This window comes from Polyodon spathula, chromosome 6, assembly GCF_017654505.1.
Source record: "Polyodon spathula isolate WHYD16114869_AA chromosome 6, ASM1765450v1, whole genome shotgun sequence".
Classification (NCBI taxonomy): domain Eukaryota; kingdom Metazoa; phylum Chordata; class Actinopteri; order Acipenseriformes; family Polyodontidae; genus Polyodon; species Polyodon spathula.
Window position 1 is genome coordinate 46,145,857 of NC_054539.1, and position 144,179 is coordinate 46,290,035.

A 144,179-nucleotide genomic window follows, 5' to 3' on the forward strand; every position below is an offset into this window, starting at 1 on the left:
CTCAGCTAAGCCCAGCTTACTTACCTTCCTTTACATCAATGTTGATTTCTTTCTACAATGTTTGAAGTCCCCAACCAGAATCTTTTCATCTCAACCAGAGCCAGTTGCTGCTCCTCTCTGGTGCTTCAGATAAGTTCTTCACTAAGTGTTACAAATCTTGACCACTGAATTCGATGTCTCTGAGAAACCGGGTTTGGAGTGTGCTACAAATCCTCGACAACCAACCTCCACTGGGTAAACCTGGACTCTCCATCGTCGCTGTTCCGCTTCAGCAGCCAGTTGAGTGTACCAAAGTTTCTTCCTTTCATATGCCTTATCCACAGCATCTTCCCATGGCACTGTTAACTCTGCCAGGTGAACAAGGCATGCTGATCCAGACCACAATATCAGGTCGAAGGTTAGTGGTGGCAATCTCAGGTGGGAAAATAAGCCATTGTCCAACATTTGCCAGCATTTTCCAGTCTCAGCAGCTTCCAGTTGTCCTGCATGAGTTTTGGTTTTAATACCTTTTCTTGGTGGTTGTTCCCCTGGATGGAGGAATATTGTTCTTCGTGTGCCATATATTTTTGAGAGCCACTGTATCTATCTACATATATATGTAGATAGATACAGTGGCTCTCCAAAGTATTCACCCCCCTTGGACTTTTCCACATTGTATTGTGTTACAACATGGAATCAAAATGGATTTAGTTAGGAATTTTGCTAACAAAATTTCCTAACAAAAACTACATCATGAAGATGAAGGAACATTCAAAGCAAATCCAGAATAAGGTTCTTCAAAAGCACCAATCAGGGGTAGGATATAAGAACATTTCCAAGGCATTGAATATCCCCCAGAGCACAGTAAAGTCCATTAAAGAAATGGAGAAAATATGGCACAACTGTGAATCTGTCTAGAACAGGCCATCCTCAAAAACTGAGTAATGGAGGCGAGAAGGGCACTAGTCAGGGAGGCCACCAAGAGGATTATGGCAACTGTAAAGGAGTTACAGTCTTCCATGGCTGAGCTGGGAGACACTGCATACGGCAACAATAGCCTGGGTGCTTCACAAAACTGGCCTTTGTGGGAGAGTGGTAAAAAGAAAGCCATTGTTGAAAAAAACTCACATCAAATCTCGGCTAGAGTTTGCCAGAAGGCATGTGGGAGACTCTGAGACCAGGTGGAAGAAGATTCTATGGTCTGATGAGACCAAACTAGAGCTTTTTGGCCTCAATGCTAAGTGCTATGTTTGGCGCAAGCCTAACACCACACATCATCCCAAGAACATCATCCCTACCGTGAAGTGTGGTGGCAGCATCATGCTATGGGGATGCTTCTCTGATTCAGGGTCTGGAAAGCTCGTGAAGATAGAGGGTAAAATGGCAAATGCAAAGTACAGAGAAATCCTGGAGGAAAACCTGCTGAAGTCTGCAAGAGACCTGCTGGAGAAGATCCATCTTCCAGCAGGACAATGACCACAAGCATACAGCTAAAGCCACACTGGAGTGGCTTAAAAACAAAAAGGCAAAAAATAATAAAGATTAAATTTTTCACTTTGACATTATGGACTTTTTTTGTGAAGATTCATCTTCCAGCAGGACAATGACCATAAGCATACAGCCAAAGCCACACTGGAGTGGCTTAAAAACAAAAAGGTAAAAAAAATAATAAAGATTTAATTTTTCACTTTGACATTATGGACTTTTTTTGTGTTGATCAGTGGCAAAAACTCCTAATTAAATCCATTTTGATCCCATGCTGTAACACAATAAAATGTGGAAAAGTCCAAGGAAGGTGAATACTTTTGAGAGCCACTGTATCTATATATATATATATATATATATATATATATATATATATATATATATATATATATATTATATATATATATATTAATTAGGAGTTTTTGCATTATGTATGTAATACTTGCTACAGCTGTGCTGCCCATATGCATGATTGTAAACACTATAGGGGGCACCCCCCTGACACATTGTAGTATTTGCATGCTTTTTCACCATTATGCAAGTCATACCTAATTAGCCTAGTACAGTGTGGTCTATTTAATGATCTAAGCAGTGGCTATGATAATGTTATTTTTTTTAAGTTAAAACTACTTCCCCAATGAAAACACAGCATAAAATGATAAACCTGTTATAGACTAATGCATGCCTTTGTTTTATCTAGAATTGATCTTTGTAATGCACTTTTTTCTAGTGTCCCAAAATGTGTGGTATCCCTCTTGCAGCTTCTTCAGAATACCGCCTCTAGAAGTTTGACTAAAAACAGAAAAAGTGAACATATTACCCCTGTTCTGGGCTCTTCACACTGGTTCTCTGTGCAGTATAGCATTGATTTTAAGATTTTTCTGTTAACTTACAAGGCCCTGAATGGATTAGCACCTAGTAATTTGCAGGTGTTACTGACCCTGTGTCTTCCAAACCGCACTCTGAGATCACAACATGCAGGGTTGCTGGTTATTCCAAGGGTCAACAAAAGCAACACAAGAGGTAGGGTTTTTCTGGTAGAGCTCCTAAATTATGGAATGCTCTGCCTTCGTTTGTCAGGAAAGCTGGGACCGTTCCAGTTTTAAAGTCAAGACTTTAAACACATTTGTATAAAATGACTTTCTTATTAGTGGGTTTTAATGTAACTTTAAAATTGCTGCTTTGTATTGTGTATACTGTATTTAAATGTGTTATTTAAATGGTCTGATTATGGCAGTTGTATGTGTGACATGCTATACAAATGTATTGTGGTTTGTTCTTTTTTTCTGCTATGTACTGTACAGTGCTTTGCAGTACTTTTGTATAAAAAACGCTATATAAATGCAATAAATAAAACCACAATAAACAAAAAACCCTGGGTTAAAAATGTAAATATTTTCAATTATAAACTAAAACAGATGTCTGCATACAGCACAAAATAAAATAATGCATGTACAGTCACAGACAAAAGTATTGGCACCCGACCCTTAATATAAGATCATTCAAGAAAACATGTTAAATACAATCATTTAGTGAACATCAGGCACTAATTAATATGACAAAGACCAAAATACACAATTTCTGGTGTTTTAACAAACAGTCTTTATATATATTTAAAAAAGCACTTCAGCAATTTCAAACATTTGTTCATGACAAAAGTATTGGCACTTTTACTAAAAGTCTGTAAAAATGTAATAGAACTAATTTTAAAAGATTAATTGATTGAAAACCATTATATAGTAACTAAGCTGTGCTTATAATGTCAAAAGACAAAAAAAATTCCAACATAAACAGCTTCAACTAAATGCTTGAAAGAAGTGGACTCCCAAAGAAACGTACAGGTACAGCAAGTAGGAGAATCATCCGAGCAGCTGAAAAAAAGCCAAGGTTAAAAGCCAGATAAAGAAAGATTTAGAAGCATCATGCATAATAGGGTATGAAAGAATTGTACCAAGGACACAGAACACAGAAGAGTTGTATGACATTGACCTCACTGCAAACAACTTTTAAAGGTGAAAAAACTCTTTATTAAATAAGCAATGCCATGTGAACAGGAATCTGAAGCATTCTTCAACAAAATGATCTAAAATAGAACTTTTCCTATAAAAATGGGCCATAGTATGTTGAAGATAACTTTGAACCTTGGGGGTTTTAGTTCAGGGACAGGAAACATTCATGTGAGAATAGGCCTAGATTTCACCAACAAAATGTAACACACCTGCCCATCATTGTACCATTCATCACTATATATGTTACCCAGGTACAAGACTATCCAGATATTTTTCTTGCTTTGGAGAACCAATAGAGTTTGAAGTGTACATGCCATGTTCCCCAGGTATGAATTGCTTGGGAGAATAAATGGTAAAATGCAGTTTCACAACAATGGGATCATCTTGAATAAACCCGAGTGGATACAGTATATATTTCTATAAAGGATTGTTAGTTAAGGATAAATAAAGTGCGCCATTAATGGCTAGATAACAGAATGCTGTGATATAGAAACCAAAAGCGAGAGGAATGAAAGTTGTTTTTTTCTTTTCGTTTCTGAAGACTTTTTAATGCTGTGTAAACACATTTGCATCTTAGATTGGTAGATTGAATCAAATCCTCAAAATAAAATTTCACAGCTTGGTACTTTTGATATAGCCTACACTATTTTCCAGTCTTAGCCACTGTTTGAATGGCCTGGATCCACTCTTTCCGCTCAGTAGATGTAGCTGTTTGTAGAAAGTAGTGAGTTTCATCTGATGTGATGATTTCAAAGAGATTGCCTTCCACATCGTACTTCTTAGCTAAAAAAGAACATAACATTGTTAATCTTAGATAACCGGATAGATAGGTAGGCAAAGCAGGTCTGATTTATTTAAATATGGCCCTCTGAGTATACTCTTATGACCATATGCTAGATGAGAAAGATTATTATGTTTTGGCTGCACTTTAGTTAAAGCCAAAGACCCAGTGTAAAACCAATACAGTAAACAGGACCCTGGTTTTACATGTTATCCAAAGGGTGGGATGTATAATTAGACACAACTCCTATATGATCTATATACTTCTTACACACCCTGCATGCTTACCATCTCGTACGTATTCTATAGCAGTCACCACAGAGCCATGCAAGTGGATCGCACCAAGAGCATAATCCTCGCCCTGTAGACAAATTAAAAGCAATATGCAGAGAAAAGAATATCTTCAATCTTTTGAAAGATTGTACAGAAAGCATTACTGTGTATACATGGTTTACCAATTTAAATAACCTCTCAGATAATCTGGCAATTCACATTTTTTCAATGGTGTCGAATGCTATTATACAAGCTTAGTGTAATTGCATATTAATAAAACCCTGTTTTATTCCAGCAGAGTTTTTTTTTTTTTTTTTTAAATACAATTTTTAATTGTTTTAGGGTGAAACTATTGAAGGGGAATCAGAAACCCAACAAACAAAAGGCGACGTCAGCACTACGGGTGTTGTATCAATTTATTTATTTGTTTATTTAATTGGCAGGCATTTTTATCCAAGATGACGTGTTACAGGGCAGTACAGGGTTCTAATGCGAGCTTAATATTTGAATACAGTGTAGTTTACAGTAAGTGCAATAATACTACCAAAATACAATATGAAATAGGATAAAACTAGCTACTATTGTAGTGGTATTGTGGAAAAAGATTTACATTGTATTTATAATAATTAGAACATTGGTCAGTTCACCAGTCCTGAGATTATAAATGCATGTACTGCAAAGTAGTACTATTTTTGTGGTAATGCCTTTGTTATTGTTTACATTGCTCAAAATGTTTTCTGTTTTGACATTTGATGTATTTGCAGACCAAAATAATGCTAGATCCACCTGCTAATTTGATTGTTGTTTATTTATTTTAACACTTTTAGTCAAATTTTGTTTCTAAATAGGAAGAATATCCTCATTCCCATAAGATACCTCTGTGTTACCTTGACAAAAAACAAGAATGATTGCATCAGCATAGTAAAATATGAACATTGTTTAAACCCATCAAATGGTCCTATTTAAGATTTGTAGCTATTTTGGTGAATGTTGTGGATGCAGGACTTATGCTACTGAAGTTACAGTGCTGGTATTGAAACAAGTAAGATTGTAATATGACAGCATCCGATTACCTTGGAAGGATCGTAGTAATGCATGTAGGCAGGATCATCTCTTAGAATAAATTTTCTCACTTTCCAGTTTTTCCTTCGTTGTCCCTGTAAGACAGATATTGTATTTATGAATTGCTATCTTAAAAATCAAATAGCTTTACAGACGTTACAGTTGGTCAGCAAATATGACACACTGGCAACAGGGTTCTGGACCTTGGCTATATCTGACTTTCAAGCATGTTTTGAGATGTTTTGTAAAAATATACTCAAGTTATTACGGTGTCGTTATCTGAGGTAACAATTTGACCCACTTAATAAATTATGACCCAACAAGTTTTGAGGAGGGTTCTGGACCTTGGCCTCATCTGCCTTTCTACCATGTTGCAGGCTGTTTTTTTGTGAAAACGTACTCAAGTTATTGTAGTCACATTGTCACAGATAACAAACTGCACAGTGATGACTACTGTATATGGACGGACCCAACTGTTTCTGTCCTACATTTACTAGACAACAGAGTCCCAGTATATCAATGTCCAATGGCTGGAATACTGGCATTGGAGATTATCCTAACCACATTCTACAAACTGCAAGACATACATAGCTATGTCAGGTCTATGTTACATTTACATTTTTGGGTGTCTGTAGTTGCAGCTAGTGACGAATGATGTATTTAGAATGTAGATTCACTAAAGGTTTGTGACTATGACCCTATATTTTAAAGAATGTGGTAGTATTCTTGGTATTTTTTATTGAGTAGTATACAAAAGATGTCCATTGTACATGAAACCAATGTTATACAAAACATGTAACCAAAAGCAACTCAGTCATGCGTGTTATACTCTGGGTTGTATGCATTGAGGGTTTTCTTTTTTTACTTGCACCCCAGTTTGAGGTCTTAATCTTTTTATGTCCATTCTTCATGTATGGTGAATTTAAAAAAAAAAAAAAAAAAAAAAAAAAAAATAAATATATATATATATATATATATATATATATATATATATATATATATATATATATATATATATAAACTATATAATCATATATATATATGATTGATAAGCCAGCAGGAAGGTAGTAAGCCACAAGAAGAAATTACCTGAACATAATCAACTGATAATAATCAAGGCAAAATGAGTCATATATCATTCTTCCAAGATACCATCTTTGTTTGTCCAACACTTCCTCAAGATAAAACTGGTTTTACATGTAGCTCTCATGTCGCACGCTTTAAAAATGTATGTACTAGAAGGAAGGATTTTGTCCTACTGGTTCAGTATTTGATTTGTAAAATTCGCGAAGCCATTTTCTTGATGTCATTAGCATCATTTTGTCTGAGAAGGGAACTGTATAATGGAAAAAGTTACAAATAGAAATGAACAACTAATTCAAAAGCTAGAATGTACAAAAAAAAAGCTATCTTACTTGGGAGTTACACAATATTTGTTTTCTTATAAATGTCAATATGAGAAAAATAAGTTGCCTAGCTCCCAAGTTAATTTACTTGTAAAGTTTTACTTGTAGAATTTTACTTGCAAAATGTACTTGTAAAAATTAACTTGCATTTTATTCATGGTATTTGGTTTCCAACTGTTATTTTGTTGCCGTGTTTAATCACATTTTAAATTTATGTTTACAAACGTTGAGCTCAGCAAGGTTCATAGGGAGATGTTCTGTACTAAATATGATTACAAGATGTTTCTAGTTAGTCCCCCACAAGTTTTTTTTTTTTTTTTTTTTGCATCAGTACTGTAAGACTTAAAGTAAGAATTATTTAATATTGTACATTTGTTTTACCTTTAACTGGTGTATTTATTGATAGAAAAAGTGGTGCTAATGAAACTTTGACTAAAACATCATTTTGTTTTTCAGGTGGGGAAGAAAATATTTGAAAAAGAAAAACAAGAGCGATTAAAAAATAGTTTCTAACCTGTTTCAGTAGGTACCCCTGTTTCACAACTGCCCCTCTGAACTCTTCTTTCCAAACCACATCTTCGTCGCTTGAATATCCCTCACAGTAAAAGCCACTGTCTGCCTGCAAAAATCAAGTACAAGCTTTGCAAAAGGGAAAGCATTTAAACATTTATTTGTAGTCATAGCTGTAAAAGGCACACTCTGAAAAGCAGCTTTAGTGATGAAATGACTTTTAGAATTCCTCCGTTTAAGACTCTCTATTGTGTGTTTGTTTGGTTGACAGCATGAGATTTGTGACTGGATGCCAGTGTTTGCTTCCAAAGTGATGGTTGAAGAACAGTAAACCTAGGCACTCTCGCTGAGGTGATGAAAATCATTCCACAATAGCAATACTTACAAAGTAATAAAGAGCGTCATGTTGATCAAGGAATGTGACATCTGATACACTTTCCACTGCCTTTTTAGAAATGTTTCCAGCATGCTGCAGATAACCTTCATTCAGAAGAGCAGTCGCAAGCATGACACCTTCCTGCCGATTTCTTGTCTTCTTGTTTGCCATCAGCCAGTCAATGACAGTGTTTCCTGATAGCCAGAAAGCAAAGTGAAAATGGGTTATGGGGTTTCAAAGCAACTAAAATAAAGAATGCACTGTGTGTATTCAAGTACATTTATACAGTTGGGTTTACTGGTGCAGTCTGTAGTTGTGCTCCAGTAGTTAAACAGATGACCGAAAAGTGTTTCATGCATATTATATATTAGAGGTCAATAAAATTACCGTTCATATACAACTTTGGATTGCATGGGGTTTATGTGACACATACAGTACATGTTACAAACATGTTACATGTCTTAGCACATTACTATCCAATAACGTACATTGTCAGCATTTGCTATTACATGTACATGTATTGTAGTAAGAAATAGGAATATTTTGGGATAGTTAAAGTTGCTGGCCAGTAAAAGCCATTATCATCATATTTAGTAATGTTCAGTGCTATTTTCACCTATTTTTTTTTTTTTTCCCCACTTAGATTTGTACTTATAACTCTTTAACTATAAAGGTTACAGGTACATGTCATCCACGAAATAAATGTGCACACACTAGGCTTTCATAAAAAAAAGTTTAATACCGTAGTCTCATTCACCCTGTTTAGTACAAAAAAAAAACACAAAAAAAGATAAATGCTTTTTAGAAAAAAACATTATTTATTGTTTATTTCAGCATGGTCAGCTGAAATCAAATGTGTACAATGAAACTTCAACATGTAGGGAACATGTAAACAATTGAAAACTTGTTGTAAATTTATAAAATTTATTTCCTTAATGTGAAGTTACACTTCACACACACACACACACACACACCAAAACATACAATATTAATATAATGGATACCAATATAATATATACTATGATACATATTATATATATTATATTCCTGGACCAAAAGAACCAAAAAAAATGAACAATTTTTTATTTTATATACAAGTCTATATTTAAATGGTTTTATCAATTATTTAATAATGTATCCTGGTTTTGAGCTTTGAAAATCTAGTCACAGTAATTGCAAGTACATTGTAGCCCCATCAGAAGGTGTCCGTAATGCCACATGTGTGCAATCAATTGCCCCCAACACTTGACGCTGTTGTTGCTTGTCAGTGGGAAAATTGATATATAATCGCCTGCCTTACGAGCTAACACATCTGTGACCTGCATCAGGTAACATATGGATTGAATGGGTGACCCCAAATATGTATTTTTCGACTCTGAAAATACCCTGTTGCATAAAATCCCAATGCCATTAATATTTTTGATATGCACAGGTAGTGCGTGGCTTCTGGCTGTCAGGCTTTCCAATTCATTCTTTAGTACCTTGCACAAATCTAATATTGCTGCCCGATCTAATCTGAGCTGTTGTATAAGAACATAAGAACATAAGAAAGTTTACAAACGAGAGGAGGCCATTCGGCCCATCTTGCTCGTTTGGTTGTTAGTAGCTTATTGATCCCAAAATCTCATCAAGCAGCTTCTTGAAGGATCCCAGGGTGTCAGCTTAAACAACATTACTGGGGAGTTGATTCCAGACCCTCACAATTCTCTATGTAAAAAAGTGCCTCCTATTTTCTGTTCTGAATGCCCCTTTGTCTAATCTCCATTTGTGACCCCTGGTCCTTGTTTCTTTTTTCAGGCTGAAAAAGTCCCTTGGGTCGACACTGTCAATACCTTTTAGAATTTTGAATGCTTGAATTAGGTCGCCACGTAGTCTTCTTTGTTCAAGACTGAACAGATTCAATTCTTTTAGCCTGTCTGCATATGACATGCCTTTTAAGCCCGGAATAATTCTGGTCGCTCTTCTTTGCACTCTTTCTAGAGCAGCAATCTCTTTTTTATAGCGAGGTGACCAGAACTGCACACAATATTCAAGATGAGGTCTTACTAGTGCATTGTACAGTTTTAACATTACTTCCCTTGATTTAAATTCAACACTTTTCACAATGTATCCGAGCATCTTGTTAGCCTTTTGTATAGCTTCCCCACATTGTCTAGATGAAGACATTTCTGAGTCAACAAAAACAACTAGGTCTTTTTCATAGATTCCTTCTCCAATTTCAGTATCTCCCTGTGGCAAAGCGTAAGCCTTGCACAGTGAAATATGTAGTTTATTGTATGTTTTTGTGTTAATTGTTAATATTGATTTAATTGTTTAGCTGCTGTGGCGCTCCACTGGGGACGATTACCGGTCTGCGTGGAGCAGCAGCTGAAAGCAATCAGCTGTTCCAGCAGGCGGGTGGGCGTGTCTCAGCGGAGCGTCAGTATAAAAGCATGTTGATCGCTGTGATCGGGGCTGCTGCAAGGCCTGCCGTTTTCACGGCACCTTTTGAGTTATAGTTTGGGGTATTGTGTTTTATTTTGCACTTTTTGTACGGTTTTCTGTATCTGTCCTCTGTGCGTTACCATCGCTGGTAACGTCACATGACCGCCTTTATTTTACTTTCACTTTCTTTTTGTTGTTAATAAATCCTGCGCGCCTGTGCCGGCGTTTCAACACCACCTCTGTCTCTCTGTATGCTTGAACAGCGGCTACCCACACGCGTGACTCGAGGAAGACCCTGTCACATATGGTGTCGGAAGTGGATTCCGCTGCATCCTGCCGAAGCAAGGCTAGATGGCTACAGAGAGACAGGAGGAGCAAACCCCTGAAATTTTTTGGGGGGGACAAGGGCAGACCGCAGGTAACCCTGAGGGGCTGCTGAAGGAGAGGGATGGAGCCGCTGTCCTTAAAGGCACTGTGAAGGAGCCGAGACATCCTGCCCGAACGCCAGAGAGGCCGAGGAGGGTCCGTTCCCGAGAGCTGCAGAAGGAGGAGTTCCGGTCCTGGAAGCTGGCGAGGGAGGAGGAGAGACTGCCTGCCCGGACGCCAGCGGGAGGAACTGCCTGCCGAGCGTCAGCGAAGGAGGACCTGTCGTTTGTGGGGGATCGTCACAGAAGGAGGCGGGTCAATCCTCTGGAGAGGAGCCCCGTGAAGGGACACTGGGTTTAGGGGGTAATAATTGTGGGTGTATTGTTGTTAATTATTGGTATGTGGATAGTGGTTGTATGTGTGTGCATGTTTATTGTTTAGCGATGCTAACGTTGGAGCCTGGTGTCTGGTATGGAGGTTGCGCCTGGCTCTAATGTTCCCTCCCATCCACCCTTGTGTTTTTTTTTGTTTTGTCGAATGGACCCCTATGGGTTCCATTCTGAGCGGGAGGATATGTGGCAAAGCGTAAGCCTTGCACAGTGAAATATGTAGTTTATTGTATGTTTTTGTGTTAATTGTTAATATTGATTTAATTGTTTAGCTGCTGTGGCGCTCCACTGGGGACGATTACCGGTCTGCGTGGAGCAGCAGCTGAAAGCAATCAGCTGTTCCAGCAGGCGGGTGGGCGTGTCTCAGCGGAGCGTCAGTATAAAAGCATGGCGATCGCTGTGATCGGGGCTGCTGCAAGGCCTGCCGTTTTCACGGCACCTTTTGAGTTATAGTTTGGGGTATTGTGTTTTATTTTGCACTTTTTGTACAGTTTTCTGTATCTGTCCTCTGTGCGTTACCATCGCTGGTAACGTCACATGACCGCCTTTATTTTACTTTCACTTTCTGTTTGTTGTTAATAAATCCTGCGCGCCTGTGCCGGCGTTTCAACACCACCTCTGTCTCTCTGTATGCTTGAACAGCGGCTACCCACGCGTGTGACCCGAGGAAGACCCTGTCACACTCCCATATGATATTTATAATGTACATTTTTATTTCCTGCGTGCAGTACCTTACACTTTTCTCTATTAAATGTCATTTGCCATGTGTCTGCCCAGTTTTGAATCTTGTCTAGATCATTTTGAATGACCTTTGCTGTTACAACAGTGTTTGCCACTCCTCCTACTTTTGTGTCGTCTGCAAATTTAACAAGTTTGCTTACTATACCAGAATCTAAATCATTAATGTAGATTAGGAATAGCAGAGGACCTAATACTGATCCCCGTGGTACACACTGGTTACCACACTCCATTCTGAGGTTTTTCCTCTAATCAGTACTTTCTGTTTTCTACATGTTAACCACTCCTTAATCCATGTACATGCGTTTCCTTGAATCCCAACTGCGTTCAGTTTGAGAATTAATCTTTTGTGCGGGACTTTGTCAAAAGCTTTCTGGAAATCTAAATAAACCATGTCATATGCTTTGCAATTATCCATTATCGATGTTGCATCCTCAAAAAAATCAAGCAAGTTAGTTAGGCATGATCTCCCTTTCCTAAAACCATGTTGACTGTCTCCCAGGATACTGTTACCATATAGGTAATTTTCCATTTTGGATCTTATTATAGTTTCCATAAGTTTGCATATAATAGAAGTCAGGCTTACTGGTCTGTAATTAACTGGTTCAGTTTTGTTTCCCTTTTTGTGGATCGGTATTACGTTTGCAATTTTCCAGTCTGTCAGTACCACCCCTGTGTCAAGAGACTGCTGCATGATCTTGGTTAGCGGTTTGTAAATTACTTCTTTCATTTCTTTGAGTACTACTGGGAGGATCTCATCCGGCCCAGGGGATTTGTTTATTTTAAGAGCTCCTAGTCCCTTTAACACTTCTGCCTCAGTTATGCTAAAGTTATTTAAAACTGGATAGGAACTGGATGACATGTGGGGCATGTTGTCAGTATCTTCCTTTGTAAAAACTTGTGAAAAGTAATCATTTAACATATTTGCTATTTTTTTTTCTTCCTCTACGATTTTGCCATTTGTATCTCTTAAACATTTAATCTCCTCTTTGAATGTTCTCTTGCTGTTGTAATATTGGAAAAAACATCTTGGAATTGGTTTTAGCCCCCTTAGCAATGTTCATTTCTCTCTCTCTCTCTCTTGGCCTTTCTGACTTCCTTTTTGACTTGTTTGCAGTTCTGTGTACTCTTTCTGTGTACTTTCTTTTTGGTCCTTTTTTAATGCTCTGTAAAGTGCCTTTTTTCGCTGAATATTTTTTTTAATTGATCTATTAAACCATTTTGGCAATTTAGTTTTACATTTAGATTTGTCTACTTTAGGGATATAATTGTTTTGCGCCTCTAGTACTACATTTTTGAAGAACAACCATCCTTCTTCTGTGGGTGTTTTCTCTATTTTACTCCAATCTACTTCTGTTAGTCTCTGTTTCATGCCTTCATAGTTTGCTTTTCTAAAATTGTAAACCTTAGCTTTAGTCTTTACTTTTGGGGATTTAAAAAACACTTCAAATGAGACCATGTTGTGGTCTGAGTTTGCCAGTGGTTCTCTGACCTCTGTTTTAGTTATTCTATCTTCGTTATTTGAAAAGACTAAATCAAGGCATGCCTCCCCTCTAGTGGGTGCCTTCACAAATTGTGTTAGGAAGCAGTCATTTGTCATTTCCACCATTTCTATTTCATCCTTCGCGCTACCCACCGGGTTTTCCCATTTTATTTGGGGGAAGTTGAAATCCCCCGTTAGTATGGCTTCTCCTTTACTACACACATTTCTAAAGTCATTGTATAACAGATTATTTTGCTCACTGTCTGAATCTGGCGGTCTATAGCATGCTCCTATTATTATGCCTTTTGAATTTTTGTCTGTTATTCTGACCCATATTGATTCGGTTTTGTATACAGTATGATGTCCTCGTCAGGCAGGTTGAATACATTTATGTATGGCCTATAAATTCTAGCTTGCAAATGTCGTCTTACATTTCGTTGTTGTTAAGAACATAAGAACATAAGAACGTTTACAAACGAGAGGAGGCCATTCGGCCCATCTTGCTTGTTTGGTTGTTAGTAGCTTATTGATCCCAAAATCTCATCAAGCAGCTTCTTGAAGGATCCCAGGGTGTCAGCTTAAACAACATTACTGGGGAGTTGATTCCAGACCCTCACAATTCTCTATGTAAAAAAGTGCCTCCTATTTTCTGTTCTGAATGCCCCTTTGTCTAATCTCCATTTGTGACCCCTGGTCCTTGTTTCTTTTTTCAGGCTGAAAAAGTCCCTTGGATCGACACTGTCAATACCTTTTAGAATTTTGAATGCTTGAATTAGGTTGCCACGTAGTCTTCTTTGTTCAAGACTGAACAGATTCAATTCTTTTAGCCTGTCTGCATATGACATGCCTTTTAAGCCCGGAATAATTCTGGTCGCTCTTCTTTGCACTCTTTCTAGAGCAGCAATCTCTTTTTTATAGCGAGGTGACCAGAACTGAACGCAATATTCAAGATGAGATCTTACTAGTGCATTGTACAGTTTTAATATTACTTTCCTTGATTTAAATTCAACACTTTTCACAATGTATCTGAGCATCTTGTTGAAGATGAAGACATTTCTGTGTCAACAAAAACTCCTAGGTCTTTTTCATAGATTCCTTCTCCAATTTCAGTATCTCCCATATGATATTTATAATGTACATTTTTATTTCCTGCGTGCAGTACCTTACACTTTTCTCTATTAAATGTCATTTACCATGTGTCTGCCCAGTTCTGAATCTTGTCTAGATCATTTTGAATGACCTTTTCTGCTGCAACAGTGTTTGCCACTCCTCCTATTTTTGTGTCATCTGCAAATTTAACAAGTTTGCTTACTATACCAGAATCTAAATCATTCTCTAAATCCTTTCCTAAAACCATGTTGACTGTCTCCCAGTACCCTGTTACCATATAGGTAATTTTCCATTTTGGATCTTATTATAGTTTCCATAAGTTTGCATATAATAGAAGTCAGGCTTACTGGTCTGTAGTTACCTGGTTCAGTTTTGTTTCCCTTTTTGTGGATCGGTATTACGTTTGCAATTTTCCAATCTGTCGGTACCACCCCTGTGTCAAGAGACTGCTGCATGATCTTGGTTAGCGGTTTGTAAATTACTTCTTTCATTTCTTTGAGTACTACTGGGAGGATCTCATCCGGCCCAGGGGATTTGTTTATTTTAAATAATAAATCCTAGTCCCTTTAACACTTCTGCCTCAGTTATGCTAAAGTTATTTAAAACTGGATAGGAACTGGATGACATGTGGGGCATGTTGTCAGTATCTTCCTTTGTAAAAACTTGTGAAAAGTAATCATTTAATATATTTGCTATTTTTTTTTCTTCATCTACGATTTTGCCATTTGTATCTCTTAAACATTTAATCTCCTCTTTGAATGTTCTCTTGCTGTTGTAATATTGGAAAAACATTTTGGAATTGGTTTTAGCTCCCTTAGCAATGTTCATTTCTATTTCTCTCTTGGCCTTTCTAACTTCCTTTTTGACTTGCGTTTGCAGTTCTGTGTACTCTTTCTGCGTACTTTGTTTTTGGTCCCTTTTTAATGCTCTGTAAAGTGCCTTTTTTCGCTGAATATTTTTTTTAATTGATCTATTAAACCATTTTGGCAATTTAGTTTTACATTTAGATTTGTCTACTTTAGGGATGTAATTGTTTTGCGCCTCTAGTACTACATTTTTGAAGAACAACCATTCTTCTTCTGTGGGTGTTTTCTCTATTTTACTCCAATCTACTTCTGTTAGTCTCTGTTTCATACCTTTGTAGTTTGCTTTTCTAAAATTGTAAAACTTAGCTTTAGTCATTACTTTTGGGGTTTTAAAAAACACTTCAAATGAGACCATGTTGTGGTCTGAGTTTGCCAGTGGTTCTCTGACCTCTGTTTTAGTTATTCTGTCTTTGTTATTTGAAAAGACTAAATCAAGGCATGCCTCCCCTCTAGTCGGTGCCTTGACAAATTGTGTTAGGAAGCAGTCATTTGTCATTTCCACCATTTCAATTTCATCCTTCTTGCTACCCATCAGGTTTTCCCATTTTATATAGGGGAAGTTGAAATCCCCCATTAGTATGGCTTCTCCTTTGCTACACGCATTTCTAATGTCATTTTATAACAGATTATTTTGCTCACTGTTTGAATCTGGCGGTCTATAGCATGCTCCTATTATTATGCCCTTTGAATTTTTGTCTGTTATTCTGACCCATATTGATTCGGTTTTATTTTCTTTGTCCAGGTTTAACACCTGGGCTTCAAGACTGTTTCTTATGTATAGCGCTACCCCTCCTCCTCTTCTGTCCTGCCTGTGGGCTCCTGGTGCAAAGGCTAAACTAGACCTGTCGTTAAACTTTGACTAAAAAAAAGTTTCCTTAAACATTACTAAACCTTTTGTGTATCACTTTGGGCTCCCAAATGAGCAGTTAATGAGGAGAGAACAAGCCACGCAATCGGAATTCTGTCAGTCATTGGTGAATATCTGCAGTGTTTCAAACTAAACAGTTTTATTAAATAGTCGAAGTGTGGGAAGAAGTGTTTTATGTAACGTGCCTTAAACGTCCCTGTGGCAAGCTGGCGAGTGGACAGAGGCCCAGAGACAGACTGCAGTTCAAAAAAATAACTATTTTATTATAAATAAACACAAAAATGAAAGGGCACAAGGGCCAAAACAAAGCAATTTAAACACAAAAAGAAAGACAAAAAGCAAAACTTACAAAAATAACAATTTCCAGGCTGGGCAATGCCTTCACTGGATTCAATCTTTCCAAACAACCAAAAAACCACCAACCTGCTTCCTCAGCTCCCTTCTCTCTACTGGGAGGCTGAGGCCTCCTTTTATTCCAGGTGGCTAAATGATAATTAAATAATTATATTAGTTGATTGCTCCCACCTGGGGCAATCAACCTGGGCAGGGAGGAGAATTTAACTCCATCCCTGCCAGTATTTCCAAGGGCAGAGCCACAGTCAGGGGATTAAGATATTTTGTAAAACAGTGACTTTCAAACTCATATCCCAATGTTACAGGTTGATTGTATATATATATATATATATATATATATATATATATATATATATATATATATATATATATATATATATATGTGTGTGTGTGTGTGTGTGTGTGTGTGTGTGTATATATATATATATATATATATATATATATATATATATATATATATAAAGGGAATGTATATACACAAAAATGTGAATAATTGATAAAGAAAATCTATTATATCAAGGACTACATGTCCTTCTTCCTGATATAGTTGATTTTTTTTTTTTTATCAATTACTCACATTTTTGCTTACCCACATTACCTTTTCCTTTTTCATTTTGCACCTTTTGGTACTGTAGCAGGGGGAGATCTGTGCTGACTCTGCTGGCATGTTCATAGTGCTGCAGGAAGAGGACAGCAGTCGTTCAATACCCACCTGTGGGCCATGGCAGTGACAAGGGGAGGTGGGAAAGGGATTGTGTGGACTTGGAGGCTGAGAGGTGGGTGTTGGGGAGATTGTTAGCCCTATAAAATAACGCTCTACTGTTTCCTCAGGTCTCCCCTTCTAGACGCGCCGAGCGTGAGGAAGCGCTAGTCCACGACCGAGAACAAGCCGGCAGAAAGAAACCGGAAGAAGAAATATGACAGAAAAGAAAAACAAAAGAAAGATAGTAGTAGCGGGGAAACCTTGGGCAGACCCCCGAAGTATTGTTTATAGCAGGCTGAGGGAAGCCACTAGTGTAGGTCGTTGACCCGGGTCGTGCGAGTAGCGACAACCGAGGTAATGTTGCCAAGTGCAGCACCTTTTGTTTGTAGTTTTATTACTATGTCATAATGATTCTATAACAACAGCTGCATGTCACCGATATCATTAATTCTTAATAATATTCTGGAAAGTAAAGATAAAAACATTTTTCATACATGAGGCCACATCTAGTGTACTAGACAACAGTAGAATAAAGGCCAGCAGTACATTCAATTTCCACTGCAGTTAGTTACTTAAATAAACCCCCACAAAATGATTAACATGCATGCTTGTTTAAATCTGATATAGTACATGTATATATTTTTAGACAAAAGTTAAGAAGCCAAAACAAGGATCTACTATTTGTGAATGACAATTTAAAGCACCAATGATAATTCAAACCATAAACTAATACTGCATTAAGAGTATTAAAAACATCAGCAGTTACATAATTAATTTGCTTAAATGATATTTGTATAACCATGGTGGTATCACAAGCCTTTTGCTAAGATTAGAAAGTTTGGCAAACATATTTCCTGTGTGGGTTCATGTGTTTCATTATGGGAATTTCTTGTATTATGTATGTTGTTATTGCTTATTTAATTATCTAATTTCTTATAGTTTGTTCAATGTAAACTTAGACACAGAGGTTTGTAAAACATGTACAGCATCTACCTGTGAAACAGTAATTGAAGACTCGTTTGTCTTTCTCCAGTTTCAGTTCTTTCACTCCAGAGTCTTGATCCCTCATGGAAATATGAAGAGCGCTAAAAGAAAGAAAAATGCTGACAAACTTGCTAAATATTACAGTAAAATAATAATCCAAATAACAAAAATAATAATCATGAAAAACACAGTGGCTGTCATTCATAAAGCTCAAAGATGTTTAAGATGGTTGTACATGAAAATTAGAAATCTGTTCCAAAAATATAGTCTCATTGATTTTCTTTAAATCTAATGTGATTGAATACATAAAAAGACAAATGCATTGTTTTTGTACAGTCAAAGTAACAACTGTGATAATTGGGGAAAATGTGTTACAGTTAATTTAATGTTCATAGATGAATAATAGAAAAGCAGAACCAAAATTATAACTACAGTGCCGTGAAAAAGTATTTGCCCCATGTTTGATTTTCTGCATGTTTGCACATTTTTCACATTGAATTTGGTCAGATCTTTTTGTGGGTTGTAGTAGTATATGGAGAGAGTCTGAGAGAAAAAATGACACCAAAGTTTGGTGCTTCTTTTATTTATTTGGTGTGCAAGGTTATCAAACATGCAATCTTCAGGTGTGAAAAAGTTATGGCCCCCCATAGTTAACGCAACCCAATTAAAGGGATAATTAGGGTCGGCTGTTTGAATACTTTGGTAAAAATCAGGCCTGATTTGAGCCAGCCCTGCCCAATATAAATCTCACTAATTTTGGCCCTTACCATCAGAGTGAAGTTGTCAGCACACAGGTTCTATAGACACATCATGCCACAGTTAAAAGAAATTCCTGAAGACCTCTATATAAAAAAAAGTTGTTGATGCCTGTCAGTCTGGAAAGGGTTACAAAGCCATTTCTAAGGCTCTGGGTCTCCACCAAACCACAGTCAGAGCCATATTGTCCAAATGGAGAACGTTTGGAACAGTAGTGAATCTTCCCAGGAGTGGCCGTCCTGCCAAAATCTCTCCAGGAGCAAGGTGTAAAATCGTCCAGGAAGTCACAAAGAACATAAGAACATAAGAACATAAGAAAGTTTACAAACGAGAGGAGGCCATTCGGCCCATCTTGCTCGTTTGGTTGTTAGTAGCTTATTGATCCCAAAATCTCATCAAGCAGCTTCTTGAAGGATCCCAGGGTGTCAGCTTCAACAACATTACTGGGGAGTTGATTCCAGACCCTCACAATTCTCTGTGTAAAAATGTGTCTCCTATTTTCTGTTCTGAATGCCCCTTTTTCTAAACTCCATTTGTGACCCCTGGTCCTTGTTTCTTTTTTCAGGCTGAAAAAGTTCCTTGGGTCGACACTGTCAATACCTTTTAGAATTTTGAATGCTTGAATTAGGTCGCCACGTAGTCTTCTTTGTTCAAGACTGAACAGATTCAATTCTTTTAGCCTGTCTGCATATGACATGCCTTTTAAGCCCGGAATAATTCTGGTCGCTCTTCTTTGCACTCTTTCTAGAGCAGCAATATCTTTTTTATAGCGAGGTGACCAGAACTGCACACAATATTCAAGATGAGGTCTTACAAGTGCATTGTACAGTTTTAACATTACTTCCCTTGATTTAAATTCAACACTTTTCACAATGTATCCGAGCATCTTGTTAGCCTTTTTTATAGCTTCCCCACATTGCCTAGATGAAGACATTTCTGAGTCAACAAAAACTCCTAGGTCTTTTTCATAGATTCCTTCTCCAATTTCAATATCTCCCATATGATATTTATAATGTACATTTTTATTTCCTGCGTGCAGTACCTTACACTTTTCTCTATTAAATGTCATTTGCCATGTGTCTGCCCAGTTCTGAATCTTGTCTAGATCATTTTGAATGACCTTTGCTGCTGCAACAGTGTTTGCCACTCCTCCTACTTTTGTGTCGTCTGCAAATTTAACAAGTTTGCTTACTATACCAGAATCTAAATCATTAATGTAGATTAGGAATAGCAGAGGACCTAATACTGATCCCTGTGGTACACCGCTGGTTACCACACTCCATTCTGAGGTTTTTCCTCTAATCAGTACTTTCTGTTTTCTACATGTTAACCACTCCCTAATCCATGTACATGTGTTTCCTTGAATCCCAACTGCGTTCAGTTTGAGAATTAATCTTTTGTGCGGGACTTTGTCAAAAGCTTTCTGGAAATCTAAATAAACCATGTCATATGCTTTGCAATTATCCATTATGGATGTTGCATCCTCAAAAAAATCAAGCAAGTTAGTTAGGCACGATCTCCCTTTCCTAAAACCATGTTGACTGTCTCCCAGTACCCTGTTACCATATAGGTAATTTTCCATTTTGGATCTTATTATAGTTTCCATAAGTTTGCATATAATAGAAGTCAGGCTTACTGGTCTGTAGTTACCTGGTTCAGTTTTGTTTCCCTTTTTGTGGATCGGTATTACGTTTGCAATTTTCCAGTCTGTCGGTACCACCCCTGTGTCAAGAGACTGCTGCATGATCTTGGTTAGCGGTTTGTAAATTACTTCTTTCCCTAGAACAACATCCAGAGCTCTGCAGGCTTCTCTCACCTCAGCTAAGATCAGTGTTCATAACTCCACCATCAGAAAGACACTGGGCAAAAATGGGATTCATGGCAGAGTAGCAAGGCGGAAACCACTGCTCACTAAGAAGAACATGAATGCTTATCTCAAATTTGCCAAAAAGCACCTGGATGATCCTGAAGAGTTCTGGAACAATGTTCTATGGACAGATAAGTCAAAAGTGGAACTTTTTGGCCAACATGGGCCCTGTTATGTCTGGCGAAAACCAAACACTGCGTTTTACTGTAAGAACCTCATACCAACGGTCAAGCATGGTGGTGATAGTGTCATGATTTGGGGATGCTTTGCTGTATCAGGACCTGGATGACTTGCCATCATTGAAGGAACCATGAATTCTGCTCTGTATCAGAAAATTCTACAGGAGAATGTCAGGCCATCCATCCTTGAGCTGAAGCTGAAGCGCATCTGGGTCATGCAGCAAGACAATGATCCGGAACACACAAGCAATTCTACATCAGAATGGTTGAAGAACAAGAAATTTTGGAATGGCCTATTCAAAGTCCAGACCTAAACTCCATTGAGATGTTGTGGCAGGACGTGAAGCGAGCAGTTTATGCTCGAAAACCCACAAATATCACTGAGTTGAAGCAGAGCTGCATGAAGGAGTGGGCCAAAATTCCTCCATGGAGCTGTAAGAGACTGATCAATAACTACAGAAAGCATTTGGTTGCAGTTATTGCTGCTAAAGGTGGCTTAACCAGTTATTGAGTCTAAGAGGGCGATTACTTTTTTACACGGGGGCATTGGGTGTTGCATAACTTTAACAAATGAATGAAATAAGTATCAAAATTTTGTGTTATTTGTTCACTCAGGGTCCCTTTTATCTAATATTAGATTTTGTTTGAAGATCTGATCTGAACATTCTGTGTCAGAAATATGCAAAAATTCAGTAAAATCTGACTTTTTCACGGCACTGTATATTTTGCCTTTTGAATGCAATTCCCTTGGACAAATTAAGAATTACCTTAAATCGACATTTTCTGACAATCTTATTGATCTCCGTGTAGATCTTCTTGCAAATTTGCATCCTGCTTCAAGGCATGTGATTGCTGTCTTGATGTCTTTTATCCAGGCATCCCTCTCTTCTAGAAAAGCAGCCTGAAAAAAGTGATCTTGTTGCTTTCCTGTGCTGAGTTTCATAACAAACTGAAAGAAAAGGTACATGTAGGCTTAATGTTTATCAATGACAGCATGAAAATGTGCATGTAACGGGCGACACTTTACTGTGTCACAGTACTCTACCTTTTTATTCTTATACTTCTCATTTCAAGAGGATTTAGCATTTGTAAAGAATTGCAAAACATTAACCTTTTATGTGTACAGAAAATTCACTCCATATAAAGACTACCTCAATGTCTCGATTCCACTGTACAATGATAAATGAATACATTTCTGTACAGTTATATCCTCACACTGTGTGTTTTAATTTTGTAGATTTTAATAAATCGTATGTTGCATTTGTTGGTTGGTGATTTCTTCAATCGAGGCTGCCTTGTAACATGTACTGAATTAGATACAGTTTAGAACACCAGGACAAGCTTCAAAAAGTGGCTTGGTATATAAACAGAATACAAAAAAAGGTCTCAGTGATTTATTGCTTTCCCTCACTCCTGTAAATGGCCTGTTACATTACTGTACAGTAGTGCAACTCACTAGGATTTCAAATTTCACGTTTTCAAAACCAATTACTCTTAATAAACAGGAAATTGGCATATTTTAATGGTCTGAGTCATTATTCTTCTGCAATATGCAATATCTTCAGGTAACTGATATCCTATTGTAAATAACAGTTTGACAAAACCATATCAAATTCTATCATGGAGATTAATTTGAGCTTCTACGGTTGTCTATACCGAACAAAAACAGACAGGAACTACTACTGATGAGTAATATAATATTTAAAAAGCTGCATGTATACTGAAACGTTACGTGGCAAGCAAATAAATATAGCGACAGTTATAGAAATTCTGTTTGCATAGTATTCATCCTGTCTTTGCACCGACAGAAACGCAATGGACTATATTCTCAAAGCTATTTACTTCAAGTCATCAACAGCGCAACTTTCTAAAACAATTCTAAAAGCAAGCCTTTAAGTCAAATGCTAAAGACTGAAACTAGATGGCCGGAGCCTTGATTTGTTTGTTTGGATTACGTGTGTTTTGTGTTGCAGAGGAGGAGTGAGCCGCGGACCGGCTGAGCACAGAGCACATCCCTGCACAGCACAGCACAGCACCGCACCGCACCACTCACGGCACCACGCTTCTCAGCACCAAGAATACTGCGTGCACGGAGAACGTGGGGACGGACAAAGTCCCGTTTTTGTTTACTTTTTATTTTTATTAAGAAGAGCTGCCGTGGACCCCCCAATACCATTGCTGGTAAAGGGGTGGATTATTTTGTGTTGGTATTACTTATTTGTTTTGTTATTGTTTTTGTTATTATTAAAACACAGACTGTTTTGGGAGAACGATTGTGTGGACCTCCTTCCTTCACTGCACGTGACCACACCTCTCCAGAACCAAACATCAAAAATAACATGTTGTCAAAAAATAGCAAAAGTAAAAAACAGAACAAGACATACTACACACCGTTCTTTTTCCATAGTCTTGGCATAGAGTAGAGATGGAACTCCCTTTCAGCGGGATCATTCCTTTGGGACTGTTGTCTGTTTTCTTCTTGTAGAATTCAATCCCATCATCAAACAACACAACCCACAATGCCTTCCAGGAGTTAAACAGGGTTCCCTATATTGGAAGAGGAAACAATACATGAAATTGGAAGGACCAAGATTTTAAAGCAATCACAAACCCACACAATGTTACAGTGGCAGATTTGTATGGCATGACTGCAGTCAGAATTTATGGAGTAAAAATGTCAGACAAGTGAACAACAATGCATATCTTTACCCAATGCAATATCTTTACCCAATGCAAACCACTTAGGAAGCTTTCTCCCCAACCATTTCTTTTCACTTACCTAGTATAGGAATAATCGATGGCACTATGTAGCCTTCAGCTACTGTATCTTTCTGTGTGTTGACCAGTGTTGCTTTATAAGAAACATAAAAAATACCTATTTAGTTGCCCTTATGAGACTTACAACTCAATGTATTTGAAAGAGTGCTATGTACCAGAGCTGTCCAATGTTTGTGGATAAAGAAGTCTTTAAAGCTCCTTGGAAAAGTATTACTAATGAAAAGAAAAAAAAAAACTTTAATATAAAATGAGATTAGTTTACTAGCAATTAAAAAAAGACTATATGTAGTAGAAAATTAATTTATACTAAAGGATAATTCACAATTTAATCATTAGGCCAAGACATTACATCAATATTGTAGTATTTTTACCGTACAGCACCTGCTTCCTCTGATTATAACTATTGTCCTTGCAGTGCTTTTAAATTAACAACACTGAATAAGGGTAGATGTACTAAAATGTTGAGCCTGTCGCAATAGTCACAAACCCAAACAAGTTGGAAGTCTAGGGTGAAATGTACTAAACAAGCACAATGCTATTTGCAACTTTTTAGGGAATGCTTTGTGGCAGCAGTTTATTTTTTTATTTTTTTTGTGGTTCAAGCTTAGATGAATATGCATTTATGGGCATTCCTGCATAAATGTGTGGTGGGCTGTGTGCAGGTACAGGTGATTAAAGAACAGACAACCAATTGTAATCCAGGTGTAATCCTGACGGCAAAACAAAGAGTAAATAATAATGGAGGTGTGTAATACAGTGCCGTTTATTACTTAATTTACTTAATTTATAATCCCTGTGTTCCCCCGCAAATAATAATCATATTTTATTACACATCCACACAAAACACAAAAGTCTGTACACAAGTCTGTTAGTGCGTGAATTAGTGATAGTGGTGCAAATACGGTTCTATTTGTGACAAAGGTGCAGTGTTGTCTGGTTTCGTGCTGCTCCTGGCGACAGCTCCACAACTGTGTTAACTGTCCGGTAACGTGCAAGACAAGACAAGACAAGACAAAATAATCAAAAATACAACATTCACGGTTTTCAATGACAACACATTTTTATTGTCCTTTTGGCTTTAACTACAAACCAATGCGAAGGAACTGATTACGAGTCTCCGCCCCCCCCTTATATGCTGTCACGCATGACCTCTTGGTAAAAAAATGCAGCTGCCTTTACAATCTGCGATACATTCTTGCAACAGAGTTTTGCCTTTTTCCAGACTGACCGACTTCCCGACCCAGGGAAAGAACTGTCAGGCCAGCCTGTCAAAAAAACTCTGTCCTCGCTTAGTACCATCACAGTTCAGGAGGGAGATTTACAATCAAGGTTAATTGTATTTCTGTGACATGGACATAGTGCAAATGAGGGTTCTCAAATATTATGAGAAGTAAGAAATCTCAAGGCAATTGCGACACTTAAAATTGCATCAATTTCTTAAAAACTTTTGAAAGCATGTTTTAAACAGTCACACTTGTTGCTGACATTTCCTAATCCCCTTTTTCTCATGCGTTGCCAGTTGTGTTCAATGCATTTTGAGGCTAACACCCAAGTACAAAATGCAGGGTGTACTTACAAGCCTTGAAAACAAATTTCTATGACATTTCTGGTTTCCCCAACGTTTTGGGAGCAATAGACTGCACACATGTGCCACTAACCCCTCCAGCTCATTCTGAGCATCTGTATAGGACCATGATTTACTTTGTGTTGTGTTTTTACTAGGCCAAGTTAAAAAATAAATAAATAAAAAAATAAATAATAAAACAAAAAAGCTGAAATCATTTAGTTTCAATTAAAAATAATGTGTACAATGCAGCAGCATGATTTATTTTGTGTTACCGGTAGTCTATAGGTTAAAGTAAAAAGAAAGTGCACTAGGTAGTCATTTGATTTTTTACTACTGTACTGTATAGACCTACTGTACAGATAAATATTTTTACATAGTGTAATGTGCAGCCTACCCAAAACAAATGTCTTATGTCGACCCTTATGTCTGACAAACATCTGCTTTAGCAAGGGGCTACTGTATGATTATGAAAAGCTTTTTGGGGTGAAGGTTGGAGCCCCACTATAGGATCTGATGGGATTAAACTATATATTATATATATATATATATATATATATATATATATATATATATATATATATATAACAGTATTAAAATAGGTAAAATGAAGACAGAACAGAATGCACTGTACAGACAATGTTTACATTTAACAAAAACTTTTGAATTCTTGCACCCTTGCATGTATAGATATTATCCTTCAGGCACCCTGTGCTGCAGCAAACCACAACTCAACTCCAACTATTTATTTGAATAATTTCGCATGACTCTGACAATGTATAATGCTAGAGATCTCGCTAAGAAGATGCAACAAATATTTAAATTAGTATATTGCGTCTCTCTTCATTGACATATTTTCTCTTAGTACATACGACAAAATGTATACTTTGTTAAATATCGCAACGAAAATGCAAATTGTGGTATGTTTGCGGTATGACTGGCCCTTCTTAGTACACCTAAACCTCTACCCCAGAGGTGCTCAATTAGCCATAGATTGCTCAAGAGTCATCTGTTGGACAGCCCTCCCCTTTTATGTACTATTTCTTATTCCAAAAATATCACCAAATTGACAATGTCCTATTTATATTTAGCATGAACTAATTGACCTGCATGGTAGGCCACAAGTCACAGATAGCTGAACATGTCAAACAAGAGTCATTAGAAGTCATTACATCATTAAGAATGCCCCATGATTGTGTCTGGGCATTTCAGTGTCAGTATATACATGTTTAATAGCAAAAGATCACACAAACACAATTTAACATAAACATTAGAAGCTTAAACATTATTCTGTCATGACATTTGTATGCAATATCTAACTGCTCAATTACAGACACCAAATACAAAAGTTTTCTATGCAAATGATAATACAGTAAAAACATTTTTTTTAAATGGTTATTGTGGCAGAGCAAAGCTCTGCCCTTTTTAAATTGGCAGGGAAGGGGTTAATTTCCCCTCCCTGTCTGGGTTTATTATGTTCAGGTGGCTGTGGTTGATTAGTTGATTAGGTTAATTAACGATCAATCAGCGCCCAGCCACCTGACATAAAAGGAGACCTCTTCTTCCTCATTGAGGAGGAGGGAGCTGAGGAAGGAGGTGGTTGTTTGGTGGTTGTTTGGTGGTTGTTTGGTGGTTGTTTGGTGGTTGTTTGGTGGTTGTTTTTAAATCCAGTGAAGGAATTGCCCAGCCTGGAAACATTATTTTTGTAAATTTTGTTATCTTTCTATTTGTGTTTAAAGATCTTTATTTTGCCCTTGTGCACTTTTATTTTTGTGTTTATTTATAATAAAATTGTTACTTTTCTGAACTGCAGGCTGTCTCTGGGCCTCTCCACTCACCAGCCTGCCACAGTTATACTTTCAGTATTCTGCTATCTGCTGTTCCCATGTTGCGTCACCTGAATTGATTATGAATTGTGGCCATCTTAAGAAGTAGAAAAATTAAGAAAAAAACACAAACCAAACATTTCTTATTCAGATGTTACTACTATGCAATCCTACATTCTGATACCTATTCATATGGGACCTTAACACCTAGTCATATTGAACCCAAGTATTATCAAATGATATACACAGGAGGTGGGCATTTTATTAGGAACAGTTTGGTCTATACGAAGACAGAGGCAAATGGTAAAAAGTGGGCTTAGAATCGATTAAGGGTGTGGCCCCTACTATCATTACTGTATATATTAGTGTGGCAGGACAGATGCCCTACATGTAAGTACACTAGTGTTTGTATGTGTGTATCTATAGGGTTGGGAGGGGGTTATATTCATCCCTGCCAGAATATATGTGAGAATGTGGCTGGAGCCTTAATTGAATGATTCATGGTTAATTAGGCTCCAGCCACATGAGATATAATGGAGGATTTCCCTTTAATAGGGGTTGGTGTTGAGGGAGTTAGGTGAGTGTAAATGGTATGTTAAACTATTTAGTTTGTAACTGTTCAGTGAAGGAGAATGCCCAGCCTGACAGAAGTGTGTGGATACAGTATTGTTTGGTTTGAATCTTTATTTTGGCCCTCGTGCTGGTTTTGTTTGTTCCTGTGTTTGTTTTTGTCTATTAAATGTCTGCACCAGCGCTTTAAACTGCAGCTGTTCCTGATTGAGTCTCATTCTTGATGCTGTCCTGTTCAAATTAGAAAAAAAGGCCTGATTTGTCACATGGTATTGTTACATAAGGCTATAACATAGACTGCAATCTCACAGAACTAATATATGTAGACTGGTCGGTTTAAAGAGCTGATATCGCCTTTATCAGTGAGCTACATTTGAGCAGCTGGTCTACATAAACTGTATGCAAAAATTTAAAAAGCACAACTTTTAATGGCTGTAGTGTAGGAGAAAATGCAATTTTCTTCTTTTTTGAGAAATATCTCATCAGAAAATGGCATTTTATTTCTCTGATACATTTTTTTTTTTATTTATGGATTTTTGTTTTCCTAATGGTCATTAAAAGTCATTTGTAGATGATTGGAAACCTCAAGTTTTACAGAACTGCTTACCCCCTGTTGACATTTTATTACTCACTATCCCAGTTACTAAACTTCACATGTCCATGTAGCAAGCCAGCCCACCTTTCTTGCACAGGGGAACATCACAAACATTTGAAGTGGTACTGCCCCAATGCTTCTGTTATTGGAAACTAAAAACACACTTGTTCACCTGCTGTCCTTGATGTCTGTGGATGTAGTCATGAATGGGCAGGATGAGTTTAATTTCTTTTTTTTTTGCTTTTATTTGATTACAGTATAAATCATTTTAATGGGTTCCAGCAGTTCCTGACTGAGTCTCATTCCTGATGCTACCCTGTTACAATTAGAACAGATTCTCACTGATGGGACAGAATCTGTAATGACAGGGCTTCACACAACACTTCCCATTACACAACACCATGGCTCACATTTTGTAAGAGTATTTCACAAGCTTCCTCTGGGTGTGATGTGGATGTTTCTCTAAGTGCCTGTTAGAATATACATATCAGAAAAGGTCTTTGGTGAATAAAATGGTTCATATCAGATGTGAACCACAAGTACTGCTTTAGGCAGTTTCTGGTAACGCAAACCAACAAAGCTCTAAAAGGAACTTGTGGAGGGCATTTTTTATGTCTATGTATGTAACTGAAAAAAGCTTCAGTCTATGAATGTTCTTTTTCACACAGTGGTTTCTAAAAACGAAGAACGTTAACAGTGACATGAAAAAACTTGCATTGCATATTAAGCAGTTCTTCAGATAAATGGTTTTGGTTTTCTTTTCTCAAATGTAAAACCCTTATTGTGTCCATCTTTGAAAAATGAGAACTATTTTCACTTGAAGGAAATTTTGTTTTGAAAATGTTGGGTTTTGTTGGTTTACAGAACTGAGGGGTTATTAATGAACAGTTGTTAGGGATCAGTTCCCTTTTCCAGCTGAACAGAGTTCACCCAACCATACACTGGAGCAATAATAATAATAATAATAATAATAATAATAATAATAATAATAATAATAATAGATGGCTTTGTAATGAATTGTATACCACAATGGACAGATTTCACTTTTAAAAAATACATTTTGGTTTCTATAAAAAACATGTTGCATAATTAAGAATTAATCTGTTTAATAAACATTCCTATTTCCAACGAACTGCTAGGATATGAGACATCGTCTGATTTTGAAACTGCCTGAATTATAAAAATTATTAACATTAGCAGCATTTTCAGTAGCAGTATAACACACAGAACGCTTCATTAACAATGACTAGAAAGCATAATACTCTTTCTTTACAGTTTTAAAGGTGTGACACAGCGGGGACCCCTATTACACTGGTTCTCAAACTGGTGTGTGGGCACCCTTTGGGCTCAACCTGGGTTGTGTAGAAGGTCAAAGGTAATTCCGGAATCTTCTCTTGTAAAACAACCAGTAAACACGTGAAAGTTGTCTTTCACTGTTGCAGTGAGTCACAAGATTTTTCTCAGAGAATAATAAAAAGAAAATGGTTTTAGAGACCTCATAACCACCAAGGCAGAAGTTTGAGTGGTTTATAGTTACTGGTTTCAGAAATTACACGCTTTTATCAGCTGGACATTTTAAGAAATCATGTGTTATTTATACTATATAATGTTTTTTTTTTTTTTTTTAAAGCCAGTACTTGAGAAAAATTGTTACAGTATGTCTTGTTCAATATCCTTTTTTTTTTTTTTTTTTTTTTTTTTTTTTAATGAGCTGTGATGCTGCTTTTTCAGTCTGATAACATCAATATATCTGTGGTCTCTATGGAGCAGATTGTGTTGAGGTATTTCAGAATAAAACACTCAAGTTAAAATGATATACCAAATATTCTGCTCACCAATATAAAATGCCCATTAGAATTGTTATTTTTAAAGCTTTTAAAGTTACTTTCAACACTATAAAAACTAGTTGTCTCTTTACAATATTTATGCTTTGCATGTATCATGCATTTGCTGTGCATTTTTTGCAATTCTTTACCATAGCTGTCTGTGATTTATCATGATTGGCTGTGCTTTGCCACAGTAAACTGTTATAAGGGTACACAAGCTTACCACTGTTCTAGCCATGCTTCTTTTTCCGACAGGCATTAGAAGGTATTGAGATGATATAATCTCCAAGCTCTAATGTAGCTCAGGAAGCAAAAAGTAAAGTCAAATAGTAACTTTTTTTTTTTTTTTCAAAGGGACATTTTTTATACTAGTAATATTGTACAGGAAACACTTGCATAAATGATATGTTTAATATTGATTCATGACTTTAAATCCTTCTTAAAACTGTACACAACTTTTAAACATTTAAGAAATGTACTGCAATTAAAGAACATCTTACCTTTTTAACCAAATATCCTTCCCTGATCTTTTTAGGTTCCAGCTCCATGATTGCACACTTCCAGTCTTAGTTGGTAATTCTGTTCTGTAATTCAGCTTTGTAACACACAATGACTGACTCGCTGCTTCTATTTAAGTGTGTGGACACCAGTTCCCTTTTCTGTCAACCATGTGGGAGTGTATAATTTCCTCTGTTTCCTAGCAGCTCAAACAGGAAATGGTAATGCAGTCAATCGCCACTCATACAACCACACACACAAACTTTCCTTTTACCTAGACAAGATTACATCTGTTGTGTTCTACCCTACCTGTCATTCAGACATCTTAAAAAAAAAAGTTTAGTCATAATAACATGCAGGAATACATATAACATGGTATTTTTTATATTTATAGGCATAATATACTTTTAAAAAACTGTGGGGGACAAATATTTGCTGTGCAACCTCTCCCTAAAGGCATTGACTAAATTCTGCATTAGCCTACGGATGGATCATCTAATCGGACATCAGTGACCCCTACTGGTCAGACATCAGATGATGCCAGCCTTGGCATACTTGGCCTCGAGGATTCATGTCTCCTGCTGATCTTCAGCTCCAGATCAGTAAGTGTGTTACATCAGTGAGGCAACGTTTGAATTGAGCATTTAAAATTAGAGTTAAATAATTAGACATACTAATTTTAGTGGAATATTATATGCAGAGGAACTAATGACAATTCTAACCTCACAATAAAGATGTTTATTTACACCAGTTTGTAACAGGTATAACAAGTTATTTCGCTGAGCTTTCGCTGATCCTGTGTATGGTATATTTCTAGTTTTGTTTTTAAGCTGCTCTCGCTCTGTTCTTTCCTCTGAACACCCACCCGGAGTGCAGAGACCTGCAAGCTTTTATTTACTATGGCCAAGTGGTTAACTATCAATTATCTCATTATACCTCGGCCACAATCTTTTTTTTTTAATTAGTAACTGGCAGAGGACGGGCTGTCACCCTTGCCTCTGCCAGAACACATTTTACCAAAACAAAAATGCATGGCTTTTGCTCTCATATATTAATACAATAAATAACTCATAATACTACAAAACAAATATACTTTATAGGAGCAGGGCTTTGCCCTTCCCCCTTCTCCTGTACTGGGCTCCTAGCCCTGTTACATGTGGTAATACTAAAACCATTTTAGCAAAAGTTCTTTGAAGACGGTGAGAAAGACTTCTGGGCCAAACAAAACAAAAATGTGAGGTGAGTACTTTTTCAAATACCAGTGTATCACATTGTGGTAGTGAGGCAGTGTGAAAGCCCTGCCGAGACATATGTTGGTGTGGGGAATAATGGATTGACAGGGAGGGGGTTAAATTGCTCCCTGTCAAAACACATGGGAATATGGCTGGAGCAAGTGATAAAATATTAATTAGGCTCCAGCCATGGGTGTATAAATAGGGTGATCATGAGTGTTAGTTAGATGTGAAGCTGAAGGTCTAGGTCTAGGTCTAGGTCTGTGTGCTGTATTTCTGTCTGTTTCCGTGTTTATTAACATTTCGTGAGTTTTTGTATATCCTTCTGTTTTGGCCCTTGTGCCGTTTGTTTTGTTAATGTGTTTTGTTTTGTTTGTGTCTGTTCTGTGTATTTGTTGTAAATAAACATGCACGTTACCGCTGAAGATGCAGCTTCTGTGTTCTGAGTCTTCCTTCCTGGTGGAAAGAGTTTGCCAGTGATCATGTCCTGTCACACACATGCATTCACACATGGAAAGGAGAAGGAAAGGTTCTTAGGATAAGAAAGGGTTTAAACAAACAATATATTACAAACTTCCAACCTCAATATGCACTTCGACACTGTGACAAAGTGATTAATAGTGTGCAGGTGCAGATGATCAAAGAACAGACAGACAATTATAATCCAGGTGAAAAAGGTTTGTTTATTTTTATTCCTTAAGTCCTAGTGCCTGACGGCGAAAACAAACAGTAAATAATAATGATGGTAAGTAATACAGCAGCGTGTATTACTTACATTTATAATCCCTGGTTGGTCCCGAAATAATAGTCCCGTTATTGTATCCCCACATTAAACACAAAACACATACACAAGTCCGTTTAGTGCATGAATTAGTGATTGTAGTGCAATACAGTTTACAGTGAAACAAGTGAAGTGCTGTCCCGGGTTTATGCTGGCCTCTGGCGACAACTCCAGAACGTGTTAGCCATCTAGTGATTACAAACAACAATAGACAGAACAAAACAAACACCCACAATTATTCCCCACACAAATACAGGTCCTTCCAGGTCACTTATTAATAACCACAAACGAAGGAACAGATAACATTGCTTCGACCCCTATTTATACTGTCACTTATGACTCCTTGGTAAACGATTGCAGTTGCTCCTCCAATCCACGGCTGCCATATCATTTCCCTCCCGGGTCAATAAGTTAGTGTACCGAAGCTCAATTTCTTTTTTACATGACCCTCGGAACAAAGTGTCGAGAGGGAGATTTACCACCAAGAATCACTGTCTTTCTGTCACAAAAGTTTTTTTTTTTCAGTTATCTAGAATATTTTGTTTTTGCAGTGCAATTCATATTTAAACTATATTTACAGTTTTTCTGTTTCCTTCTTTTTTTTTTTTAAAACAGCAAACCTGTCCAAAACGCATGTGCATGCACCAATGAGAAAGATCTATTACTTTGTGTAGTCAGTGAACTAAACTAAAAAAGAAACAAGCATACGCAATACAATACACATAAATATGCTATATAATGGACTTTAAAATTAATTGTGTATTCTTTATATTTAATATAGTCACCTCTATTACCAGAAAGCAAACAGAGAAAATGTAAAGACATCATATCCATCTTTTGGACTGTTACACCCATTAACTAAAATTACATTTTAAAAAGGATATTTGGTGATTGAATTGATCACATATTCCACTGCTAACAGCCCTCCCCCACTACGAACAATTCTTTATAGAATGACTTTCGCTTCCTTTGTGCACAGCTGGGAAATCTAATACGCAAACATAAAAGAACAGCACTGATCAATCCGCCAACCTCCTGAACAAGGCAGAGATCATTTAAAATGTTTGCACAGGTTTCAGCAGAGCCTGGACGTGGCATTTTCTCTGGCAGACATTTATTAGACTGCATTTAACCACCTTTCTAATGTGTGTTATGTCTAGCAGATTATCTACAACTGTATCTATCGAGTTTGTACCAAATTCTTTATGCAAAAGAATAATTTTATTACAAAAGTGCTGATGAAGCTCCCTCTCTCCTCTGCAGTCCAATATTTCCCACTCCTGTATATTTGTCTATTATAGAAAGTATAATAATATACAATGTTTTCCTCTATGGGTAAATCACAGGCAAATACCCCCTCTCCATGGTGAATGGTTAAATGATTGTCCATTGTTTCATGCTGTCATATTTTCTTCTTCTTATACTTATTATATAAACAGAATACTCTATGAACGTTCATGTAGTGCTGCTTTTTTTCACTCATGTTGATGTTTATAAACAACAGCCCTGTTCGTTGTTTATCCTTTCCCAAATAACACAAGGATGACTGGGTGGCTCCTTCCCTTCTTCCATTATAGTACCCTTTCATGCTAAGGTGATGCTGTTTTGCTTTGATCTATATGCAGCTGTCAACTGCCTTTCAACTGATGATTTTGTTTACTGCTTTTGTTGTTTGTCATCTTCAATACTGATTTATTCCTTCTATTGCTGACACAATATTCAGCATGGAATAGTGAAAGTATGACATGATAAATGCTGAGCAATACATGAGAGACTTGATTATGAAATGCACAAATAAAAATGTTTAAATGTAAAAACAGGAGGAAGAGTCCATGTATAGAGGAATAATACAGATGGCCTTAATAGATACCATATATAAGCAAGTCTTAGATTTCCCTGAGAAATCTTGTGATATACAAGCTGGGCTCCATCCCAAAACCTTTATGGGTTAATAGCATGTACTGTATGCTCAATATGACAGACGTTAATGAAGGCTGTCACAATTGTTATGCATATTTTTTCATACATTGCAGTAAACTGTGATATAATGTAATTTATAAGAAAAAATGTATAATAACTAGTTACTGTAAATCATACAAATACAGGCTAATTACAGAAGCGTTGATTTCAATTTCAGAAGATCATTATGAGCCAGGTAAAGCGCAAGGTATAGTAAGAAACTGACTGGGGCAATTTCCTTCAGAACACATTGCTCTCTGCTCCAAAGCTTAATGTGTTTTATGACAGCGAACATTGACTGGTTTTGTTGTCGTCAGCTGTTTACTATGGATTATGTCTGCAATTGATGAAGGATTATGTGCCGATCTGGTTGAAATGTCTACGTTTTTGTACCATTGGGGCACGTCACAATAATGTCTATTATTAGAATCTCTCTCTCTCTCTCTCTCTCTCTCTCTCTCTCTCTCTCTCTCTCTCTCTCTCTCTCTCTCTGCCCTTAAGCTCACAGTCTCTCAAGCAAGGAAGCTAGATCAAACACCTACACTAGGCCTACCTTAAATTACAATGGGTGACATTCCGCAATTAATAAAAATCGGAGTTTCTCTGAAAATACAACCTAACAACGGCCCAGTATTTTTTAAAGTAGACGGGCAGAGATTCGGTCAGAATAGGACAATAAAATTACTAACGGGATCTAAGTACAACATCGAAGTGGTTGTGAAGCCCGGAGCAATTACAGCACTGTAAGTACAAATAAATATATATATATATATATATATATATATATATATATATATATATATATATATATATATATATATATATATGCTCGATATTGCGAAAAGTCAAATATATTTCTACATAATATCTATAATATCTAGTTTAAATCGTATTCCATTTTTTTTTTTTTTTTGTGATACTTGGTGACCTATATTTGTTTGCTTTATGTATACATTTATTATAAAAAAAGTGTTTCTGAATAAAATGATTTTTTTGTAGAACAGCCTCTATAAACCATGCCTTTTTACCGAATATTTACTTCAAATAAAAGACACTGCTGATGGTTTCTCTGGGAAAGGCAGAAAATGACAGCAGGTGCAGCCAGATTGCGGGTGATCATTGCTTGCAATGCCAGATTCGTCTACAGATGATGTCAATCCTCCACCATTCATTCCAGAGAGGCAGTGTTTTATGTACAATATTATCATCTGAAATTAACTACTACTAATAATTTAACTGTTATGAAAAATGTAACCACTTTAAACCATTGTATAGGAATATCATTATTATTCGTTTTAGTTTAACGTGTTTACAGCCAGTGCGATTTTGTACTGCATAATAATATTAACACAATTGTATGTGCTCTCTCCCAGAACAATGGGTATAGGTGGAGTGAACTTCCCCTTGGAGCAGACATCTAAAGACCCTCAAGTTGTCACTTACACTGGAATCTATGACACCGAAGGAGTGCCCCATACCAAAAGTGGGGAGAGACAGCCTGTGCAAATGAATATACAGGTAATGGAATGTCATGGAACTGCAGGGTGTGGATTTAGTTACCATAACATTAAATATCTGTAATTTTAGACAGTATAAAGCTTATTAGCTCTAAACAAAGAAAAAGAAAAATGCTTGCTTCATTGTAAATCGGACATGGGTTATACAGTGTATATAAGATAGTTGTAGCCCCCTTTAACAGTCTGTAACATTGAATAATATCAGTCTGTACCTGAAGGGATGGAACTGTTTCAGGTTATGTTTCTTTTTTTTATTATTTGGTTCCTTTCAATGTAATGCTTGAGCAGGGTAAATCTTGAAAACCTGATAGTAAATCAAAATCATTTTAAATGAATGGGTGTTAATAAGAAGAATACATGATTTTTTTTTTTTTTTTTTTTTTTTTTTTTGCATTTATGGTTCATAGGATTTGTTTAATTTATTATGGAAATGGAATCACTGGCATTTAATACAAGCTGCATGTCCCTGTCTCAAGTCAGACTCAGACAGGATGGGTAAAGACCTGACTATGAGTTGATAGTAGGCTAACGGTTGGCAATAGCTCTGTAACAACATGATACAAAGATGATGAGAGCAGGACTCTTTGTGTCAAATCAGTGCCACTCTGGCCTCCCATGCTGACCATACACTTCATTGGTTATAGTTTTCTGCTCAAACCCTGACAAGATTTATACTAGCTTATTGACTCTAAGACATCTATAAATCTTATAAATGTAATTTAAAATTATATTCATGTAATCTTTGGATATCGTTGCGAAAAAACAGAATAGCTCTTAATTTTTCTCAGAGCAAAGAAAGAGTTTGTTCTCCATGAAGATGCTAAATTAATTCTACTGTCAGCAAAGGAATTTGGTAGCAATTGTGAAATAAATCAATAAAACCCTGGGCCCAATGCAGAGCTGCAGTGAAAGCAAAGAAGTTACTGGGTTGCAGTGAAAGAGTATGCAGGCTAGGGCTGTATTCACAAAGATTTAACTCATATTTATTTATAGGATTACATAAAGATGAATATACAAGGTTGGTATAAAGTCCGTTCTGGTGTAATTCTGGTACTGATACATAACAAGCTATGTAAAATACAGTGACGTACTATAAACAATATCACATGGTTAACTAACTAGAACTAGACTGTCAGAACTATTTACACCAAACTATCATTGGCACTTTTTTTTTTTCAGGGAGAATAAGGGCACCAAACAAAGTTATCAGACTAGCAATAAAGCACTCATAGGGACTTGAAAGTAGTTTTTCCTTATTCATTTTAGAATCATACTTGTTTTTTGTTTTTTGGGGGTTTTTTCAGAACAAAGTTGTGATAATGACAGTAAGGAGTAAATAGCTTTGTGAGTCCCTCCCTATGTGTGTAAACATCAGTGAGTGGCACAATGCTGAATGAATAGTTTAGATCTCAAACACGGACTGTAACACATAGGGCTTCAGCACTGACGCTTTTTATTAGATAATTCTGTTCCCCATGGCTTTTTCTGTGCCAGTATCAAACACTACGTCAGGCCTCATGCCACAGTGTAACCATTAACCTGCCCCTAGTGAATGTAAGGCTGCATTCACACTGGGTCCGTTTCAAATGGACGCAGTCTGGTTCATTTCGTTTGAAACAATATATCAGTGTGCTTGATGTTCATGCTTATCTGCAAAGGGATTGAGTTTGTCTGGATGTGAACTCAAATTCTTTTTTTTGGTTCTTTTCCATTTTTTTTCAGGACCTAGTCTGTTTGTGGTCACAATGCAATTTTCAAGTGCCGTCGGTTTGTTTATATGGTGTGTGAACTGGATGTTTACAATATCTACAAGGCGTAGTGAAAGATGGTAGCTATTGATGTATTGCTCTGGTTTTTAATGTAGCTAAGAGTCTTACATATTGCTGTGGAAGAAAGCACTGGGGGAGCACTTTGCTATTTTAATACATGTATTGAATGCCTACAGTAGGAGAATAATGCAGTTTACACATTTCTCCTACTTTCTGCATTAAACAAAGTAATTTAAGAAAAGACTGAATATATTTTACTATTTTTGTGAGTTTTGTCCAGTTCGGCTTGGATTTTGGTTTCTGACCAAACTTCTGTCAGAGCTTCAGTTTCTCCCACTGTCCAGATTTCCACAGTGAAAAACTGGGACTGACGCCATAGCAACTCTGAAGCCTTTAAAATAACAGTATATAATAACACAATAATAGTTACAACATTAAACATCCAGTGAATTTATTGCAGATCATAACAACTCCTTATTTTCTTTATATTGTCATCTAGTCAACACCTGTTAAATGTACAAAAAGCCAAATTAAAAAAATAGATCAGCTATTAACATTTACACACATGGTATATACATAATCAGAATGATTAAACAAATAATCCATATCATTATTTTATTTTATTTTTGAATGTCGTTGACACAGCCTAATACATTACTCTGCTATTAACTTGTAGAGCATGCTGATTCAGTCAGGGAACTCATGTGATAAATACAGTATGTATTATAGATTATACACGATAACACATTTATGCATATTATATATTCTTGGATAACACATTTAACATATAATACATCTTTGTGCCGCCTTGGGGAAGCCCAGCTCATAAATTTTTCTGCTGATAAGTGGAGAGGCTGACTGTAGGAAGCCGTGGGCAGGGGGCAGGGTCACTGCTCTCCCCCTTAGACAAGCCAAAAAAACAGGTGGACGCTGGAGAGGAGGAGGCAAGCTAACTCGCAGCGGGGAGGTAATGGGATCAGGTAAGATTTTAATCCCTTCCCTGACAATCACTGGACAAGTAATTACATTGTTAGCGATAAGGTACTGCTATTTTGATTGACAATTGTCTGGTTGTTGACACTTAAAAGCTTGATTTGATTGACTGATTGAAAGCGAGTTCCCTGCCATGAACCACTGCTTTGCTTCATTGCAGTTTTGTATTTAATACAAAATACACAATAAATTCAGTAGCAAAACCGGGACGATTAACAATTTTACTGTTCACAACTGGGACAACAAATTAACGCTGAAACTGACAATCCCAATTTTCAAGGGATGTCTGGCATGTAACCCTAATGTAGTTCCCAAAGACATTAATTGTCTTTTTCTGTACTTGTTTCCTCAGAATGTGAACTAAACTATGCACAAAATGTTTACTTCTGCATCAGATTGCCTCATAGTTTGTTTACTATGTGCAAAAAGTCCAGAGTCCAGCAGTTGTTCACATGGACGTTTAGCAAGTGAATCAGACACGGTTCACACTTCGCACCAAACGTACCGAAGAGCACCAAGTGTGGACCAAACCCTCTAAACTGAGCCAGTGTGAACACACCCTAAGACTTAACATATTTTTGATGATTGTATTACCAGCCTCTTAGATCAAATGTGATTCAATATTTCTTACGTTTAATAGGGAGGCAGGTTAATGGTTAAACTCTGTGCTACCTGTTGTAGTGATTCATTTATAAATCGTTCTGAAAACTCTGCTGAGGCCGTAGGGATGCTTTAGGCTTCTGCATTTTAAAAAGATACCAGGATGTGAAGACTGAAAAAAAAACAAGAATATATCAGTTAAAATATCCCTAACAAGCAGGTTTTTAAGACTGTTGATGGAGTTACTTGAAACACCCTACCCTGCACCTGGTCCCTTCAAGAAGACATGAGTTGTTCCTCTTGTGTGGTAGAAAAGAAAACCCTTGTCATTTTGTTACAAAATAATTGTTTATTTCTTTTCACAGTTCAATGAGGTTGGCACTTTTGAGACCGTTTGGCAAGTCAAGTACTACAACTACCACAAGAGGGATCACTGTCAGTGGGGGAACAGCTTCAGCAGCATTGAGTACGAATGTAAACCCAACGAGACACGCAGTCTCATGTGGATCAACAAGGAGATGTTTCATTGAGGTTCAACAGCAACAGTAAAAGTTGGACAATATCTGAGGACTCTTGAATATCAACCAGTAGGCATGCATATCAAACAACATCTTAGTAGAATAGTCACTCGTTGTAGTATTTCAAAGTGTCCCCAATGTGGTCATGTGGATCTGAGGTATGTTTGTCGAAAATAAAGTGTGGATACCGTGTTTGACATAATAGTGATTCCAATTCCACTAACTTGTGTTGGTAAACTTTGTGCACAATTACTGTAATTTGATCCATCTACCTCTGGTTGGGACAAGCAGAATCAAATCTAATAAAAAAAAAAAATGTTTACAACATTTGCATAGATAATATCAGCCAACTTTGTACCTATTTATTTTATTATTTGTAATTATTGCCATATCTTATTTGTCTGTGTTTTCTTTTCAGTTACTTATGGAAATTAAGCATCATATGGTAAATATGCTTGATATTGTTTTGTAAAAAGAATATAGTATTATGTGTTATTTTGTAACGTTTAACTGTTTTGAATAATAGATGAATGACATGAAATACGAAATGTGCTGAAATCCTTCAGATAATGATATGCAATAAACTCAATAAAACAGCCTTCATAGTAAATGTTGTGTTGCGCTGAAATAAGTAACCCATATACACTGTATGGTACATTATTATAGTTTCCTGTGTGATCGCTATATTATATACCCAATTAAAGCTTTGCTACGTGGGGAGTCCAGGGTGAGTCATACAAACATGGTTGGAATCATGTTTGCGCCAAGTTGCTGAAGGTAGTTGGGGGCCCCACAGAGAGTACAGTATTTGCTTTCCTATGGATTAAAGAGGGAAATCAGCTCGGGGTGGTTAACTTTTTCATGCTTCAACACCCACTACCGGCATTATTGTTTAATTTTGTTTAGTTTATTCTTTGACTCCAGGGTTCAGTAGCTTGCCAATGTTTGTTGCTTTGATTCAGCAGGTAAAATAAGGGGATTGACTTGACAGCATGCACAGAGGTCTGTTGGTCCTTCTGATTGGTAAGTGAGTTGTAGCGAGGCAAGAGGCAACCCTCAAGTTGGCCACTTCAAACTGGTAAGAGAAAAAGGGGTACATTTGATAAAGAACTGGTTAAAGAATTGGGCTCCCGAGTGGCGCATCCAGTAAAACCGCTCCACGTGGAGTGCAGGATGTGCCCTATACTCTGGGGATCGCAGGTTTGAGTCCAGGCTATGTCTCAGCCGACCGTGACCAGGAGCTTCTAGGGGGTGGTGCACAATTGGCCGAGCGCTGCCCAGGTAGGGAGAGCTTAGTTTGGCAGGGGAATCTACAGCTCATCGTGCATCAATGACCCCTATGGCCGATAGGGCGCCTGTGGTTCTTCAATGGAGCCACCTGATCTGTGTTGTCCTCCGGCACTATAGGTCTAGTGGCCTTGCTGTGGATCCAGAGTGCAAGAAATGACAGATTGGCAAAAAAAGATCCCTTTCTATCACTATCCTACACTTTCACTTTCTCTCTCTCACTCAGGCTTCCACTCTAAGCCACTCCCAGGCTTCGGTCGCACACACTCCCTCACAGGCCCTCTTCCTGTGTGTAATTAACCCAACTCTGTGCATTCATCCATTCAACACTCAACCACAACTGTATTTATATAAAGATAATGGTTCGAAAGGAATTGAAGTGGAGAAAATATTTAATTTATCTGATAAAATATTAACAGCCTCACAGAAAGCATTACTAGGGAAGATACTGAAGTTTGTTCCAGCAAAAAGATACAAAAATAAGGATAAGTTAATAATTGAGTTAAAGGATTGGGAAAGATGAATGAGGCTAGCAGAATACTTTTATGAGGAAACATGTAAACATAAATGTTAGATAGATAACCTTAATTTAACTAAAAATGAAGAAGAAGCTCTAAAAGAACTAATAGAGGATGATGACATCATTATACGACCAGCAGATAAAGGTTCTGGGGTGGTAGTAATGAACAAAGTTGATTTTATGAAAGCAGTAGGGACTGAATTGCAAAATTTAACTACATATGAAGAAGTACAAACTAATAACATTAATATCATAATAAAAGAAGTGAGAATTTAAGCAGATAGATTGTGTAAAAATTGATTTATATCAAAATAATAAAATAAAAAAAATGACATGTTCCCTGATAATTCAAGACCAACCAGGTTTGGTTAGAGGTAACCCAAAAATGCACAAAGATAAACACCCGATGCGAATGATTGAATGAGTTTTCAGCCACATGTTGAAAGTGTACCTACTATGCTAAAGATATAACATTTTCTGAATAGGATTTACAGATTAAAAAAATAAAGTTCCAGAGAATACTATTTCGTTTTGCATGGCTCTAAAACCCCTGTACCCCAGTGTTCCTAGGAATGAAACTTTAGACTTGTATTTCTAGTGCCTTTACTGTATGCTGTTTATAAATTTAAATAAATGTTTCAAACAGAATGATGGCACAGCAATAGGCTCAAAGTTAGGCATGCATTTTGCAAGCACATATATGGCTAAATGGAAGAATATGTTGTTGGATAAAGTATACAAGAAACCTTTAGAATACATAAGATATGTGGATGACATTTTCGGAATATGGGCACATGGAGAGGAATCTCGTTTCTAGTTTCATGAATTAGCAAAAAATATCCATCCTAATATTTCTGGACAATATAAGAAACGCTACAGTCACAGACGCAAGGGTGCGCTTCACGTAAACAGTTCTGTGAGTGTCCTTTCGCGGGATAGGATGAAGAGTACTAGCATCGCCCTGCAGGTCCAGTGTGCCTAACAAGGTAACATTAACAGAACATAAACAACCAATCACACACACACACACACACACACACACACACACACACACACACACACACACACACCACGCTGTCCAGTGACCACGCCTCCCTACTCACGCCTCAGTTTCAGCTCTCAGCAGCCAGTCTCGCATCCAGCAACGCAACACAGACGCTCTCCTTTAAAATATCTTGTTATTAACCCAGGCCTTGCATATCACAGGAGAGTAGAAGTGAGTAAAGTTTGTATCCCTTATATGAGAAGTGGGTAACTCTATATTGCCCAAATAATATATTACAGAATTAATGATTACAATATAATTGTAAATAGGCTGTAAACTATAATTGTACCTCCTTGTGTGTAAACATTAGAGAATGGATAGATATTTGGATAGTACACGTCCTGAAAAGCACATTATTTTGAACTGTAATTCTATTTGCCTACAACCGGGAGGCGCATTCTCGTCCCCCTGCCATACACTTTAAATTATTGCAGCTTGCTCCAAAGCAATGCATTTCGGTTACAGGTACTAACATAAAATTATGAATTAATCGTGCAAAACTAAACATCTAGTTTATATCAGTGTTGAAATTTAATTGAATTCAGACTGCACAATGATTTCATCCTGCATGTCCGTCTGTGTTGATTCGTCGCAGCACATTCCTTTGTAGGGTTGGCGAAGCCTGGGAACTGCCAGCTGTCATCTTGCCTACTCCATCCTCCTCTTTCAGTGAATATTTACCTACTTTATAGAAAAAAAGGTACACTGTTCTACCAGCAGGTGGTACTAAAACGAAGATTGAATGACTGGAGCCAGTATGTCTTTTTTGACTTGTACTGAATAAAATAATATGGGGAAAATGTAAATTAATTTTAAAGTTGCAGGGTGCCATATTGTTTCAAAAAGCTAATTCAAATGCCATGAGACCCAAACATACCCTGCCCTTTAGCGAAGATTGAATGACTGGAGCCAGTATGTCTTTTTTGACTTGTACTGAATAAAATAATATGGGGAAAATGTAAATTAATTTTAAAGTTGCAGGGTGCCATATTGTTTCAAAAAGCTAATTCAAATGCCATGAGACCCAAACATACCCTGCCCTTTAGCCTCTTTCAAACATAGCTCAGCCCCCAGCTCAACCACTGACTCATTGTGTGACCTTAAGCAAGTCACTTAATCTCCTTGTGCTCCGTCTTTCGGGTGAGATGTTGTAAGTGACTTTGCAGTTGATGCATAGTTCACACACCCTAGTCTCGTATCTTGTAAAGCGCTTTGGCCCACTATGAAAGGCGCTATATAAAAAATGTATGTTATTGAATATTGTGTTGTCTGCAATTATGCGGTTCTGGATTTCTCGTAGTCTAATGGTATTGTTTGCCACCACCATGTTCACAATAGCGGTCTCCTGTTCTGGTGTGAACAGCCGGTGTCTTCCACCATGGCCTGGCCGTCTCTCAGTTCTGCAGAAGATCCACAAATATGATATGGTTGGTTACAGTAAGCTAAAATAATCTATTTTCTTTCAATATGAAATGACATTACTGTAACATTGACCAACAATCACTGAGTAACATAGACCTACTGATATGTCGGACTGCAGTATACTACAGAATACATACATAAAGAGCATAGTGTAGATGGTAGGTAACTTACCGGTTCTCATTTCTGAATGTACGGATGATAGATGCAACCGTGTAGCGGCTCAGGTTGGGCTGAACTCTCTGCCCAGCCTCCCTCATGTGGCCCTGATCTCATCTGAGACAACTGTCCTTCCTCATTCTCGTTCTCCTCTTCCTCCTCTTACTCTCACTCCTTGACCTCTAGCTCTTGCTTCACCACTGACTTCCATTTTCCTCCAAAACAGGAGAGTTCATCTGTGGCATTTTCTAGTGCTAAAGCTCTGATTTCTAAGTGAACAATTCAGCAACTAGTGTTTAAAATTAAGAAACTTTAATTTTGAATGTTGTGCCTAATGTAGAGAACTGTGTGTAGTGTTTTGCAAAAAGTGTGATATAGAATTGGAAACTGAGTGTAAAGCAGGAATTGTGCTTGCAATTTTGCAGACTTGGTTTAGGGATTTGGTACATTCAGGTTTCGGTGATTGCGTTTCAAGTTCCAATTTTAGTGTGTAAACAATTGGGAAAAACTGTAAGAGAAAGTTCTTATTTTTTCTGATTTCAGATTTATTATATTATGGTTTCATTAGCTCATATAAAGTAGCAACAATCTAGCTAGAAGGAAGTACTAGTGAAGGATATTGATTAATCTTGCTGTAATCCAAATGTGTAAGAAGATGTTTATCAAAATATGTAAAACATTCTGCTTGTTTATGAAAAAGAATTCAGAGAATTTCCTGCTGCCAATTGTGCCTGTTGAGCTAATTGCTGCTACTAATGAGATGCAATGAGCCTTTTTTTTCATTACAGAAAAGCTTGCAAAGGTGTTAGAGATTAATAATTAAATGTGTCTTTCTCTTACCTTTAGTCTCACATTGATGATGCAAAAAGCCCTAATGGGGGAACTAACTAGAAGCTTGTTTTAATGGTCTTTAGAAGAGAAAATATCGCTATGATCCATGCTGAGGGCAAACATTTTAAATAAGTATCTAGGATGTAATACAAAATGGAAACAAAACAAGAATTGCAAACCAAATAACACAAATGATACGTAGTTGAGAGAATTATAGTATTTATTCAACATTTAACAGAGGGTTTAGCAAGACCATACTTCAAGTACTTTTGCAAGGCACTGTATATATATATATATATATATGTGTGTGTGTGTATGTATATATATGTAGAAATAAAGAGGGAGCACAGCACTTACATTTTACCATAAGTGCCTACAGAACTGATATTTTGCAGCTACTTTAAAAAAAGAACTTTTGTATCACATATGCATGTAGAAATAAAGAGGGAGCACAGCACTTACATTTTACCATAAGTGCCTACAGAACTGATATTTTGCAGCTACTTTAAAAAAAGAACCTGTAAATAACCTGTTGGGACAAATTGAAATACAAGCAAATTGAGTCAGAGAATGTCAGAAACATTCAAGAATAAAAACAAATAACACCAAACAGATGATAAGAAAAAGTACCTGGCCCTAAAACAAGATTATGCAGGCTAACATAACACTAGTGGATTTGCTTTGAACAATGTCTGATTTTATGCAGTTACTCTAGTGCAAAATTCCAGCAATAACCAACACTGCCATGCTATTTTCCAATCTGATTGTAGTTGCTAATGCTGAAGAGCTAACTTTACCTGGCTATGAAAATAAAAGTCCATTTAATGTATTTTTACTACACGCAACAACATGAACTGCTTAAAATGAAACTAACATACAACAAATAAAAATGCCACATTTAATAAGCCTCGTCTCTGTTTTCGTATACTATCTTTAAAATAAATCAGTAAGAAGATACCACCGCCAAAACAAAAAAAAAACATCGGGTTACTTAGTCTTGTTTAAAACAACAACAATAATAATAATAATATATTAATAATTTAATATACTAATAATAAAATAATTACCAGCTACACAGCAGCGAGTCGCTCCCGTCGTATGCAAATAAATTTTCCGTAGGCACTGCTGTGGGTTCCCGGATGTACATGACATAACGGGAGGTGAGGGGGAGGAGGGGAGGGGAGGGTTGGGATGGAGGGGAGGGTAAGGGGAGGGGAGGGGGAGGAGGAGGAGGGACGCCGGGTCGGACTGAGCCCACCGTCACTTACGTCCACTAGTAGCCGGAGAATCTTAGTGATCTTGAACACACAGCCGCCTGCGAGAGACAACGCCACTGAGCTGCATTATTACTGTATTTGCCGACTGAGACGAATGAGACATTTAACAACACCAGCCGGCAAAATGGTAGAAGTTGTGTACTTGTTCAAATTATGTTAGTTTAATGTTTACACGAATAATGCCACAACACACGAACAAGAATCCTACATAACATAAAACATGATTTCCTTTTTTACAAAAAGAAAATGTGTGAAACACCCTGCTTTTCTTTTGAAAACAGCAAACGTTTGCTCGAACGTATATAATATATATATATATATATATATATATATATATATATATATATATATTATATTATATATATATTAATATTTTAAAGTGAGACCACCTCATATGTTATACAAGTCAGACCGGCCCAATTATATGACGGACCGTGGGTTACGTTGCATTGTACGTCTAGAATAACATGGCGACACCCTTCGTTAAAAAACAAGTACATTTATATATATATATATATATATTATATATATATATATATATATATATATATATATATATATATATATATATATATGTGTGTGTGTGTGTGTGTGTGTGTGTGCGCGCGCGCATATTATTATTATTATTACATTGTTAATCGCAGTTGGTTTTCTACCTGTAACCTCTATGTGCAGCGTCTTTTTCACACTGAATAAAACTTATTTTGTCACAGCTGTACAATATTTAAAAATATATATGCAATTATTTAAAAGTTGTGTGTACAATTTCTGTAAGCTGTGTTGTTGTTTACGTGGCTTTGTGAGTTAACAGTGTAGAGCAGTGGCGTGTGCAATGCCCTTCCTGATGTGTTGCTTCAGTTCAGTAAAAAGGGAGGTGAGATTTCGTGTTTTTAATGTTTTCTTTGTGTGCTACAATTTTATGAATACAGACTGCACACTAAAATAACTATAACATCTGTTTGACGTGAGACCAGGTACACTATATACACTGTACAGTTTCCTGTAAGAATGCACGTTTAATCAGTTATTTTTACCATGTACCGTAGTATTTCTGTCACCAGCACCGTGCTACGTCCATAATTATTTTAACTGCCATAATCGAGTTGCAATATTATTAATGACCAGTAGTGCATTTTTGGTTTTAGTTATCAGTTTATAATGTAACGCTTCTTTCTAACCTTTCTTGGAGAATCGGATCTACCAGTGATTAAACTGTAAACGGTAATGTAACAATGTGTGTTTTTAAAATTCACCCAGGCCTAAATTTGCCATGCAGTACAGTACTACTAGGTTGTATACATTACAAGCTCGTGTTTGTACAGTACTAATAGGCGCGCAGCCATACTTTAAAATATTCTCTACCATCAGTGAACTGGACGTATAGTGTGCTATTTATTGAGTTTATTACACACGGTAATATTTTAAAATGTTTTATTTATTCTGCTTGTCCTAAATGAGTATCGGTATAGGTACCTTCATTACAACCACATGCGTTTCCTTTTGCTATCACTTGTATAATTTCCATTTTGCTACCCATATTTGTTTGGTTATAGGAATAAATCTAGGTACCGTTTTCATTCATTTATTTGTTTGGTTTTATTGCATGGTTGTACTCTGACCTTCACCAGCTTTTTTTATGTTGAGGTTCCTTAAATCCCAGTCCAGCATTTGTCTTTCTGTCCTTCCCTGGCACTCTCAACATAGTCACAGGCATGACATGTCAAGCATATTTTTTTCCCCCGTTTATTTATTTATTTATTTTTTTGGTAACTGGCACATTTCTGTTTCACTATTGCTGTTGTGAAGGTACCTAGTATGTGCTATGTTTCTTCTTTTTTTTTTTTTTTTTTGTAAACTTTGTTATTATAATTTGCCAAAATAGAAAAAAAAAAAAGCTAGTTTTAGTAGATGTGAGGCGAGCACGTACAGTTATTAGCACAACTTTAAAATGATTAAATAATTTGCACGGATACATGTTAATCCTTGGTTATGTTTCTGGTAGTCTTGAGTTTTTGATACTGTTTGCCAACAGTACAGGGTTGGATCACTTCAGTCAAGGGGTTAACCCTTTCAACCCCACATTTTTACACTTTGCTCTATAAAGTGGGCCCATGTTATTTCTTATCTTGTTTAAATTACTTCTTAACGACCCCAAACATGCAAATTTCAATTGAACCAAATATTTTCCTCACAGTGCAAACGTATGTTCGGCTCTTCAGCGTCACAATACTGCCTTTGTAGAGGTACTGTAGTGACTTGTTTCTCTAAATTAAGAAACGTCACACAATCTGAATTAATCAAACGTGTTATTCATGAAACGTTCTAAATAAGAGGTGAAGTTACATGCAGTAAAATATAACTGAAGATATGTGTCAACGCTTTAAAAGATGTTTAATATTTAATACAAAATTGTCTAGGGGAGTGAACAATTATTCATGTGAGTTGGTCTGTTTTTCCAGTAACCCTAGAGAGTTGGCACACACACATATACATATATATATATATATATATATATATATATATATATATATATATATATATATATATATATATATATATATATATATATATGAGAGAGAGAGAGAGAGTAAATATAAGCAATGCTTTGATATTGAATCCATTAATCATAGCATATTTCACAAGCTGTCAGTCCTGTTACCAATTGTGTGATATCTCATGAAGCACTAGTTTGATATTACATTGCTTTTATATGCAAATACAAAAGCCATCTTGCTTGGGGCAAAGCAATACTATTACAGTGTGTATGAGAGCCATTTTCTCTTAACTAGCACTTTATGTTTAACCTGTAATACAGTTGTCTTACCTTGGAAAAATGTAATTAGGAATTCTGACAACCACATTTTACCAATGTATAATTCAAATTGTTCAAATCTGATATTCCAAAACCCAACTGGTGGCTTCAGTAAGTTTTACCCAAAAATGCGATTGAAGCATTTTGTGCCAAACTCAGACTGGTAAGATGGCTGACTGAATCCCAAATCAGTTGTTTATCACACCCCATCCTTTTATCTAATTAGTATTTCTTTAAACTATAACTCATACACAGGTATTTGGGTGCTGCGACCTGACTTGTAGTGATATTGTCTAGCACCCAAAAAACAAAACAAAAAAAAACAGTTAAACCTTTTGGTGCCCTTAATTCTTATGTATTTTGGAAGCACAACCAGATAATGTTTGAATATTTATTTAACTATACATATGTTTATGTATATTAAAATATTTATCTACAGTACCTCGATGTTTGAATCCTTTTATTTGATATTTGTACATATACATTATAATCGGTTACTGAACATTTGTGCATTAACTGATTATTTTACTGCACAATGTGGCCCTGTTAGTATGCAAGTCAAGAAAAGTCTGGGAAGATAATGCAAAATTGAAATAATAAAATATGACATGATCATTTACAAGATAGGGCATTAACAATTACCAGTTATCTTGATTTTTGCCCACACATGTAAAGTGGGGCTGAGCCTTGTACTGGGTGCAGACTGAGAGAGTATAAGATTTTAGAAAGATAGTGATATCGATAAAACAAAACTACAGGTTTAAAATCAGTCTTCTAAGTAGAACAGGAGTGATGCCTGGAGTAACCACGTAGCATAGTGTGTGTATATACTGAGCATCAAAAGAAACTTTAACATATATTTTTGAAAAAAAATAAGGTCTATAAATGATGGTCATTGACAAAATGTTTCATTTGATCATTCATCCTTGACCATGACACATTTGAGTGACTATGACTGAAGCATATGTACTTAATCACCTAATTAGTGAGACAGTTCATTGGACACTGGATATGGAGTGATTTCAGCTATTGAATTGCAAACTTTAATAAAAGCAATAAAGAAAATCACAGAAAAAAAAAAAAAAATAAACAGTATGCCACGTATGTCAAGAGAACAGAGCCTTTGTGCAATCGGTATGTTGGAGGCTAAACTAGGGCAGCATACTGTGGCTCACTGTCTTGGGTGCTCGCAGCCAGCAATTTCAAACCTGGCGAGATGGGAGACTAAGAGTCACACACCTGCCCAAGATCGACATTTGGCAGCATCTTCGTGATGTCTGTTGTTAATCAGCACAATAAGTCACTGCACCTGCTCTAAAACAGAGATGGTAATTTTTGGATCACATCTAGTGAATTTTATCCAAGTATAAGTGATACGTTTCTTTTGATGCTCAAATATAAGTGATACGTTTTTATTGCTGCTCAAATATAAGTGATACGTTTCTTTTGATGCTCAGTGTGTGTGTGACATTTTGTTGTGTCAGTGCCTCGGTTTCATGTATTTAAATGAGGATTGTTTTCCACTTATCTACACACCATACTCCACAATGTTAAGGGGGAAAACAGTTTTTATTGAGAATTATATATTAAGTACAAACTGAAAGATAATTGGATAAGTCTCCACCCCCCTGAGTTAACCTGTTAAACCCCCAGCCTCCCACAGGCAATTTCTGCCTGGAAGGCTGTAGCCTTAAATAAATCACATTATCTTCCAAAGTATAGACAGCACTGGCATGGCTCAGGGCTTGAATTCAAGGTAACCCCCTGGCCATTAGGACTAAAACCTCAGATTTGATATAAATCTTACTTGGTACCACACTGGAAGGAGATATCCAAAAAAAAAAAAACCCATAAAAAAACAAGAAACGCATTTCATTTGTTTTTATTCTATTGTCATTTTTTCACCTTGTAGCACTTGAAAAGTGCCAGATTTTTTTGATTTGAAACTGATTGAATAAAGGGATCAAATTCTACATTAGTTTTTACAAGGCTAGGCCCAAGGGTCCCCACACCTCTCCAAAAATTGATATTGTGTAAATCTTTATGGCAAGTCATACACTAGTTTCTTGAGCAAGTTCTAAAAGGGAGGTTACCTTCTGGCACCTCACATGCTATAGATTGCCACATGAATTAGATTTTGTAATCCTCTTTTTTACTTATTTGTCCAATATTTCATTCAAAAGGTGGCCTTTTTGGAGAGCTTTGGGGTGCCCAAAATGTATCCATGATGAGTATGCATGACAAATACACTCAGTTCATATGCCATAACTGTCAGGCACATTGCTCTGGCATAACTGTGTGTTTGTGCAGGAGAATGTTGCTACTCAGATTTTTTTGTAGCTCTGAATTTTCAGTACCTGACTGTATTTATGTTACTCACTTGCTTGACAGATCATTTTGCAGCATCTTTGTGATGTCAGTTGTTAATCGGCACAATAAAAAGTCGCTGCCCCTGCTCTAAAACAGAGTTTGTCATTTTCCGATCACATCTAGTGAATTTTATCCAAATATAAGTGTGATGAGTCAAAGGGGTTTCGGTCTGTGATTCAGCCTCCCGACAGTAGGTGGCATCAAACCAACTCGGGACTTCCCTTACCAAGATCTCGTGACCATGGCAAAAGTCATCTTTTGAGGGGCGGCACCTTGGTGAGGGGCGGAAGTACGAGTATGTAACTTCCAGCCACTGGAGTCAAGTGAAGGAAAAGGACACGTGTCAGCTGGGGATTGGTGTTCCACTGACTACAGAGGCGGGACATTACATACTAAAGGGAACGTACTACTGTGTTCGGGGTGGGTCCGAAAGAAAAAGTAGGAGGAGTCACGGGTGAAGGGAGAGACTGGTTTTGTGCAGCGGGTTTTTTTGAAATACTAACATTTCTTTTGTCTTTTTTTTGTTTATGGTCACGACGAAGACAAATTAAAGACGTGTCATCAGTTTGTGTTGGATTTCACCCCTGCACTCCTTCCCTCACACCATTTTGTTTTTTTGTTTTTTATTTAATCCTTTTTGTGGTGTATAGAAAATAAAAATAAATTATTTTATTTCTGTACACATAAATTACTGTCTGGACATTCCATTTAATACACTCTCGCCTCACAATAAGTAATTTAATTGTGCAGCAACTAGGGATGCTTCGAATCCAGGATTTGGTTTTGGATTTGGCCCAGATACCTACTTTTTCAGGGTTCGACACGAATCCAGTATTAAACGTAATATACAAGAACACATTTGATGAACTCTGTCACGGGTCTCAACTCCCTATTACTGGTGGTGCATGCACTAAACAAGTCATTCAGTTGCTAAATGCAAACATGCCTCTGTATGCAACAGCACATTCATATCACATTTTTCATGGAGTAAAGTTATGCAGTAAACCTGTAATATATAGTAATGTCAAACTGTTCTAGGCTTTTGTGCTTTGTTGCTTTGTCTGCGATGTGTTCATACTGAGAGAAAAAATAGATAAAAAATCAGTCTGCAGAAATACATATTTTTTGTAACTTTACAACTGTCAGATGTGCAAGATGTTGTTGAACAGTATGCTTTAGTAAATACAATTTTATGTTACTGTAATGTGCCGATACAAGTTGAACCATTTGGGAACTGCTGTGTTTTATTAAAATCATGTTTAAACTATTGCGTAGCCTATTTGATATGTGTTACACACACGGTGCATTTGAATCAACGTGGGTTTTATTTCGCAGGGGGATTCAGGTCACTCATCATGGTATTTTTTTCCCTCATAGCTCTCAGATAAGGTTGTTAACAGGCTCCAGAATCTCAGGACACTTTTAGGCAGGTCAGGTTTTTTTAAACTCACTTCCCTAAACTGCAATGTATTCAACATGTAAAGTGAGTGTGAATTACTTGGCCAGTTTAGTAAATGCATTTAATTGTTTAATTGTGGTGGCGATTCTGTCCAGAGAGCCTTGCTTGAATTGTTCTATACAGTGAGCAATACCTATCAAAATAGTGCAACACCATTATTGTAGATAACTTTGCACTCACCTGCATTCTTTCCTTTAACTCTGTAACAGCCGGTAAGGTTTCTGTTTGTTTAATATTTCTTGCTTCACACAGAAAGCCAATCGGCTGCAGTATGGGTCTGATAGCTCGCAGGTATGTGTGTGCTTTTTGGTAACAACTAAGTAAAACAATTCAGTTAATTTAACGACAGTTCACACAATTCACACTCACTTTATTGAATACATTGCAGTTTAAAGAGGTGAGCTACAAAACCTGACTTTCATTAGTGCCCAGCGATTCTGGAGCCTGTTGGCAACCCTACTCTCAGATCAGGTGACACAGGTTGAAACGTCATTAAAGAAAATAGTGGGTTATGGCAAAGATGCAGCTCTCCTTTCTTGTAAAGGTAAAGTAAATAGTTCTGTATTTTGATGTTTCTATTGTGGGGGAGGGGGCTAGTGGTAAATTGTGTAAGTTTCAAACTGAAATCTTATTCAGGGATATGTCTGCATTCGGTATTAAATACTATGAACTAAAAGGCTCAAAACAATAGATTGTGCACACCCCTTGTTAGTGACTGCCAGTATTTTTCATTCAACAGTTTCATTTAGTTTTTCTTGACAGTTTTTGTGATTCAGTATTCAGCTGAATCTTTTGAGATGGATTCGGTATTCGGCCGAATCTCAAAAACTTGGATTCAGTGCATTCCTAGCAGCAGCATACTTAGTTACTTGACAAGCTGATATCTCTTGACTTCAGGGAAAGAAGCAGGCATGGTAATTTAAGGGCATTAAATGCAAAGAATGTGGATGCTATACTGACTTGAAGTGTATCAAGCATGAAACACTTACAAAAATGACGAGACTACATGAACCCAAACCATTACAATTCCTCCATTTTTAACGTGTAAAAGTAACATTAGTTACTGTAGATGTCAAATATCTTTGCTGTCATTACAACTGCACAAACATTACAGAGCTCAATCACATTAATCGAATAATCCGTTTGTGCAGCACTAGCAGACATTTTGGTGATTGTTTGCTTCATATATACATGCTAATTACAATCATTCACAAAGTGAAAAAAAAACAAAACATTTACCAAAATGGTACCAAAACTAGCTGAACAAATGCTAAAATTGTATTATTCAACTGCCTATCTGACTTCAAAAGCAGACAGACAAGCTGTAATTTTCAGTTAAATTTGGGTATTGCATCTGTGCGGAACCCAAACAATCTTAACTTTTTCTGGCGAGTAGCAGATGTATGGAGGTGGTTAGTTGCTGTCACCCAATTTGTAAATTGAAAGCAATTTGTATGGGGTTTACTGACACAGCTGATTTGGCATTAGAGGTGGTTTGAAATACAAGTAGTGTAGGATTTCATGGGGGTTTCTGTAGCTGCTACTTTACCAGCAGTCATTTTGTTGTCTCTGGTTGTGATTCTATCTGTTTGCTTTTGTTAACTTAAACAGTTTGTGTATTGAGATTTTACAATTTTAACAGTAGTTTGTTTGTTTTTTTCATTTTTTTCAAAATGTCCCTAAAGACATATCTACCTAACGGACACATGGAGGTGGAGGAAAAAAAAAAGTGTATTTCTTAATGAATCAATGCTGGGTTTACTGACAGCTCCGTGTATACAACAGGGCTCTCCAAAACTTCTTCCCCAAGGACTCTCCACTTTAAAAAAATAATTAAAATAAAATAGAAAATATTGACTTAGAAAGCCTGACACAGATTTCAGCAAAACGTGGAACCGGTGCACAGGTCTTCACTTGAAAGGTGCACAACTCGGTATAGTGTTCAGTGCCAGGGGCGGGTAATGCCGGTCCTGGAGGGCTGGTGTCCCTCCTGGCTTTTGTTCCATCTGTGCTCTAAATAATTTAATTAGTTCAGTCCTTTAGTCTGGGTTCATATTTTCTACTTTTGAATTTGTGTGGGGCTGCCAGTATCAGACAGACAGACGCGAGTCCAGGAGGTGCAGACAACTCCAAACCAGAGTCTGAGACCATGCGTGCATAAAGGACACGTGTACCTGAGATCCTTGTACAGTATTATACTTTGCCTCGTACTGTATATGCTGTCATATCTGAAACACTGTAGTATACTTTTGAATACTATTAGCAGAGTGAAGTGAACACCTCTAATGTAAAGGGATATGTGCTATTCTGAGAATGATGGTATACAGCAGGAGGAACCTTTATCCAATATTTTGCCACTTGCTGCAGTTCCCAAGTACATATTTTTAAGTAGCAGGACCACATGTTTGGTGTTCTGTTAGCTGCCAGTCAGTGCTGTAACAAGCTAACTTGTGTGACTAGATAATGTCATGTGGAGTTTGTGCTTTTGACTGAGACAGGTGGTGTAATTGGACTTTATTTATTTTATGTAGATTTAATTTAATGAACAATCATTCATTTTAGTATGGGTTTTTTTTTTTTTTTTTTACACACAGTAGAGGTCAAGAATAAAAAAAAAAAAAACCACACCTTTGCAGAGAATAAGTATGGGTAAGAAAGTTGACTGTTTGTGGTAGTACAATACATGCTTGTAGGGTTTTACAGTGTAAACACTGTATGCTAGATGTTATGGTGACCATGACCATAATATTTGGTACACAGCTGTTCTATGATTTTATTTTTTCTGTTGCTATGAATTTTCACTGCCAAATTATTCATAACACCTTATTTTATATTCAGAGATTCATCTCTTGTTTTGTGAAAATGCTAATTTTTGTATTTAAGCGATGTATTGTTTAATTTAAAAGGCTTCTGTTAATTGCTGCTCTTTTGCAGCTGCTGCTGTAGAAATGGTACTTAACAATATTGAAAAATAAGTCCTTAATTTGCCTTGATTTTCGATCCAGTTTTGCAAGTCCTTTTTTAATTTTGTGAATTCTTACTCTTCAACTTTTTTTATTGGTCAATACGTAAGGGGTCTGTCTATTGTATAGGATGACATGTGCAGTCTGGGCGGTTCTGAATGCTCAAACTGTACAAAATTAGTTAGACAGCTCTTTCTTGTGCACATGACACACTGAAGCCTTTTTTCCATCTCGTATTTTGGGAGAAAACGCCACCCCAACGTGTGGTCCTCCTTGAGCTGGAATAACCCAATAGTGACCTAGGAAATTTAAATTCAGTAGATTCCAGAAGAATGAGGATGTGATATGTGTCTTAATTTTTTGTTTTGCTTCATTGACATGCTGCGTGTTATTTCTAGAGGTGAGTTCTTGCAGTTTATGTGACTTTCTTTCTTTCTTCCTTTTTAGGGAAATGAAGCAAGTTATCCCTTGGAAATGTGCACGCACTGTAAGTATTTGAATGTAGTGTATAATATTGGCTGTGACGCTCCTGGGGTGGGGGATGGGAAACCACCATCGATTACTTCTTCTCATCGTGCAACAGCGAACCCAACTGGCCAGACACCGAGCACATTCAGAGTGGATAAGGGGCACGGCTGGTGTTTGTTCTCTGGGATCACATGCCCTCAGAACGTCTGTGCTGTGTGGGGAGTCGCTGCGGTGAGGAGAAAAAACACAACGGGACAGTCCAAATTGGGAGGAAAAAATAAACAAATAATTGGTCGTCTTTTTTATGATAAAGTTTAATTATACTCAATTATTTACACTATATATTTAGGTAAAAGAGTAAAGACATTGAGATGTTGAATGGAAAAGTTGGATTAGAATTTAAGTTTCTTTTAGCATTACTACTTATCTATATAGATAAAAACTTGGCAAGGAGAACATTTTCCGGCACTTCCATCAAGAGTATCAGAATCTGGGGATGTATGTAGGAGTCTGTCTGTACATCCTGAACCTACATTTTATACATGTACTGTATATATAAACTGATGCCAGCTACAGTAGATGCAATAATATTTATATTGTTAAAGGAAGTGTCACTGCATTGACCTTTTCAACAGTTATGTTAACATAAGGAAATTAATTACTGCTTTCTGTTAATGTGAACCCTCTGCAACAGGCTAATGATTTGCACTAGAAAATACAATCTAGGGTGTTACTACTATGGGGTATTGTGTTTATTTTTAGTTTTATTAATGTGTGACATTGTGCCATCTGTTTATTATTCTAGCCTCCATACTATTTAATTAAATTACAGCTTCCTTGATTTGTTTTAAGATCAGTCAAGGTAAGACTTGACCAAATATACCCCAATCATTATCCTTCAGATTTCGCAGGACCTTTTTCATATTTTATGAAGAGGCGAGAATATTGCAGCTCTGGCGTATCTACAATCATGGATTATGAAAACATTCTCTGCCATTTAAAAAAAAATTAGCGCAACAGTGTTCCTGATTGCATACAATATTAAACAACATTTTTGCATATCCCTTTCTGCAGTATGTTTATAAAGTAAAGGAGCATGTTCATACATATGCCGGGTTACTTTTTATATACTACAGTATATAGCCACATTACAATTTTTTGCCACTGTAGCTCGGCTAAGGGTGTATGTTTGACATTTCTTTTGCTTGTCAGTATGGATATTGCTGATGGTAATGCAGTATTTCATTACTGTATGAGACTGCTTAAAATCCCTTTCCTAGCTGTGCACCTGCAGTTTATGAAAGATGGGAGAGGAGCAGCTGTGGGGACACCCCCAGTGCCTTTTCCAGGTTCAGCAATGTGCTCTTGCTTAACCAGCACAGGATATTTCAAGTTCCTGTCGCCTCCCTCTTGCGGACAGCTGTTCTCCCGATCACAGAGGAAGCCAACCCATGCTCAGGATTCTCATCATGCACGAAAGTCTCCACTGGGACAGGCATTGGCAGGTCTGCAGTGTAGTGTATACTGTAGGCTTGCCTCACTAAAACATTCTGTTTTGCTTTAGTTCCTTGAGTCACCGAGCCCAGTTCATCCCAGTGTTGGTTTACACTTTCCATAGTAAGTTTTTCTTGTTGAAGTTGGATATGAAAATACTTTTAGCCTTCACAGCTAAAGGGAAGTTTTAATGTTTTTTTTTTGTTTGTTTGTTTTTTACAAACATTATCCATAGCATTCAAGTATAACCTTCCGTGCGCTTCCATATGATTTGTAGGTCTCGCCTGTGCACTTTTAAAAGAAAGGTATGTTTCTTTAGAGCAAATTGAAGCTACAGAAATGCAGACAGATGTTTACAGTACTTTAACTTCCTTAGTTAGCCACATCACATCCCTTTACTGATTTGATTGCCATAAATAGGCCTTTGGCCAGTCAGCATTTTTTTTTAATATGCGATTTGCCTAACTTTCTAACTGCAGACTTTTATAATTACAATTTCAGTGCAAGCAGAGATAGCTAACAGACTATAGTACAGTATTATTTTAAAGTCTTAAACATATCTCTTCATATTACAAGAAAAAAATGTAACAAGAAATGTTTTTTTTTAAAGACATAGAAAGACTACTCATTGAATTTCTTTTAGTGTTTCTTAGTTCATCACTATTATATGTTTATAATTGAAGATGATTTGTGAATCCTTAGCAGACCATTATACAGCAGCTGTTTTGGTAATCAAACAGTTTTAATTTGTGCACTGTAGGAAATTAATTGTATGTAGCACTACAAACATTCTCTACAGCTTGAATAAAGCAGAAACATTTAGGCTGACCTGTTAAAGCACCTGGACAGTACCCCAAAACACTGGGCTTTTGGGTTTAGAAATTAAACATATTTTCAAATTATCATAAAATAATTGTAGTTAGTACTTTCCTTGTGTATTTTATATAGTAAGTAAATGAATAAACCAAAGTGTCGTATTTCATTATACAGTCTTCATTTAGGTACTATGAGTGAGATACATAATGTAGCTGGGTGATCCTGCACATTTGTGTAGTTGACAAACTGTAGTGTCTAAATCTGTCTCTGTCCATGAATACCTAAAATTACTGGTCAGCTGTGCTTCCTTGTTGCTAGGGTTTTCCCAGAGGGGAGGGGGGGGGTTTCTCTGGTTCTCTAGGTCATGTGGTAAACTCTAATACTTGATCTTTTTTTAAATATAATTTTCACTAAACAGTTGTATTTACAGAATTTACAGACTAGCACATTTGTTCATGTAATAACAACAATAAACAGGTCTACTTTCTTTGTGTTCAAATATACACACCTGCCACATCCTTAGCAACGGAGGCAGGAGCTAAACGGAAAACTCCCCATCATGATTGGTTCATGCCTGAAGTTTGATTTTTATATTTGTAGTGCGTGCATTGGTTCTTCAGGGTGTACATATTTGCAAAAATGACAGGTAAACCAATCAAGGCAAGGAATTTGCTATGCTAGTTTGGCGCCAGCAGTATACTGACTTTTGTAGTGTTTAAGTTGACTGTTGAGTGTTGTTTCATATTTCATTTGTATGAATAATAGCTGGAATAAAAAAGCGAAAAATTTATAGTGAGAATCGGAAATTCAACGAAACTTGGACCGAAAAATATTGCTTTCTGGAAGACACAAGATTAAATATTGAAATATCGGTTTAATCTGTGAGGGAACTGTTGCAGTACCAAAGGAATTTAACTTAGAGGCATTACAACACAAAGCATTCAATTTTTAATAAGTACACAGAAGAACTGCGACATCAAAAAATTGCAGATCTTAGTCAACAGTTGTCTGTCCAGCAAGATGTCTTCCGAAAGGCACAGAAAGAAACAAAGTGCCATGGAGGTATGCTATGCTATGCTATCAGTAATTGCTAAAACATCTCAACCATTTAGTGATGGGGATTTTGTGAGACTTTGTTAATAGCATGCAGAAAACTCTAACCTGCTCAAGCTCTTTAAACATGTCAGTTTGAATTGTATGACTACAGCGGAATGTGTCAGAACTGGGAGAAGATGTTTTGTGTCAATTGAAAAATGTGGCAAAAAAATTATATACTTCTCTGTGGCAGTGGACTTTAAGACACAGCTCAGATGGCAGTATTTGTGCGTGGTGTGACAAATAAGTTTGAGGTTTATGAAGAATTTTTAGGATTGGCATCACTTTGTGGGGTAACCACAGGTATTGATCTGTTTAACAGTCTCCTGAGAGTTTGGGGTTTCGAATGGGCAAAACTGGCAGGCACTGCAACAGGTGGTGCACCATCGATGACCTGCGAGAGAAATGGAATGATCGCACATGTCAAACACTGTCTGGGTGATCGACTGTATTATTCACCAGCAATGTCCGTCTTCAAGGAAAGGAACAACTTGTTTCTGGCCTAACCAACCAAATCACAACATTTGAAACTAAACTGAAGCCATTCCATAAGCTAATTCAACAAAGTGACCTCTCTCACTTTCCCACCTGTCAGCAGATGTTTTCTGATCATAACTGTGACTTGGTGCCCTATTTTGAAGTCATGGAGAAGCTTCAGCGTTCATTTCAGTAGCGATTCTCAGACACACTGAAGATGTTTGCTGACCCATTTTCAGCTGATCCACAACCTGTGAAATCAAGTATTCAACTTGAACTTATTGACCTGCAATGCTTTGCAGCAAATTCCATTAAGGAAATCTCCTCAATTTCTACAATTGCCTGGATTGTAAGAAATTTATGAAAATGTGACAGAGGGCGATGAAGTTCGCTAGTCTGTTTGGAAATACTTTCCTTTTGTGAGCATGCCTTTTCAATTCTTAGTCTCAATAAATATGTGGCTGGCAACATCAAAAATAAAGCCTAAATTGGTATCCCACAAGCAGTCCAACATGTCCCATTAACAGAACATCCAACTGGTAAGTAACACCCTGTTTTGTTTAGTCAAGCTATTTATACATGCAGTCAAATACTCACAGGTTCTCCTGAAATTAAACAATCATTCCACAGTGTTGTGTTACATAAAATGACCATGAATCATTGTATTTTGTTTTTGTAGAACGCTTCAAATATATTAACCCATTAACACACATTTATATTCTGGTCTCCTGTATTATACAACAAAACTATCTTTGACTGATTCTGAATACAGTCATTCTAAAAAAAAATAAAATAAATAAACATTACTATATTTCTGGCCCTCCAGAAGCGAGTTATATTTTCAATCTGGCCCGGTCAGCAAAAAAGTTGTGCACCACTGGATTAAAGAAATAAATCTTGGTAGAATGTTTAAGTGTAATCTTGCTAATGCTTGTTAGCAGAAGCACCATTCTGCCTACCTCGGCTCTTTTCTGCTTCCGTAAATAATGAAGTTAACCCTGGGGGGAAGAGAAGGGGCGAGCAACAAAAGGCTGTTTTTAAAACTAAAAGCATTATGAATAATAAATGCTGTAAAATGTTATACTGTCGCCATTGCTGCCAAATATTTTTTAATGTATGTTTTCGAAACTGAAAACTATCAAATGTGTATTTTACATTAACGTAACAAACAAACAAAGGAAACAAATAAAACCTGATTTTTGTTAAAATAAAATGGCCATTGATTTGAAGTAAATCTTTTACATTCTAACCCATAATGTGTTGGCCTTGTACAGCAATGTCCAGTAAATCCTAATTTAACTGGTTACAAAAGGGACTGGTCACTTAAGAACATAAGAAAGTTTACAAACGAGAGGAGGCCATTCGGCCCATCTTGCTCGTTTGGTTGTTATTAGCTTATTGATCCCAAAATCTCATCAAGCAGCTTCTTGAAGGATCCCAGGGTGTCAGCTTCAACAACATTACTGGGGAGTTGATTCCAGACCCTCACAATTCTCTGTATAAAAAAAGTGCCTCCTATTTTCTGTTCTGAATGCCCCTTTGTCTAAACTCCATTTGTGACCCCTGGTCCTTGTTTCTTTTTTCAGGCTGAAAAAGTCCCTTGGGTCGACACTGTCAATACCTTTTAGAATTTTGAATGCTTGAATTAGGTCACCACGTAGTCTTCTTTGTTCAAGACTGAACAGATTCAATTCTTTTAGCCTGTCTGCATATGACATGCCTTTTAAGCCCGGAATAATTCTGGTCGCTCTTCTTTGCACTCTTTCTAGAGCAGCAATATCTTTTTTATAGCGAGGTGACCAGAACTGCACACAATATTCAAGATGAGGTCTTACTAGTGCATTGTACAGTTTTAACATTGCTTCCCTCGATTTAAATTCAACACTTTTCACAATGTATCCGAGCATCTTGTTAGCTTTTTTTATAGCTTCCCCACATTGTCTAGATGAAGACATTTCTGAGTCAACAAAAACTCCTAGATCTTTTTCATAGATTCCTTCTCCAATTTCAATATCTCCCATATGATATTTATAATGTACATTTTTATTTCCTGCGTGCAGTACCTTACACTTTTCTCTATTAAATGTCATTTGCCATGTGTCTGCCCAGTTCTGAATCTTGTCTAGATCATTTTGAATGACCTTTGCTGCTGCAACAGTGTTTGCCACTTCTCCTACTTTTGTGTCGTCTGCAAATTTAACAAGTTTGCCTACTATACCAGAATCTAAATCATTAATGTAGATTAGGAATAGCAGAGGACCTAATACTGATCCCTGTGGTACACCGCTGGTTACCACACTCCATTCTGAGGTTTTACCTCTAATCAGTACTTTCTGTTTTCTACATGTTAACCACTCCCTAATCCATGTACATGTGTTTCCTTGAATCCCAACTGCGTTCAGTTTGAGAATTAATCTTTTGTGCGGGACTTTGTCAAAAGCTTTCTGGAAATCTAAATAAACCATGTCATATGCTTTGCAATTATCCATTATCGATGTTGCATCCTCAAAAAAAGCAAGCAGGTTAGTTACACGATCTCCCTTTCCTAAAACCATGTTGACTGTCTCCCAGGACCCTGTTACCATATAGGTACTTTTCCATTTTGGATCTTATTATAGTTTCCATAAGTTTGCATATAATAGAAGTCAGGCTTACTGGTCTGTAGTTACCTGGTTCAGTTTTGTTTCCCTTTTTGTGGATCGGTATTACGTTTGCAATTTTCCAGTCTGTCGGTACCACCCCTGTGTCAAGAGACTGCTGCATGATCTTGGTTAGCGGTTTGTAAATTACTTCTTTCATTTCTTTGAGTACTACTGGGAGGATCTCATCCGGCCCAGGGGATTTGTTTATTTTAAATAATAAATCCTAGTCCCTTTAACACTTCTGCCTCAGTTATGCTAAAGTTATTTAAAACTGGATAGGAACTGGATGACATGTGGGGCATGTTGTCAGCATCTTCCTTTGTAAAAACTTGTGAAAAGTAATCATTTAATATATTTGCTATTTTTTTTTCTTCATCTACGATTTTGCCATTTGTATCTCTTAAACATTTAATCTCCTCTTTGAATGTTCTCTTGCTGTTGTAATATTGGAAAAACATTTTGGAATTGGTTTTAGCTCCCTTAGCAATGTTCATTTCTATTTCTCTCTTGGCCTTTCTAACTTCCTTTTTGACTTGCGTTTGCAGTTCTGTGTACTCTTTCTGCGTACTTTGTTTTTGGTCCCTTTTTAACGCTCTATAAAGTGCCTTTTTTAGCTGAATATTTTTTTTAATTGATCTATTAAACCATTTTGACAATTTAGTTTTACATTTAGATTTGTCTACTTTAGGGATGTAATTGTTTTGTGCCTCTAGTACTACATTTTTGAAGAACAACCATCCTTCTTCTATGGGTGTTTTCTCTATTTTACTCCAGTCTACTTCTGTTAGTCTCTGTTTCATACCTTCATAGTTTGCTTTTCTAAAATTGTAAACCTTAGCTTTAGTCATTACTTCTGGGGATTTAAAAAAGAGCAGTGTGGCTCTTGTGGATCAGTGTGAGCACTTGTGGCTGCTAGAGACAGGTGTAACTGGCATTCAGTATATAGGAGCTGGTAGAGCCATTGAACGTACTATATTTTTGTTTTGCTTAAAAAAAAAGTTGGAAGATGCATTTCAATTTTACAAGTCGATGGTTTGTGCAGCAAGTAGTAAGCCTACAGTAAGGGCTTTTCATGGTTTAGTAGGCCTGGGCCTGCCTAGATAAATGGTAATTGACATGGTTAAGCTTTTTGAATATGCATTCGTTGCCTTGGTAAATCCTGGCAGTCAACTTGTATGTTTTGCTTGTGATAATAATATCTTCAGAATTACTGTAGTATGTAATTACTCTTGATATATAATGGCTTGCAGATTACATTTGGAGGAGGATCAGATAATGACTAGTTTTATATAAAAATCTGCAAATTTAATTCCTAGAAAAAGTGGGTCTATGTGGTATGCATAATTCCTTCTTTTTTATTTTAGGGCAGTCGTTGTCATGCAATATGTTGTTTTAAATACACTGCCATTTGCAATTTCAACTGCTAATATATCATAAACCATTTGAAGTGCAGACTTTACATTCTCAATTTTATGGAAAATATCCAGTTCTAAAAATGTGACCTAATATAGCTGCCATAATATGGTCATGTGACTTTTCCTGTTGCTTTCAGATATTGACTTTGTATAGACCTCTCTTGTTATTTGTAAGTGTGTTTACTCTTTAAACTCCCACCTAAGCCTGTATGCGTGAGTAAAGTGGTCAGTCTACAATGCTTGGTACCAATAGGCAAAGGTTGTAAAGTGTTGTTCATCTTTAGTATGAAAAGTTATTTTATTGAGGTAAATGTATAAATATTTGGTACGTTTACACAGAAAAAAACTGCAGCCTGCAACATTTGCTCATCGATGCTTTGCTTTCATGGCAGCACTGCAAGTTTTTATTATATCATATTAGGCACAAGTAAGTGACTATAATATAAAAGTACCTCTATGTTTACATTCAGATGGGCGGATGTAGGATTTGGATTTGGTTCACGGAATCCTAAGTATTCGGCCAAATCCGAACCCTGCTCAAAAATGAGGTATTCCGGCAGACTCCAGAAACCGAATCCTGGATTCGGTGCATCCCTAGTAAGTAGGTTATGATTCTTATTTATCAATCAGGTCTCCTATATGCAGTTCACTCTGAGTCACTTCTAAAACCTGGCCTGCTCACCCCCCAACGCTGGGAGTGAAAAATGACGGACGTGTCTTAATGCGGATAATACCGACTTTGTGAACTTGAGTCTAGACTCTCCACTTCTTAGTGGCCCTTTGTGGTCTCCAATTTATAAGAAAACATGGACTACAGATTGTTTCCTTAATATTTCTTGAGGCGGTTGAGAGTGGAAGCACTAGGCACGACACACAATTTCAAGTCACAGCAATTGGGTTTATTAACATACAAGTAAAAGATTATATTGAGAAATTCACTACTACTAGAGTATATGAACAAGCCCTAATACAGAGTAACATATAATAGTTTAATATTTCCCATTAGCTGCTTGCTCCAGACAGTTGGTGATGTCAGCTCTACTCGTCCTGTTTAACAGTATAACACTACATATAACCTAAACCCCCACCATCTACTTGCAACCTCCCATACATTCCTTGATAGGCAGCATCCCCTCTCCTTAGCAAAACCCCATAGCAACCCTATTTAGATAAGAAAAAGGCTCCTCTGCCTAGCAACCCACATTTCTAGCTAATTGCCCATGTATTTGTTAAGGTAGACGCATTGGTATGTGGGTATCGGTGTCAATAGTCCTACAGTGAAAATTTGTTTTTGGATGTGATACTATATACATTGGACCTGAAACACAGTTCAGGGATTGGTAGAAGGGTGAATTTCTGTAGTTTTGTAATTTTTTTAATCTTTATCTTTGTCATCTATTTTATTGACGTATGTAGGACACATTTCAAGTAAACGCTGCGGGTGATACTCTATGAAACTAATACATATCATAGCATGTATGAATTAAACTGTTTTTGTAATTCTCAGTTTTCATATCATGTCAGACAAGTGTACTATTCATCCTAGTACTAGTAGCCTCTTATTAGCAGTTACCAAAATGTTCAGGATCCTGTGCATGAGTGAAACTGCCCAGAAGAGACAAATAATAAAAAAAAAATAATATTCTGACCACCGGCTCTGATCACTCTGGCCTGTCCGTTGTTTCAGCCGAGAATGTTTGTGTCCTGTTCCCAAGGAGACGGCTGGCTACACTGACTGGGGGCATTGCTTACAACATGCCTCTGCGTGAGCCAGCTTGGACTGATGCGTTCACAGCAGAGCAAAAAACAGACCAAAACTGTTGCAAACCGTCCTCTGGAGCAGGCCACTTTTGAGATGGTTGGAATCAGGACTGCTGTGGTTACACTACAAAAAAATAAAAGCAGTCTCAAAGCCGGCTACTGTAAACTTGCTGTCTGATTGTCTAGGAGTTACTGCATATATCCCTGTATACCAATCTCTACTCGGATGAGGATTAGGAGTGTGTACCACACTGTGATGGCATATACTTCATCCCATACAAAAGACTTTGAGGGTTAAACCTGAAACAGGACATTTTCAAACATCGTGGACAATTGCATTGTTTAACTATGGGGAGGAAAACCAAAACCTGTATTTTGAACTGTTAAATGCATATGTAAAATATGTTATTGTTTGAGAAAATAACGGTAAAATTGACTTGCTTGCTGAAGGAGGAGAGCAAGACAGCGGGGTGGTAATATATGGGGGGGGATAATTGGTTAAGCAGGAACGGTGACCATGGGGATCTCTTTAAAAAGGTGTACGTTTTTAAAGAGATGTGTGATGGCAAATAAAGTAAACTAAAAAGGCAGACCTACGAATTACTTGCCGCCTTAGCTATCATCTATTCTAGATGTGGGTTGTAACATAACGATAGGGAGGAGACCTATTTTAAAGTTATTTTAGAGAAGTAAATAACCTATATTCTCAACGCAGCATAATGGCGGTTTGTGTTTGTGAGAGCAATGCCAGGGTGTTGCCGTGTTTTGTGGGGCATTAGCTAAAGGTACTGAGATGCATTGAGGGGCATTGCTATGACCTGTATATTACCATAAGCTTTGATAGACAATTGCAGGATTTCAGGGATTGTATAATGTTGAAATTAATATTAAAGGTTATTGGCTTTTAAATGTTATTTTGAATTATAATATATTTGTAATTGTTACATTTTAAATGTATATCTCTGCTCCAGGGAGGAGTCAGTCTGACAGTATATACAGAGCAGGGGTTGTCTCAGTAGAGAGAGGTCAGTGGAGCTGTCAGGGTAGCGTTGCCTTACCTGAGGGAGAGGGCTAGCTTGTAGGCTTTGTTTAGTACCTGGACTGATTTGATTGTTGTGCCTTTTTTTTTCTCTCTTGCACCCAGGACTTTTTTCTTTAGTTTTTGGCACAGTAAAGAAAGTTTTATTGTTTTTTTGGTTGGTTGTTTTATTTGTCGTTCCCACGCCCCCCGGGAGTTGACGTTTGTGTTCTCTCAGCTAGTGGCAGAACTTTTATCATGCATTTAACGTGTATTTAAATATTTACTTTGTTTACTAATTAAATGAGAAATACCGGGGGAAATAAACCAGAACACAATAGCATGTGCAATTGTCACAGTATAAAAGTTTTTGTTAGCAGTTAATAATGATGGCTATCCTTTTTCTTCATAATTACTTCGTTACTGCTTTTCTATACAGTGAGTGTAGTGTCTGTGTGATTTTCTTTGTGGGATTAGATGTAAATGAGAAGAGACATATGTTTAATTTAATTTTCTGTTTTATTTCTGGAGAAAACTGCATTTTAGAGACACTCGGTACATTTACATGATAAAGCATTTTCCGAAAACTGATTTTCTTAACGTCACTTTTCTGTGTTTACATAATGTAAATACAGTATAATCGTAAATCTTGAAAAACTACTCACTTCTAAATCTTTTGTAGTCATTTTTGTATTACTTTAGTATAAATACATGTTAATTTGGATTCATATGTTGTTTTTTTCTGACTTGATGTGAACGAAAAAGACACACTTGGCCGTTTTCCCATTGGAAATAGTGATGTTTTGAAATATCACTGTCCTGGTCACAAAAGCAAAGTTTGTGGGGAATAATAGCCATTTTCTATACTTTTGAGGCATAACCAATTAGGAAATAACACTTACTACCCAGGAAAAAAAAAAAAATTGTTACACAGTGTTATTATTGCATGTGCACAGTATGCTATTTCAATAAGTTTTCCGAAATGTGAAAAGAAAGGTTTTCTTTTCTTCTTTCAAATGTAAAATTATACGTAGATTTATGAACTACTTCCTACGCACCACATATATATATATATATATATATATATATATATATATATATATATATATATATATATAATTGTATGATGCATAAGCCCTTTTATTTTTTTGTTAAAATAGGCTAAGCAACCACAGGAATCCCGGAGGAAAAAAAAAACCCATTTACTGTATACAATTGCAATTAACAAATTAGCCTTATTACAAATACTAAAAACTGCAAATGTAGTAGTAATAATTTGTTATGAGTACATTATCTAAATTGTTTGTAATTTATTGAAAACATTTAGTTCCTATTTTAAACGAAATGACCAGGACCGCAAATTATTAAAACAATCTTTATTTAAAACTTAGAACATAACATGTAAAGCGCAATTGTGTAACAGATCAGCTGTAATCATAAGTGCAGAGAGGGGGTTACACAAATCTTTGGCCAGACCTGCCTCTATTTCTCAGAATATGTTTATTTAGTGTAATAACAGATTATTTAATGTTTCCGCTTACAGTGCTCCACAACGCTACGACAGCTCTGCTTTCTTGCTCTCCCCAGTTCACGTCGTGGTTGTTAGAAACAAACAAAAATAAAAACATTTTGTAAAAAAAAAAAAAAAAAAAAAAAGAGAAAAATGCTGTTTTAAAGCTAATCATTGGTACAATCAAAATGTTTATTTAAATAACAATAAAAACAAACAACAAAAAAATGATGTTAAAGCGTATTTGAAACTAAACCAATAACTAAGTGGCTAACAATAAAATAAATGGGGGTATGCCCAATGTATGGATATTTGGGGTATTTACACTTTTGACGACAACTTAGTAATTAAACGTAGATATTTACAAATACTCCCCACTATAAACAGTTAATAAATTCAAATGTTGAGGATGCTTGTGTTTCAAGTCGTTCTTTTTTTTGTGATACTGCAACAGCACTGCAGCTTCTTCCTGTTTAGATTCCATTGGGGAGGAGCCGAGCGGCACTCGCGTTGTGTGTGAGCTGTCCTAAAGTCCTATGCTTTACACTGCCTTTCCGACGGACCTAACCTGGCGCTGAGCCAGGTCTTTAGTTGGCCGTTTTTAGGACAGCTGAGAGTCGGTCGTGTGGGTTTACACTGCAGAAAAAAGACATGAGACGGCCCATTGCCGTCCTTAAAACTGCCAGTGTAAACGCACCATCAATTTCCACTATGATTTTATAACTGACTGGTTAAGCAATAGATGATTGTATGATTTAAATAGTAAATCTTTTATTTTAGACGGTAGTTACTGTAGGGCTAAACTGTTAGCAAGATGTCTTATGCACACCTACAATACAGTGTCATTGAGGTTTCCTTTTTAGTGTTTGCAAAGTCTTATGTTTGTATTTCCCAGAATGAGGATTACCCTATTCATTAAAACTGTGATGGGTTTTGAAACTGGAAAATCCACTGTAAATGTAAGGTATTAAACCTGAAATGTGAAGCTGGATTTGGTTGAAAATATTCAACTGTAGTATAGCACACAGAACAGTGACCTGTATTACTACAAATGAATATATTTTTCTAACATTACTGGCTATTTCTTGCGAGATAGTGTAGGCACTGTGTTCTATAACACCATCATGTAGGTTTTTTTCAGGTATATATATTTTTATTTATTTTTATTTCTGTTGGTCAAATACATTTAAAAAAATCTGTGTTGAGACTCCCCAGCAACAAATGTTGTTTGCCCGTTGTAGCTGCTAGTCATTTGTTCCTTTTTGGATTAGTCATCTATCAAATGCATTGTACACCTTTATTGGCAAAGTAGAAAGATCTCTTGAGCTAAATATTCACCATTCCGCCACCCTGTGCTTGTTCAGATCTCTAAATTGGTCTGTGTAACGATTAATAGACATCAGCACTTCAGGTAGCGCAAGGACTGATTTAGTGTTGCAGGGGGGGGTCATGTGACTATTTGAATGCGCTTAGTGTTACTAATCCAGTATGTTATTTAAACGCTTGCTGTTAGTATTGTGCTAGAGAACACAGCAGATTGAGAGCATGGCTGGCAGAAGCAAGAAACTGGGTAAGCTTCCATCTGTGTGGAAAATGCTTTGCAAACAAAGTCAGCAACTGCCCATCTGCAGGTGTACCGTATATTTAGAACCAATGCTCAAACAAATACGAATTGCAGTCTGTGAGCCCGGTGTATTGACATGCTATTGAACCTTTACATTTCAACGTTTTTCTTTTTTCCCCTTTTATTACAGTTGATGCTGATGAGATTAAAAGGCTAGGAAAGAGATTTAAGAAACTCGACCTAGATAACTCCGGGTCTTTGAGCGTAGAAGAGTTTATGTCCTTGCCTGAATTACAACAGAACCCTCTAGTGCAACGAGTTATTGATATATTCGACACTGATGGGAATGGTGAAGTTGACTTCAAAGGTAAGTATGGAAAAAAATATATTTTGATTAACTTATAATTATGAAAATGTATGAACTAGAATACTGTATATTCTGTGCGTGTAGACATTGGTATTAATGTGTTGTGTGCTTACTGCACAGCATTAATATGTACTTATGTTCGTAAGTAGAATGACTTTTGTGGATAAAAGAAACATTATTGTATCTGGTAAACTTGCCACAGAAATTCACAGTCATTAATTAACAAGTTTTTAAACAGTGTTCAGGTTTACTATTTTAAGTTCCCATCTTTGTGGGTTTCTTCAGGTGAGTTATGAACAATTTATGTTTACTAGAATTGTTTCAAATAAATTGATAGTCTATAAAACAGGATAGCTTTTTGTATTGGCAAGTCAATGTTGGGATGAGATTAGATTTTTCAATAGAATGGTAGTGAAGTTCTAAAAACTTGTATTTCCCATAAGTGCACGATTGGTGTTGTGCTCTTCTGTTAGTTTTGTGTATGAGGAACTGAATTACAGAGCTAGTCCTGGGGTCTGCTCAGGGCCGGCTTTAAAAAAAAAAAACAATGGAGATTTTCTTTGCATGCATGTGAGAAGTAATTTTGTTGTTTATTTTTCTACAAACAATTTAATACTGATCATGCAAAACAAACATTTGTTTTAATTGTGTTTTTATCCAGATTAGATTCTCAATTGTTTGTAGAAGGTTTTTATTTTTATTTTTATTTATTCCATCTGGAGACTTTTTTTATTTGGCCCCAGTTTAATATAGTTAAAGGAAAAACTATTGCAACATCAAGTTAACCTGAGATTCCCGGAAGGACATGCAAGTGGACTTCAGGGATCCTTCTTTCACTTCACACTGAAAGTTATTTCTTTCTAAACATAGTTCTGAAGCTGTGAAGGGTAATTACAAACAGAAATTTGATATATATATATATATATATATATATATATATATATATATATATATATATATATATATATATAAAAGGGGGCTTTGACTTGACTTGCCTCTTTTTTAGAATGTCTGACCTTTTATCTTCATTTAAGTGAGGATGCTACTGAGGGAAACAAACAATAACTGCAGACTTTGCATGTAAAGGACCAAACGCTGAGCTGCAGAATCCTAGTACTATCAAAATGGATGGGTTTTGTAGGCAAAACGTTGTCTTTAACGTTTAATATGGCCACCCTTCAGGATTTTTTCACAGCAGCAGTGCAGATTGAGGCTTTCTGTCCATCCTCAATACTCTGAATGCCACACTATATTTCTTTATTTTTTAAACAAAATGTAACATTTATTTTTTTCCAGAATTTATTGAAGGTGTCTCACAGTTTAGCGTCAAGGGTGACAAGGAGCAGAAGCTGCGGTGTAAGTACATTATCTGTTTTTACTTTATTAATCAGTGATATATTTGTGCCTAAATACTTGATTTTGAAAGTGAAGCGATTTAAAATAAATAAATAGTCCTTCAGTACCCAGTATGGAAATATATGCTTAACTTTGAATGTTTTGTTTACTAATTGGTTTAATGTGTACAAAACACACACACCTTTTTGGATTTCACATTGTGGTTGTGTTCATTTGTACAATCCGGGTGTTCTTTACTGACCTTCGACTGCCTTAAACACAGTCAGGGATTCTAACAATGTCAAAGACATCTAAAACCATCACTCAGTGCAACTTTGGGATTACACTTTTGTCACAAACAATTGATGATTGATGTTTTCCATTTGTTCATTTGTAAATATGGCAGGCACTAAGTTTTGAACGTGAAGTGCATTGAAAGATATTATATATATATATATATATATATATATATATATATGATATATAGGTATATATATATATATATATATATATATATATATTATATAGCTCTAATATTGTTTGTTGGTTTAATAGCTCTCTTTTAGTGTGCTAAGTTTACTATTGAGCATTCGGACAATTGGAAATGCTTTATTGTTCTGATTAGATTGGTTTTGTTTTTGTTTTTTTGTTTTTTTTATCTCCATGCAGTTGCTTTCCGTATCTACGACATGGACAAAGACGGATACATCTCCAATGGGGAACTCTTCCAAGTGCTAAAGATGATGGTGGGAAACAATCTCAAGGACACTCAGCTTCAGCAGATAGTTGATAAAACCATTATTAATGCAGACAAAGATGGAGATGGAAGAATATCCTTTGAAGAATTTTGTGCAGTAAGTGCTTGTATAAAATTAGTTAATATTTACATAACACCTGGTTTAGTTGTAATACATTAATCCTACAGTTGCAAGTGTGAGGATAATCTGTGGTTTGGCTTGTTTACTTTTTACAGTGTTTGAAGTAACACCAGAAATTCTCAATTTTACCACAGTATAAAATTAAGCCTGTTGCAAAACCTAGAACGAGTGAATAGAAATCTGCTTATAAGGTATTAAATATGGCAGTTTATTTAAATCTTCTTTTAACTAATGCTATTTTGGAGTTTAATCTTGAAAACCCCAGAGATGTACCCTACTTAGCTCAATCCAGACGGTTGTCATGCTGATGCTCTGGGGAGACATTCCCTGGAGGCAGCATTACACTTCAGCCATCAACCCCGGGCAGAAGGATCTCTGTATCATCAAATGGAAGGAAATGCAAATGGATGGAGATGCAGATGGATCACATTAGTTTACTGTAAAGCTATATCTTAATTGGTGCTTATCTTGGCGAGAGCCGAGTTCAAATCAGCATGAAGTTTTAACATCTACTCTCATGTAATGGAAATCATGGAAAGGCTGTTGCCTAATTTATTGATGGACCGCTATAGGCCAAATAATATTGAGGGGTTACAAAACAAAGATATACCCTCCTTAATATTATTTAATTTGGCAGGGTTTACAATACCCACTTTCTTAACCTTGCGTACTGTTCATATTTATTTTCTGGTAGTGTTATAAAAAACGTTACCTTTTTAAAATGATGACTTATTTAATAGAGGTCGTTGTTTTCATGTCTGACATGCAGTGCTTTTTCCCCAGTACACTCTATGAATACAGTGTAGTACCATCGCCATGCATGAAAGTTAACACAATGTGTGTTGTGCTTGCAGGTGGTCGGCGGCTTAGACATACACAAAAAGATGGTGGTGGATGTGTGACCTATTTGAGCTCCACACAACACTTTTTGCTTTTTTCTTCATCTCTGAAGATCTGCTCAAGATGTCCAGCAATGCTCTCTGTGTATTTAAATGGAAGTATTTTCTCTGTGAAGCCACTTTTTCCAACACGAGCCTCATGAAGCCAACTAAGTGTTGTTGAACTTTTGATTCTATCAATAACTTGGTGTAGCACTTTAAAGTCTGAAGGACAGCTGACTGTGGAAAGAGCATCTCAGTGTGGTGGAGAAAGGAAAGGGGGCTGGCTTGTATTTTTATTTTTATTTTTAATTTATTTTGTTCTTTGTCATTTTTTAACAAGTATATCTATAGCTTTCTAAATGGGGGTGACGGGTAGTTAGATTTGGTTGTAACTTAATTTAAGCAACAAAAAAGTAGAGTATGACGTGTCAAGCAGAATATAAATAAACCAGTTGAATATATACATATGCATGTTTGTTTAATTTAGGAACTGGTAGAAGTACATGAATCGTACTGCATGGTAGTCAAATGTTATTTCCCATAGTAGTTTTCTGTTTATATATGAACTGGTTTGATTTAAACACTTTAGCTTCTAGTCTAGTAAACAAAAATAAAAATATCTTTGAATTTTTGTAACAAGGGGATTATTTTTTATTTAAACATGCTTATGTGGTCAGGGCCTATTTACACACACACATACACACACAGATATATATATTCCTTGATCTGCTTCTAATGTGTTGATATAGATGCCAAGAAGTTGACACGTCTTTGCATGTACTAACCGCAGTTTACTTATATGGCAGGTTTTTTCTGTGTTATCTTGGTACAGTACCTTTGTGATCAGGTTTGCATCCATCAAACTATCTCTTACGGTAAATATGATTCATTAGATTTAATGGAATATTTCTATTAAAAAATTGAACGTGTTAATGTTTTATTTTTCTTAATTACCTTTTTAACAGCAGTAAAGGTAAACTTTTTAAATTTAGCTTTATTCTGGTTTATTAGATCTTTGCAAGTGCTAAAATGCAATTTAACTAAAGTACAATGCATATAAAGAAATAGCTTATAAACTAGGAATATAAGCAAGAAAAGTGCAGCTTGCTTTTATAGTGCGTTACATATACAAAACATACTGCAGGCAGAGTAAAAAACAACTAAAAAAACTGGTAATTTTTACCAATATATGTATATTAGGTAAATGAGGGATAAAACATGTTGACTTTTTTGGTTTTTAATGGGGAGGAAAACTTTCAGCTAAATTTATACCTCCTGGTTACTTTGTGCCCTTTTGTGGAGTTGTATTTTTTCTTCTTATATTAATCTTAGTTAACCTTAACTTTTATCATTGGGTTAGGTGTGTATTGAAATGCATTGTTGGGGGTGTGCATTATAAATAAAGTGAGCTATAATCCCCATTTTCCATCATCCCTTCCCTTTTTTGAGAGGATATAATTGGCTGAAATAATAACAATAATAAGATTTAAATGCTTTCAAAAATATTTACAGAAACATCCTCTGTGAAATTTGGCTTCTTCACTATGCATTTAAGTTTGACTGATTGCTCAAAGGGCATGTTCCACTTCAGACTTTAGAACACAAGCACCTCCCTTTCAAAGCTGATCCTTCGAGTGCTGCACGTCCATGGCTTCGGTCTGTGTGAGATATCCAGGTGCTTAGTTTCCTTGCATGACATGGGTTTTTTTGCATGTAGATCAATTTTGAAATGCTCCTCTTGTTTACAAAAATTGTAATGTTTATATTAATATTGCCAAACTTTGGTAAATGTTAACAGAATGAGAAGCTCCACTACATGTAACACATATCTCCTCCTGGATCAGTGCATTGCTTGATTTCCAGCGCCTAGTCATGTCTGTTCCAGTGTCAACTGCCATGTGCTCTGCTTCAAGGCTAAACAAAGTCAGGTTGTGAATTTTTTTTTCTTTGTACATAAGTATTTGTTATACATTTGGTCTATCCTCTCCTTGTTGCTAGTGCATTATTTAGGCTGCAGTTCTAGACTAGTGCTTCGCTCCTTTTGGGGAATTAGTTCTTTATTTAGTTTGTGTGGGGGAAAATGGTTAAAGTTGAATGTTTAGTTTTTCTTCTGTGCATGCTGCATCATATGCTGTGGGAACTATTGAAACCTTCCTACTGTATGACAAGACTTAAAAACAATAAAACATTTGAAACTTGGTATTGAAGTTGTGCTCTTGGTGTCTTAAAATGCAGTTTAATTGCATATATACAGTACCTTCATAGTCCTTGCAACACTCATTTTCATTGAAATGGATTAAATGCTATTTTTACAGTTAATCTACCAGGTCAGTTATTTTTACAACTGTTTGATTACCTCAGGCTGTATTTGTTCTGTCAAAATGACAAGATCATTCTTCAGTTTGTTGTGAGTTCTGTCAAATGTACAAGGCATGTCTTGTTCTAGCATTGTGTGCGATACTGGGATGTCTTGTTCTAGGCTGACTGAAGGAAGTTGTTCAGATTTGTGGCTACATTGTTTCATCTATAATAGGTTATGGGTATGCAGTTTCTACCCAATTGACAGTTATTTTAAATCTGGTCCTGTTAAATGTAGGCCAGATTCCACTGTAACACTAAGCTTCCTAATTTGTAAAATAATTAGAAAAACTTTTAAAATCTTGCTTATTAATAAGTGGCGGTCTAACTACAACTTAAACACACTATAAATTAAACCGCCCTGTAAGGGGAGCTTATATGAATCTGCTGCCAGCCCTACCACTAATGTAATTAACCATTTCAACTTCATATTTTCAGTGTTATCTAAACTTCTGACAGTAATGATATCCTTTACTTTGACCTTTTTAGACTAATTCAGAATATACAGGTATTTCAAATACACTTCTATATCTGCTAATTTCAGAGAACAGGTGACTTATTCCATTGTAGATTTGGATATTCTTTTACCGTACAGAATTTTGATTAAGACATTGGCGATTTCCTCAAATGTAAACAAATCTAATACTGTGCAACCTTATAATAGACATTGTAGACACCACATCTAAGGATTCTAAATCATGTCCACAGCCTTAAGGTTATGCCATAGAAAGCACAGCAACACAAATCATGAAGCAGAAACCATTCTCTGTTCAGCAATATACGTATTAGAGGCTAAGGAACAAAAAATAACCATACATAATTCAGAATGTTAGTGTAATTGTTTTTATTCCAGAGAGAATTATTCATTGATCACTCAATATTTAAAATTACATTGCAGCACACACAATGCTCATGAGTTAAATTGTCAGTAACTTAAATTATAGGGAAAGAGTGGGCAGGGTTAGTTATATTATTGTCCATTTTACCACTTTGTCTAGTAAAGATAGAAAAATTGTGCAAACAACAAACTGTCTGGTCCTACAGAGTCAATGCTGATCTTCATTCAGTCCCAGTGAAAACACAGATGAGTTTTAAAGGCGACAGCCTTGATTTCAGAATCGTTCAGCTGCTCTGCTTGCCACTGCTCGAATGTTGCCATAAACTTTAGATGGAGGGCTTCCTATTGGGGAGGAGGAGGGGGGGGGGGGGGTAGGGAGGGAGATAGGGAGGAATAAATGAACAATTTAATTAGTTATACTAACCCCAAAAAATGCATCTGTAACAGCCATGGGAATACAATTACTTATTGTAGAGATACAAATTGCGTAAAAGTCTGATAATTAGTTAAATATTTTTTTGCAAAGTTTAATGTTAATACACTTACAACTAAGAGTATCGGTACAACTATTTCAAGCAAAAAAATAGACCTAGCCTGTAGTACAACACATGTCATCTCAATGTATGAGCCATCAGCAGTGATTCAAATGGCCTTTATTTGGATTAAATTGGCAAAAACTGCTACTCTAAGCGATTTAAAAGGAGTGCTAACCTAGGGTTTTAACTTACCCCTTAAAATCACCAGACATTAAAGAGTAAGCAGCTTCAAATTTCATGTTACTTGCTTTTTATTTCCCTTACTGTCTTATGGTGTTTGCATTTATTCTCAGTGGTTATGGGTGCTGTTGGTCCAATACCATGTTACCATTACTCTCCTATACTGCCTTTTAGGTTTTGTTAATTTGAGGTTGTCTGAAGAGTCTATTGAAATCATGTGACAATGTAACCTTTCAACTCTGCCCACTCTGTCTGTGTAGAATAAGTTTTAAAATGGCTTGTGGAATACTGTTTAGTGCAGTCCTTAAAATACTCCAGATAACCTCAAAAGGCAGGTAAAGGTAGATTTTAAAAAAATGGTAACTCAAAATGGATGCAAAAGAAACCACTTACTGAATGCTAACACCACAACAGTAATGTAAAAAAAGGCATTTAAAATTACATTAAGCTATTCTTTAATCTCCTTGTATTTCTTTAATTTTGTGTATGTCTTTTTTAAACATTTAAAACTTCAATTGTAAATATGCAGAAAATTAGCAGAAAAAAGTAAGTCACTCTGGTAAAGCATCCTGGGATTGATGTTATGTCAGTATAACTAGTATGGTACTTCCTGTGATGTGTCCAAGTTTCACATCAATGATCTAGCAACACCATGTGACCAACACCCCTTTAATATAGAGTGTATTCACTTAGTCTATCAAGTGAAAATGGAAGTCATATTTAGGTCACATGCCATCAATAAAGTGTGATTGCTACAGTTTCTCTTACCTAAAATGAGATTACAGATTGCTGTCCGTGCCATCTTAATGTTCTGGAAAGACCCCAGTAGGTGTACTTTGCTGAAGAGAATTGAAAGTGTTGGGAAAGTTGAGATTACTACCAAGTATCCCCCATTCTAAACACTGGATTACAAATAAAAACCACTCAAGCTTGGTGAAAACATATCCTCAATTCTCAGGTTTTGTGGGCTTTCACAGGATAAAAACAAGTCAGGTATGTTTTGAACCCAATTCAGGAAACCTAGCCTGCAAAACCTGGCCAGGTTTTCTTTTTTTTTCCTTCACATTTTAGATTCACTATTTGTTCATAATATGTTACAGTAATCCAATTCGACGGGAATCAAATTTTGTTAAACAATGCTGCAACAATTAAAAAAAAAAAAAAGAAATGTACTTACGCATCAGCAAGAACTATTCTTGTCCTTGTCACATTTTCAATTGTAAATTTAGTTTTTCCTCCTTTTCCTGCAATCCTTCCTATTGCTCTGGAAAGGTGATCTCCTTTCAGTGGTTTAACTTTAAAGTAATTGAAATGCAGGTATTTTAGTAAGAGCCACACTGAGGATATAAACACCCCATGGAAAAGTAGGCCACTATGACACTGGCTACAGACGCCACATTTAGAGCAGCATGTTATAACAAATGCAAACAGATGACATATTGAAAAAGAATGGCCATATCAAGTTTCACCACACGTCCATTACTGTTCTAAATATATGCAAGTGACACAATCGTAAAATGCCTCTACTCCACACGGGAGGTGTCGGGGCTCCGTTTACACTAACAATCTACAAGTGTGCTTGTTTCTCCCCCAACATGATCAAGGTATATTGGCGATACAAACTTTCAAATAAACCTCATGTGTTATTCACAAGTTAGTCAAATGCTTTCATAGAATCACACACCTGTACAAGAAAACATACAAGCCCATGTAGAGTGTAATGGCTAAATCAGGCCAATACTTACCATCTGTGACATCAAAAGTTTCTAAAAAGAGGTCATCCAATCTGATAAGAGCAAGAGCATCCTGTATAACACAAAGAAAAAGTGAGATTTTAGGGTTTTTACACACATTCTTCAACATTTACACATGTTTTTAAGCATTTAGGAAATAATCGCAAAATGCAAACCAGTAATTGTGAATCAATAAAACAGCAATAAGAATTGGTTTTGTTCATTGCCAAAAAAAAAAAAAAAAAAAAACATTGGTTACACACTCACCTCAACTTGAAATCCTAAAAGAAATGCTTTTACAAAGTCTGTAGCTTTTGTTAGTGAACTTATGTCTTGTGTTTCCTTACAGGTCTGGAGGAGGAAAAACAAAAAATAAAATACAATTACCAACCACTGATGGGGTGGGTTTCAACTACCCAATTCACATTTATCAGCAATAGAAAGCAATTCAAAATACTGTACACAGTATAAGACACTGTTTGACATTTTGAGAAATAATTACATTCAGAAATGTAATATACTAAACGTGAGAATTTTTGCAAAATGCATATGCATGCCATGTATTCATGGTGGCTGAGATATATCCCACTAAGAGGTCATCATGTAAATTAACAAGAGGGAACCTGTGTACCTTCAGCTGTTTTATTGACATGTTTTTCTTCTGTCGATTCACTTTGGCAAATTAAACAGTTTGTTAAAGCAAGTGTATTTGTATGCAAGATTAACAATCTATAAATGCAAAATTAACAACATTAACTGTTGCCAACAGTTATGTACAATCTGATATGCCCGTTTAAATGAAATGTACAAAAAATACCTACTTTAATTTCAACGTTTCTTGTTTTCAGGTTAAATCTGATTTGTAGCTGCAAGTGTTCAACGATGGGCGTGTAAATTTTCATCCAGTTCTCTTTCAAAGGGGTATACCGATGTGAAGGTACAGCGATTTTACGCATATCATCAGTACCATCCTAAAACACAAACAAATGGTGGATATTAAGGCCAGTAATTGAAACACAAGCAAGCATAATTGAGACCAATTAACAATGTATTGTCATGGTCACAGAATTGTAAGCCAGGTACTGTTCATCCATCTTGAGCAGATCGTTACAATTCAGGTTTCCCACAACGAACTTCTTGCAGTAGCCGACTATGTGCCGCACTTTACCGATACGATCGATCATTAGATCAGCCACAAGCCCTAGGCTGTACCCGAAAAATGAGTAACTCACGTGACAAATGTACTTTTCTTACTTACGAACTACTCTCAACTCTGTATCGAAGTGACAATCTCGTTAGAATACGTTTGTTCTAAACTTTTTTTTCTCCGAAACTTTGAATATTTAACATACATTTGTAATCTCATTGACAATAAATATTGTAAACACAAACAAACCCTGCGCATGAGACAAATATGCAATAGTCTGTAATTGTGTGTGTGTGTGTGTGTGTATGTATATATATATATATATATATATATATATATATATATATATATATATATATATATATATATATACACACATACATACATACACACACACACACATCTTTCTACTCATCCATTTTGTTTTCCATTGGCTTTGAATGTTGTTTACACCATCCCAGTTCGTTACTTTTTGCTTACACATAAATAGAAATAGATAAGAAAACCTGCTACTTACGAGCTTGTCACCAGAGATTGGTGGAAATTCGGGTCTCTTGGCTGCAGCGTGAACTTCAGTTTCCATCTGCCCGTCCTCCAGTTTTCGCTTACGCTTGCTGTTGGATTTCTTAGACCTGACACTTTTAAATTCTTCGTTTGCATTCTGGCTATCTATGCCTGGACTCACTGCAGCTCCTTTTACAGGTATGTCCATTTCCATTTGTATTATTATTATTTATTTATTTTTTTTAACTAAAGATGATTATTCTAAAATCTCCTATGATCTTTACAGCACGTTGAAATTCAACATGCGGTTCGACAGCATGTTGCAAAAGGACCTTAACGTACCAATCAGCTTCCTCACACATCTCACAAATACGTCATCACCCAAAGACCCTTGGGTTAAAGTGCAATCACAACAACAGCGATTCTGTGTGCCTTATGATAACACAAACAATTAATATAAGAAGATGGAGTGCATTTCTAAAACACACATGAAAGGCACATGCAATTTACTGAAGAAATAACTGAATTACTGTTTGTGTTTTTGCCTGGGATGAGAGCATTATTATGTGGCAGGTATGCTCTTACGTACATGCAGTCTTGTATTTAAATGAAAAAAAAAAATCGTAAAAACTGTTTGTGTATATATATATATATATATATATATATATATATATATATATATATATATATATATATATATATATAGAGAGAGAGAGAGAGAGTGTGTGTGTGTGCGCGCGCAATTATTGCTTGTGTCCTTCATTCTTTTCTGTTCTCAGGCAGCTGATAATGATCCCGTGGGGTCCTCGCAGCTTGTGTTGTGCTGCTGTGAAACAGTACTAAGCAAACATAATTTAATTGAATGATTTGAAGTTATATTCAGAAACTCTCCTGTAAGGCTTTGTTTTTTTACATTTCGTTTTTTTATACAGAGTACCACATCATAGAGAAGCAATGTCGACCCCACTGGAGAAGCCACAGATTATATCTCACATTCAGAAAAGTTTGAACTATACGGTTTTTGACAGCAAATGGATCCCCTGCAGCGCGAAGTTTGTATGCATGGGAAACTTTCCAAGAGGCACAGGAGTGATACAGATCTACGAGGTTCAACACGGGGAGGTTCAGCTTATCAAAGAGGTTTGATACGTATTTTTGTATTTGTTTTATCTGGTGCAGGAACTTTGAGAAATTAATATAGGATACGATACACAATGGTAATAGTCGAGAGGTCTTTGTCGATGGAAAAAAACCGCCCCCATGAAAGGTACTGGTTTAGGGGGCCACACGAAAGAGGAGTTAGATAAGTAACGAGGTTGCCAATTCGCAAGTTTCGTAAGTCGTGAATACTAGCTCACTTATACTACAAGTGGAAGATCAAGTAGGTGGTTGTTTTTTTTAGGGTAAGCTAATAAATTTTAATATATTTATATATAAACATACATATATATATATATATATATATATATATATATATATATATATATATATATATACATACATACCGGGGCATACGTTTGGACCGACAGTGGATGAGATGCTAATATATATTTTTTTGCGATTAGGCTGTCTCCCTGTACTAAGTTCACTTCTGTTCGGAGATGGTGTCGTGCGCTAGCTGTCTGTTTTTTTCCAGCCAGCGTGTCATGCCACAGAGACACTAGCAGTGTTATGGGCACTGTGCTGTTGATTTGGCAGTAGCCTTTTCGACCGGAATTTATACTGAGTGCCTTTTGCCGTTACTGTGTCTGCATAGTGTCACTGCCAACGAAGGCTACTAGAGTTTTCGAGTTAGCAGACGATCTGCAACACCTGTCTGTTCAACAGTGTATGCTGTCAACTTTCAGGTCTTCACCTGCCAGCACTTCTCGTGGTACCAGAGCCAGTATCAGTGACCTGGTTTGGTACCAGAGTCGTTACCAAATCCCTTGCTCGGCACAAGATTGGTACCAGTGCTCCATTCTTGTGCACAACAGTTCTCAGCACTCCAGTTATTGTTGCTTGTTTTTTGTGCGCATATATGACACGACTGAACTGTTCATTTCAGCCTTGCACCATGCCTGGGTTTCACCCTAGTACTGCTTGCAAGAGGAAAATTCGGGCAGAAGATAAGCACAACAGGTGCATCCACCGCCTGGGAAGGGAGCATGCAGAGGGAGCAATTCAAGATGGCAGCTTTTGTGTGTCTTGTGCTCATTTCTCTAAGGTGACATTGGAAAGCAGGCAAGGAACCACTCTGCCTCTCTGACACCGGCACAAGATCCAGACTCGCCCCATTCATCCCCTGTTATGCCAGGAGCTAGGAAGCAACTCTATAGGGGTAGGAGCAGGACTAATAGCTTGCGATTCAGTAGGTCAGGGGTTCTCAAACTAGGGGCCACGACCCCTCGGGGGGGGCCATAAGGTTATTGCATTAAAGCAAGTTTTTGTAATTCACGAAGAGATGGCAGAGTTAATTATGCAAAAAAAAGAAACGAGCTGAAGAAAAAGTTCAGTGACAAGAAATGGCTTCTCTGCTTGGCATATCTATTAGATATCTTTTGATAGCCATTAATGACCTCAATCTGTCGCTTATGGGTAAACATTCAACGTTAATAGACCTGACTAATAAAATCAGAGCCTTCCAGATGAAGTTGGATGTGTGGCGCAGTAAGTTGGACATAGATAGATGTTGCATGTTTCCTACGCTTTCCTCATTCAGCTTGGGGGAGAAAGTCAACATTGACTGAGGTCTCAAGTCAGCTATCTGTGAACATCTGAGAGCCCTTCACAGAGAGTTCTCTCACTACTTCCCAGCACTACCAGAATCACTTCATTCCCTGGCGAAGAACTCTTTCAGTGTGATGGGTGAAGTTACCTGCTGAGGATGTTCACGCACAACATGATCAACTGGTGTTCAGTTGCAAGTGAATACCCATGGTTGCTGAAATGGCCCTGATGGTCATTCTGCCATTTCCCACTACCTGTGAATGTGAGAGTGGATTCTCCAGCCTTCTCACAATAAAGACAAAATCTTGAAATGGGCTTGATGTGAAGGATGACATCAGATGTGCCCTTTCTAACACCACCAAGAATACAACTTCTTGTGTCAAAGAAACAGCATCATCCATCCCACTGACTACTTGCTGCTTATGGTGAGTAATAACTATTTTAAAATTACTGTTTTAACTATTTTAAAATGAACTTTTCTGCGTATAACAATAATTTGATAAAAAAGTGTGTTTGTCGCTTTAAAAGAGGTGAGAAAAGATAAATGAATTGTAAACACTAGGGTTATAAATGTAGCATTTAAAATGGTGTTAAAAATAAAACAATTTATTTTTAATTTTCACGAGGGGTCAAACTCAGAGACTTGCTGTGTGAAAGGGGTCACCAATACAAATAGTTTTATAACCAATGCTATAGATCGTTCTGTCCGTCCTCTGGCTCGGAGAGTTCACCCTGTCCTCCACCCAGGAAGAGGTAACAGAAGCTGCCATAGCAGGCATTCTGATAGTACTCACCGGGTCTCTCTGGTGCAGATGCCCAATCTGGCTGCAAAGGGACATCTCATGTCCCAATAAATAACGCTGCATCACAGAAGTGATGCTGATGAAGGCCTATGTGGCCTCAGCGTTTTGCACGTACCTTGGTAGCCACAGTATCATACTTGTTGCATATCAGTCCATGCTGTTGCAGACTCTGTCCACTGACCACAGGCCCTTGTCCCACCGGTTGGATGAGCTGAGCATAGTCAATAACCACCTGCTCCAGTTGTCTAAGTACAATGGGCAGGCTTTGGTCAGTAGCATGGCCTTGTTGGTGGCGGCAAGAAGCTAGCTCTGTCTTTCTCAGGCCTGAATGTCTGACAAGGACAAGATGTCATTGTTAGATGCACCTGTGACACCTGGGCATATGTTTGGACCTCAGTGGATGAGATGTTAATATGCTTTCGCCAGGCGTGGGAGACTTCCAAGTAGTTGGCATGCCTTTCTCCCAAGTAGAAGCCCCCAGCCCACAAATTGGTGATGCACTGGCGAAACAGGCACCCTCGGCCCAAGAAGCAGCCGCAAGCCCCTGCGAACCAGGCCCACATCAGGCCCACGTGGATTATTGGTGCTCCAGACACACCTCAGACACCTGGGTGCAGTTTCGTTTCATCCCTGCTCCCTTTCAGGACGTGATCATATCAACGGTCATTAACCCTCAAGACACTATTTTAGTGTCCCAGGAGGTATCGGCCATGTTGCCGAAACAGGCCATTTCAATTGCTCACCCTCTCAAGTAAGATTTTTCCTGGTGCTAAAACAGGATGCTAGTCCTTGACCTCAGACATCTCAGTCTGTACTTGAGGGAATGAAGGTTCAAAATGCTGACAATGCAACAGATTTTGCAGTCAGGCGACTGGTTCACTACAGTGGACCTCAAGGACACCTACTTTCACAGGAAATATTTGGGGTTCATCTTTCAAGGGACTGTGTATAAGTTCTGTGTATTGCTGTTGGCCTCTCTCTAGCTCCGCCCACTTTCTCCAACGTGCATGGACGCTGTACTGGCTCTGACACTAAAAGGCATCAGAGTGCTCAATTGTCTGATATGTGCCAAGTCACCAGCACAGGCAGTGTTGCACACGGGATTGGTCACCAGCCACCTCCCAATGGCTAGGCCTCACGTGAAGCATTCAAAAAGTCAGCTGACATCCTCTGAAAGGGTTGTCTGTCTCGGCATAAGTCTTGATTCCGCAAGCATGATCGTCATTCTGTCGGACAACAGAATCTAGAGGCTAACCGTCTGCTTGGAGGTTTTTCAGCCCAACGCAGCAGTGAGGGTATTGACATTCCAGAGATTTCTTGGCATGATGGCAACAGCATCTCAGATCCTTCTCTTAGGGCTCTTACAAATGCACCCTTTCTGAGTCTGGTTGAGCCACAGGGTCCATAACCCTGTCATGGACCAGCACTGCTTGCTCACAGTGTCTCGTCACTGTATGGAAGCTCTTTCATAGTGGAAACAATCGACTCACCTGTGCTTGGCATGGTTCTGGGCAGTGTCACAAGGAGAGCGGTGGTAACCACAGACGCTTCCAACTTCCAAGGTTGGGGCTCCTAGGAGGGTTTGCACATACATGTGTTCGAGCTGCAGACAGGTCATCTGGCCTTACAGCCCTTTTCCTGGTAGCTACAAGGGAGACACATGTTTATCCTTACTACCAGGGTGGTCTCCAATCTTTCGGTCTCAATCGTGTTGTCTGGAAATTTTTACTATGGATTCACGATAACCTGCTTCCAATAAGAGCAGTTCACCAGAACAGACCTGGGCAGTGGACCTTCTCCCGAGAAGAGGCCCCCACAGTTTGGAATGGCGACTTCATCCGGAGGTTGTGAACCTTATCTGAGAAGTTTGGGTGCGTACCCACTGGTATTCCCTATTGGAGAGCGTTTACCCAACTGACATAGACACACTTGGTACTGCTTCCACTGTGCGTGGACAAGATCAGGCTTGGGTGCTCTTAGTAGCCCCATAGTGGCCCAGGAGGACCTGGTTCTCAGCATTGGCACAGCTTCTGTACGGTCAGCCGTGGGAGCTGCCGGCCCTTTGCAACCTGTGTCAAGCTCGGAGGACTCTGTGGCATCCAGACCCAACAGGCTTGCAGCTGTAGGTCTGGCCCTTGAGCGGAGACATTTGAGCCACCTCAGGTTATCTGACAGGGTCGTTGTCACCCTTCAGAATACCAGGGCAGTGTCTACGTGCTCCCAGCACAGCTACAAATGGGGTGCCTTCCAAACATGGTGTTAGTCATGTGAACTGGACCCCACGACTTGGCCCATGGCAGATATACTTCACTTTTTGCAGTACCTTTTTGATGTAGGGAAATCTCACCTACTTGAGGTGGCACAACCAGGATATCAATGTGATTTAACCCTTAGAATGTGATGTAGTAGTCAATAAAGTGACAAATATTGTTTGGGGGGGCAGCCTGTGAATGCCTACTTTTGCCACTCTGTAATCTACTTTAAATTGAAGATAAATGTTCAAAATTTAAAATGATGCCCTACTTAAGAGGTAACACAACCAGGCTATCGATGTGGTTTCCCTAGAATGTGAGCTAATGTACAGTACGTAACTGCAAATAAGTAACTCACTTAAGTAACTAACTTCAGCCTGGTTACTTTTCTATCGGAGCTGTAAACGTTATGGAACTATGTTTGTCCACTATTATTCAGTATTATACTCAACATCTTTATCTGAAACTGTATTTGACTTATTTTTTTAAAAATTATAATTTCTTCAATATTATTTATGTTTCTATTTTTATGTATTTGTTGATTTGACAACTAGGTACCATGGAATATTAAACACAGAGTCATAGACAAAATTAAATGTCTGTCTTCTGTTTACTGGCCTGGTATATTTTAAATATGTTTTATTGTTTCCCAACAAATCTGTCTTGTTAATATGTGTGTATATGTTTTACAGATTGAAAAAGCCAAGCCTTTTAAATGTGGCACCTTTGGAGCCACTTCACTACAACAGAGGCATCTGGCAACTGGGGATTTTGGAGGAAACCTTAATATTTGGTAAGTGGAAGAAATTCAGGCAGTCTTTAGTTTCTCAATGGGAAATAACAACACTAGTCTTTCACATTTGTTACTCGTAGACACTAAACACATGAAGTATGTCACAGCCTTGCTGTGCATATACAGGAGTATAGTTGGTTCGAAACTACCATCCAGCATGTTAGTTGACAATCTTAAGTGTTGTTCAGTGTTTTTTGTTGTATCTAAAAATCACCGTCCCTGTAAATTGTAATATTGAAAACCAACAGTTTACATTGTAACACAAAATACTTTTTGGTTTGAATTCAATTATTTGTTGACTTTTCAGTGGGACACTGTCCCATATATGAATGTAATATTCACTAGCTATCACACCTGGACAATAATTTGGTGTCTGTAGGATACATTTTCTTAACAAATGCTTTCTTCTAGCCAGAATAAATCCATTTGAACTGTGGATAAAGTGCAGTACAGGGTTAATTATCCGTGAATCTGTTAATTGGATTGTCAGTTAACATTACCGTGACCAGGAAGTGCAGGTTACAGAGGATTGTAATTGACATGTTCAAAACAATAGATCTTTGTTATGATCCGGTTATGTCAGTAGTCCAGATCATAAACTAACAAGACTGTTAACTTCTCTCATTTGTCTGTTTACTTAAACAAATGATGTGTCCTTCTTGATGTCATCATGAACAGAAAAGTTATTTCTAATTTGATTAAATACAGTTTTTTTTTGTTTTTGTTTTTTTATAAACAGGAACCTTGAAGCTCCAGAGAGCCCAGTTTATTCGGTGAAAGCACATACAGAAATTGTAAACACTATTGATGGTGTAGGAGGCCTGGGTATTGGGGATGGAGCTCCTGAAATTGTAACTGGGAGCAGAGATGGTAAATAAACTCTGGTTTTCAGTACGTTTATCAAAATGTTTGGAACTTTAATTCAATTTAACCAACTGTGACAGAGAAAGAATGAGGGCGTTGTGTAAAGGGAACAGAGTGCCCCAAACTGGATGGTCTGACAATTCATTCCAAGGGAAAGGTGGAAGTCGGGCATCAAGAAAGGGGGCAGAGCTACTATACACCAAGTCATCGCCCCAGAAGGGAAGTGATGTGGCAACCACGGTTGCACTCGCTAACCAAGGGGACATGACTGATGGTACGAAAGGGGACGTGGCTAGGTGATTTGTTTGTTTTGTTATATTTAAGAGAGAACCGCTGAAAGGAGAACTATAATTGTACTGTGAGTGTTTGTTTGTTTTGTCATGTCTAATTATGTACTTGTTTGTATATTAGACAGCTAACACGTACCAGGAGCTGTCGCTTAAGGCCAGCACCAACCTGGACAACACTTTACAGCTGTACACTATTAAATTGTATTTCACCACTTGCACAATAGCGATCACTCTGGACTTGTGGTTGTGTGTGTATCTTTGTATGTGTTATGCTGTTGTTATTATTTCAGGACTGTAAACCCTTCATTTGGAATACTGCAGTACACATTGTTGTGTATTGCCTGGGATTATTCTTTGCGGTTGCCAGACTGGGGTTATAAAAATCAAGTTTGTTTGGATTGAGAACTTTGTTGCCTGTCTTCTCTTTCAAAATCACATCACCTGTTTACTGCAAACCACTTTTCCACAGCAACATACCAAGTTTAACTTTCCTGTTCTTTAAAAATGTTCCACTGATATCTGATATGAGCTGTGATAGGTCAGTAATTATATTTATTTTCTTTTTCAACACAGGGACAGTAAAGGTGTGGGACCCAAGGCAGAAAGACACTCCTGTTGCTAATATGGAACCAATAGAAGGAGAAACAAAGAGAGACTGCTGGACTGTAGCATTTGGTATGCAGTGTAGTATTTTACTCGGAGAAAACACTTGATTATATTATTGCATTATAAGAGGTATTGAAATTAAGTGGTATCAACGGAAAGGTTGATTAGGTGACTCACTATTTGCTAACTGTGCCTCTTGGGCTGAGACCAGAACTTTTTATATTGGCTATATCCGTTAAACAGATTTTTCCTCTCCTCTAATACAGTTACAGACAAAAGTATTGGCACCCTATGCTCGTTATACCATAATTCAAGGTAACAGATTAAGGACAAGTATTTAGTAAACTTTAACCACTTTTTAATAAAACAAAAAGCAAAATGTACAATTTGTAGTAATTTAACAAATAATCTTCATCAAAAAACCAACGAACATGTTTCATTTGTTCATGACAAAAGTTTAGTATTTTGTGTATTCTCCTCCTTTTGCTCTTATTACGGTTTTCAGATATTTATGATCATTCTTGACCAGTATGTTGCATCTTGTTGGTGAAATCTAGTCCTGGTTCCTTCAGCTTGGCTTGGCTACAGCTTTTTTTTCAGATCACTGCAAAGCATTTCTATTTGGATTGAGACCTGGTGATTGCGAAGGCCGCTTCAGAACATTTATCTTTATTTTCTTCAAGAATTCCACAGTTCAATCAATCAACCTTTATTTAATATAGCGCCTTTCACAAAAGCAATGCCTCAAAGTGCTTTACATGGTTAAAACAGAAAATACAAGGAGGAAATACAACAATCACAGTAAATGAAAATACATGAGGAGGAGAGTAAGTGCATAAATAAATAGATAAAACAGAAGTATATAAAAACAAGATCAATAAAACAATAAGAATGCAATGAAATTAAATGCATAAATAAGTAGCTAAAACATATAAATAAAAACAGGATCAGTGAAACAATAAACCATAGACGATAAGAGAAAATCCTTTTAAGATACAAAAGATAGATTATAAAAATGTGTCTTCAGTCTTATTTTAAAAGCTGCAACCGTTGGTTCTTCCCTTACAGAAATGGGCAAATCATTCCATAATTTAGGGGCCCTGTAACTGAAAGCTCTGCCACCAATGCTAGTTTTTAAAATTTTGCGAGTAGTGAGCAGCCCGGCATCCTGGAATCTGCAAGGCCGTCTAGGAACGTACGGAATTAGAAGATCATTCAGGTAAGAGGGAGCCAGATTATGTAACGCTTTGTAGGTTATGAGTAGAGGTCGACTTAAATCAAGATAAATTTATGTATTTTTCACAGGTAGGTTATGGAATAAAATTAGGATTTCGCTGACATTTCGAGATCCTGTTTAAACATTAAATAAACCTAAGTAGACAGTATTTCAGAACACTATAAAGCCTAAAAATAGTGGTATTTGTTTCCTTACTAAAACAGAGTGCTGTCATTTGCAGTTGACTTGCCCATACATTGAGGCTGCACGTTCTGTATCCACTGAATTGGTGTTAAGGCAAAGCTTTGCCAAGTTGTACAGATGTGGAACTCCATTAGGAACAGCCCTAAAACTCAGTTACCCAAGGGGATCTGGCATACTTTAATAAAGGCAGTGTATGCAGCACGTTCGTTGTCATGTTATTTATCCCATCCAATAATTTATTTTATTTGTACCGAGTCAAAATAAAGAAAACGTGGCTATTCGGGTCTAAAATTCTAACTGTGTTTAAAAAGTAAGAAGCAGGTTGAAGCGAGGTTGCTGTGCTAGATCATTTTAGTACTGATTTACTTTTTGTCTGGTCTGACTTTCCAGTTTGGTTTCTGAAAACTGTTTATTTTATGTTCTGTTCAACAGCCTCTGTAGTAGCCTTTTGTTTAATGTGTGATTCTGAAGCTAAATAGCGATTGATAGTATTTTCTCCAAATGCACATTAAGATATACAAAACAATGACCTCAATCTGCATGTACAGTTTCTTTTGGAAATATCTTGAAATGATCATTAGCCAAAATATACTTTGCTTTTTTTGTCGTCCATTATACTATTTTACCTCCAATGCTGAAAACTAGATTTTAGCAACCTAAATGAAAACAACGCAGCACTAACTTTGTCCCACCTCCTACTGCACAGTACAGGTCACAGAAAAGCAGTACAGATGCACTGGTAGACTGATTAAAACTTTGTTGTCATTTGAACAGTAAACAACAACGTTAACTGCTTTGGATAATTTTTTTTGTAAATTTTATTTGTGGACGTTTTTTGTTTGTTTGTTTTTTGCTTGCATGCCGTGCACACAGGATTGCGAAGGAATAAAAAAAGGGCTTCTCTAGAAGGAAGATGCGTAGTTTGCGTCTCTTGCGTGGTGCAGTAGTTAATTTAAACAAGGTTTCTCTTTTTTTTTTTTCTCTGTACTTGTCCATATGCATTGGCCCCTAAAAGAGGTGAATTTTGCGGTGACCCCTCAATTTTACGATTTCAGTGAAATTGCGATTTAGATAGACCCCTAGTTATGAGCAGAAGCTTAGTCAGTCCGGAACCGAACTGGAAGCCAATGTAGGGCTGCCAACAACTGTGTAATATGATCATACTTTCTTGTTTTAGTTAAAATCCTGGCAGCAGCATTTTGTACAAGTTGCAAATGGGATAAAACTTGACTTGGAATGCTGGCGAATAGAAAATTGCAATAATCAATTCTGGATGTTACAAAGGTATGCATCAGTCTCACTCTTGTAGTGAAAGAGAACATCTTATTTTGGCAATATTTCTAAGATGAAAGAAAGACACTAGCTGCATGCTTTCTGTCGTTGTCGTGTTGGAAAATAAACTGTCTGCCAGTCAGCCTGTGAGCATTTAGTATTATTGTACTCTGTAGAATGTTTTGATACATTCAGTCTTCAATCACGCGAATGTCTCCAGTTCTGAATTTAAGTTTATTTTATGAATTTCCTATAAAAAAAATTTACAGGGAGGTCTTGTGCATACGTAGTTTCGTCTGTTAATCGTTGGATTTTTTTTTTTTTCAGCTGCTCGGACGATTCTTCTATCTCCGCATTTCCTTGCCATTTCCTTGCCATTTCCTTTGTTGTAATTTGCTAGGAGTGCTTTACTCAAATGTGAATCCAACTCCTTTGACTTGACAATCATCTGCTGTGTTGCCAAAACGTTCTTTAACAGATGTTGGAAATAATTACCTCCTTTTCTGGTCATTGACTTTATAATGCAGCTTTGTTACTACTTAATGGTTTTTAATCAATTAATATATATTTTAAACTAGTTCTGTTACATTTGTACAGGCATTTAATGTAAAGATGCCAATAATTTTGTCATGAACAAATATTATTTTGTAATTTGCTAAGATCTATATATATATATATATATATATATATATATATATATATATATATATATATATATAGATATATATATATATATATAGATAGATAGATAGATAGATAGATAGATAGATAGATAGATAGATATAGATAGATAAAGATTGTTTGCTAATCTACCAGAAATTGTGTATGTTGGTCTTTGTCATATTAATTGGTGGCTAATGTTCATCAAATGTTTGTATTTAACATTTTTTCTTGAATTATATATTAAGTGTAGGATGCCAATACTTTTGTCTGTGACTGTACATTGAGTCTGTTAAAAGACTGTGCTTAAAATATCTCTGGTTATTTTTTAATGTCTTTCCATATTTAGATTGAGATTGTTCTTCAGCATCTGTTTTACAGTCATCAATAACATTGTATTATGTTAATTGTCATTTAACATATTTTTATTGAAGTTTTTAAAAAGGCTTACAGATTGCTAATCAGAACTTTGTCAATGTAAATCTACTAAATCCAGGTTCTGGAATGCTTCAAGAAAAAATTACTTTTGGTACTTTCACTAGGTAACGCCTCCAATGACCAGGATCGATGTGTCTGTGCTGGGTATGACAATGGCGATATTAAACTTTTTGATCTGAGGAACATGTCAGTAAGATGGGAAACAAACATAAAAAATGGGGTAAGTCGCTACATGAAAGTAAAGAGTTGGTTTTCACAACTGTTATAAACAAAGGTCCAATATAAGTGACTGCTGTTTATAGTAAAAGTCAAACGGAAACATGGATAAAGGAGATTTTTACTTTGTCACTCTCAGGAAAACACAATAATAATATATTTTTTTGTGAGAAACACTTGTATAATTCTGTAAAGAGTGTTGAATAATATTAACAATATATAACTATCAACGACAATATAAGTATAGCATCCTTAAGTTGTTTCTAGCTGATTTTATACTATTACATTTGTTTTATTACTCTCAGAAAATGTGCCTTTGTGCTTGATTTTCAGGCCCATAATGCTTTTCAAATGCTTTGTCCCATACCGTTGGTGTGTATGCCTCCAGTAACTCTGAAAGTGCTCTCTGTATTATGTTTCCACAATGAACCCCTAACCTTTCTTTAAATCTTGCACTAATTGTATTTTGTATTCTTTTTTTTTTTTTTCATTTTAAATTTCCAGGTATGTTGTGTTGAGTTTGACAGGAAAGACATCAACATGAACAAACTTGTTGCCACATCACTAGAAGGAAAATTTCACGTTTTCGACATGAGGACCCAACACCCAACCAAAGGCTTTGCTTCAGTCTCTGAAAAGGTAATTAACTTAAGGGAGATTTTGGATTTCCTGTTGGAAAATGTGTCGAAGATTATTTAATGTTTTAAGATATAAAAAAGTTTTCTTTAGCGTTTTCACAGCTGGAAATATTTGACAGCATGTTGATGACCATGTGGAATGACGCCAAAAAGTACATTAGGCAGTAGAAATAACAGTGAAAGCATTTTCATAATTACTTTATGGAAATGTTGTTCAATTAAGTATTGTGGGTTGCCATACAATAATGTTAGTTCACTTAGAACTTCTGCTGTAATGAATTATGTTTTTATTTATTTTTTATTTTGTCATAAAATATTTAGATTTCTGATAAAAAGCTGGTAACTTTCAGAACTGAACAGAGTTATTTCTATACTAATCTAAATATGGCATAAGGGTAGAAAAATGTTTTAAAAATCTATATGTGCTTTTTAATACCTTTTCAGAAAATGTTGTAAAACAGCCGAGATTTTAACTTTATTACGTCTAATTATTTTGACGCAATACCAGTTGATGTTTTTCCAGAAAAATGCTGCCTTTTAAATATTACTTTTTACAAGACTGACTCAGAGTTTATACACAAGTTTTAAATGCTCTCTAATTGGATCTTCTTTTTACTATTGTAATGTACTCAGATTTGCATTATGTAGGAAAGTTCAAGTAGAAACATGGGTAAAGTGACACCGTCCTGTCAGCATTAAGATTAGGCATTTGAAATACAATCTAGTAATTAGATTTTTCTAATAGAAGATTTTCACTTTGTAATTTTATGTTCCACCTTGTTTCCCTTAAGGCCCATAAATCTACTGTCTGGCAGGCAAGGCACTTGCCACAGAACAGAGACATCTTTATGACGGCAGGGGGAGCAGGAGGTCTTCATCTTTGGAAATAGTAAGTATACATTACAGGTTCCAAATTTAAACGTGCATATTTTAGTTTACTTCAGTTAGTTTTTTGAGGGATGATTTGTTTTTAAGTGTAGTGTACAAGGAGGTAACCATTCCGAATTCCTATAACTGGAGAGGCTTGTGGTGATGTATCATTTCAATTAACTCCGAAACACATACCACTTCCTTAAATGTTTAAACTAAACTGATCAGCCACTGAATTAATTATAAGTAACCATTCTCTCTTTTTTTTTAAATTAGTGAGTACCCAGCTCAAAGAAGTAAGAAGGATGCACATGACATTGAAATGGGAGTCGCAGGGTCCGTCAGTCTTCTGCAGAATGTCACTTTGTCAACGCAGCCTATTGCAAGTCTAGACTGGAGTCCTGATAAACAGGGTCTCTGTGTCTGCTCAGCCTTTGACCAAACTGTAAGGGTCCTTATTGTTACCAAACTCAACAGAGTTTAGAGTGTTACAGTGCAAAGTGTGTTTATTTAAGCTGTGGTTATTATTATTATTATTATTATTATTATTATTATTATTATTATTATTATTATTTTCAGTTTTTTAATCTTAAGTAAGCTCGTTAGAAGCACACACTATCTTAATCAATAATGAGAAGGTATTTTGTTACTTTGTGATGTTTACTTGTTTTTTTCACGTGCACAATACATTTGTAAACCATACAACCTGTACATAATAGAAAACAATATAATAGTTACATGATCACGTTCTTGAACTTATCTAAAAAGATAATTAACATTTAACATCCTTTTAGTTCTGTTTTTTGAGTACTTTTATAAAAGCATCAATTACATAAAATGGGTTCAAACTGTAGTGGAAAACTGTATAAGTGATAGTTAAAGTTTAATTTTGTGTTTTTTTTTTTTTTTAATTTTGACTTTATTATGAATAAAAGTATTTTCCTGTGATTTTGTGTTGTTCAATTAAGACAAAAGGTGTTGACACATAAAACTAACTAGGTATATATATATAATATATATATATATATATATATATATATATATATTATATAATATATGTTTTTAGCAGAGATACTATACCCTAAGAGTACTATTGTTCTTTACAAGTTACAAACAAAACATTTTGTGCTTACCACAGTTAAGGTTTTATATCAAAACAAACTGCATCATAGTGCATCTAGATAAAAAAAAAAAAGAAATGCATTTAGAACCAACATTTGAAGTAAAAGATATCCTGGAGACTTCTGTCATCAGCAGATTTATTGTAGATGCCAGCATAACTCTTCTTCAAGAGGTTTGTTTTAAGCTCTTTAAAAGTAGTAATGTATTCAGAAAAGAGACATCCACTTAAGTAGAAAATAACTATTTATTGATTGCGAAAGATAAGCCTGATGGGCACATAAACAATTGGCAAACAGTTATGCCCGACATGAACGTGATAGCCAACAGACACGTAATACATTCACATTACAATTTGGCCCATGGCCTTATCCATTGGAGCTTGATAGCCGCCTCTATGCTGGTCGAGCTAAGATGTATATATCAATACAGTGATTAAGAATGACTCTGCCAGTGGGCAGGACAAATGGCATTTGGGGCCACCTTCCCCCTAGACAAGGCATGCTGCAGGGTGGAGGCAGGGAGGAGGAGTTGCAAACAAAGAAACGGCAGTGGTTTGTGGGCAGAGAGACTTATTTAACTGGTTAAACTGGTAATGTATGAGATTGATGGGTGGAAAGACAAGAAGTTTCCAATTTCTCCATGCACCCTATAAAACACAATAAATTATGAATTTATTAGTGACAAAGTCATTGGCATTATTACAATTCCAAACAACCTACATTTACCAAGTTAGCAAATAAAAGCAATAGCAACAACTCAAAATTAATGAAGTTGTAAATACTGTACATTTAATAAAGAAGTAAAAATGATAGGTTGCGGATTCAGCCCAAGTTCTCTGAAAGAGAAAATAACCATCAAGGATGGGATATCGCCCCCAGGCAGTAGGATTTATCGAAGCTTATGTCAAGGTAGAATTGTCACCACCAAAAATACTAGTCTCTCTGCGTGTCCCTATTGTGCGGCAATATAGAGTCTAACACAGATACTCCGAATGATGGAGCAGAGGAACCCAGCACATTCAATCTGTAGAACCTCGTAAATGTATGCAGTGTAGCCCAACTGGCTGTAGCGCAAATCTCAGACACAGGCACCCCTCTGAAGAGGGTCCAGGAAGTCGCCATTCCCCTAGTGGAATGCGCCTTCAAAGGCGCTGGCGGCAGAAGGTCTGCAGATTCATATGCTAACTTAATAGCATCCATTATCCAATGGGAAAGACATTGTTTTGATAACGCCTGCTCCAAGGTCTTAGAAGCATGACACACAAATAACTGCTGTGTCTGCGTCATGCCTCGTGTACGATCAATATAACACCGTAATGCCCGCACTGGGCAGAGAGTGTGTAGCCGTTCTTCCTATAGGGAAGAGAAAGGGGGAGGATGGAACGCCATCGACTGGTTCATATGGGCCAGGAATATAACCATCGGCAAGAAAGCCGGATTAGGATGCATGGAGACCTTAGACCCGTCTCCTGCGAAGCGAGTACACAGCAAAGCGAGTCCACAGCTAGTAAAAAATGTGCTTTTTTTAGATAGGAGCTTCAACTCCACATTGTGGAGAGGCTCAAATAGGATCTTGGTAAAGGCTTCTAGCACCACATCAAGGTTCCACAACAGTAAGCTGGTCCTTTTCGCAAATGCCTGGAACTGAGATGCCAAAAAATGGCATCCTGGTGACAACCAGTCAATGTGTAAGTGGCAAGCCGATATGGTGGCTAAATACACCTTTAGTGTAGAGGGAAATTTCCCTTCATCTAAAAGCTTCTGAAGGAACTATAGTATTACTGCCATCGGGCACGATATTGGGTCATAGCCCCCACCATACACCAATCTTAAAACAATTGCCACTTGTACGTATACTGGGACCTAGTAGAGGGAGCTCTCGCACTCTGAATGGTCAAAATAACCACTGTCAACAGTTCTAAGGTAGACAGGCATTCCCGTTCAGGGGCCAAACCCACAGCTGCATCAGCTCGGGGCTCGAATGGCCCCCTTGGGTTTGGGATAAGAGGTCCGCTGGCAGAGGGACTTCCCTCGGGCGACCATACAAGAGCTGCACCAGGTTCGAAAACCATATTCTCCGAGGCCACCGAGGGGCGACCAGAATCATTGTTGCTCGCTCTACCCTGACCTTCTCCAAGAAGGCGGGGAGCCCGGTATCGGGGGAAAAGGCATACAGGAGCCCTGGCAGCCACTTGTGGGCCAATGTTTCAACTGCTAAGTGGCTGTCGAGGTCCTTCACCGAGAACCACAGCGGGCAGTGCGTGGATGCTCGCGACACGTAGAGATCCACCTGTGCTCTGCCGAACCATTCCCAAATGCGCACTACCACTTGAGGGTGAAGGCGCCATTCGTCCGCAAGGGGACCTCCTCTTGAGAGGAGATCCACTGCATGATTGGCTTGACCCAGCAAATAGACTGCCTGGAGGGAGGTTAGACGAAGTTGTGCCCAGAGCAATAACCATGCTACCATCTGGTGAAGCCCCTTGGACCGCAACCTGCCCTGGCGGTTGATAAAAGCCACAACCGTGGTGCTTCCCTCGAAGCACAGGCAAGAAATGCCGCAGGTCGAGGTCCACCGCTCTGAGCGCCAGATCACTGATGTGAGCTGACCTCCAAAGGCATGCCCACACTCCGCGGGTCCCTCTCCCATTCCAGACCGATTCCCAACCTTCATTGGAGGCATCTGTGGTGATCACTTCCCTGTGAAAGATGGGACCCAAGCGCACACCCTGACGAATATTGGATGGAACCTTCCACCAACGCAGGGCTCTCCAGCACGTTTGGCAAACCTCTAACTGACAGTGTTTCTCTCACTGCAAATGCAGCTGGAAGGCATTGAACCAGGCCTGAAGAGGTCTCTGGTGTAGTAAGCCCAATGGGAGGGCTTGAGACACGGCAGCCATCAAGCCTAGCATGCGCTGGCATAACGTCATGCTCACTGTTCTTCTTAACCTGAAAAGGGAGAGACACTGCTCTATTGAGGCAACTCTTTGCGACGATAAGGTCGCTTCCATGGACAATGAGTCCAGATGCAGACCTAGAAACTCGGTCTGTTGGCTCGGCACGAGACGACTCTTGTCTGAGTTTACCTTCAGACACAGTTTCTGGATGTGCTCTGTGACCCACACTGTGTGCTCCACCAGCTGCTGCCTTGACTGTGCACAGGCGAGCCAGTCGTCCAGAAATTCAGCAGTCAGACCCCCGCAAAAGGGCCAGAATGGCATCCATACACTTTGAAAAGGTTCGAGGAGCGAGTGACAGGCCGAATGGAAGGACACAAAACTCGTATGCCTTGTCCTGAAAGGCGAAACACAGGTACTTCCTGTGACCGGGACAGATGGGGACATGAAAGTATGCATCCTTCAAGTCCACAGTGGCAAACCAGTTGCCGTACCAGTCAGACTGGATGATGTGTCTGAGCATGAGCATCCTGAACGGTAACACCCAAAGGTATTTGTTCAGTAGCTTCAGTTCCAAGATAGGGTGAAACCCGCTGTCCTTCTTGGGCACGGTCTACTGGCTGGATAGCCTGCTTGCTCAGAAAGGCTTGAATTTCCATACCCAGGGCTGAAGACTGGTTGAAGTCCTTCACTGCGGTCACCACCACTCCCCGAAAAGGGGGGGGGGGGGGGGGGGGGGGGGTAGTTTAACCGGAACTGACAGTTGTAACCGATAGCTATGGTTTTGTGTACCCAGATGTCGTCTGTACATAGTTGCCAGAATTGGAGCTGTGGAGGGGTGTAGCGGTGAGTTGGAGGCTGCCTGGCTGTCTCAGGGCTTTTTGACCTGTGGCCAGTCCTGAGAGGTCTGCATGGGGCCATGAGGACGTGGTCTACCTCCTCCTCTAGAACGCCAACCTGCCCGCTGCGGTCTGGTGTAAACAGGCTGACTCTGCGTTGCAGTATTATCAGGTGATCAGGTATCTACCTCTTGGTCGAGCCGGCTGGTGTGATGGTGTCCTACGCCACTGCTGCTGTTGTTTTGGGCGTTTTGGCTGAAAACCCCGATGCGGCCACATTTGCGCCATCTGCTTAGAAGCCTCCCGGGCCTTAACAGATCGCTGGAGCATGTCCACCGCTGGGCCAAACATGTGACCTGGTGTAATAGGGGCATCTAACAGGGGAACCTTGTCAGGCTCTTGAACTCTCACTTGCGATAACCAGAGCTGCCTTCTAGCCACCACCAACGAAGCTATGCTCCTTCCTTGCGCCCTAGCATTCAACTGGGCCAGTTTGACCAATAATTGGGCAACTAAGCCCAACTCAGTATGAAGGAACACTGAGGGTCATTCTAGGAGGTCCTTAATAATCGTCGCCTGATACACAGTTAACAGGCTGGCCACATTAGATAGCCTGACTGCCTCTGTTGCCGCTAAATAGCCCTTCTTGAGGTGCACCTCTGTAGTCCTGCATTGCCTGTTAGGGCATGCAGGATCCTTTGTCAACCCCAATAGTGTCAGGGCCTTCACCAGAGTGACGAAAGCAACGTCTACTGGTAGAAAAGATGCCAACCCAACTGCGTCCGCCCCTTGCATTGTCGAAAAAGCAGAAGCTTTTCGCGATGTGGCAGGAGAAAAGGCCGGAGCCTCCCAAGTGGACTGCACCTCCTTGATAAAGTCCGGGAATGCTGGAAGCATCCTGGTATGATGTGCCTTTGCAGCCGGTGATTCAAAAAGTGACCGTCTAGGTTCTTGCATGGTTGGCCACTCAACTCCCAGCTGCTCACTCGACTACCGACCACAAGGGATCATCTGTCTCCAACACCTCCAATGCAGGCTCTTGTTCAGAGTGCTGCGAGACCAACTCCTCTTCATAGAGGAGGGGGTCCACGTCTGATGCATACGTAGAGATCCGTCCAGATCCCAAGACACTAAGGGTGGGTCTTGCTATTGTACAGGTGGAGCCAACAGTCTGTTGAGAAAGCGCCGGTCGAGATCGATCCCTTCGATGAGGTGACATGGAACAAGATCTAGTATAATCCACTTTACTACGGGGTGAATGATAGCATGGCCGTTCCCTGTTAGAGGGAGAGTAGCCCCATGATGCGAAGATGGGCTGGGGAAACGTTTCCGAACACGCCTGGTATCTAGAGATCTCCGGCTAGCGTTTAGCTGGGAAGACAGACTGTGTGACAGCTGCAGTCTGAGTGGAGGCGTTGCCCACCCCGTAGGAAGGGCGGACTCGGAGTGAGAAGCCTGTGACGAGGGAGTGTGACCCCAACTGCTTTCTTCGCCCTGTGGCAGAGAGTGAGCGGTTGAAATTTAGTGCACAGCTGGCAGTATGTTTTTTCTGCCAAGACAGATGCAGCATGCTCTGGCCCCAGGCAAGCCACACAGTCCTCACTGGCAACTTAGAGTTGCAAGTCAGGCATCTATGGAAGCCGGACATTATGTGATAAGTGTGAGCATCGGGTACGATGCAGCACCAATGTACCTGTACCGAGCGTCGAAACACGTGGACCGAGCGCTGAGTGCGTTCACCGAGCGGCGAAGCGGCACGTTGAGCATCAAGCATGTGCACCAAGCACCAAGGCGCGTGCACCGAACGTAGAGCACTGAAGCGCCGAGCACATGCACCAAGCGTCGAAGCGCCACGTCACACGCCAATGTGCGTGCACTGGGTGTCGCATGCCGAGCGTGTGCACCGAGCGTCGCGCAACGAAGACCAAGAGCGTGCACCGAAAGTCGAAGCGGTGCATAGAGCACCGCCTCATGTGCACCAAGCGTCGGAGCGCCGTGCCGATGCATGTGCACTGAGCGTCGAGCGTTGAGTGTGTGCACCTAGCACCAAGGCGCATACACCGAGCGTTGAGCACCAAAGGTGCACAGAGCACCGAGATGCGTGCACCGAACACCGAGAGCGTGTACCGGGCGTTGAAACACCAAGCACCGAGTACCTATGCGCCGGAGAGCAAGCACCAAGGCCTGAAACACTAAGAGCCAAAGCGCAGAGCACTAGTACGCAGAGCGTAGAGCGCCGAAGCGCTGTTCACCAAGAGCATAGGAACACTTTGCACGAGGACGTCAGCTGACTGTATTTTTTTGACATATACACTATTGTAAATTGTGCAAGTGGTATGGTATACTATATTTATTACAGCAGTTTAAAATGTCCCCTTAAAAAAAAAAGAAAAGAAAAAAAGACCATTAGAGTATGTAGAAAGAATGTGAGTTCTATTCACAATAGCTTGGCTGTACATTCATCGGGTGCCATTGCAATAACTTTTTGATACAGCTGAGGCTCTCTTGTGTTTCCTCAGGGCACGTGACACGCCAAGATGGTGGAAGTGTGATTTTCGGTTTGTTGAAGATTAACTTTGATCTAGAGTAGGAGTACCAGTACTCTTGTGAACACTACTGGCTAAAACAAATAAGTACAGATCTACAAATGATGATTTTGTTGATTAGTGTTAGGGAATAACATTGATGTATAACATACCTACAGTATATATTTCTCATACTTTGCTGGAAGCAAAATACAAAATGTATCAGATTGAGTACATGTATGCTGATGATTATTGAGCTATGTGGATAATACTGTTAATTATTTAATATATATAAATCAATATATATTATTGGGATTGGGCTTTGTATATGTATATCAACAAGATATAATCATGTTCCTGCCTTTGGTATGAGCTTCCTGGCATGAAATCTGAAAGTTTACCGTTTTTAACAACAGGGTACATGTTTATTTTACAGTTTTCAAAGCTAAAGTTTTAGCTTTGAGAGACTAAGAATGTCACTTTATTATAGTGAGCCTCACCTTCAGCAGCTGCTGCTTTTATTTTTTCTTGAATGCTGTCTGGTTTCTCACTTCTTGTGCCTGGAAGCTGCATTTTAGAATTTGTTTTGTAAGTAGATTTGTTTCATACTAGGCTTTGCTGGAGTCACAGCTCCACCTTGCCCCCTGATGGAAAAGTGAAATATAGCCACATGAGGGTATTAAAACAGCTGCAAGCAGGGGCAATAATACACATTTTAAAGCTTTAGAAAATGGTTGTAGATCATATTGCTTTCAACAATATGACAATTATGTAATTGCACAGAAAGCAGAGGAAAATGTAAGTTACTTATATTTGATATTTGTGTATGCCATTTTAACTATAATTGAAATTCTACAATCTTCATTTTTTATACATCAAAAGTAAATTTAAATATAAAATTACCTTTTAAATATGAAAAGAAAAGGGAACTGAAAGTCAAGACCCCATGACTGCAACTTCTTCATTTCCAGCTGTATAGGTATCTGCTAATTGTGTATCTGTTTCTTTACCACTTCTGCAGTGCTTCGTCATTGGGTCTCAGCACAAATTGATCTGGATCCATTCATGTAAAATGTCAATGGCAGATAGATCTTAGGTTCTGCTACAAAATGTATGTATATTATTTGTAAAAGGATATGCAGTAAGAACACTATTTTGAAGGGCTGTTCGATTTTTTTAATGATGTGCCTGTTTTAAGCTGCAGTACTAGACAATTATTGTTTAATTATAAAAACCATATACAACATAAGCAATAGCTTTTATTTATTTATTTATTTATTTTTACTATAGACTACAACTTGTATCTCTGTGACTTCACAAGGGGCCTGATAGTGGATGCCTGTACAACCAACTCCCTGAATGCAGACTGGTTTGAGCAATGTGTTCAACAAAATAGTATCCTGGGTGTTTCTGGAATGGCAGCATTTGCAGAAATTGTAAATGACAGATGTAGCTCACAGACATGTTCCAGTGGCCCAAATAACAGAAACCTTCAACTTTGGACCAGCACTGTGGCTATTAATTCCATTCTCTACCTTTTGGCAGTGTATCTCACAAATCCAGATGTAGCATTTTAAACACATTTGGGGATATGGATATCCACTATATCTGGGCTGCAGAATGTTTGCGCCCACGCACACAATGTGCGCCTAAGGATTTGGTTGGGAGCCAAAGAAAATTACATTACTAATGCTAACTAAGATTTACATGTTTTTTTTATTCACTTTTCCCTAAATTAGTACACATATTTATTGGGGGGGAAACATGGCATATTTTACATTTTTCCAATAATGTAAAATTTTATGTTTCTAAAACATTTTTGTTTTAAAACAGTGCTATATCCTCTTTACAACCCACAATAATTCTGAGTAAGAAGACACGATTCTTCTAGTGTCTGGAAGATTTGTAGTCTGTGCCCCGAAGATTTTGGAAATTCAGCTACTTTGCACTGTACACAGAAATCAATATATCATTTTTATTGGTTACTACTGAACCTCTTATGCACACAAATGACATAGTTTCAAATTATACACAGTGTTTGTGGACTAATAACCTGCATTCTATTGGTTTCAGTTCTGTTTTCACATTCTACTTTTTTCTATTTTTAGTTTGGTGCTTTTTTTAATTAAATGGATTCACAGACAACAGAAGGCCTGTACCCCTATGCTGTTGTTACCTTGAAGCAGGAGCAGCAGTTTCAGCAGCACCACTCCACTGCACTGTGGTGCCTCCCCTGCCCCTGCCTCGAGACGCTCCTTTGCCTGCAGTGCTTGCAGCTGGAGCCCCTCTGGCAGGAGTGTCAAACTCGTTTTATTTCATATTTCAGTCACCATCACCTCTTAGAACACGTGTGCAAACATGCCTCCAGTGAGTTCCTTCTCATGAGCAACACAGATTTCCATGTTGCTGTGACTGCTATCAAGCACCGACCAGGTAGGTGAGACAGCAATGAATCAGAAAAGAGGTTTTTAGTTCTGATTTGTAAGTTCTGTAGTGATAAGTGTCATCATGTCTTTATCTGTCAGTGCTGTGTGTTTCAAGAGAAATGGAGAATTTCATATTTCTTTGTAGACATGAATGGAAAGCCAATGTGCTTTATTTGTAATAATACAACATTAAAAGAGACAATGAAGCAAACCATGGCAAGAGATTGTAAAAGCAGCAATCGATGTTTACTATTGCTTGTAGCATACGTGATGCTGCTGTTAAGACAATCACCCAATCCTACAACCATTTTTGACCTGTTTTAGTAGAATGGTAAAAAACTGGACAAAATAACTCTTAAATTTTTATTTTGACCCCAAACAGGGAAGCAAAAAACAAGTTCACGTTTTTGTATTATGCTTGTGTACATAGGTAAAAGGCTGATATTTAATATCATATAGTATATGTATGAAAGTTAATATTTAACTGTCATCGATATATATATTATATATATATATATATATATATATATATATATATATATATATATATATATATATATATATATATATTATATATATATATATATATATAATATTTTTTTATTAATGTTAAAATAACGACCGTTATCAATATTTACCAAGATTTCAAAAACAACCTAGTTCTAATTTTTTTGGATAAATGTGTGTGTGTGTGTGTATATATATATATATATATATATGTGTGTGTGTGTGTGTGGCTTGCACCAATTACATGTGGGTTAATTTAATAATGAAAGACTTACATTTCAAATATAATTTTAGGTCACCATACAAACAGGTTGAAAAGAAAAGTTCTAATGTCTGGTTAGTAATCCATGCATTCTGTGAATTATACATTACTGGTAAATAATAGCTAAAATATCTACAATCAACTTACATCTCAAATTATGGCCGTGGCATTGCAATAGCAATACAACGGGTTTGTTACTATAAGTCTATGACAAATGTACCTTTTCCTGCATATCTAAAAGTTCTTTGCAGGCAGGGGCGGCGAGCCTCAGTAATGCTGATAATGCCTGGCACATCCTTCCCCGCCAGGGCTCTTTCCTCTTCGGCTGCAGAGCCAGAGACCCCAGTAAGGAGAAATGAGCATCAAGAAGCCCACACTTCAGCTGCTTCATTACAGCTCCCTGAAATGGACACCGATACTGCAATGAGCTCAGCCACGCTAAAATAATAATACGTACAGTATTTAAACACTTTGATAAACATATTTCAAAATATTCAGTATATTGATTGAGTTTTACAAAACAAATGCAGTAACACACTGTCATTATCTTAAGGAAAATGCACCCTTCCCTTTTTACTAGTTTATAAACTCCTAAATCAAAACTATTACAATTAAAAATGGTTTAATCACATAAATGTACACATTGTTAATATTAATACTAAACATATACCTCATTTTATTGACTTTTTTACTTATTGATACTCACTGTAGGCAATTATATATATATTATCATATATATTATGATCCACTCACTTTTCATGTTCGTTGCCCCTTTCAAAGTAGACCCAGGACACAGAAATGGAATTTTCTTAGCGCTGACTCGTACTTTTAATAACCACAAAATCAAAAATTAAACAAAACAAACACTTAGCTCCTTCTTGGAGCACTAACTACACAGTCTGGAACCTAACTGAACCAGGACAACTAAGCTGTTTACCTGTAACTCAAACACAAACTCTCACAGTTTCCTACAGCACTTTACCTTGACTGCTTGGAAGCAGACCACAACTTCTGCCTCCCTACACACAACAGCCCTGAACAAACTGCCTGTCTCTCAAATACCCTACACCTGGCTCTAATTTACAACTACCACCAGGTGCAGGGGATTACTAAACAATTAAGCAATTAGACCCAAATGTGCATTCTCACAAGTTTTAGCAGGGAAGGATTTTAACCCCCTCCCTGCTACCTTACACATCCTCCCCCTCAAGTGTGAAACACTGATCGGCCATACCAAGGCCACCCCCTCCCCTAGAACACAACCACCCACACTCAAGTCCAGAAATGTCCATTTCCACCCTCTTCCATGGGTGGACTTGAGGGTGGGTCGAACCTTCCGGCACTTCCAGGAAGGGACCCTGAACCAGCGACAAGGGACCCCACCGGGATGACAGGGCCGACCGAAGTGACAACCAGAGAACAGGAGGATGCAGCAGTGGACAGAGATCTTCCACGGGGGACCGACGCAGCAATGTCCGATCACCCAGGGGAAGCGAAGCAGTGAACAGGGGGAGCAACAGCAACGTCTGGGTGCTCGGGAAGAGCGGAGCAGGGAACCAGGGGAAAAGCTGTGGCCAATGTTGCAGACTCCTGGGCTCCAGGTCCAGCGCAGGAAGGTCTAGGAAGACCGGCAGGGTGTCCAGGAGCAAGGGGCAAGGGACCGCAACTGGCAGTGCCGGACTGGTTCGCTGGGGTGATGGAGGTGGGCACCTCACCTCCTCCTCTTTGTTCATCGCTCTGGGCTCCTCCCCTCTCTGGCTCTGGGCGCGGCGGCTCCTCCCCTCTGGGCTCTGGGCTCTGGGAGCGGCGGCTCCTCCCTCTCTGGGCTCTGGGCGCGGCGGCTCCTCCCGCTCTGGGCTCTGGGCGCGGCGGCTCCTCCGCTCTGGGCTCTGGGAGCGGCGGCTCCTCCCTCTCTGGGCTCTGGGAGCGGCGGCTCCTCCCCCTCTGGGCTCTGGGAGCGGCGGCTCCTCCTCGGGCTCCTCCCGCTCTGGGCTCTGGGCGCGGCCGCTCCTCCCGCTCTGGGCTCTGGGCGCGGTGGCAGGGCTTTTCTTGCCTGCTCCCATTTTTGAAGCAGCAGCTCCAGCTCCGTTGGCTCTGGCATTCCAAGTTTCAATCTCCATCTTTTATTCTGCTCAATCTGGGCAGCAGTGTTTCTGTTGATCGTAGCGATCAATTCTTTTAGGGTTTCCATTTTACTGGGTCATAGGGGCGCCCACACACACTTCTGGTACCATATGTGAATGATCCACTCACTTTTCATGTTCGTGCCCTTTCAAAGTAGACCCAGGACACAGAAATTGAATTTCCTTAGCGCTGACGCGCACTTTTAATAACCACACAATCAAAAATTAAACAAAACAAACAAACACCTAGCTCCTTCTTGGAGCACTAACTATACAGTCTGGAACCTAACTGAACCAGGACAACTAAGCTGTTTACCTGTAACTCAAACACAAACTCTCAGTTTCCTACAGCACTTTACCTTGACTGCTTGGAAGCAGACCACAACTTCTGCCTCCCTACACACAGCAGCCCTGAACAAACTGCCTGTCTCTCTTAAATACCCTGCACCTGGCTCTAATTTACAACTACCACCAGGTGCAGGGGATTACTAAACAATTAAGCAATTAGACCCAAATGTGCATTCTCACAAGTTTTAGCAGGGAAGGATTTTAACCCCCTCCCTGCTACCTTACAATATATATATATTGCACAATATCAGTGCACGGTTACCCTTTATTTTGTTACTTACACATGAATACGTTTCTCAGAAGTCATTGTTTTTCCAGAAAATGTTTTTTAAGAAAGGCTCCTAGTTTAACAAACCCTCTTATTAGCTGTGTGATCATTAGCCTGTAGGTCATCTTTCCTAAAATATAAACATAAAATAAAATCAAGGAAATAAAAACAATACAATGATTTTTGCATTTTTCACAAACCTTGATTAGCAATAATCTTGGACTACTGTACCTAATTTTACTGGACTCAGGGTTTTTGCAATAATTGTACCCAAAACAGATTAACAAGCTTCTCTGAAAGGTTTAATATAACATAATATATTATGTAAATGTATATAATTTATATATACACTTGAAGACAATATAAACTTGATAAAGTTGAAGTAGCAGCAGATAATTCCCTAAAATATAAATCCACAGTGTTTGTGCCTTCTTCAGTTTCTCATGTGCTGTGAAGATAAATGGCAATTTACAAAAAGGCCATTTAAAAAGGCAAAGTCAGCAGTTATAGTATATATGGTATTCATGGTTTCTGAAATTTATGCAACACAACATTTTTAAAGCTTCCAGGTGCATACTAAACTGACCTGTCTGTGTCTTCACTTGCTACATTAAACTGGGGAGTAATTAATTCTTCTAAACCCTCCTGTGGGTACATCATAGCCAATTTTCTTTCTTTAAGATGTTTTATTCAAAGATGTTCTTAATTCTCTTATTCTTAAAAACAATTCTGCAGAGCACAACAGAGTAAATAATTTACATACCAAGTCCTGTTGGAGGGGTAATTTAATTATGGCTGAATTTATTGAAAGGTATAAAACATTATATATTGCAGTATGTTTTCTGGGATGCACTGATTATAAGTTTGTGTTGTAGTAAGGTTTGTATGCAGATGCTGGTAATGCTAAGTCATTCTCCACTAGATGTTAAGAGATGCCAACCTTTCCAACATAAAAGGGGTATATTTTCTTGCATTTTGTTTGGAATTACTGCATAATGCTTTGTATTCACTCCATTGTAATGTTAAATAAATGTAGTGGTTCATCAACATATCTGATGAAGGACAGTTGCACAAAACCAGGTACAGAACCTCTTAACAGGCCAGTTTGCAAGACTATTAGGAAACATACTTATCCAATGGTGCTTTACTTATAAGATTTATGCAGATTATTCTCAACAGAGGTAACATGCTGATTTTAACAATTTTTCTCTACAGTTATTACCGTGCAGAAGAAGCTGTCTGCAGTTGTTGTAGTGCTACTTCACTTTTTCCCTGCAGCAGGAATCATCTGCCAACATGGAAGTTGTACCGCTGGTTACCAGGGTTCACGGGCTTGGTGAAGTGGACTTTGTTCATCTAAGACTTCTGTACATCCATCCCAAACAACAGAACACATATTTTCTATGTATGTATGTCTGTATGTATGTATATATGCGTTCATTAGCAATATTGTACAAAAAAAAAGGCCTTAAGCAAATTGGACATGTATGAACATTAGCCTCAATACAGTTAAAGCTGTCACTGGTATCCAAGGCACATTTGAGCCATACTGACTTAGACTGAATATGTACATACTGTATCTTACCCACCCTGTGCTTAAATGATTTCTATTATGGGTACTTATGAACTGAGCACATATCAAATATCTTAAATTATTTAAAAAATAATTATCAGCTGTATTTTTATTTAGAAACCTAACTTATAAGTGTGCAACCAAGGGTTTAGAATCATTTGGTAATATAGGTCTTAGATATTGATAGAGTAATTTTAAAATAAAGTGCAAATACATGTGTTATGTTATCTGAAAATTAGTATTTTTAAAACAAAACAAAACACATTTCTTTGACAATGTTACAAATTTAGTAAACAACTCAGACAAAAAAGAAAATCATTGTTTTATGTCTTGTCTGGTAATAAATACATGTTTTCCTTTTAGAAAAATACTAATTTTACAGCACTGCTTTGAAAATTAGCCAGTACATGTATTTTAATTAACGAGTAAATAGCTGTTTCTCATGCTGAGAGTTTCTGACAAAAGAACATCTAAATTTGAATCTGTTTGATTGCACTTCTTTCTGATCAGCATAAAGATAACACCAGGAATTAGATAAAAGACTGACATCTAAAAAACCCTAACACCTTCAATGTAGGGCAAGCTATTTGAACTATAAATAACCAGTGGCATTATCTTGCTAGCCTTCTTTGATTTGCAGATGAAAAGAGCCTTTATGTAGTCTGCTCTGCCTGACTTACCCAGGTCCTTTAGCTGATGAAACTCAGCATCCAGGACTTCCAGCGTAGTATTTCCCTGGAACCCATGAAGTTTACAGATGGCCAAAATGTAATCTTCGCTACCAGCAGCTTTAGCACTGCTGAGTTCTTCGGTGTGTTCTTCAGTCTGATGAAAAAGTAATTATCTTATGTAGGTCAAAAAAACATAATTTGACTAAAGCGCTAGATGAATACTCCTTTATGCAAAATACAGAGCTTAGAATCTAAGTTACATACTGTACGGTGTTGCAATGCACATTTTCAGACTTTTCCATGAGTGAGTTGAATGATTATATCTTCCAAACACAAAGGAGAATGACAGAAGATAATTTAGCCACACACTTACCCTTTTTTTAAGCCCACATATTTCAGCAGGATAGTATTGCTCGTCAATGGCCATGCCAAGCAGGAAGTAAAGTTTTGGATCCTCAGTTTAAGTTTGATAGCTGAAGCATATTCAGCAGCTACCTGGTGCAAAGCATCCAGAGAAGATGATCCTTCATCATAATGAGGTATGTCTCCTGCATATAGTAAAGCATTTGTATAAAGGCTTCTATTTTTTTATTGCTTTTCCAAGTTTTTGTGTTGAGCAAATCCTGTTGGTTTGAGTACATATAGCTTCAGATGTCATTTAAATTATTATTTCCCCTAAAATTGGCTTATGAAGCACCACTATCATATACAGAGTTCTCAATGCAGCTATCATGTTCCATTGGATTATTACAATTATGTTATTTGAGTTTACAGACAGACATGGTTAAAAATGTATACTTAGTTAAGGACACTTGTAGGACAATTGTTCTATGAATTAGTTCCAAAAATGTGATGGTGCCATGTTATATTCACCATTGCAAAACCCTTGCAGTAAGTCTACGCTGAATAGTGTTGGACTGCTCCCAAGTACATTTGGTTCCAAAAGTGTTTGAGAAATGTCAAATCCACTTAAATTGTGATATAATAATAACCCATACAGATTAGGTAGCACTAAACGGGAATGCTGGATACATTAGTACAGTGTCTTTTTGTGCTATTACCAGACTTTTTAACATTTGATTTTCTGCTATTTGAGACAGCCCAACTTTTTTTAAGAACTCCAGCTTTTTAGAATCGACCTCTTGGCAAAAGAGGCATTGGTTGCTAAGGATGGCTATGAGGATCTAACTCTTAGTAGTCTAAGGCTGAAGGTTTAACATCTTGTAAATAAGTCTGATTATGTCAAAGCCACTTCATTTAAAGAAAAACACTTGCGTGGTTTAGGAAGCCTTTGTTTATATAATTGAATTTGTTCTTCAGCACTGGAACACAGCTTTTCATTGCCACCAACAGCTTTCTGTAGTCGCTTCTCCCAGTTCAGAATCTTGGAAAAAATAGAAACCAAATTATACACTTTATTAATTCAGCATTTCTAAGTCAACATTGTTTCAGTATATTGTTTGAGAAATCAAAGGAGGGAGTTAAAATCTTTATAAAATACTATATTTTATGAAATACTAATCAAAAACATCTTTAGGCACATGCAAAACTCTAAAATGACATCTGTAAATACAAACAGCCTCCATATACAGTGCCTTGAAAAAGCATTCAGCCCCCATCCCCTTTTTCACATTTAAGAGTCTTACAGCCTGGGATTTTGATTAATTAGATTGGGAATTTTTATTTGTGAGTCACACATTCTTCTTCACAGAGTTCCCCCCAAAAAGAAAGAAAATAGTAAACAATAAAATAATAAAAATTAAAAAACTGAAATGTCATTTTTTAAGTATTCACCCCCCTGGGTCAATACTTGGTTGAACCACCTCTGGCAGCTATTAGAGCCAGTAGTCTTTTCGGATAAGTCTCTATTAACGTTACACACCATGATGGAGCAATATTTGCCCATTCCTCCTTGCAAAATTGCTCAAGCTGTGTCAAGCTAGCTGGGGAACGGTGATGGACAGCAATTTTGAGTTCTTGCCACAGATTTTCAAGTTCTTGCCACAGATTTTCAATGGGATTAAGGTCAGGACTCTGACTGGGCCACTCAAGGACACATATTTTCTTCATTTTAAGACCAGTGTTGCTCTGGCAGTGTGCTTTGGATCATTGTATTGTTGAAAAACAAACTTCTTCCACAGAGGGGCACAGATTTTTATCCAGGATTTCTCTGTATTGTGACCCATTCATCCTTCCATCAATCCTAACAATATTGCCAGTCCCTGCTGCTGAAAAGCATCCCCATACATGATCCTACCACTGCCATACTTTACGGTGGGGATGGTGTTACCTGGCTGGTGTGCAGTGTTTGATTTGCGCCACACATACCGCTTAGCGTTCAGGCCAAAAAGTTCCACTTTAGTCTCATCAGACCACAAGACATTCTGCCACATAACTGCAGTATCTTCTAGGTAACGATTGGCAACTCTTTGCGGGCAAGGATATGTTTTTTTTTCAGCCAGGGCTTCTTCCTTGCCACTCTCCTATAATGGCCCTTTTTGTGGAATGCCTTGGAGATTATTGATACATGAACATCATTGTCCATCGCAGCCACTGACTTCTGTAACTCCCAGTTGGTCTCACAGTAGTTTCCCTAAAAAGTGCCCTTCTTGTCCAGCAACTAAGTTTAGAGATGCGGCCTAATCTAGGCAGTGTTGTGATAGTTTTGTATTTTTCCCACTTTTGTACGATGGACTGCACTGAGCTCCCAGGGATGTTCAATGCCTTTTAAATGGTTTTATACCCTTCCCCAGATTTGTGGTTCTCTATGATCACATCCCTGACTTGCTTTGAATGCTCTTTTGTCTTCATTTTGATTATTTCTTTTGAAAGTCTCTACCATACTGTGGGACCATACAGAGAGAGCAGTATTTATCCTCACAGATTCATTTAAAGCAGGTGATCCACTAATTTCTTAGACAGGTGGAGTCCATCAATAAATTGTGTGACTTGTTGAGGTAATATATTGCTCCTGAGCAAATGTAGGCTTGCAATTTCAAAGGGTATGAAAAGGATGGGCTTGCAGTGGTGAGTGTGGTGATGTCCCGGACCAGGAGGAAGTGCAAAACGAAAAGGTACGGGACTAAAACGGTCACAGCCTTAAAGGTTGCTGTTGGAGTTAACGCCACCTCGGGCGATGTTGTGGCAACATCCCTGGGCGGTGACTTGGAGATATCCTCGGGCGATGTCATGCAGGCATCCCCGAGCAATGACTTGGAGACATCCGTCCCTGGGCGGTGACTTGGAGATATCCTCGGGTGGTGACGTGCAGGCATCCCCGAGCGATGACTTGGAGACATCCCTGGGCCGTGACGTGCAGGCATCCTTGGGCGGTGACTTGGAGACATCCCCGGGTGGTGACGTGCAGGCATCCCCGTATGATGACTTGGAGACATCCCCAGGTGATGATATGCAGGCATGCCCGCGTGATGACTTGGAGGCATTCCCGGCCGGTGACGCACTGACATCCCGGGCGATGGCGGTTCAGCAGCCCCAGGCGATGAGGGCTCGGCAGCCCCAGGGGATGCAGGCTAGGCAGACCCTTGGGAGGCGATGGCAGGATGATGGCGATGGTGGTGATGGATGATGGCTACCTTCGGGAGGTAGCTTCAGCTCCTCTGGTGGTGGAAATGGTCGCAACAGGTGGTCTCCCTCTGGTGGTGGAGATGGGAGCAGCGTGTAGTCTTCCCCTGGAGGCAGAGGCAGGAGCAGTGGGTAATCTGCCTTGGTGGTGGTGGTGGAGGCGGGAGCAGTAGGTAGTCTCCCTCTATCCCTGGGAAGTCACAAATGATTCTCTGTTTTTCATTTTTTGTCCACCCCTGTACATCACTAATGTAAGTATACCTTGATAAGCATGGCAGCCACACACAGAAGCAGCTGAAATCCCTTTATCCAGGTCATACTCAAGAGGGTCGACTTTTGACCTTCAAGTTAGTAATTCAATGTATGGAACTGAGAAAGTGTGCTTGGGATCACTGCAGAACAAAAATCAATATTAGACTTTCTCTTTCTAAGCTTTGTGTATGGTTTTGTTCATGCATATTGTAAAGGTATCGTTAAATGTTTTTGCGCTAATATTTGTCAGAAAACAGATCTTGTTTACTATACATACATTAAAAACAAGGTTAGCTGCCGGGACACAAACTTCCTTGAAACCTGCAAGCCACGTTCTTATTCTAGTAGCCAAATAATTACAGTAAACCACTACAAAAATCAAAGCAAAAAACCCCCATATTTCCTTACCTTCCATTAACAGACAGATCTTCATAATGCTATTAAGGAGATAGGGCACTCAAACTCAAGCTGATCCTTGATATCATTGAGACCACGACAACATAAACCTAAAAACATGTGTTAATTAAGGTTAATAAATATGTAATTTACATTTTAGATAATGCCTCAGACACACAATGATTGCATATAAATGTTATCACCTGAATGTATTTTTTTAAATACTTAAATAGTTATTCCATCCTAATATAACCTTTTTGTGAACAGTGTTGTTAGTAATTAAAATGTTCCAACCTGCTGGTGCCTACTTTGTCCTTAATGAAAGCCATGCTGTGTATTTCCTACCTGAGATTTGGTGCCATCTGTTGAAGAAACCTTTACAACTTTAAATGAAACTGGCTCATCAACATCTGATTCATTAACATAAATGTTCATGTTTTTGTCTAGAAGAGTTGGCTGCTGTGAAGAATTACACATATTAAGCCAATTAATTTTTAATATACAATAGTCTACACATTAATAACGAGTTACATTGACCAAATTAATAAATATCCAACATACAATTTAGTAAGAAGCCTTGCTGTCAACATCGAGTTATTTTTTGTATGTTGCTTATTTTTAATATTTTTGTATGCTGCTTGTGACTTTCACTTTGAGGCTTTGAAAGGAGGCTCCAGCTTTCCTACAGTTTTTCCAAATCAGTTATCTATTTTGAGTAAAAATTAATTGTGACCCACTTGTTTAGGACTGCTGTTTAAACTGTTCAGTATAGTTCGCTTTGAAGAGTGACTTTTAGCAATCAAGACGCTGTAACCATATTAACATATAACTAGGGCACTGTTAAAGTCACAGGAGAATTAGAACGACATGATTAAGCTGCTTTATTCTGCATGTTCACTTTGATGTGAACACTGCAGCAGTTTATCAGGTGCCAGATATCCAATGGAACACATTATATTTCAATGAGAAGTCACGAGAGGAGCCCTGTATTTTCATGACTTGTTTTTTTAAGTCCTAAACCTCCATGTCCGTCTAGCCACTCCAGCTAAACAGTTCAAAAGAATAATTAAGTAATCAACCCATAAAATTCTGACTGGCTCTTCAGGTCCGAGATGTCCTTTGCCTGCCTACTGTGCCTTGCTTGCTTACTGCTCTCCGAGGGAGACCGTGAGCTGTTGTGGGCTCGGTGAGCTGAAGCCTGGACACAGAGTATACCCTGTGATGGGCTGGAAGGCAGGTGGAGGAGGGGGAGGATGGGGCTCCCAGTGCTGCAAATGGCTCAGCTGAGCTAGCTGAGGAAGCCATTCCTGTGAACTCCTCAAGCCTCCTGCACAGGGTCCGAGGCTGGGATGCTGCACAGATCAAACAGAACGTCTCATCTCAGAAGGGAGAGGAGGCATGCTGCATCCCCAAGCACTTGACACATACAATGTGCTTGTCTTATGGGGAAAGCATCCTTCCACAGGAAGTACAAGGGTGGAACTTTGACATAGTGCTGCCCGGATCGTTTACAGTAGGGGTGTTTGAGGACCGATGCATCAAATTCCAGGGGGGCAGAGGGGCCAAGCACTGAGGCACCGAAACTCTGAAACACCAAGGCATCGATGGCTCCGAGGGTATCGATGCAGGGGGGCATCTGTGCGCCAAAAACGCTGAAGCAGGCGTCAAGGCTCTGGAGCACCGAGGCGGCAAGGCGGAGAGCACCGAGGACAAAAAAGCACTGAGGCATTGAGGCACCAAAGGTACAGAGGGCACTGAAGCCATCAAGCACCAGGGGCGTAAGCACTGTAGTTGCTAGGCCGGTGTCTAGCTTGCAGCGATGTGGAGCACTGCCTTCAGACAGTATACAGGAAAAAAAAGTGAGACAGAAAGAATATAGGTCTTTTTTTTCCTACCTACGCACTGAGGTGGGTAGTCAATGTATGCAACTCTACTCACAGTGGGCTAGAGACCAGGGGAGGAAGCACACATTATTATATATATATATATATATATATATATATATATATATATATATATATATATTACATTACAAAAAATACACACACTCACAGCAGAAGCTAAAGGGTAGGGTATACAAAAGTTGTATTATTTTTTTTTTGTTTTGTTTTTCAAGCCACACACACCGAGTGGGCGGGCAAGGTCAGCCCACAGCGTTGGTTCAACAGCGAATGCGGCAGAGCTGGGTCCCAGTGGAGGAAGCATCTCTCTTTTCTCTTTTTGTTGTTGTTTTTTCATTGCAAAAAGTAGAGGAAAAAACACAAACAGCAGATGCTGTAGCTCAGAAAGCAGCCTACAATCGGCAAGTGAAACAATAGGCCTACATCGCCTTTTTCCCTACATGCTATTTATATATTCATAATATTTTACAGAAAACACCTTAATTTGAATTTTTCACAAGTTATTATGAAAACCCATATATAAATAAATATTAATCGAAACAGTATATTTAATATTTTAATGCAATTAGTTTCCTCACGATCACCTCATTTGGTTTCCTGCTGTTTTGGAATGGAATGCCCCTATGTGAGCCATTTTCTCATCGTCTACTGTTTAAATATATTATGGTTCAACAATAAATTAATCAACATTTATCACCTGTATGCCTTTTCTGGTAGAGACTAATCTATATGTGGCACATGTTTCGATGTTAAATTGAAGCTTCCTCCACTGAGTATTAAAAAGTCATTGGTGTGAAAGAGTGAACCATACATACACATACCTGCACATTTTAGCAATTCTGCACTTTTGTTTCCTGATTTGAACAGCACTGTGTTTCAACAGAAAATGGCAGACCAATAAGTGGCTGGGGAAGAGTACCTAACAGAGACCCTCGAGTACCAGGCAGCCTTTGAATTCTCTCTTGACTCCTTGGATGCGATAATAAAGACCATGATGTCTGTTTCTTAATAAGGTAGATGATTAGCACACATTGTTTTAAACAACATGCATTCATTTTTGGCAGTTTAAAAAAAATCATCTCAAAGAAGTCATTTTGGAGAAATGAGTTAAGTATTATAGATACTGTAAGGCCTAATGTGCGTTTTGTATTTTCATTTCAAAGGTTACTTACATCTGCGAGGAGAACATCAGTGTTCAAACTAGCAATATTAAAATGTTACACTGACTGCCACTATTTCAATGGTTGTCTTCTTTATACATTCTAGTTCTTTATAATATGGGACAAATTCAGGGGTGGGAATGAAACTCCCATTACATGGCAATCTGCTCCAGGCTTTGTGCTAAATTTTTCATTAGGTGTAGGTATGAAACTCAAATATGCCTAACTCATTGGTTTTGTGTTTTATACAGTGGTGCCACCCTGTGGTTTCTGATTTTTATTTCATAATGTATCATTTATGTTTTTATTTTCAGATACTTTCACTTTCAGTGACTTTTTACCATTTAATCCAAAATAAAAAATGAACCATGTGTTTAGTAAAGAAAATCATAAGTTATGACACCCCTTCAGTGTATGTAAATTCAAATTTGGAAATTCTCCCAGTAGATTAGTTTCAGCTGCTCAATACTTGAATTTATTTATTTTATTTGTTAAAATGTTATTCACAAGCCATGCAGCAATGCTCTTAGTTTTAATACTGATAAAGAAATAGAGATCATTAATATTTAAAGTCACTGTGGTACATTTGAATGGTGACATTTTCTTACTATAAGTACATTTAGGTTACTTGACTGCATGTCTTCTTAAAGAATCTGCCAGACCAGTGAATGCTACAACAGTGTAGCAATGCTCCCTGTCGATATGTCTGCAGAGCACAAATCTTGTGGTTCCTTGACAAGAAAAACAAGTTTAACCAGCAGTTAATGGGTTAGGTCAACATAGACATTGCTAGCATTTTCTTTATAGCTTGATGAGTAAGCTCCAATAAACATCACTTCAAAATTAAATAATAATTTGTATTGCAATACCCTGTTTATTTTGCAAGTTAATCATGTTTTTCAAAGATTTCTTGGAGTGTGTCAACCACACATAACTGGTAATTGATATTTCTTGCTGTGTTTATAGGTGCTCATTAGTATGATTGCAGTTTTGAGAGTAATTGGGTTATACACAAGTAAATGAGCTAATAGAAGTCATGGGCAATTATGTTATGTTCATTACTATACTCTTCCACAACACAAATAGCCAGAATTTAATGGGTTCACCATGTTTGTTTATTATACAGTATGCCTAGGAAACATTGGAAGTTTATACTATAAGTTAATATGTCATGTGTGGGATGTCTCTTATTGTGTAAGAGATGCCATCTTTTGTAGTTTGGGCAAGGGGACTGCAAAGCCGAGCAGTTCTGGCCTCTCAAATTGTACAAATATATCATATGAACCACCCTACACACAATTTATAAACATTATCACAGAAATTAAGCTTGTATAAGGGAATAGCTTTAAAACTTGTTTTTAATGTATTTATTTATGCAAAACACACCTTTCATCGTCCCAACTGCCTCAATGTGTGAAGGCCTACAAGTGCTGTATTGTGGTGAGAATATTTATTAAAATGGATTAAATATATTTGAACTGGTCCAGATTGTAGCGATTTCATTTCTTGCTTTTCTATGTTTGCAATTTTTGGTAATCTTTTCTTAAAGGAACCAGATATTTGTGTTTTTGTTTTGATTTTTGAACTTTGGAATTCAGTGCAGTGTTCTATGCACGGAATGACATCTGTACACAGGATAAGATACGCTGGAATTTTGGCAAATACTTCACTGATTGGTTGATTTGTGATATGTGATTTATACACTAATGTATTTGAATAAATAATATGTCTTGACATTATTTAGTAATAATTTTTTGCTATTGGTATGCAATATTTTTTTTTTTTTTTATTGAATTTGCCATTATTTGGGTAAATTTATTTGTACACATACAGAGCTTCAGACAAACTTTCTGTCCTAAGAGGTAATGGCTCCTAGGCCAAACAAAAAATGGTCACCGAATTCAATTGCTGGTGCCAATTCAGATGCAGTTTCTATCATACTCAACGGCTTAAAATACAACAAAAGACAGTAAAGTGATACTAAACAGTAACTTCATGTCTGTACTTGTTTGTTTGTTGCCACATTCTGCTGAACATTTAATCAGTGCAGCTGATGACTGCAATGCACGCAGCATGTTTATGTTTTAAATATTTTGCAAGTGTGGAATTGGTAACCGCACCTTTAATTATGTACTGTTGTGATACGTTAAATGGCATGCTGCAGCCAGCAGCTCTCATGCTCTGTGTTAGTAAAATCTTGATGTGACAGCATCTAAAACAGCTCTTATAATAACATGTTTGTTTATTTTTCAGTAAAAAGTTTAAATTGCAGTGAATCTTTCTGCTATTTATGATACTAAATACACCACAGCAAGCACATTGTTATGTTTTAGATATTTTTATTCTTATTAACAATTAGTCATTTTGCAGACGGTTTTATCCAAAACGATTTGCATTACAGCTGCTGTGCAAAGTCACTTATAGGACCTTGGTATTACATCTCATTCGAAGCACAATCTTAGTAAATGGCTTTTTTTTATTTTACTGCAGCCAAGTAAGGTGAAGTACATTCATTTTTATTTCCCTAAATGTTTTTTTCTCCCCTCAGTAGTAGAATTCCTAATTACACTCCCAAGTATTTCTATGTGTTCTGCTTTTAACTTTTCATTACAGTAACGTCTTAAATCGAAAGCCATCTGGAAGGCCACCTGGATCAAAAATGCATTGTGTAGTACAAGTTTCAAATATTCACTCATTTAGACCAATCAGAGCATAGAAATGACTGCGTGTGCCAATTATAATTGGTACGTGTTCTGACACAAGCTATGTATTTCTTATGTTGGTGTCTAGTCATTTTACATTAGTGACTTGTCAAGACATCGTATTCGCTTGTAATCGCTTCTTATTCACAACGTAATAACATTTGGTGTATTGATCATTTAGACAAGAAGACGCCAATTTAAAATAAGGAATATTGTAAATATGGCAGCGAGAGATTTTCTTCTGCGCTGCAAGCATACACATTTGCTGAGTGCAGCTGAGGTTTGGCATTTGTTATTTTATGTTGTGTGGTCCTGGCCCTGACAGAGACCTTGTTTATTATCAAGTATAATAAATTGTTCATAATTGTTATCGCTCAGTCTCCTGCTTTACCGTCAAAAATAGTAAGGGTTGTCACAATCTATTATTATTATTATTATTATTATTTTGTATAGCACCAGGGGCGTTTCTTTACAATATTTGCCAGAAGCCTCGTCGACTACTGAGACCCAGCGTTTATTGTGTAACATCATTAACATCTTCAAATACTTCAGATGCAATCATGGAGAAGCCACTAACATACAAGCTTATACCATTAACATAACTAAATTGCAAGATTCCAGCAACTTCGTTAAAAGGTTGTGTCAGTGGGTATTAAGTAACAGTTTTATTTTATAACACAATGCCACTGTATTATATACCCCCAAAGTATAGAGCAAAAGTAAACAAGGATATTCAAAACGTTAGAAAAGGAACAAGCAGAAGAATGAATCTGCATTGAAAAACTGAATTGAATCTACCACTATTAATAATAATAAAAACAACAAAATCCATTAAAAAGTCCACATCCAGTATAATGCGCATTGAATTATTATTCATAGCTTGCCGTTTAGAAAAGACCCGCGATTATTGGAAGTTTTACAGTGATAGAAATAAAAAAGAAAAACATAATACAGGACATATAAAGGCATATGAAAACACTGTACAAACAGAAGTTAAGAAACGGAAAGGCAAATTTACAAAAGTGTGTTTTGAGACGGCTTTTAAAAATATTCAAAGGCTCAGATTCCCCGATCACTTTCGGAAGAGCATGGAAAATGGCAGACATCTTTTCATTGTATAATTTAGTACACATGCAATTTTCTGTAAACTCATTGGCTGATATTTAATTTCTAAAGAACTGATTGTCCCAAATTTGTACATGTAATAAAAATAGTATGTGTAGTCAGGGCCAGATAAACGCATAGGCAAACTAGGCACCTGCCTAAGGCCCAAAGTCATGGTAGGGCCCAAAATGATTTTTTTGTATTGTTTAGTTTTTTTAACAGATACGTAATTGCAAACTGGAAGAACTTCACCCGCTGACATTTCAGCCGAGGCAGTGTATCTCACTTGTGTTCACACAAAATCAAACTGGCTAAGATGGAATTTACTGTCTCGCTCACTTTCGTGCGCCGACACAAGTAAATTCCAGGTCAGTAAGTTTGATTTTGCTTGAATACAGCAAACGATGGCTCTTTCATGGGCAGCAAAGCACAAACACAAGAAACAGGAGGAAGAAGAATACAAGCGGTAAAGACGGGCATTAGAAATATTTTTACAAATCTGTGCTGAAAGCCCCAAACCGCCGAAAACATTATCCCCAACCCTGGAGAAAAAGCATTTCCTTCAACGAAGCATGTCAAAAAACACCTCCGAGCAACAGAAAGCAAGGAAAGCTCACTGCTTTTGCTGTATTGGCGATCGAGAAAGAAATAAGCCATGTTAAACTGTGTTTGGCTTAAGATTGCTAACTGTCAATTAAGACCAGTCAGTAAACAAAAGTCACATTTTAACACTAAAACATAAAAAAAAAAAAGTCCACTATTTTGAATTAAAATATGGTATATTTTGTATTGCTTGCGGCTTTCCCAATAAACTCGAATGACGTATACCTATACCTTATGGGACGGCAGTGAAAAGTATCAAAAGAAGAATATCAATTAACAATACTGTGCTGAAATTATTATGCGCATTCTTCAGCCAAGTAAGTAAACAAAGCATAGCGAGCTTGGGAGACATCGTCCAGCTTGCAATGCTTTTTTGTTATTGGAAATATGCTGGATAGCCTAGATGGAATTTATGCAATAACAAATGACTGACTGACTTGACGAATCACCCTGTTCACACTTATTGAGTCGGCCTTGGGCCGTCTCTGGGCCGCCTCAGAATTTCCGTTCACAGTTGAGGTTTTAGGTGGCCTAAATGAGTTCACATCTGTGGCTGAAAAGGAAGCCTAAATTGCGGCGAAGTGCTTGTCGGGAATGTAAACAGCAACGTAAACACCGCATTCCTGGAAGTCAACATAAGAGATTGAGCTGGGAAATTTGCAAAACTAAATCTGGCCACGTGACGGCCAGCTCAAACAGGCTCGCTTCGGTTCTTTTCCCTTCAAAAATCACAAATGACACACAGATTGAAAGAAAAATAGCGCTGATGCGCACTTTTAATGAACACAAACAAATAAACAAAACAGAAAGAAAAACCTAACTCCATTTTTGGAGCTCTCACTAAACACCAACAGGAACCTAACTAACACGCAGGACGGCTAAGGCTAAGCTGTTTACCATGAGCATCCATTGTGAACCCAACACAGCCATGAGCAGACTGGCTGCCTCTCTTAAATACCCTGCACCTGGCTCTAATTTACAATTACCACCAGGTGCAGGGAATAACTAAACAATAAAACAATCACTCAATTAAACAATTAAACAATTAAACAAATTAAAAGCCTTAGCCAATTCACCCAAACGTGCATTCTCACATGTTTTTTAGCAGGAAGGATTTTAACCCCCTCCCTGCTATCTCACATACCCCCCCCCCCCCCCCCCCAAGTGTGCAACACTGACTGGCCATACCAAGGCCACCCCCTCCCCTAAAACACAGCCACCTACACTCAAGTCCAGAAATGTCCATTTCCGCCCTCTTCCACGGGCGGACTTGAGGGTGGGTCGCACCTTCCTGCACTTCCAGGAAGGGACCATGAACCGACGACAAGGGACCCCACCGGGATGACAGGGCCAACCGAAGTGATGACCGGGGAACAGGAGGATGCAGCAGTGGACAGAGATCTTCCCCTGGGGACTGGCGCAGCGATGTCCGATCACCCAGGGGAGCATCAGCGACATCTGGCAGCAGCCCAGCGACGTCTGGGTGCTCGGGAAGAGAGGAGCAGGGAACCAGGGGCAGAGCTGTGGCCAATGCTGCAGACTCCTGGGCTCTAGGTCTAGCGCAGGAAGGTCTAGGAAAGACCGGTAGGGTGTCCAGGAGCAAGGGGCACGGGACCGCAACTGGCAGTGCCGGACTGGTTCGCTGGGGTGATGGAGGTGGGCACTTTACCTCCTCTTTGTTCATTGCTTCTCCCTCTCTGGGCTCTAAGAGCAGCGGCTCCTCCTCTCCGGGCTCTGGGAGTGGCGGCTCCTCCTCTCTGGGCTCTGGGAGCAGCGGCTCCTCCTCTCTGGGCTCTGGGAGCGGCGGCTCCTCCTCTCTGGGCTCTGGGAGTGGCGGCTCCTCCTCTCTGGGATCTGGGAGCGGCAGTTCCACCATTGTGGGCTCTGGGAGCGGCAGCTCCTCCTGTCTGGGCAAATACAGTAAATACAGTATAATCGTAAATCTCGAAAAAGTACTCACTTCTAAATCTTTTGTAGTCATTTTTGTATTACTTTAGTATAAATACATGTTAATTTGGATTCATATGTTGTTTTTCTCTGACTTTATGTGAATGAAAAGACACACATTTGCCCGTTTTCCCATTAGAAATAGTGAAATTTTGAAATATCACTGTCCTGGTCACAAAAGCAAAGTTTGTGGGGAATAATAGCCATTTTGTATACTTTAGAGGCATAAGCAATTAGGAAATAACACTTACTACCCAGGAACAAAAAAAATAAATAAATTTGTTACATGGTGTTATACAACGATGTATGCATTATTTGTCAATATTGAGATTTACAATCTTAGCTACAATCTGAAATGTGTGTGTGTGTGTGTGTGTGTGTGTGTGTGTGTGTGTGTGTGTGTGTGTGTGTGTGTGTGTATACACTGACTGTACAAAACATTAGGAACACCTGCTCTTTCCATGAAATAAACTGACGAGGTGAATCCAGGTGAAAGCTTTGATCCCTTATTGATGTAACCTGTTAAATCCACTTCAATCAGTGTAGAAGGGGAGACAGGTTAAAGAAGGATTTTTAAGCCTTGACACAATTGAGCCATGGATTGTGTATGTGTGCCATTTAGAGGGTAAATGGGGAAGACAAAAGATTTAAGTGCCTTTGAATGGGGTATGGTAGTAGGTGCCAGGAGCACCAGTTTTTCATGCTCAGCAGTTTCCCATGTGAATCAAGGATGGTCCACCATCCGAAGGACACCCAGCCTATGGCAGGCCAGTGGTCGAAAACAGCTTATTGATGAAAGAGGCCTGTGAACAGGATGGCTTTGTAGGAGTGTTGTCAGACCAGAAATAGACTCCAAACACTTATGAATGGCGGTGAGTTTTATTGCAAATAATAACAAACAAAAAGGTTTAAACAAAACACACTACTGAAAATAAAGAGCGTGTGGTCCAAACAAACAAAACACTAAACAAGACAGTGGACGAACCCAACAAACAAGAACCGTGCTGGCACTTCCAGCACGCTGTAGCAATTGTTATTTTTAGCTTCCTTCTCTCTCCCATTCTCCACTCATGAACACACAACCCGGAGTCAGTGAAAACATACAGCTTTTATGCAGCTGTACCTAGACTCGATTGCTAATCAATCATTCAATTGGAGTCTCGGTACAACTGCACGTGAATTAATAAAAGTGCAATTCCCGTGCTCACATATTATTTTACTTGCACGTGAAGTGCTGTGCAATCCTCGTGCCTAAATACAAATATACATTTTAAACACTTGTGCTCGCAACCCATATTTATATCCTGTGTATTTTATACCTCAACACCAACATTAACACACTACAGACAACTTAAAACACATAAACATAAAGGGGAGGGACACTCCGCCACAAGGCCAAAGAAGGCTGCCATGAATTGTGCAGAGCAACAGACTGGCTACTTAGTCAACTGACAGTCCAGTACAACATTGGTGCCGAAAGACCCATAAAAGAATGCACAACTTGTCGTACCTTGACAAGAATGGGGTATGGCAACCAAAGACCTAACAGAGTTCCACTTCTTTCAGCAAAACACAAGAAACTGCGGTTGCAGTGGGCTAAGGAACAAAAACACTGGAGGATTGGAAAAACATTGCCTGGTCTGATGAATCCTGGTTTCTGCTGTTTCACAGTGATGGGAGGACTAGGGTATGGAGAAAACCACATGAGTACGTGCATCCATCATGCCACGTGTCAACATTGCAGGCTGGTGGTGATGGTGTGGGGTGTGTTTTCACTGCACACATTGGATCACAGTGTATCCATCTGCTAATGGATTTTTTCAGCAGGATAATGCCCCATGCCACAGTGCTAGGATTGTCCAGGAATGGTTCCACAAACATGGCAGTGAATTCAGCTTACTGTAGTGGCCTGCTCAGTCATCAGATCTCAATCCAATTGAGGATCTGTAGGATGTGATGGAACAAGCTATTCAGAGTAGAGATCCACTACCGGCTAACTTGACACAACTGTGGGAAGCATTGGACTCAACATGGGCCAGCATCCCTGTGGAACGCTTTTGACACCTTGTAGAGTCCATGCCCCGACGAATTGAGGCTGTTCTGAGGGCAAAAGGGGGTGCAACTCAATATTAGGAAGGTGTTTCTAATGTTTTGTACACTCAGTGTGTGTGTGTGTGTATATATATATATATATATATATATATATATATATATATATATATATATATATATATATATACACACACACACACACACACACATAGAAAGAGAGAGAGAGAAAGAGCGCACGCAAGTTTTATCATTTTAATGAAAGCTGTACGATGAAGAAATACTTACCATTCATGACTGACCCAGCATCATCATCGTCAAAAGTGTCGGTGTATTCCGTGCATTCCCCATTGCTATTTTCTGGGCTGGAGATCGCCACAGGTTCCATAAAATCCAAGATCCGTGATGGGTTTATCTCTGGCCTGCTGCTCAGCATTTCCGAGAGTTCTCGGACAAACTTGCAGGTTTTCACCGTAGACATAACACGTACATAAAGGAGATAGCTGTTTCTGCATCCAGCACTCAAAGAATATCCCAGATATTTGCAGAGCTTTTTGAGAAGTTATAGTAATAAAATAATGACTTTGATCGCATTATTGAGGAGTTTGGTGATAAATGAGTGATTGGGAGAGTATCTACGTCTATAAAGAGGTATGTGAAAGATACAGTGAACAAGGGGTGGGGCTTGGCTGGAGATGCAGGATTGTCCTTTTGCGATTCAATACCTTTTAAACCTGCTTTACTCTGGGGGGGATATTTAAAACAGCAGGTGTGAAAATAAATTGGACCTGACACGTCTGACAAGTGCTGAATAAATGGACCACTAAGGGTTCATTTCTGCATCTTCCCAGCTGCTACCCCTTAAAACCGACATTGTTTGATCTACTACCCTTGACCTAGTAGGGGAGTGGTTTGAGCTACGTCACCGCATTGACGCGTTAAGCCCGGCCCAGGGCCTGTGTTGGGTTCACACATACAGATAGGCCGGCCCTGAGGCGGCATTGGTACTTTACGCCGCATCAAAAAGCTAGTCTAAATTTCACCTGGCCCAGGGCTGCCTTTTCATTTTTCGAGCATTCACACATGAGATAAGGGCCCTGGGCCAGGCTTAACCGGCAAACGTGAACGGGGTAGACGTGATCAGGCAGTTGATGAAAACTGGCACAAAACTGTGCTCTTGTCTACACCTAGCGGAGAGCCACGTTTCCTACACTTGCCAAGGTTGCCATTTTTTCTCAGATGAAGTAAAAACAGATGTAAGAAATGAATTGTCTACAGACATTCTGAATGGAATTCTGACTATCAAGACTGCTGTTAAAAACAGCACCAGCTTCAGACCAATGATTCAGTCTGCAAATGTGTCCATGTATGACCATAAGAAGTAAATAAAGAAATGCAAGTACACAAAACTAGACTATTTTATAATGCATTTTTATTTATTGTTGCAATTTTTTTTTTTTTTAAATGTCAATAAACTAAAAAAGGCCACTGTGAATCTGTATGTCAGTAAAAACAAAATGACAAGGTTGGCAACCCTGATTTGACTACACGACAATGTGTAGGTGTGTGTGTTTATTTAATATATTGTTTGTGGACTATGGGAAACCTTATATTCATATAAGAAGATAGGGGCCCAGAATAGTATGTTTGCCTAGGGTCCTGTGGTGTGTTAATCTGGCCCTATGTGTAGTTAACAAAATAGAATGCTTAGTGTATTGCAATAGTACATGCAGTAATTTGTTTGAAATGAGTACTAACAGCACACGTTTTTGATTCAGATGGCCTTCCATACTGAACCCCCCCCCCAAAAAAACAACTGGCACCATTTTATTTTTTGTTGCATTTGTGACCATTTTAGTCGCAGTCTGAAGCCTTGATACAGACTTTTTTTTTTTTTTTTTTGTGATTAAGCTTTTATCACAAATTGAAATAAAGGTTACTTGTATCGAATTGTAAATTGTGTTTCATAAAGATTAAAAGATATATAATTTTGTAACTGCCTTCATTTGTTTTGTTGTTTAGCCTGACCCCCTTGAACAAGCTAAACTGGATCTAGTTTCTACTTATTCCCAAGATTCCTTGTTTTGGAGTAAGTATAATTTGTCAAGTTTGTTTAATAAAAAAAAAGAGTAATCTGTTCCTTTACTGAAATGTTCTCTATTTCCCTTGCAGTTTACTTGGTTACATAAGGAATTAACCCTAAAGAACTCGCCCTGAAACAGGAATTGGGAAGAATGATTACATTACATACAATATACATATCATTGCTGTGAATGCAAAGTCACAAAAAATGCCGTACTTGTTTGTAGTGAAGCAATAAATAATTTAATATTCAAACAAACACTGTCTGACACGTAATGGAAAAAGTCCATGTATGCATTTACACAGGATTTATAAATTACCTAAAGATAACCTGCAAATTTATAAATTACATCTGAAATCAGTCTTTTCTTTGTTTGTGGTGATATGATGGGGAAGCATCGTTATGGTAATATTTATACATTTTATATAATGGCTAACTCCAGATGAAATCTGTGAATATTACCAAATATTTCCTGAATCTAGACAGAAACAAAAATCTTAACTAATTAGCACATTCCCTTAGCTCAATGTGCTTTGTTGAGTAAACAAACTAAAAGCTTTTTTGGCCTTAATATTATTTATTGTGTGAGGAAAGCAGGGGAGTGCTATACACCGATGCTGCAACAGGGCCTTTAGGAAAGCTGTTGCTATTGATTTGGATTTGCTGTGCTTTTCATTTCTGCAAAATAAAATAATTCCATGCAAAGTGAGTGATCGATACAATGTCTCACCACAGTACATTTAATATCACCCTCTACAGACACCCTATGCAAAAACTTGTAGGTGCACGTGTTGGCCATTATCTGTCATGTGTGCCTACAAACAGCAATATCAGCATTAATCTCGCAGTAAAAAAAAAAAAAAAACACAAGCAGACAGGCTATAAAGAGAGGCCATAGAGGTTGCTCTGCCTTCAATTTCATGCATGTATAATTTCTACACTTGTCTGTACGACAATGTACTAAATGCACTAGTGAAACTTCTACCCACAAACTGTATATTCAATTCCAAGAGTCTGTTTGGTCAATCAATCAAAATAGCATTGCGCAGCATCGGTCATGCTCACCCATGTACAGGCAATGATATAAATGATATCATGCCACTTTCAAAACACCAATACAGAGATATCCTGAAAGAAGGGACACTGTTAGTACCCTGACTGTTGTGCTAAGACTCTCTTAAACTCTCTTAAATTATTATATTAAAACAAACTTCCAACCATGTAAATTGTAAGCACTGGAAAGATTAACATAAGTACACTCGAGACTCTGCCCCCACTGCTCACTCTGCCCACTCCTGTCAGACAGGCTGTTGGCAAGACTATTGGTCTTTGCTCAATAGACCCTACGTAGTACTGCATAGCACTGGAATGAGACAGACTGGAAAATTACTTTTGTAAGATCCAGTCCTGGAAAACCCTGGGCAATTGTCTTTCATGGTCGATTTAAAATAAAAATTAAAAAAACACATACGACAAATGCCTCTGCAGTGTAATTCTGGAATCAGCCTGCTATTTTGCTTAAATGCAATATTTTAGTATTTTCTTTGGAAATTGGCGAGCATTTTCTTTATTGACCATGTAAGCTTAACCTTCCCCTTGAGGAATGATTCTAGAAATGATCATGTGATGGAAAGTACAGCCTACCTCTGTAAAGCACTTTGTGATGGTGGTCCATTATGAAAGGCACTATGTAAAAATAAAGATATTATTACATAGAAATGATGGAAAGTTCTGACACTATTAACCATGCACAGCAGGTTTAAAAAAATGTTTGTCGGACTATTATAATGGGAGTAAACAGGGCTAGATACCATAGGTTCGGCTCAGATGAATGCCTTGGCAGATCCTTCTTGGACATACTGTTAGTAGACTAGATTGGCTACAATTGGGGCTTCTGTTTTCGGTTTTTTGTAAATTTCATTATTTATAGGCTTTTATCAGTTAAAACAGAAAATCAGAGCCCTAGTTATAATGTAAAAGGATATAGGCGATTTATGTAAATGAAACAGATTTTTCCCTTTGCTGACAGCCCATTATAATTTCAGACTAATTCATCTGATGACGTATGCACGCAACAAAGTATGTTTTTTTTTCCTTCAAATTAGCATAACAACCTTCGTCAGACTTCAGAAAATCAACCAAACCTCAGTTGGTCCGGTCTATAGGTCAAGAACGATATTTTTTAGCAATGTATTTTTACTTTTTTTTGTTTTGAAAGAATGACCTGACAGCATACTAAATTGCCCAAAATGTTAATAAACAAACAAAACATTTTTATAAAAGATGTGGATAGAATGAATGCCAGAAGGAAAAGAATATCTCCTGGATTACTAACATCTTCACTCCGATAGTGAAGATTCTCAAGTAGATGAGTCTGTGAACGTTCCAGTTCACAGGGCGGAGCAAGGCCACGTGATGAATCCGAGGAAGAGTTACTTAATTTGTTATTTTTTGCTTCTTTACACAGAAAGAAATTGCTGGGGGTCTTGCAATCCGCTTAGCTTCACAACCGAACAAAAAAACTACACAGAGGTAACTAAATAGAGTAGATTTAATTGATGAAAGGAGATGGTAGGATACAGGGGGCCTAGCTTCTCCCTGCTAACCTCACATTATAGGTTAACAGTTTTGCTTGTTTCGTTTTCCACAGATGTGAGTTATGTGAAATAAGCCCTGGTTATAAATATACTAATGTGTATAAAGATAGTACATTGTACAATGGTTTGGTGTAGCTAATGTGTTATACTTTTTTTTTTTTTTGCCATTTATGAATTTGGTCCAATGTAGTATATTACTTGTATAGTTATTATTTAGTTATGATGTAGTATTTATTTATTGATTTATTTATATTGAAAACGTGTTGCTTAAATATTTTATGGACAAAGTGCACTTTTTAAGCATTTTTCTGGAAAAAAAAAGTTAATCTGATCTTCTTTTTTTTTGTTTGCTGTTGCTCAGACATTATTCATACTCTAGCATATGTATGTACATAAGTATACTGATGATATTTGTTATGAAATATACATATTTTTTAAAATCAATTAAAAAAAAAGAAATTTGTGTGTTTTCTTTCTACTTGGGTAAATTTAGATTTTACTTAATATCAGAGTGTAACCCTTGGTATTTTCAGGTTCTACAGTCACTCAGCTTTTCAAAAAGGCCTTACACCATGCTTTCAATGAATATATACACTAACTTGCATAATAAGCTAAAAAAGGTAAAAACGGGTACCTGTAAACTATTTTGTGTAAAATCAAGAGCATACATGATATTAAAACAATAATTTTGCGGTTTGTGGCTACCACTGATAACTTTACCTATTTTACATATTTTAAATAGGAGTAAATTACACCTATGAGGACATTTCTAAAGAAAAATTAATTTATGTGGATTTTTGTTTTATTTTATTTATTTTTTTATTTTTATTTGGAATCGCCAATTATTTTTCTTATTTTCTCCTCAATTTGAAATTTTATTTTTTTTATTTCAACCGGGCTCACCGCTGCCATCCCCGCGCCGACCCAGAAGGGATGAAGAGGGACAAATGCGTCCTCCGAAATGTGTGCAGTCATCTGTCCGCTTCTTTTTCTCTCTGCGGGCCTGCCATGCAACCACCTCAGACAGCATAATAGGATCTCGCAGCTCTGGGTAGTTTACAGACATGGCTACAGGCGCCCAGCCTGTCTACAGGGGTCGCTGGTGCGCGGTGAGCCGAGGCCGACCTAGACCATTCCCACCGGGCCGGCACTTGTCCAGTTGTTCTCTGGCCCCTGGGAAGCCCTGTCCACAGTCAGCAGTGGAAAAGCCTTTACCAGATGCCCACTTGGGAGCCCCCTTAAATGGATTTTTAAACTTTTTTTCATATTCAAACTAGATCAGTGTAAACCATTATCTATTTAGTAATCTGCAGAACAGCTTTTTTTAAAAATGTATGTTATTGTATGATTTAAGTAGATATTTGGTCTGATACATGCCCTAAAGTTAAGTCATGTCAGTCAGCCCTCAAAATGGTAAAATTCTCACAGTCTGCAAAGGGTTAAAGCCACACACAGTAGATATACCCTATATAATTTATAGCTGATAGTTGACATGCTCCTGGCTGAAATGTGTAGTATCAGAGTGGGTCATATTATCATTCTGTGTATGAAATTAACAGAATTGAATTATACAATGTGGGGTCCATTCTCTGTGTCTACTTGGTTTCTGGTCACAAACTCCCCAACTGACAAAGAATGCTTTTAAATAGTCATAAACACAGCGGACAGGGGAGAAACAACGGACCAATTGAGATCAAGGAATGAGAACAACCAATGGGAAACACTCCATGTGGTCTTAGACACCGCCCAAAACAGACAAACTATCCAATCACAGGGGTAAAGAGAACATTACAAAAGTATGAGCGCGACACGAAATCCAAAGTTCTGATACACAAACTAGTCATTTAACTGGGACGATCAGGAGATCCGGCCTGCAACCAGCTGGCACAGAGATAACGTTTTCGGACACTCTAATACGAGATAACTATTCTAGTGTTTGCCTTGGTGTGGGAGTCCGCTGCGTAAGATGTCTAAAATCCTAAAGTACCTGTAATCAAATCTCTAACTTAGCCCCGATCGATCACCGGAGAAAGAGTTGGATAAACATTTGCCGACATAAATTGAAATATTCAATGTATTGAGCTAGTAGTGCCGGAGCTTTGCAGTGAAATATCCCAGACATAACCAGACGAAGAGTGCACATATTGGTGGAGAAATGGCTGTTTCAGTGGAACTCTTAAAAATAGTCAATGACTAAATAGTTAATGACTCTTGTTCTTTGCAAAGACATTTGTTTTGTACCCTGAAGTGGAGACGAAACGCGAGGACCCTGGAAGCTGGAATCTGTCCTTGCCAGCAGGAGAGCCTTCGAGCGCCTGTACTGTTGAAGACACGGATCAGCTGGAGGAGACAGCGGACGTCCGTTAAGTATTCAGTGAGTAGTGATTTAATCCTTATGAAGTCGTGGATAAGCGGATCTTAAAGTAAAATGAATGATTTGTTTTAGAAGGAATGTAAGAAAAGTATTATTGCTTTCAATTAATGCTTTGAAGTTAATGAACACTATAGTAACTGTATGTGATTTATTCAAATTGATGTGGGTTTTACAGGGTAATTGTCGTTCTGCGTTTAAGGCTAGAATCCAAAAGTTCTTGATGGCTGTCTGGACACAAAGAGTGTCTTTATCTTGCAAGAGTGAGAATTGCCTTCTGAACCAAAACTATATGAAAATATATATATATATATATATATATATATATATATATATATATATATATATATATGTATGTGTGTGTGTGTGTGTATATATATATATATATATATATATATATATATATATATATATATATATATATATATATGAGATTTAACAATACTTTGATTATCAGATATTAACAAAAGTAAATATTTATGTTACTAACCTGTTAAGACTAACCTTCATCTTAAATAGCTGTCAGGAATACAGTTAAGGGTTAGTGTTAGGGTTAACCTTTAAGGGAATCTCCCATAGATTGCGTTAGATCGCTGATTAACCAGCGGAATGGGGTGTCGTTGTTTAAACTTTCTTTTCTGTATTATTTAGTTTAATTAATTCTTCCTTTCTGTATTATTTTAGTTTAGTTGTTGCACCTTTAATTTGTTCTTTATTTAGTTTTATTTCTAACAAAACTGCTCCTTTGTATTCACTGGGAATGTTGTCTAGTCTGATTATTTCGATCAAGGTAGGTTCTACATGACTTGAATTCAAATAAGGTTTTTATTATTACAATTTAAACTAGTACCTTGCACACTACAAATGTAAATGTAAATAACCTGTTTATCTAGTACTTAAGCAATACCAGTGCCACATAAAAATAATAAAAAAGCTGTCTGGCAATTAAGTAAAACTGCTTCTTGAGTGTTGTAAAGATCATCCACAGATGTATTTCCTTTTCCTCCAGGGAATCAGTTTTATCTGTCTGGTTAAAAGCTTTTTTGGCAGGCATTGTAAGACGTGGTCTCTTGTAAACTTCTTGTTTTTTCATTTTTATTTTTTATTAAAATGCCCTTTACTGTTCAGAGTTGAGTTTCCAGAAGTCTGATAACCAACTAATATTGGGCCATTAACTGGTCCAAATAAAAACAGTTTTAGAATTGAACATGTGATAGATGTTACTTTGGGTTTTGCGGGTTACAAAGGTTTATAAATGGCAGTATTTTAACGCAAATTGCTACTTGTTACTTTCAGGGTGTGTGTCAGTTGTACAGAAAATCAGTAAACCCCTGCTTTTTACATTTTGACACAATGGGTGTTTCTTTGACAACTATAGTTTACAAAATTACAGTGCACTCAACATCTAGTGATTATTTTTTGTCTAGATCAGATTTAACTTTGAACATTTCTTTGTAATTGGAATATTGCTTATGTTTGTACTTTTTTGTTTGCAGCAAAATATTATTGATGTTATTTGCAAAGGCATTCTATTACTTGATATATAACAAGATAATAGTCATTCAGAGCTGTCATGCAGTTTTTTAAATTAAAAAACCATGGACTTTTAATTAGCAATAATGTGCTTCACTGTACAGAAGAGAATAAGAACTTCCATGAACAAAGTGAAAGAAATCAAGAAAGTGGCAGGGCTGGAGAAAGGAGCTGCTGTCAGGTTTTTTGAAACAACAGCATTGAAAACAAAAAACAGCACAAATGGGAAATAGTTTAATGTTTGCCAAAAATTAAACAAAAATAAAGAAAAAACAACCCACAAAGTGCTGAATGAATTTCTCAGACAGAGCTTGGGGTTCAATTTCTAGTTGTCATTACCAGTGATAGCTGTGTACTGTATGTTATTATTTAATCCTGTGACATATATTCAATACTGTTTTCTGTAAATAACTCTGGGGTGTGCTGTTTAGTTGCAGTGGCTAATATATATATGAAACTAGGAATTTAATTTTTCTTGTTAAATGGCTATTGTAATTGTTTTTGTATTTTTTTTCAAAACATATTCAGTACATGTTTTATGTAAACCTAAAAAGTACATTGATCTTGTTTGAAGAAGTATAACATCTAAATGGTGGAGAAATGGTGTATTAAAATATAATATAATTTCTGTTGCCATTTTTTTTGTCTCCTTCTGATATGTTAAAGTTCTAAATATTTTCTTGTTAAGGGCTTCCTAATTCTTATGCCCCCAGCCCCATTGCTGAACTGGTTCTTACAATGTAGAAACAGCCTGCTGCGTGCACGTTTTCTTGTGCTTTAGAGCTATGGGAGGTGTAAGGTTCCAGTGTTCACTTCTAATTAAACTGATCTTCACTGGCTATGGCAAATCTTAATGTAATGTCCTGGCCAGAATATTATGGGAGTCAACAGCTATATGTGTTATACTATACTATTTTGACAGGTTATTGAACTCTTAATAAAGTCAACTCTGCTTATTGTCAACATTTTTGCTCTGTCCGTTTTGAATTCATATTAAAAAGGGTTTGACTGTTTTAGTAAGATCAAATTAAGTGATTGTTCTTGCCACCCGCCCAAAGCTGCATCATAGTTGTAACATTAGAATGAAGTCCCTTTAAGAAAAATGCAAGTTAAGTATTTGCAAAGCTATACAAAATAAATAACTATAACTATTGCAAAGCTATATGAAATTTTCTGTAATGCTCCAGCCTTTGTACATTGCGCTGTCACAAGTAACGTTGAATCAGCTAGGCTGGTCAGTAAAACATTGAATTCCTTTGTATGGAGAATCTTAGTAGCTAAGGCTCATGGTTCATCAACTGATTCAGATTCGGTTGTATTGAGTTTGCCCACTGATGATGATAAACAAACTACAAGTTGGGTGCCTGCTGATATGAAAAACAGTGAGTTTTGGCCCCCTACTGTATTCTGGATGAATGGCATCCCTTCTAAAGTGTCTCTATGTGAACAGAAAGAGATGAATGAAAGAAATATGTACCGGTCTAGAATGTTTGTGAGAGGCACAGAGTTGGTTCTGACTAACGAAATAAGAGCTAATCCTCTTGTCATGTGTGGATGTGATAGATGCAGAGGTGAATCACTCCTGACCGGGCCCAAGCCATGTCCAGCTTGCAGTCATTTAGTGAGACACTGTAAGATTCTGTTTGAATGTAACGATTCCAAGGGAATCTCTTTCTCTCATCTGAATGTGAATCCACGGGATGTAAAAAGAGTTGAATGCATAGGTTGTGAGGAAAAAGGTCACTTCGTGAAATGGGCACATCTGGGAAAATTAGAATGTGAGGAAGGTGTCCCTGCTAAGTGTGTACAAGTGTCTTGTAGGTACAAAGTCAAGGCCATGGCGACTCACACCTGTGATGCGAGACGATGGATTCGAGAGCCTATTATCGTGTTCGCTGAGCCAACTCGAGCTGAACCTGAGACCGAAGTGGAGTCCTGCTGGGAGCGAGCTGAAACCCTGGACATGGACTGGATGATTTAAAATGAAATGTATTAATGAAATAATATGTGTTATAATCCTTTGTAGTGTTTGTATAATCTTTAGTTTGGAAAAAGTAGTGTTTGTATAATCTTTAGTTTGGAAAATTATGTAAGTGTGTAATCAAAAGTAACACTTAATGCTGTTTTAATCAGTAATTGTGAAACTTATGTATTTTCTTTATATAAAATCATGCAGTAGAAACTGGTACAGTCTGATATAAAATCATGCAGTAGAAACTGGTACAGTTTGATACGAGTGGCTAGTTTTGGGCAGTTTCTTATCAAGATGGGCTTGATTCCCAGAATTGAATGCTAAGTTTCTATAGCACCCTTTTTAGCCCAAGAAAATGCTGTTAAATGTTGAAATAAGGTTTAATATGCTTGCTTTTTACTAAAAACAATTTGTTTTTGTAAGACCATATGCTTAACACTGCCTGTTATAATAATATACATGAAATTGTTTCTCATCAAGATAAGTTTACATTTAAAATAGTTAGTAATCATGTGCCATAGGGAATAAACTGTTTAGTTTGAGTTAAAAGATGATGCAACATAAAGAGATGCTGTTTGAAATATAAAATAAGAAGCTTAAACAAATAATAAAAAGTAATTTTAAAAGTAGAGGATTGGTTTTGAAAAAGGTAAACTTTATGTGAACTTTCTTCCCAAATTTTCTGTGAGCCTGTTTATTAGAGAAAGCCGTGCCTGGTAAAGGGAGGCATAGTTGGCATGTAGAGTGAGAATTCTTTTATCAAAAAGATTATAGCGTCAACGTTAAAATTTAACGAGGGAAATTATCTTCTCACCCTAGAAGAAGGGGGAACATTGCTAAAAGACATTAATTATCGCTGGAAATTAGGAAGATTGGTGTGCCACTAGCGAACCGGTGTGCCACTCAGCTGAACTACAGGTCGGCCATAGTTCAGCTGAGTTCATGCTGTTAAGAAACTCATAGGACAGAGACATTACAATCTTACACTTAAATAAAAAACAAATAGATTATCCATGAAGAGAAAGTCTATATTAGAAAAACATAAGATGGAAGTTCCCTATAATATCTGTTAAGCACACACCTGTAAAGAGAGAAGGAAAATGAATTTGAAAAATAAAATGGTGTAAGGGAATATGTATTTAGGCACCAAATACACATAATCAAATATAATCATAACTGATAGTGTTGTATATATTTTAAACAACACTCATATACTCAAAGTAACATTATTCTTTTTGTATACACATATAAAATAAAGGAATAGCAAGGGTCTTGTGAACTATGTTTCACCTAACTTTTTAGATAGAGGAGGGGTCGAGAAATGAGCGGATGAGATCATGGTCAAGTATTTGGGACAGGTGTCATATCTTGGAAAGTTATTGGCATATGGCCCTAAAGTTTTAGGTTGTTGCGTGCCAAAGAAAGATGCGTCTAACCAAATTAATAATTGGACTTGATTAAGTCTCTCCATGTATTTCAATGGACCAAAATCTATAAAACCTCATGTCTTTTACAATGAGATACCACAATCAAGATTCAGCTTGGCAAAGTGAAGTGGTCCATCATTTGCAGATCTCCACAAGACAATTCTGATTCCTTTGTTCACGCTACTTTTCTATATAATAGGAGGTAAGCCTATTCTCTACATTATTATATCTCACATGTATTGGTTGTATTGCTATAAAGGTATTGAAACTATGTTTTAGTTTTTGAGAAATTGTTATATTGAACGAACTGAAATATAGAAGTGGGTGCTTTTTTTTTAGACCGCGTGTATAGCTGGCCCGGTGGCTACACAAATACATCTAAGTGTATGAGGTCATTGGCGTGTGTATAGCTGGCCTGGTGGCTGCACTGATGCATGGAGATGTATCATGCCAAATGAAGTGTTAATGCTGAATTTGCAACTAACTTAGAACCGCTAATTGTTATTGCATGTTTATGGATTTTGGTGGTATTCGCGAACTACCTTTCCAATATCAAAGCATTTTAATAAAGCGAAGGAGCATTGCTCTGATTCGTAAAACTTCAAATGAATGAGTCAAGTGTTTTTCTTGATTAAAATATGGGTTATATGGACATACATACAAGCTCTCCCAGTGCTTGAACATAAACCACTAGGAGTTTATAACATCTCTGTCCTCCTAACGTCTCCCCTGAAGTTAAGAGTGTGTGCAGAGTGAATAAAAAGAGTACATGAAAATCTGTGAACGCAGCAGACGTGACAGCACATTCTGTTTTTTTTATTTTTATTATTATTACAGAAACTGAAAAGATCAATACTCCATTGTTAAAAACATCACTGAAAGTCTAACAATGTTGACTTAAACCTAAAGGACCACAGCACTATATATATATATATATATATATATATATATATATATATATATATATATATATTAATATACAGGTAAATAAAATGGGGTCTAAAAGAGGGCATTTATTTTACCCCAGATTTTCTCCCCCAATTAACCTTCAGTTATTATCTTTCACAGTGTGTTCAGTTGAAGGTTAAGAATGCCCGATTATTTTCCCCTCACTGCAGCAATTCCCCACACAGCTTAGGAGAACAGAAGGTTCCGTGGGCGTCCTCCGTTCCCACAACCAAGCCAGTTTGCTTTAACACAGATGATCTTGACAGCAGGTGTTGGTGAGCTACCATCCTCAGGACGACAAAGGTCAGTCCTGCAGGAGCCTGCCCAAGCTCACTAGGCACCTGGCCAGTAAGGTCCACTGTAGCGTAATAAGGAGAAAAGTCCCTGTTGGTTTTGCTTCCCTAACCCGTAGGAGTTCCAGAGCTAATGCAACACTCTCTCCGGAATCCCCAGTGAATGCCAGCAACTTCGTGAGCCACTCGGGTTGGAGGGTGGGGGGACACCCTAGTATGCACTTTTTTTTTTATTTTTTTATTTGTTCAAGTAATTTGATTTACTTGTATGAGAGCATAGAAAATGTATATACTGCCATGACTAGTTGCTACATTTGCAGTTCTAGCCTAGGAAAAGCATTTTTGCAATATGAACCGCTAAGGCTGATACAAAGTTAGTTTATTATAAACTCTGTCAAAGATTGGTATAAAAAATTATGTTGTGCAAATCTCTATGGCAACGAACCAGTAATGGGGAAATAATCTGCAGTGTTGTTTACCCAGAAATTGGGTCCAATGATTTTCAGTTCATAGTAAAATGCAATATATTTACTGTGGACTGAAAATTATGTTAAACATATTCATGCAGTAATATTGCTTTCATTTGTTGTATCTTCTGGTTTCAGTTTCTGACATTAGAGTACTTTTTCAAGGAATCCATTAAAAGCTAAAGTAAACTGCTGAAGAACATTATAAAAGTTAACTTGAATAAGACAACAAAGATATTTAAGCAAGTAACTCTTTATTGAAAGGGGCTGAAAACAAGTCAGTACGGTGATGTATGCATGTCCAAGCCATGTATATAATAATGACACGGCTGGTATATGTATGTTTTTGTACTGTTTCTTCAATACTGATAGCACTAATATTGGATTATCTATTTTTTTCTTTATGTAAGGTAATCCAAGGATAACATATAAGCATACACCAGTTTTTGTTACGGCAGTTTTTGTTGGGGAGAACCTTCTGTGTCGCCCAGTAGAACAGATGAAAATATCCTGACATTTAGGCGTACGTGTGCGACTAGAATTTCCTAAAGGATGACAGTAAAAAGTAAATGTGATTTCTTTTCAGCTGAAGGTATAGAACAAACAAAAAAAACCTCACAGTTGGATCTAATCTCTCACAGCTCAAACATAATGCACTCTGGGAATGTAGTTTATTGGTGTCCAATGCCCACTGTTAATCACACATTAAAAACTGCCAGTTTCACAAATTTATCAATGCGATGGCTAACCATTTCCAGACAGTTTGAAAACTTGTCAAACCAAGATGAGAAGAATAACAAACAGCCGTGCCTACCCCAGGTTTCAAGAATGCTGGTAAGTTAGAACTACCTATGCTTAATATAAAAAATGCATTTATTACATTTTTGTTGTTGTGGTTGTTTTGTTTTATTATTGCTGTCTTATGTATCGGACACAATTATATTAAAACCACTATTAATTGTTGGTTATAGCTTACTGGTGGATCGCAGAGTCCATTGGGATCCACCAAAATGGATCGCAGTGTTTGGTGTATTGGCCACCACTGGTCTAGACCTATTACATCTCAAGGCTTCTGTCATTGATAAATTGTCTTTGACATTAACATGTACAAAACCAACAGATTTCTACAACAACTCTAAAAAGCAGTGCAACATATTTAATTTGTTATTTACATACAGTAAAATGATTTTAGTTCTGCAAGCTTTTTTCACATTTTCCAACTGTGCATGATTTTGAAACAAAATCATATTTAATAATTTTTAAATCTCATGCTAAACAACATAATGTAGCGATCCAAGTAATTGTGTTTGTGTATTGTAATCCTGCAGTTTCCACTGTTTAGGGACTGATTTTACACTTAAGAAGACCATAATCTTCCCGCCGCACTACAATCTAGTCGCCAGGGCTATCTCCGTTTTCGGAAGCTGTAGTGCTAAGGACAGATCATTGAGCAGATTCCCCAGTGAGAAGCACGATTTTCGGTCAGTTAAAAAATCGAGCTCCATGCTGCTGCTGTGAGTTGGGCTACGATACATTTTTTTTACAGCTGCATATCTATTACAAGAACAACCAGAGCTGCTCAAAGGGGCAGAGAAAGGTGTGCTAGCATCAAAAGAGCATTGAGGCAAACTTAATTGTTTCAGGCAGTGCTCTACTCATGTACTTAATTGGGAATTAAGGCTGGCATACGATTCATACGAACGCAACGAACGGATGCAGACTGTAGTTCATCTCCTTGAGTTAATTCATTCTGAATGGTCAATGAGACAATCGTTTTACGTGACCTGGGAGCTCTATCAGTCTGAAAAAATAAAAATGGAACAAAAATAAAATCAAAATGCCTACCTTTTCCAATTCTGTTATTTTAACATGAAATTATAAGAATTATTCTTTTAAAGAGAAGAAGAAATAGCGGGAGACGGTGGGTGACACCTATTAATCTTCTTCGGTTTCAGCAAGGAGACTATTCCAACCTGGTCCAGGAGATGCGTTTGAGGGCTAGGGAAAGTTAGTTTTTTTAGAATGTCTTTGCAGAGATTTGACTCTATCTAGGCACCCCCCAGTATTGGATCACAATATTGTAATTATAAAGGTGGGTTCAGCATTGTACCTCTTGCTGTGTGATGCAAGATATTGCCTTACGCTCATAGACATCAGCAGCAGTGGTCTCTGGAGGGAAGGGGGCATTTTAGCAGAGTCTGGGTTGAGAAAGGCGCTGGAACTAAATTGTCTATCAGTACCATCACCAAGAGCACTGCCAGGCTCTTCAGTGAAGACTCCGCTGGTAGTTGTTGGAGATGAAGCCTTACCTAATGAGACCCTACCCAGGAAAGCATCTGCCAATTCGGCAAAATATTTTTATTCTGTGACTTAAATATGGTTGGATTAGTGCTTAGACTTTAGCACAGGCTTCTATACTAGCGTTATCCACAAATTCGCTTTTAGAGTTATTTGTTTTCTAAAATAAATAAAATACAATTTAAAGGCAAAATGCAGTAAGCTACAGTGTGCAGTGTTTATTTTATCGATGCTTTATAAGAATCAATCATTCTTCATTAATTATACAGCTGATGTGGACATTTACAGTTTTCAGAACAGCAAATGTGTGGACATAGAGGCCACATTGTGATCAGTGAGAATGTAAAACGTATAAGGCCTCATTTGTATATAACTTGCTTCCTACAATTTACAGATATTTAATTTCCTCCCCTTGTTAGCTTTTCATTCTTTTATTTACAGCCTGCTGTGCTGATGATTTATTCAGTTGAAGATGAAAAAGAAATGCGTACTGTGGCAGGCTGGCGAGTGGAAAGAGGCCCAGAGACAGACTGCAGTTCAAAAAAATAACTATTTTATTATAAATAAACACAAAAATGAAAGGGCACAAGGGCCAAAACAAAGCAATTTAAACACAAAGAAAGACAAAAAGCAAAACTTACAAAAATAACAATTTCCAGGCTGGTCATTGCCTTCACTGGATTCAAACTTTCCAAACAACCAAAAAAAAAAAAAAAACAACCTGCCTCCTCAGCTCTCTCTCCCGAATGAGAAGCAGAGGCCTCCTTTTATGTCAGGTGGCTGGGCGCTGATTGATCGTTAATTAACCTAATCAACTAATCAACCCCAGCCACCTGAACATAATAAACCCAGGCAGGTAGGGGAAGTTAACCCCATCCCTGCCAATTTAAAAAGGGCAGAGCTTTGCTCTGCCACACGTATATATCATGCTCACCATCTGACTTCAAGGCTTTCACGATAGCCTGCCAGGAATTTTCTTTTTTAATGTTGACTTTATAATCTGGCCTTCCCATATCATACAGCCATGGACAGCCACATACTTGCTCGATTAACATTTCGTCATTCATTATCTATTATTATTAAATTATTATTTTTTAAATTAAAGTCATTACGCAGTTTTAACTTGCAAGCAGTTTGAACTTGAACTCGAGCGTGATTGGCTGAACGCAAGTGACGTCACAAACTTATTGCAGAAAAGTTGAAATCTGGCAACTGGTCCGTTGCGTTTATGATTTGAATGCAAGGTGGTGCATTCATATAAATCGTATGACCAGTGTGAACCAGCCTTTAGTCAAAAAGTTGTGCTTGAATTGAATTCTGAACGCCTCTAGAGCATCCATCTGAAACTGGCCTCGGCATTACCAGCTTTGTCAGTCTGCAAGCCGGTATCAATTGCTATTTGAATGATCCGCTGTACAGCAGAAAAGTTAATTTAACGAATTTAACACAGCTAACAATGTATTCGTAGCAGTAAATAAAAAACTGAGATGAAGTGGAAATGACAAAGCAACCCACTATCCCCCAATAACACCCGCAGACCTGGAGAAGCTAAATAAATCTGAAGCCCTCAACCCAAACACAGCTCGGGGATTAGTTAGAAATGTATGGTTTATACAGAAAAGTACTTAACATTTTAATAAATACATGCTATATTTACAATTAAATGTATGTTAATATATAATAATAAACATGTTTAAACATATTTTGTTTACCTTTCACTGGAAGAATTTTTTGTGGGTAGTGATATTTACTGTTATTGAACATATATTTAAATTGTCTGTGTTAATTTAAAAAGTAAATAAATATTATTACTTTTAAATTAGATTTATAATACCATTTATACACTCCAGGGGGTGTGTTAACATCAGATAACTGCACACAGAGGGGTTAAAGGCCCTCTGCTTCGTGTCAGGCCTAATAATGCCCTAAGTTTGTGGTTATCTCATGT

At 37.7% G+C, this 144,179-nt stretch overlaps 5 protein-coding genes across 6 annotated transcripts; 3 read left to right on the forward strand and 2 right to left on the reverse strand.

Moving 5' to 3' along the window:
- Positions 1-3,128: 3,128 nt before the first annotated feature.
- On the reverse strand, positions 3,129-30,760 carry LOC121317236 (pleckstrin-like). Its single transcript, XM_041252945.1, has 9 exons — positions 30,627-30,760; positions 23,359-23,514; positions 21,735-21,916; positions 18,175-18,266; positions 7,890-8,074; positions 7,509-7,613; positions 5,600-5,683; positions 4,542-4,614; positions 3,129-4,256 (listed from the first exon to the last, which is right to left on the reverse strand). The coding sequence occupies exons 1-9, from the start codon at positions 30,672-30,674 to the stop codon at positions 4,117-4,119; spliced, it is 1,065 nt and encodes a 354-aa protein (XP_041108879.1). The 5' UTR covers positions 30,675-30,760; the 3' UTR covers positions 3,129-4,116.
- A 4,328-nt stretch (positions 30,761-35,088) lies between these two features.
- Positions 35,089-40,609, forward strand: LOC121317237 (CB1 cannabinoid receptor-interacting protein 1-like). Its single transcript, XM_041252946.1, has 3 exons — positions 35,089-35,339; positions 35,970-36,114; positions 39,841-40,609. The coding sequence occupies exons 1-3, from the start codon at positions 35,161-35,163 to the stop codon at positions 40,003-40,005; spliced, it is 489 nt and encodes a 162-aa protein (XP_041108880.1). The 5' UTR covers positions 35,089-35,160; the 3' UTR covers positions 40,006-40,609.
- Positions 40,610-46,551: 5,942 nt separating this feature from the next.
- LOC121317240 (calcineurin subunit B type 1-like) lies at positions 46,552-74,505 on the forward strand. Its single transcript, XM_041252948.1, has 6 exons — positions 46,552-46,658; positions 56,583-56,622; positions 70,586-70,762; positions 72,059-72,118; positions 72,767-72,951; positions 73,830-74,505. Exons 1-6 carry the CDS (start codon positions 46,626-46,628, stop codon positions 73,875-73,877), a joined length of 543 nt encoding a protein of 180 aa, XP_041108882.1. The 5' UTR covers positions 46,552-46,625; the 3' UTR covers positions 73,878-74,505.
- A 2,538-nt stretch (positions 74,506-77,043) lies between these two features.
- LOC121317238 (RNA-binding protein PNO1-like) lies at positions 77,044-81,489 on the reverse strand. Its single transcript, XM_041252947.1, has 7 exons — positions 81,166-81,489; positions 80,323-80,472; positions 79,769-79,852; positions 79,514-79,574; positions 78,946-79,063; positions 78,537-78,607; positions 77,044-77,394 (listed from the first exon to the last, which is right to left on the reverse strand). The coding sequence occupies exons 1-7, from the start codon at positions 81,364-81,366 to the stop codon at positions 77,327-77,329; spliced, it is 753 nt and encodes a 250-aa protein (XP_041108881.1). The 5' UTR covers positions 81,367-81,489; the 3' UTR covers positions 77,044-77,326.
- Positions 81,490-81,959: 470 nt separating this feature from the next.
- LOC121317241 (WD repeat-containing protein 92) lies at positions 81,960-95,871 on the forward strand. 2 transcript variants are annotated; one of them, XM_041252949.1, is made up of 8 exons: positions 81,960-82,292; positions 87,609-87,709; positions 88,449-88,579; positions 89,437-89,538; positions 93,364-93,479; positions 93,980-94,114; positions 94,905-95,002; positions 95,260-95,871. In XM_041252949.1, exons 1-8 carry the CDS (start codon positions 82,107-82,109, stop codon positions 95,465-95,467), a joined length of 1,077 nt encoding a protein of 358 aa, XP_041108883.1. In that variant the 5' UTR covers positions 81,960-82,106; the 3' UTR covers positions 95,468-95,871. The 2 variants fall into 2 exon arrangements, with proteins under 2 accessions (XP_041108883.1, XP_041108884.1); XM_041252950.1 differs by lacking the exon at positions 81,960-82,292 and adding an exon at positions 83,845-84,286.
- Positions 95,872-144,179: the final 48,308 nt, after the last annotated feature.

Coding starts and splice junctions, on each gene's coding strand:
- LOC121317237 (XM_041252946.1), top strand. CDS start 35,161: ATGGGTGACATTCCGCAATTAATAAAAATCGGAGTTTCTCTGAAAATA. Junction 35,340..35,969: donor CCCGGAGCAATTACAGCACT/GTAAGTACAAAT, acceptor GCTCTCTCCCAG/AACAATGGGTATAGGTGGAG. Junction 36,115..39,840: donor CTGTGCAAATGAATATACAG/GTAATGGAATGT, acceptor TTCTTTTCACAG/TTCAATGAGGTTGGCACTTT.
- LOC121317241 (XM_041252949.1), top strand. CDS start 82,107: ATGTCGACCCCACTGGAGAAGCCACAGATTATATCTCACATTCAGAAA. Junction 93,480..93,979: donor AAACAAACATAAAAAATGGG/GTAAGTCGCTAC, acceptor TTAAATTTCCAG/GTATGTTGTGTTGAGTTTGA. Junction 95,003..95,259: donor GGTCTTCATCTTTGGAAATA/GTAAGTATACAT, acceptor TTTTTAAATTAG/TGAGTACCCAGCTCAAAGAA.
- LOC121317238 (XM_041252947.1), bottom strand. CDS start 81,366: ATGGAAATGGACATACCTGTAAAAGGAGCTGCAGTGAGTCCAGGCATA. Junction 79,853..80,322: donor CAAGAAACGTTGAAATTAAA/GTAGGTATTTTT, acceptor TTCCTCCTCCAG/ACCTGTAAGGAAACACAAGA. Junction 79,064..79,513: donor AACTTTTGATGTCACAGATG/GTAAGTATTGGC, acceptor ATTACTTTAAAG/TTAAACCACTGAAAGGAGAT.
- LOC121317240 (XM_041252948.1), top strand. CDS start 46,626: ATGAGACATTTAACAACACCAGCCGGCAAAATG. Junction 56,623..70,585: donor CTTGGAAATGTGCACGCACT/GTAAGTATTTGA, acceptor CTTTTATTACAG/TTGATGCTGATGAGATTAAA. Junction 72,119..72,766: donor CAAGGAGCAGAAGCTGCGGT/GTAAGTACATTA, acceptor ATCTCCATGCAG/TTGCTTTCCGTATCTACGAC.
- LOC121317236 (XM_041252945.1), bottom strand. CDS start 30,674: ATGGAGCTGGAACCTAAAAAGATCAGGGAAGGATATTTGGTTAAAAAG. Junction 23,515..30,626: donor AAGGATATTTGGTTAAAAAG/GTAAGATGTTCT, acceptor CTTCCAATATAG/GGAACCCTGTTTAACTCCTG. Junction 7,614..7,889: donor ATGACGCTCTTTATTACTTT/GTAAGTATTGCT, acceptor TGATTTTTGCAG/GCAGACAGTGGCTTTTACTG.